The 137,933-nt window shown below is 33.0% G+C and overlaps 4 protein-coding genes across 11 annotated transcripts; 3 read left to right on the forward strand and 1 right to left on the reverse strand.

Annotated features, from left to right (window-relative positions):
• The first annotated feature begins 8,539 nt into the window (after positions 1-8,539).
• Positions 8,540-12,279, forward strand: LOC120635245 (keratin-associated protein 5-3-like). 2 transcript variants are annotated; one of them, XM_039906205.1, is made up of 2 exons: positions 8,540-8,775; positions 11,167-12,279. In XM_039906205.1, the coding sequence occupies exons 1-2, from the start codon at positions 8,670-8,672 to the stop codon at positions 12,243-12,245; spliced, it is 1,185 nt and encodes a 394-aa protein (XP_039762139.1). In that variant the 5' UTR covers positions 8,540-8,669; the 3' UTR covers positions 12,246-12,279. The 2 variants fall into 2 exon arrangements, with proteins under 2 accessions (XP_039762139.1, XP_039762140.1); XM_039906206.1 differs by lacking the exon at positions 11,167-12,279 and adding an exon at positions 9,599-10,361.
• Positions 12,280-15,302: 3,023 nt separating this feature from the next.
• On the forward strand, positions 15,303-17,467 carry LOC120635323. Its single transcript, XM_039906300.1, has 2 exons — positions 15,303-15,498; positions 16,749-17,467. Exons 1-2 carry the CDS (start codon positions 15,327-15,329, stop codon positions 17,441-17,443), a joined length of 867 nt encoding a protein of 288 aa, XP_039762234.1. The 5' UTR covers positions 15,303-15,326; the 3' UTR covers positions 17,444-17,467.
• LOC120635322 (protein ALP1-like) lies at positions 15,494-17,868 on the reverse strand. Of its 2 annotated transcripts, XM_039906299.1 has the most exons (3): positions 17,458-17,868; positions 16,218-16,616; positions 15,494-16,046 (listed from the first exon to the last, which is right to left on the reverse strand). In XM_039906299.1, exons 1-3 carry the CDS (start codon positions 17,745-17,747, stop codon positions 15,734-15,736), a joined length of 1,002 nt encoding a protein of 333 aa, XP_039762233.1. In that variant the 5' UTR covers positions 17,748-17,868; the 3' UTR covers positions 15,494-15,733. The 2 variants fall into 2 exon arrangements, with proteins under 2 accessions (XP_039762233.1, XP_039762232.1); XM_039906298.1 differs by having other exon boundaries at positions 15,494-16,616.
• A 1,728-nt stretch (positions 17,869-19,596) lies between these two features.
• Positions 19,597-87,778, forward strand: LOC120635349 (transcription elongation regulator 1). Of its 6 annotated transcripts, none has more exons than XM_039906331.1 (24): positions 19,597-19,932; positions 25,299-25,498; positions 25,874-26,007; positions 27,541-27,694; positions 28,579-28,776; positions 29,514-29,696; positions 32,171-32,389; positions 32,884-32,972; positions 33,819-33,954; positions 35,556-35,642; positions 37,991-38,210; positions 39,585-39,729; positions 41,484-41,601; positions 42,698-42,930; positions 44,603-44,721; positions 47,032-47,182; positions 59,392-59,590; positions 61,540-61,676; positions 78,613-78,813; positions 80,459-80,581; positions 83,100-83,264; positions 84,863-85,032; positions 85,988-86,120; positions 87,672-87,778. In XM_039906331.1, exons 1-23 carry the CDS (start codon positions 19,742-19,744, stop codon positions 86,115-86,117), a joined length of 3,702 nt encoding a protein of 1,233 aa, XP_039762265.1. In that variant the 5' UTR covers positions 19,597-19,741; the 3' UTR covers positions 86,118-86,120; positions 87,672-87,778. The 6 variants fall into 6 exon arrangements, with proteins under 6 accessions (XP_039762265.1, XP_039762270.1, XP_039762267.1 ...); XM_039906333.1 differs by having other exon boundaries at positions 19,742-19,932; positions 35,571-35,642; XM_039906334.1 differs by having other exon boundaries at positions 19,742-19,932; positions 29,514-29,672.
• Positions 87,779-137,933: the final 50,155 nt, after the last annotated feature.

The raw sequence follows: 137,933 nt of genomic DNA on the forward strand, positions 1-137,933 counted from the left end.
CCCGCATCCTCCGACTGAACCAAAAATCATTATCATCAATGCTATAACCCTTTACCGGTCCACTACAGGCCCAACATTCACCACGCTGGCCCAGTGTAGATTGGTGGACATCACACGCCTTTGAGAGCATTATGGGGAACTCTCAGGCATGCAGGTTACCATAATGAGAAGGGGTTAAGGCCGTAGTTCACCACGCTGGCCCAGTGTGGATTGGTGGACATCACACGCCTTTGAGAGCATTATGGGGAACTCTCAGGCATGCAGGTTACCTCACGATGTTTTCCTTCACCGTTGAAGCGAGTGATACTTTAATTACTTAAAAAGCGCACATAACTTAGAAAAGTTAAAGGTGCTGGGATTCGAACTCGGCCCCCTTAAAGTGAAGACGACCTTCTACCCACTGAGTTATCACCGCTTACTATATAACAGGAACTCGTACAGTCATAGTAATCTTGTGATCTTATCTGAATCATAATCTTCGTCTGCGTTTGATTTTGTTTTTTGATGTGGCATTCAATTTAGTTGTAGATCTAAAAAATTTAAAGTATTCAGTATCGCTAAGCCTTAAATGAGGAGCCTTTAATGTCCTCTATCTCCAACCACAGTTTGGGCAAAATTAAACACACATTATAACCTCTATAGTACAAAAATAATTATTTAAATCGGTTGTAATTTGTCAGAGTTATAGTGTACAATCGTCAAACACTTTCATCCCCTCTCCCAAACGAACCGAGCTTATGTTAGGATAAAAAGTATCCTATATTACTTCTAACACTTCCAAGAATATGTGTACAAAGTTTCATGAGGATCGGTTAATTAGTTTTTGCGTGAAAGCGTAACAAACAAACTTACATTGACATTTATAATGTTAGTAGGGATGTACACATAATATTTTACATAGTTACTTTCAAAGTGAGGGTAAAACAGGCAGACTACGGCCTTCTCTTTCTGAGAGGAAGACCGAGCTCTGTAGTGGGCCGGTGGTGGGTTTGTTATTGATGGTTATATCATGACTTTTACAGCCTGGAGGTGGAGGATTTGGGAGACAAGGTCCATTTGGGGGTCAGGGTGGTCCGTTCGGGGGTCAGGGTGGCCCTTTTGGGGGACAAGGTGGCCCCTTCGGAGGTATGGTTGGAGGGGGGCAAGGAAGCCCTAATCCACCAGCCAGTCAGGCACCAGAGCAGTATGGGGGTCAAATACCCACAGCTAATGTGACCCCGCCACCCTACGGTCAAGTAAGTGTAAGGTTACTTGAATTTTCGTCACAGATAAATGCCATTCTAAGCTAGATTATCAATACGAGATGATATGCAAATCAATAAAATGAATCCTTTTGATAAAAACAGTCATGGATTTGGAGTATTTATATTTGATAAGAAGGTGCTGGCACGTTTGAACGTTGGCGACAAAAGCGACGCGGGGATTAAAAAAAGAAAAAGGAGAACAAAGAAAGGATGGCGGAAAAAGTTACATGGGGTGTTTAGGAGGATTTCGCGAGATTTTAAAAAGGAAAAAGGGAAAGGAATATATTAGTAAAAGAGTTATTATTGTAAGACTCTAAATTGGAAGTATATTTTTTGCGTAATTGACAAATTATATGATAGTGTATTCTGAAATTGGTTTTTATTTGGACTGGAATCTTTTTACATAAGTATAGGTCGTTACCAGTGGCGTGCACAGGATTTTTGACCAGGGTATGCATAAAGCAGGAAGGTGCCATAAAATGGAAAATCCTTCGCATTTATGAGTCATACAAAAATTTTAGGGTATGGAGTGGTTTTGTGCATGTATAAAGTGCACGCCACTGGTCGTTACATCAGCCTTAGCACTAGTTTTGCTTGCTCGCAATCGCCGAGTCGTTTAGCATATCAATGTCTATATCGTCAAAGTATTATTATTATTATTATTTATTATTTAACTCTTTATTTGTACACCACAATGAAGTTAGGAAAAAAAAACAATAGAAATACAAAGACAGAAGTAGAATACAAAAGGCGGCCTTATCGCTTAGTAGCGATCTGTGCCAGGCAACCTTTGGATTAGGACAAGATGAGCGATTAAGTATGAATTATTTTAAATCAAAAACAAAACCGGCTGCAACATACGCCGAGGAACTGCAATATAAGCAAAAAAAAAAATGGTTGCCTGTAAAGTCGGTATACGGGCGAAAGTTTTACGTGACAACGACTTTGAGTGGTAAAATAATTTTAATGTGAATATTCATTCGTATAGTAGGAAGAAGGATGAAATAATAGTAACAATTTAAAACATTTATTTATACAAAGAATTATATTTAAAACATTAATTTATACAAAGAATCTCGCACTGAATTTCATATTAACAAAATTTTATTTTTACCTTTACACATACATACGTATTTATATACAAATATACATACAATAACTTGCAATACATTTGCGTACAATGAAACAGCGTTTACTACAAAGGGACGCGTGCCTTTCACTTTTTATGTCTGTCTCTCTCGCTCTTAGGCGGGCGCGTGCCTCTCACTCGCTCTCATTGTGAGCGCATAACGTGAGCGGAGCGTAACGCAGTTTCTTGAAGTGTCACCCGGCAAACCAATTTATAAGACGTTGTCACGTCAAAAATAAGTGTTGCTTTGGGTTACGTTATTGTGATTTTTTAATAACAGCACGATTTCAATTTTCATTTCAAAATTTAAATGGGACCACCTGGAAAGAATATCGGTTCAGACGTTGTTTTTAGAACGAGTGACGTCAGTATCGCTGACGTCACTCTTTCTAAAAACAACTCCGAGGCCCTTGAGCCGTCATATATGATATATTAAAACGATGATCACTGTTTTTCAGCAACACCAAGGATGGGCTGGGCAGGGATATCATCCGCAGGGATACTCTCACGGATACACTCCTCAGGGATATCCTCCGCAAGGATACCCTCATCAGGGATACCCTGGGCCATGCTATCCGGGTAATATTCCTTTTTCACTGATAACCCTTTCCCTTTATTTTGTCGTAACCAATCTAATTAATTTTTTTCCTGTAATTGTTTCGTTGGTATATTGATGATTTAAAAAAAAAAGTTCAATTCCCACTGCATTCTCCATGAATTTTAAACGCGACTGCGTTTTGGCTAAATCAATATTCATCGGTACATCTTTATAGAAGAGAAAGTGTGTGGGTGGGTGAAAATTTCACGGAAACTCCGGATTGATCTGGCGAGTAATACTGTAAAGTTTGGTGACGATCGGAGCACTCCTTTTTTTGAACTGTCAAACTGTCAAATACAGCTTTTATTTACTATGATGATGGGTGTAAATGGGTGTAGATAATGATCTTCACCCGCTCGAGAAGAGAATAGAAGAGAATGAATAAGGAGAGAAATAAATGATTTAATATATTATGAGACTTAAATTAAAAATTTAATGATGTAAGTTTATTGTTTAAATAAAACAAAGCAAATTCTAGCCCGGCGAAGCGGGCTGGGTACGCTAATATTTCATAAAGAAGAACTAGCAAGAATCTACTATTTAGCTAGCTATTTTTGAACTGTCAAACTGTCGCCTACATCTTTTATTAAAAATTGAATGATGTAAGTTTATTTTTTAAATAAAATAAAGCAAAATCTAGCCCGGCGAAGCGGGCTGGGTACGCTAGTATATAATATAATTGGAGTGTCAGTTTGTCGCTTGTTTGCTCTAACTTCATAGCTTAATATTAATCGACTGAGAGGCACTTCTTAGACCACGCATTTGGAAACCTTGCTTTAAGTTTAAGTTGGCGAACGACGTTATCAGCAATACTTCGCAATCATGTTAACATATATGTATGGACTCGTGGAGGTTTCATAAGTGCCTGTGAAGGGCCCACATGAAATCAACTTATTATATATATATTATCAACTCTCAAAGCACTGGAGCTCAGTTGGAAATAATATATTTAATAAAAAAAAAAGGTGTGAGCCGTCACGGGACGCCTGGCAGATGTGAAACATCGAAATTGTTTTCTGTAAGTTATTGCAGATATTGCATAACGAAAAGATAAAGCATTACAAATTTGTTACACAAATAAAATAAAAAACAACAACCAAATGGATAACCACTCCTTTTTGTAAGTCGGTTAATAATGACCGGGGGGGAGGGCGGTTTGGTAGCTGTCCTGATCCCCTCCTCGTTAGCGCTGGAGCCCCAAAAATCGGTTGGGGTGGTTGGTAGACATCCGGGAGGTATACAACGGGTTCCCGGGGTGTCTAACAAAGCCAAGAAGTTGTTAGTTTGGGTATACCCCTTTGGAGGGCGGAGTCCCACATAACCTCCGTCCTGTCCAAGGGTCTGAGGTAGCAAAAAAGCTTTTCCCCCACTCCAAAAGATGGATGCGTCGGTGTCGGACCGAAACGTGCGTTATTTGATTTTTTTATCATGGAGTTCCACGAAGTAACTTCTTTCCGTTATTCAAAGTTTTGTGTTCCCCAGCGCAATCTTCACCGGTCCAGCAGGCAACAGACGCGGCATGCTGGGCATCCTGTATGGCATGCTTGACCTGCTTATGCTGTTCTTGCTGCCAGGTAAATAAAACTGTCAACCTAAATACAATAAGCTGGAAAAGCAAATTAAATTACGTAATACCAATCTAATTGATCTTATGAGGCCCATAAGAAGGCTCAGAGTCACTCAGCGGGCGATGTAGAGAGCTATGCTCGGAGTAGCTCTACGCGATCGAATCAGAAATGTGGAGATTCGTAGAAGAACCAGAGTTACCGACATAGCACAACGAGTCGCGAAGCTGAAGTGGCAATGGGCCGGGCACATAGTTCGGAGAAAGGATGGACGTTCTGGTCCCAAGGTGCTGGAATGGCAGCCCCGAACTGGTAAGCGCAGCGTTGGTCGGCCCCCAACGAGGTGGACAGACGACATTAAGCGCGTCGCAGGTAGCCGCTGGATCCAAGCGGCTCAGAACCGTGGAACTTGGAACTCCCTACAAAAGACCTATGTCCAGCAGTGGACGTCTGTCGGTTGATGTGATGGTGATGATGAATCTAAATAATCAGTTACCAAAAGTTTTAAAGCCACTTGTGTTTGCAGGCTCTGATGGGAGGTGATGGCATGGCGATCGAAAATGATGAAAACATGGCCACGGCTAATGTTGCCCCGCCCGCCATAACAGATGATGACTAGATGATAACGACTAAGCAGGCAGTGTGGTTTGTTAAATGGTGCCAGCAGCGTCTAGCCCTTTACAATTTTCTTATGCGAATGGACTATAAGTAGATACTAGGCTATCATAAAACTATTATCTTAACACAAATAGACTACTGGGAAATCATAACGGCCGAATGGCGCAGTGGGCAGCGACCTTGCTTCCTCAGTCCGAGACCGTGGGTTCGATTGTCACAATATCCTAGGTTTTGTGAAAATGATGTCCATTTTCACAAAACCTAGGAATAGGCTTAATTTGATGCCAGAAAGATTGGATCGTCATGGATTGGCTCTCGATTATCTCTCGATACCGATATAGGCAATTCCTAGGTTTAGAGAAAACGGGTACTTAATATATCATAGCTAATGTAAAATGTGAGATTGTAAATAAAATATATTATATAAATTCTTACATTAATGTAAAAAGTAACATTTTTACATTGTTTAATTCAAACATAAGGGATGGTATCCCAAATTTAAAAAGCAGCTAGGCTCGGAAACCGGAAAAATTTAATTGCATATACCGGTTAACTTAGGTTCGGTCCGTTCGATCATTTAACCCGTTAAACGCAGAACATTAAAATAAACCGGTAATTGACCAAAATTTTCTGGTAAATTTAAACCGGTTCCGAGCCCTGCCTAGCACCTGTTAGCGACGCAAACAGCCCTCTAGTTAATTATTAATTAATAAAAAATAAATAATTAATCTATATCTACCTATGTATATATATATAAAAGAGAAAAAAGTGTGTGTGTATGTTCCGTATAGGCTCCGAAACGGCTAGACCGATTTCAATGAAACTTTCAGGGAATCTCCGGATTGACCTGGCGAGTAATCCTGTAAAGTTTGGTGACGATCGGGGCACTCCTATTTTTGAACTGTCAAACTGTCAAATACAGCTTTTATTTACTATGATGATATTCTATTGTTGGGTGTACCTACATGGGTGTAGATAATGATCTTCACCCGCTCGAGAAGAGTAAATGATTTAGTATATTATGAGACTTAAATTAAAAATTTAATGATGTAAGTTTATTGTTTAAATAAAATAAAGCAAAATCTAGCCCGGCGAAGCGGGCTGGGTAGTATTATATAATATTGGCTGCAATAAATGTTTGTCTATGGTTTTTTAATAAACAATGTGCTAAAAACGGAAAGTAGGTGGCGGGGGGTGGCAAACCGTCATTCGGGACGACCGCGGCTGTTCAAATTTGAGACGTTCACCCCAACCGACCGCAGCCGCATCGTTTTAAACTTCGCCAACCGCTACACACGTTCCGCCAGCCAAGTCAATAAAGAAATCCTGTGTTTTCATTTGCCCCGACCCCTACAGCACCTATTGAGCCGAATTACTAAAGCTTCGTTCCATCTTACAATGTCATATCTAACTTTGTGTGCGATTTCGCACGTGACGAGATTTTTGTGACAGAGCTCGCCCGAGTGTACGTCATGCTCGTTTCCGTCGCCAGGCAGCATTGAGTCCGGACTCCGGCCTGAAGGGCGTGGTTGCCGGTGTCATAACAGACACAATAAATATTAGAAGTAAAAATAAACTCGTTGTGCAGTTTACTAGGCTACACAGAATTGCAAATTAATTCAAGGGCAATTGTATATCACTTTATAATAAATTATCAAATGAAATCTTTGAGATGTCTCTCAATAAGTTCAAAGTTTATATAAAACGTAAGCTAACAGAAAAATCCTATTATAATATTAAGGATTACTTGAACGATAAAAAAGCTTGGGTGTGAATTGCTCTTAGCTTAATATACATTTACTGTGATGGTGATAACCAAAAAAAAATACCCGGCTAAGTTTGTTGTGGGCTCTTCTTAGACCGGGGCGCGTTTGGAAGTCGTAGCTTTAGGTTTAGGTTGGCGAACGAAGTTATCACCATCTCCTTACAATTATGTAAACATTTATGTATGAACGCTTCATAAGCTTAGTATTCAACTTAAAATACCATCGGAGATCCTAGTGTAAGATTTTGTACCTCATCATCATAATATCAACCCATTACCTCCTCTCCTCCCACAATGAGAAGTGGTTCAGACTGTATCCACCACACTGGCCCAGTTACATTATGGAGAACTCTTAGGCATGCAGGTTTCCTCTCGATGTTCTCCTTCACCGTTGAAGAAAGTGAAACATACGTTAGAAAAGTTACAGGTGCGTGAGATTCGAACTCCATTTTTCTATCTCAATATGAGTAGGCTATGAGTATGCAAACACTACGCCAGACAATGAGCATAAAATATGCGTTGAGTATGTATAAATTTATTTACACCATAGTTTTCCTTGCACTATTTACTGTAAAGCTGAGAGCACATCTAAATTATTATCGTGCGCATCGAACACTGAGTTCAAATTCAGACTGTTTTCAAGAAAGAGGTTGTCTTTAATAACTAATCATATTTTAAAGAGGAAACTTGAAAAAATCGTAAACTACTCGACCTATTTTAAGAAAGTAAAATTAAAACGAAGAAACATTGCCCACAAATATAATTTTGTACAAGGTGCTTAAGAATATCGCAGTAGGTATCTTAAGAAACAAAATACTGCCTAAACAAGTCATTATTTGGCGTGCGCTGAGAAAATTATTGATGATACATAAAAGTGATATACTACGTGATTAAAGTACTATTTTTACCTACAAAAATCCCCGGGAAAACTGACGGTTCCGGGCAACAGCTAAATAAAATAGTTTTTTTTTTATAAAGCACCTGCATCTGATAAAAATATTTCGTAGCGGAGCCTTAGGTGGTCGAAACTGTGCGAAACAGACAGCCGTAAATGACTAGCTCCGAGCAATATTCAAATTCCTTTACGTCATTCATTTCTTGCTCTACATCCTGGCCCCAGATATCCTACTTAACATCGACGACTACGATTCTACGTGTGGGTGTGTGTTAATGCGACTGCTTGTGTAGTGAGTATGGGCGTGCATGACAACGCGCGTGTGAGCGAGTGTGTGTATATGTAAGTGCACGCGCGCGTGTGTGTTTGAATATTGTACATGATATTGGTAGTCGGAGGTTTACAAACTTTAAATTTATATATTGTAGTTTCGGCAATAGTCAGAATAGTACGAAATAATTGAACAAAGTGGCCGAATATTTGGGGCATCTCTAATTAAAATGTTATCTCAGAGGTTAATGAAGTTTGCCTTGTTAAAGATTCACGATTTATGAAAATCTTTGGTGACGAGTATTATAATATGTGCGTTTAGCTTAATGAGTCCTAGAAAGAGGTTCTGGCATATACTTTTCTATCGACACTAGCAACATACAAGAATAACGCGAAAAGAACGAAAATGAGAAGAACTCAAAATTCAAATTTTGATCCAACACAACATCTTTTGTTCCGACAAGACAACCACGTCCACCTACCTACCATGGCAAAAAACATCAAGTAAAATAAAAAAAGCCGTAACCAAATTTCCAAGTATATATACCGCCAATAACCGATAAAACCGAAACCTAATCACCGAAAATGGCTCTAGTGTTGAGGAAAGCATTTTTGCCGAAAAACGCAAAAATATTAAAAAGTATCAAAGGGCACCCTTTGACCACGGCACCAAATAAGAAAGCACCTTTGTGTAAGTTAAATAATGAGAAAAATTTTGATAGAATAATAGCGTTTATTTTTAGTATTCATATATGTATCTAGCCGCTTGACAGCCGACTGGCGCAGTGGGCAGCGACCATGCTTTCTGGGTCGTAGGCCGTGGGTTCGATTCCCACAACTGGAAAATGTTTGTGTGATGAACATGATTGTTTTTCAGTGTGTGTGCGTTTATCTGTATATTATAAGTATTTATGTATATCTAATTCATAAAAGCAGCAGCTATCTTCAATCTTGGTACCATAACACAAGCTACGCTTACTTTGTGGAGAGATAGCGATGTGTGTATTGCCGTAGTATATTCATTTATTTATTATTTATTTATTTATCTAGGACTTCTCTAGTGCCTAGGCGCCATCTGTACTTTATCATAGCATTCCAACATAGTTTTGAAAACAATCTCTATTTTATTACGTCTATCTTAAGAAGTAGAAGGTAGTTAACATCATTAATTTTCGAAAAAAAAGCTGTTGCTTTTTTTCTGTTGATATAGAAAATATAATAAGGTAAAATGTAATTTTTAAAACTCGATAGTTTGAGAGAAGATTATTTAAATGTCACTGAATATTTGACAGTTGGCAATTTCATAGTGTTGTCTTTTTTCGTGGATGTGTGCTAAGTCGATTTGATTCTTCATGATAGTCGTCGCTGGTGTTGTTCCGTGTTATTTCGGAGAACGGTGGCCGCTGCGTGGGACCTCCATCTATAATACTCGACTCGTGACCTTCGTTCTTCGAATAGCACAACCCACCAGCTCCGATAACGCCGAGTATTATAAGCATGGATGTCCTTTGCAGTGGCGGCGCGTGGCGCGGCATTCGGCCCTTCCGATGCCCGGATAACATTCAGCTGTGGCGACCATGTGACTGCGGTGCGATGCTACGCTGAGAAAAAGACGGAGGCGAATGATGGGCCGGGCGGTGCCTGTCCGTGTGGCCCGTGCGGGCCCTGTGGTCCATGCGGGCCCTGCCGCTGCCCCTGCCCTTACGGACCGTGTGGACCTTGTGGACCCTGTGGACCTTGCGGGCCGTGTGGGCCATGTGGACCGTGTGGTCCCTGCCGTAGTCCTGGTCCGTGTGGACCTTGCGGACCTTGTGGACCTTGTGGACCCTGCGGGCCATGTGGGCCGTGCGGCCCCTGTGGACCATGTGGACCCTGCGGACCATGTCGTTGTCCATGCCCGTGTCCTTACCCGTGCCCCTGCCCTTGCCCACCTAAATGCCCAGCGAAGAAGTGCGAATCTTGTCCTTGCCCCGTGTGCGGATCTGCACCGATGATGGAAGCGATGGCTGCAGCCATGGCGTCACCGGCATCCCAGCCTCAACAACTATCTCAAACGCAGATGGGACAAATGCAACAAATGCCGCACATTACTCAAATGCCGCCAATCCAGCAAATGAAGTTGGACCCGAAATCTCAAGAGAAAAAAGCAGGACGGCAACCTTCTATAAAAATTTCGCCTTAGTATCTTTCGTATTACATTTTGTCCGACTTCATATTACGCTTTTTAATGTTATTTAAACAAATAATATTGGATTTTAATAAACGTTTCCAACTATGTATTTACTTTTATTTTAATGATGTTGACGCTTTAGTTTCTCTTTTTGGTTTGGTACCGTATTATTACTGAGCTTTCTTTAGTAGTCCCAGTTAGTATAGTTTTTTGCGTAGAAAACTCAATACCGTATCGGCAGAACAACCAATCAATGAATAAATAAAACATCAGATACGTGTTATTTTAATTTAAAAAAACTATCCTCGATAGCTTTGGCGGTACCTGCAGATGACATTACTAGTAATATCGTCAAACCTGTCGCATTAAAGTTCAATATTAGCCTATTAGAATCTTTTTGCTGTAGTAGAAAAATGGTAAGAACTTAGATCCGCGAATAATGTAGAGATATTTACTTATGTAGAAAATAAATTAAATATTAAGACCTTGACGGCAATCTCGCCTGGTAAGTGATGATGCAGTCTAAGATAGAAACGGGCTAATGGGTTACGGGCATGGCAGTTAAATTGTACCCATAACCCTAATCGGTTTCTATGCGGCTAAGCGGCACAACGTTGCCGGTGGGGTGGTTACTAGCCACCAGCAAAAATATATATGAGAAAAATCTGAATTATAGTATATTGTGCAACAAGTGCGATAAGTTCTTACAAGTAAACTTGTCGCACTCAAATAACAGTTTTATTTATGAAAAATCTCACGCGTAATTTGTAAAATGGGCAAACGGTTCTTTTTCAACCGCAACAGCGAGCGTCAAGATACTACTTTCCCCGCATGAGTAATACAAAATATCTTACGTACGTCATTTAGCAATCACCATTTATAAAGCATAAGGCATTGATATACCCTTTGCAGTTATGCCAGCCGCTCGTCGAATCTACAAAGTCAGGGAACTTACGTCGGTGTCGACAAAGGGAAGAAGACGGAAGCTGCCACAGCTCACTATCCAGTCCATTGCTGGACAAAGCACAACCCGACGTCTTCGATTGAGCATATCATGCCCTCGCGCTGGCACTCTGATTGAACCAACAACATCATTTTCATTTAGGCAATACAACTCAGTGGCAAGTCCAAGGTCCCTACAGAGATTCAGCTCCCTTCATCAAATGAATTCTTCACATCGAGAAGTTTTCAAGAGGAACTACGGTTCCTGTAACGCTGGATGCCCATGCCCATTTCCATGTGGCCCTTGTGGCTCTAAAGCCGGCTGCGGTTGTCTTCCGCCACCGTGTAATACCCCACCGAAATGCTTGCAGTACATGACTGGATATTACTATTATCCTTATGGAACCTGGTTTTGTGGGCCTTACCACGTCTCTGGAACTTGTGCTCCAGTGGGAGCCAATGGCCCGTGCCCATGTCCGTGCCCACCGAAATGTTGCCCAGCGTGCGTCTGTGCACCGCAGTACACTAAAAACATGTGCTCAAATAAAAACGTTTCTGATACAAATCAATTTCCAATGGAATTGCCATGCCATACTGTGCCCAAATCAACGCAGGAGGTTCGGACAGGCTTTTCTAAAATGTTCAATTTCAGTTCACCCGCTGCCGATAAAAAGGATTCACAACAAAAACAGAAACCTACTGGCCTGCCTCCCGTTTTAAGTTCCATGTTTTGTCCTAATTCATTAGAAACTTCCTTCATGGATAAAGAACCTAGAATAAAAAGTACACTAGACTCCATATCAAGAACAAGGTTTTATCATACGAAAACTAATAAAATGCCCGAAGACTTGTCATATAAAGCACCTACAACTCATACACAAAGAAATTGGAAATATTCCTATTATCAAACTCGGCACAATTTGGCAACTCCGACGGGAAAGGCAAGATTATATTTAAAAGAAAGTAGAAATGTTTCTTCAATTTCCAATAAAAAGAAGCATTCTCCTAGACCTGATATAGATGTTGAAATAAAAGCTTATGACGATTAAATTGAAACAGACAAAAAATACTTATACGATCGACTAACGTTCCATCAATAATCTGTTTTTTTATTATTTATCAAAAATAAATAATGTTTAACTGTCTGTTTGACTGTTCTTTTAATTATCCCTATCCCTACTAATATTATAAATGTCAATGAAAGTTTGTTTGTTACGCTTTCACGCAAAAACTACTTAACCGGTCCTCAATAAAACTGTGTACACATATTCTTGGAAGTGTTAGTAGTAATATAGGATACTTTTTATCCCGACATTAAGTTCGGTTCCTTTGAGAGAGGGGATGAAAGTTTTTGACGATTTTACCGATTTAAATAATTATTTATGTACTAGAGGCTATGATATGTGTTTAATTTTGCCCAAACTTTGTGTAGATCTGATGAATGTGGTTGGAGTTAGAGGGCAGAACTCCTCAGCCAGTAGCAAACCCCTCATTTAGCGATCCTGAATACTTTAATTTTTTTTAGGACTATTTAGAATCAAAAATCAAAATCAATCGCAGACGAATTCGCGGGCAATAGCTAGTTTAGTTATAAATAGATAGTACTCTAGGTATGTGTATCCTGTGACTATATAAAACCCGTAGGAATTAGGATGTTATTAACTAAAGCTCGAGTCATCCTTTCAGTGCACATGAGAAGTCTGGGCAAGAGAATACAGAGATTGACCTTGAAAACACTTCCAAAGTTGAAAGATATGAGGCGGCAGAATAGGATCGCCTGCGTCCTGCGTCAACCGTACAAGACCGCTTCCTGTCCTTGCATGGCACTGTCAACTATGCCAAGCAGCACATGCTATGACTGTTTGCTGAAATCGTATTCCGCTGTCTATGCGACAGATAAACGGTTGTTCCACAATTACGGAGCTTTACCTGATCAAACGCTCCTCAAATTCCCAAGGCGAGCGTTTTCGACGGAATCTCTGAAATCGGACTTCGAACAGACAGCTGGTTCAGTAAGAGGTTTAGAAGCCGTTTGCGCTTGTCCTGGCCCATGTCCATGTTCGGGTAACTGCTCTCTTCCGCCTCCCTGCAACACTCCTCCGAAATGCCTGCAATACATGACGGGCTATTACTATTACCCGTACGGCTCATGGTTTTGTGGGCCATATCATGTAGCCACGGGTCCATGCGGGCCATGCACAGGCCCTGTTGTCCCTGGTGGGCCATCTGGGCCATGCGGTCCGTGCACCGGCGGTCCTTGTGGCCCTTCAGGTGTTTCGTCGTGCTGCGTGTGTGGACCATGTAGACCTCTTGGTTGCTGTGGAATATGCGGCGTGGCAACACCAAATGGACCTTCTTTGCCGAATGCATCGGGTACACAATTTGTACCATTTGGTATGCAGGGGAGTATGTACGATCCTCATTCGCTTAATAGTGCGCAATACTCTTACGGTCCTTTTCCGACATTTTCACCTTATCCCCCTGATTGTATGCCCTGGGGCCAGACCATGATGCCCGGTCCCAGCATGCCCGGTCCCAGCATGCCTGGTCCCAATATGCCAGATCCGAGCATGCCCGATCCGAATATGCCCAGTCCATTTTTCGGACCAGGCGTAAACGTACCGATTACACCCATTAGCCAGGAGCCATGCGGTCCTATAACGCCCCAAATCTTGTACAATCCCTCAAGTCCAAAACCGAAGTCTTCCGTACGCTTAAACCCAAATTACCTTCAAGAGACGCGTGCTAGTGTACTTCCTGCCGCAAATAGGTTTTCCGGTCCTAAGCCACCTATGCCATCCACAAGAACAGCTCCTAAAAGCGCCGTCTATTTCAGCAAAACGAGAACAGGCGCACGACCAATATCTACTCTTGGGCACCCTTGTTCGTCAAACCTTACTCCAAAATCACTGCGGCAAAGCCCACCTTCACGATATGACGCTATTTGTGCTTTATCTAGAAACAATCCATTCAACAAACCTAGAACTCATAATAGAACCCTGCCACGTCAGGACACGATCCAAGTATGCTATTATACAACGCGAAGTATGAAAAAATATGCTAATATTGCTAATCACGACTGGCAGCAGGTGAAGATTCAAAGGAAACATCTTAAAAGACACCGTCAGGATAAAATCTGCCCGCGCAAGCAAAACGTTGACGCTGTAAACAGTAAACCTTTGTGCTACTGGTGTCTTCTTTGTAAAAAGAATTCACGTCCATGTCAACATTGTGGATATACAACATCTGTCCATAAATGGCTTCCAATATTTAATCACACATCGAACAACGAGACTGATTGTAATGATTACGACGATACAAAGGAAAAATAAGCTAATTATAATAACCTTCAGCCAGTGGCGTGCACTTCATAAAGGCGCAAAAGCACTGCCTACCGTAAAATTTATATATAGCTCGTATAAGAGGAGAATTTTTGGAGGATCTGCTGTATGCATACCCTGGTAGGAAACCCAGTGCACGCCACTGGCTTCAGCTGTAACACTGTAACAATAAATTAATTCTGCATTTTTATTTTATTGATTTAAAAAAAAAGTACTACTAGGTCAGTGTCATCATCATGATATCATCACAGTATAAAGGACTACGTAATCGATAAAAAAGCTTGGGTGTGAATTATTGCTCTAACCAGGTGGCTCTTCTAATAATTTGAAATGACATTGTGAGATGGTGATAACAAAAAAAAACACCCGGCTAAGTTTGTTGTGGGCTTCTTCTTAGATCAGGACGCGTTTGGAACCCTCGTAGCTTTAGTTTTCAGTTTACGAATGTGGTTATCGCGATCATCTCACTACCGTGTAATTCTTATGTACGCATCAAAAGTGCCACCTGTGGGCCTACTTGAATAAAGATATTTTTGACTTGACTTGACTGACTTAGAGCTAGTTCAGACATGGCGGATTCCGCGCGGATGCAAATCGCGCGGTTGAACCGCGCGGATCCTAATTACATTAGCGCCTTACAAATCGTTCATACCTGTCCGCACGGATTGACAATCCGCGCGGCTCAACCGAGAAAATGAATTCGCGCGGTCGCCGCTCGGTTTTATTTACTTGACGTACCTAGAGGGCGTTCAGTTGCTCCGCGGAAGCCGCGCGTATCGGACGGTGACAATGGATCGCTTCGACACCGAGCTATTCATCGATGAGGTGGAAAAAAGACCTGCTTTGTGGAACATCCAATGTGCAGAATATTCTAACAAAACGATTAAAAACGGAGCTTGGCAGGAGCTGGTGGAGATTTTTGGAGAAAATGAGGATTCTTTGGAAAAGAAGGTTCTTTTTGGTCAGTAGACATTTAATTATACATTTTACCAGGGTAGTTTACATGTTTTGTAATAGACAGTCCACCCCAAATAACTGAAATGTGTATAACGTTGTTTGGCGGTACGTAACGAGCGCGGGAAAACTATCACGTTACCACAGTAACGTATAGCTATTAACTGTAATATGTACAACCCACCAACGCGACGCGCCATCTTGAGTTTAGTTATTTGGCGCGAACTGTAACAATTTTAATTTCATATTTTCGTGTCTTGCCATTCTACACGACCCTCATTCACAAAGTAATTAGCATATTTGTCTCTAATGTTTAATGATGATGGTGTACCCCTTCCTGCATGTAATGTAATAAGATTACTCATTGGCGCAGTATGTAAAGTATCTTCATACTGTATACCATCTCTAGTTCTAACAAAATTGTGTAGCACGCAACAGGCCTTTATTATGTCTTCGGCAAAGTCTATATTCACGTTTATAGGCCTATGAAAAATGCGCCACTTGTTTGCCAGAATTCCGAAAGTGCATTCAATAAAACGTCGAGCTCTTGATAACCTGTAATTAAATATTTTTTTTTCATATGATAGCCCTTTACCTGCATAGGGTCGCATTACATTTTCGGATAAACCAAACGCTTCATCGCCAACTATGACGTATGGCAATGGTTTAGGATCTGTTTCAGATATTGGTTTAGGTTTTGGTATGTGTAATGACTTTTCTATTAACCTTTTATAAAATGCTGAATTTTTAAAAATTGCAGAATCACTACTTTTTCCGTAAGATCCGATATCTATGAAAGTAAAACAATAGTTACTATCACAAAGTGCCAACAGTACTATGGAAAAAAAAGTTTTGTAATTATAATACAAAGAACCCGAATCTTTGGGTTTTGTAATCCTTATATGCTTGCCATCTATGGCGCCTATGCAATTGGGAAAATTTGCATATTTTTCAAAATCTTTAGCTATTTTCTTCCATATATCTTCGCTGGGTTCAGGCATGACGTTTTTTGTGACTTTTTCCCACAGAGTTTCACATACTTCACGGACAATTCCTGTGATTGTAGATTTGCCAAGACGAAAGTTGTAATGTAGTTCTCCAAAGGAACAACCAGTACCCAGATATCTGAAAAATAAAATATTAATCTGTATCGTTTTGAAAGTCTGCCGGGTCCGCTAGTTAAAGCATAATGAGTGTCTTGAATTACCTAACCGCTACTGTATTTATATTTGTTAAAGATAGTGATTTCTGTTCCAGGTGTATCATTACAAAAAAAATGGAAGAACATCCGTGATGCTTATAATAAGGAATTCAAGAAAGGCAAATCAATTCCTTCTGGTTCTGGTGCATGTAAAGGTTCAAAATACATGTATTTCGACCGGCTTTCTTTTCTTCAGAAGACGATAGAAAACAAAGAAACTATCACAAACATAGATGAAGCCAAAAATGAAGAAATTCGGAACATTGACCAAAAGCTAGATAATTTTGTAAATGCACGTGAAATACAACCGGTACCCAATAAAAGGAAGAAAACTAAAATTACTTCAGAAGAGCGATTGTCTAACATATTAGAAAATAGTATTGAATCAAGAGATAAAATACAAAGACAAATACAAGAAAGTATGTCAAAGCAAGATGATGATGATAAACTTTTTTGCATGTCATTGTATAAAGAGTTAAAGAAAGTTCCAGAAAATAAACGATTGGCTACTAAAATTGAATTGCTCCAGGTAATACAGAAAGGGCAGAAATTACCATCGCCTATTCATATCACGAGCCAGCAAAACACGCCTAATGCAGTATTTTGGCAAAACCAACAATATTCAAACCCACAAGGATATTTCACTGGATATTCTACAATAGTACCAGGAGAGTCTCCATCGCCTTTATCATGCAATAGCACTGACGATTCACAGTCTTCTATAGTACAAAATATATATTCTGACGTATAAAATAAATATCTTACCTTAATGTGATCACGAGTTTTTCTTCTGGGGACACGCTTGACCTCATATGGGTATCATTAGATTCAATTTGTTTACTCATCATTTCTAATAATTCATCAAATGAATTTATCGACATTCTCAAATAATTGAAGAATTTTGGTTCAAAACTTCTTAATTTTGGATATAAAGTCTGAAACTGACCATGAGTAAACCGATCGCGTAATATTGGATGCACCCAATACTGCCGTTTCTTCTTTCTTTCTTTTTTACGGAGCAACAAGTACACACATATTGCTTCTTCGACTTCCATGATTGGACTGTCACCCTATGCGAATAACGGCACTCCGCATGTACATCCGCGCCTGTCTGAACACTTGCGTTTAGAACCGCGCGATTTGCATCCGCGCGGAATCCGCCATGTCTGAACTAGCTCTTAATCATCCGCAGCCTATTAACATCCCACTGCTGTGCACAGCATTCGTCATATAGGACGGACTGTTTCAGATAGACCATACCATAGACCAACCACGCTGCTCCAATGCGCGTTGTTGATTAATAATAATAACGTTTAATTCAGATAAAAATCCATAGCTACAACAATAACAATTATCTTCTTATTTTTGTATGTTGAGTCGACCGTTGTTGTTCCGATCGTTGTTTCAGTCAATGGTCTTCTCGCGAAAAGCTTCGACCAACATCTTAAGAAGCTTTCGCTAAAGAAGCAACTAAAATTGATCAAACCTATAAATAAATAAAAAAATAAATGAATTTAATGTCTGATTGTCATTCGGATGTGACCTAAATTTTATTAATGATTTTTAATGTAATTTAATTGCCAATAACTTACTTTTAATAAATAAGTAAGATTATAATTTTGGAAGAACTTGTAGATTCGTTTCAATAGATGACGGCACTAGTATCTATCGGCGGTATCTCCTAAGTTAAGTTGGTTAAGTTTTGAGCAGTTGGTGTGTGAAAATCCCTTTATGGAGCACTGGGTTGATATACACATATCAACCCAGTGCTCCATAAAGAGATTTTCCCATTTTTTTTTCTATTAGGAGTTATTTAGTTACACACCGTTGCCGCTGTCTCCGCCGTCTGAGGAGCGTGCTTGCCTTCGTGCTTAAAAAAGATGTAGATGATTAATATATTTGTTAAATTATATTAAATTCAGTTTCGTAAATAAGGCAAATATCAAAAATCGGACTTTCCTACTTCGTCATAATAGCTCCTAAGTGTTCGAGCATACGGGCCACTGCCCACAACCGCAAAATTCATATTTTGTACAGATTTAATACATTATATATGGACTCTCCGCACGAGGTTGACGCTGGTGCCCGAAAGTCGCTGCTGCTGTTTGTTGCTCACTACAGAAAAGTGGCGATGGCAGTGATTCGTGGTTATGGCCGGTGGCTCATGCGCCGGGACAGTTATAGTTGCTGTCATCTCCATTCAAAATTCGGGATACCAGTTCGGGAAGATGACAAGTTGGCAAAGTTACTGAATCTGGCAGGAGGACAAGTTCACTTTGTACCTTTTTTTATGAACCTTTCTTTTGGAATAAAAAATAAAATATCAATATTTCCTCCACTAGAGTTAACCCAGTCATTAGTCGAAATTGAAAAATAGTGCAGTAGAAAATTCTATTATACTTGCAATAAATCTTAGCACATTCCATGACATGACCACGAAACCGCTTCACATTTGAAGCTTGAGCACTCCCACTGGCACCAAATGAATTAATGAATATACACAACAATTTTATACACGACAAATGGTGAGATCTGTTTTACTGTAGATCAACAAGGGCAAGGCCAACCCCCTCAAATTGGAGTGTGATCCTCGTACAGCTCGTTACGCTGTCGGTCATGCACCTGTTCTGTTTCCGGTCTTTTTGGTGCTGTTCTCCCATCGGATTATGAGAGTGAAGGAATATTGAGTGCGTTACGTGTACACTTGTGCACAATAATATCTCCCACTTGGTTGTAAAAATCTATTGCAATATTTATCAAATTATAATTGTTTTGTCAAGTTGAATTCGGTAAAATATGCAAATTTTTCTTTATGAAGATGAAAAACCGATAATTTTTAGTAGTGCCGGTTTTTTTTTTACTGTGGTTCACTGTCAAGCACTATGGAAGCCACCGGCAGCCATTTTGGGAAAAGACGAACAATGTTGATTTCCGCCATTGTAAAATGAGGTGTAGTAGTGCTCGGTAAAAATAAAAACACATTATTATTGCCTTTAGGCATGAGGACATAAGTTTTTGTGAATATTGAAAGTGTTAAATAAAAAATAAAATGGAGGACGAATACATGGACTCTCAGGACTCTGGTATGAACGATTCGGCGAATCGCTCTGGTGATGGAAATGATTCTATAAATGATGCGTCGAAGGATTTCACTGATCTAACCGGATACGATGACAATTATGACGATGAAGATGGTGGGAACAGTTTCCGAGGCGGCCGCGGTGGACGCGGGAATTTCAGGTACGCAATTTTTTCCATAATTCACCTCGTTTTGTGGTGTCCGAAAATGTACGTATGAACAACATCTCTTACACATTTCGGTGCGTTGATTAGCATAATACCTGGAATGATATCAAAAATAATCTTGTATGTAAATTGTAGCATTGTTCTGTATGAAATGTACACATTTATTCAATGAAATTCGTGATGTTATAGCTTATTGATTTTTTCACATGTACTGAGCATGTTATCGAATTTGTTGCCTTAGATACTTATTTAGTCTAATATGTAGTAATTAACAGATGATTTACTGCGAACTTCCACTATTTGTTTTACTGCAAGACTGCAGTTTCCCACAGAAAACTCAGCATAAGTAATGTTCAGAAATGCGAGTAAAACTGAAATTTCATCAGAATTTTATCATTGCTGAACCAAATCTGATGGAATTTCGCACACCTAGAAAGGTATTACAGCTAAAATCATGTATGTATGCATTAGAAGTATCATTGCTCGTCATATCTTCTTGTCTGAGCCAAAGTTGGTTCGTCAAGACAAGCGGTACCCTGAGACGCTAGCATTCTAACCTGTATCTGGCAAGTTTTTCTGATGCATTGGATTTATTTGTGACGGCAGATTTGCGCTTTCTTGTCCAACGCTGTGGGTTCCCATAACTGGAAAATGTTTGTGTGATGGTGTGCTTGCCTTTACTTAGCCTATATATATGAAATGTGTCCCAAATCTATTTAAAAAGCTTTAGTAACAGAAAAAATCTGAATAACAGGAATAAACTTAAGTTATGTGTACGATGCAAAAGCTCACAGTGACCAGTATAAGTGCACACTGTATGGCTGTACATATTTACAACCACTTGCCAGATGCACTGAAACTTTACCCGTTGCACATTTCAAATCAGTTTTATTTGATAAACCTTTGGATAGATTTTTTTATCATCTCAATGACTACCTAAATGGAAAATTATTATAATTACAGACATTAATGAATTCATTCTATTTGTTAAGTATTAATTTTTTATTTAATCTGATATTTTCATTTCCTTTTTTTTTTGTGTTCTTACTTTTAATTAATTTATTTAAATGTGACTTGTTATTTAATGTAGAAAATTGATATAATCATTAAGGAACAATTTTTGCACGCCAATCTTGGCAGGATATGTGACACTTATAAAATTTCTTAACACCTATGTAAACATGTTGCATGTACCATATTCAAGCTAAAAAAAAGAAAAGTGTGTGACGTGTTAGAAGTTATACTTCTTTGGCATATGGAAAAAAAACAACTAAAATGCATAGTGATTAACAATAAATATTAAAATTAATCAAAAAGATTTTATTTTAATAAAAAAGGTTTTATTTTTATTAACTTAAAAATATGGCTACAATAAAAATATACAATCATTAATCATTCAGGCAATGAATCAAATATATTAATAAATATTCCAAATAAACTATTTTTATTTGTAGATTCTTCTCGTAATTCTATTCGTAATTTTGTGACCATCTTCCAGTAATAATACTTGTTGTATCGTTTGCATTGTGATAAGAAACACTTCCTCCAGCTCGACGATTTGTTCTTTTATATTGAATTATGCAATTAAAATGTGGTATACTAACTGATTCATTGTCGACCAGCCGAGTTTCATTTAACATCAAAATCTGTGATTTTTGTATAACTGAATCATTTAATTCAATGGAGTGAACGTAAACTTTGACAGTTGAAAGTATACACCGTCAATCCGTTTCTTTGGCTAATGAAATTTAAGATATGGTTATTGATAGTAATCAAACGATTATTCAAGTCTTTGAAATTCAGTTTATAGATTAGCGACTGCAGTTGAAGGTCTCCGTCCATGAAACAATTCAGTTCATAGATTAGCAACTGCAGTTGAAGGTCTCCGTCCATGAAAAAATGTTTTATCATTGTCTCTTGTAGTGATGTATAACCCATCGACAATTGTAACGCGTGATAAAGCGACATAAACTAATGATAAGGGATGTTTTTTTATCATATTCATAGACAATTTTGATATTTACTCCCGGGATTGCGACTTATGAATAGTGGTTGCACTGGCACAAACTAAAGGTAAATGCGAACGTTTAACATTAATCGTTTTACTGTTATTTAGAGAAATAGTCTAGGATCTTCTCGTGACAGGCACCGCTGTTTTACTAATTTGATGCGCAGCTACATGTCCAGCGACTTTTCTTCGAATTTCTTGACCAATCTTCAATGAGTTCGGGAACTCAAGCCGCACAACATTTACGTCTCTATCATCATTACATTCTATATTAACTAGCCTACCAACAGCCCCATTTGCTAAGCTATCAGACACGTCTATATTTGTTGTTATCATGTAGAACACGTTTACCACGAATACAGTTTCTTAAGGTACCCTCCAGTATCAATTAATGACATTTTGTTTAGTTTTTCACGGAAGGAAGTAGTTTGCTCTGCCGAAGTACAACCTCGATAAATAACTTTTGTAAATGAGTATTTGCTGCCCGTTTCAATCATGTTGCACTTAATTTGTACCGAAAAACACTGAATATACCGTGATAACAGTGAATAAAAGATATCCCCCCTGGCTGATACCTACGCTACGCCATAAACATGTTGTGACTTCAAGATTCATTAATATAGAATTGCTTCAATAGTTCTAATTGTTCGTAATTATACTTTTCTAAATATTTAATGTTTTCCAAATAGAATAATCCTCCCTACTTAATATTATAAATGTGAATGTAAGTTTGTTTTTTACGCTTTCACGCAAAAACTACTTAACCGATCCTCATGAAACTTTGTACACATATTCTTGGAAGTGTTAGAAGTAATATAGGATACTTTTTATCCCGATATTAAGCTCGGTTCCTTTGGGAGAGGGGATGACTGTTTGACGATTTTACACCATAACTCCGACAAATTATAACCCATTTAAATAATTATTTTTGTACTATAGAGGTTATAATATGTGTTTAATTTTGCCCAAACTGTGGTTGGAGAGGACAGAAATCCTCAGCGGACAGCAGCAAACTTCTCATTTAAGGTTTAGCGATACTGAATACTTTAATTTTTTTAGATCTACAACTAAATTTAATACCACATCAAAAAACAAAATCCAACGCAGACGAAGTCGCGGGCAACAGCTAGTAACAATATATTTTGTGGAATAACTTACCTTCCGGTACGGTACTAATATCGTAAAATATTATTATTGGTTCGTTTTGTTGTCAAAATTGGAAACGGTACCTGAGCCTGATACCTGTTAACAGATTACTGACATAGAAGCAGCCAGTCTTGTTAACTTTGCGTACTTTGATAGTGTTATGTCTTATGGAATCTTATTATGAGGCAAAGCTGCTGTTATTGAAACTATATTCATAATGTAGAAGAGAGGTCTAGTCAATATATAAACTTGCATCGTGTGAATGAAATAGACATACTCGCTGTAGCTTCACAATATCTACAACAATAAAGTATTTGTAAGGCAACAAATTGTGCAACAAATGGCGCTGGACTGGCCATGTGGTTAGATCCACGAAACAAAACGTAAGCTTATAGAAAAGTCCTATTATAGTATAAAGGACTACGGAATCGATAAAAAAAGCTTGGGTGTAAATTATTGCTCTCACCAGGTTGCTCTTCTAATAATTTAAAATGACATTGTGAGATGGAGAAACAAAAAAAAACACCCGGCTAAGTTTGTTGTGGGCTTCTTCTTAGACCAGGACGCGTTTGGAACCCTCGTAGCTTTAGTTTTAAGTTTACGAATGTGGTTAACGCCATCATCTCACTACCGTGTAATTCTTATGTACGCATCAAAAGTGCCACCTATGGGCCTACTTGAATAAAGATATTTTTGACTTTGACTTTGAAAAATGCACTAAAGAAATTATATCTTGGTACCCTAGCGATATGGCAAAGGAAAAAAGGACGGCCACAAATAAGGTGGCCTGCCAAAAGGATGGCGCAGAATAGCCAGAGACAGAGCACACTGGAGAATTCTAGAGGAGGCCTATGTCCAAGGACAGCCCGACTAAGCGCGCTGGTGTTACAAAACAATTTTTTTTAGCAATAAATATAACTTAATTAAATAATAGATTTAGTAACTAGTAGTGTATAAGCAAAAATTTATTTAGTCAGAGAATAAAGGCTATTTTTATTTTTTTTATTTTAAGGCAACATATTACTCTTTATAAACGAAATGTGGATATAAACTATGACTCACTTGAAATGTATATAAGTTAGTGACACCTGCATATTGGTTGTGATAGGTTCAGAATTAATTGGTGGGATTTAACTATAAGCTTTAATAATATATGTAATATGGACCTTTGAAAAAGTAGATCGAAACTGCAACGTTTCCTACTAGGTGACGCTACTGTCGCTATAGGACTGATGTGAAAGGCATATACTAATTTTCGGCATCGACGGTAGGAGAGCCGTAGCTTAATTTGAGAAAGCGCTCAGGCCGCGATTGCCAGAGAGTCGCAGGTTCAAATCCTGTCGGTTCCGAAAATATTGATATGCATTTTAAATTTTTTAAATTTAATAATTTATATTATTAAATTTTAAAAGCTTTTGTAATTTTGTACCTACCAATGCATACATTTAAACTATGTGATAAATCGTGGTTACTATACGATTGATGAATTTCTTAACGACAAGGCTGCTTTGAAGCAGGCTCCGCTCTTCAGAAGATAGAAAACTTTAAACATTGTAAACGATTTCCAAACAGAGCAATAAAGGACCTCCCTGGCGCAATGGTGTGCACTGCAATTTTAAACAGGAGGTCCGGGTTCGAGGAATTTTCTCTGGCCTGGTGGGAGTCTTCTCCTTATTAATTTTAATTTTATGACATAATTCAGAATTATTTAGAGAAGTTTTGAAAAGGTCTGTTTGTAATGACTCTTACTCGAGTTCGGAAGGCAGATTCCACAGAGAAGAGCCGGCGAGTAAATCAGCCGATTTTTTTTTATACCACTACTAGTTAGTCTCAACTGGTGGTAAGTTATGATGCAGTCTAAGATGGTAGCGGGCTAACCTGATAGGGAGTATGGTAGTAATACCCCTTTTTTTTTTTTTTACCTGGGGAATCCTCATGGATACCAACACACCCGGGGAGGTGCAATGGTTATGTCGGACTCTTACCAACTAAACCCCACGGTGTTCAAACACGTCGCCTGGTGACTGGGTTACGGGAACGCTTTCGCACACGACCGCGATGGTAGTAATACCCCTAATCAGTTTCTACGCGACATCGCACCGGAAAACTACAACGTTTAGCGGCACGTCTTTGTCTGTAGGGTGGTAACTATCTGCTATGCTATGTTCACTTACATTGAGGTTTAATATTATACTTCTATTACAAGCAGAGGTCGCGGTCGGGGACCTCCCCCCGCCTGGATGAACGGACCACCCCCTATGCGTTTCCGAGGCAGGGGCTACGGACCTGGAGGGCCCCCAATGCGAGGCAGAGGTTTCTTCCGCGGCCGAGGCGGGCCTCGTTTCGGTCCCAATAACGGGCCGAACTTCGACAGCAGCTGGGGCCCGATGGGCCCGCCGCCACCTGGTAACTATACTATCTAAGCATTTATTTTTCCATACAAACGAATTCAAAACGTTTTGATTGTTTACTTATGACAACCCTATTGAAGATAAAAGACCGACACGCGCATAGTACCTAATAAAGTGACAGGAGTCACATGATTTTAATTTTGCATGTGATGTTAGGGCTGTATATGATTTCTTTCAGTGAAAACTTTGGCAGTGGTTTAATCATAAACTATCAGGTTTCCGGTTTCACAGATAAGTCTTAGAGACAGTACATAATGTACCTCTAAAGCATGTGAAGTATTAATTCGGTTTTCATTTACACGTTGTATATTAGTATAAGATTTATTTATTTATAAGTTAACTGTAGTTTACTCGTTTCTTGTTGGAATAGGTATGATGGGTGGACCGCCGCCTTTTGGACCCCCACCGGGTATGATGCCGCCAGGTGGTCCGATGGGCCCCCCACCCAATATGATGGGCCAGCCTCCCCCGTTTGGACCGAATGGGATGCCACCACCTACTATAGTAAGTTATTTTCTGGTCACCATAATACTATTTGACGGCCGATTGGCGCAGTTTGCAGCGACCCTGCTTTCTGAGTCCAATGCCGTGGGTTCGATTCCCACAACTGGAAAATGTTTGTGTGATGAGCATGAATGTTTTTCAGTGTCTGGGTGTTTATATGTGTATTCTAAGTATTTATGTATATTATTCATAAAAATATTCATCAGTCGTCTTAGTACCCATAACACAAGCTACGCTTACTTTGGGGCTAGATGGCGATGTGTGTATTGTCATAGTATATTTATTTATTTTTATTTTTTTTATTATTTTCTGTTTTGGATTTGGCCAACCTCAGTTTAGTCTGTCTCTCTTACTCTCTCATGAAGAATACAGTCTAAAGCGTATAGTAAACTAGCTGTCGCCCGTCACTTTGTCCGCTTTGTTTTTGTGGCTGTAATAAAGAATCTGCACGATGCAGACTCTACAACGTTTCACCAAGATATATTTAGTGTACAAGCCATAATGAAAAGAGAAGATGAATAGAGTCTCAAGCTGAAGTAAACTAGCTGTCGCCCATGACTTTGTCCGCATTGTTTTTGGGGCTATAATAAAGAACCTGCATGATGCAGACTATACAATGTTTCACTAAGATACATTTAGTGGTCAAGCCATAATATAAAGAGTGGCAGCAGCCTTCTACTGCAACCACCAAAACTGCCCAGCGTGGGGATTATTGGGAAACCCTTCGTGGGGATTATGCGTGGGATAAATATTTAAGTGGGCTCGCATACAACAGACATATATAATTTTTTTTGCCTTTATAGTCATATACTTGTCGCACTTGGCCGTTTTTTACTTTTCTCAAATGCGTGGGAAATTTACCACTTCTTTCTTGGCCAGTGTGGTGCAATCTGAAACCTCATTTTGGAAGGACCTGATAATAATTATCAACATCATCATATCAACCCATGACCGGCTACTGCAGGCCACGGGTCCCCTCCCACAATGAGAAGGCGTTAACGCCGTAGTCCACCACGCTGGCCCAGTGCGGATAGGTGGACTCCACACACCTTTGAGAACATTATGTAGAACTCTCAGGCATGCAGGTTACCTCACGATGTTTTCCTTCACCGTTGAAGCAAGTGATATTTTAATAAAATAATAATTTTAAATGACGGCCGATTGGCGCAGTTTGCAGCGACCCTGCTTTCTGAGTCCATGGCCGTGGGTTCGATTCCTACTACTGGAAAATGTTTGTGTGATAAGCATGAATGTTTTTCAGTGTCTGGGTGTTTATATTTATATTCTAAGTATTTATGTATATTATTCATAAACATATTCATCAGTCATCTTAGTACCCATAACACAAGCTACGCTTACTTTCGTTGTAGTATATTTATTTATTTATTTTATTATAATTGCTTAAAACGCACCTAACTCAGAAAAGTTAGAGGTGCGTGCTGACTAGCTCCCCCGAAAGTGAAGTCGGAGTCCCACCCACTGGTCTAACACCGATTCGATAATAATATACCAATACTTTTTGAAACCCACCAGCCTGCGCCGGAAGTGTGGGTGGAGACCAAGTCTGACGCGGGGCAGTCCTACTACTACCACTCCAGGACCCGTGAGACCACCTGGACGCGGCCCCAGGAGAGCCCCTCGTGCAAGGTCATCACACAGTCAGATATGGAGAGCATGGCTGCAGCGAGTGAGTCATATATTCAAACTCGATTACACAAATATTCAATTTCGGATACATAACTATTCAAACTTGCATACTCAAACATTCAAACTCGAATACACAAATATTCAAACTCGGATACATTAATATTCAAACTGATACACAGATATTCAAACTTGCATACTCAAATATACAAACTCGGTTACACAAATATTCAAACTCTGATACATAAATATACAAACTAGCATACTCAAATATTCAAACTCGAATACACAAATATTCAAACTCGGATACATTAATATTCAAAGTGATACACAGATATTCAAACTTGCATACTCAAATATACAAACTCGGTTACACAAATATTCAAACTCTGATACATAAATATACAAACTAGCATACTCAAATATTCAAACTCGAATACACAAATATTCCAACTCGGATACATAAATATTCAAACTTGCATACTCAAATATTCAAACTTTCATACTCAAATATTCAAACTTGGATACACAAATATTCAAACTCGGATACACAAATATTCAAACTTGCATACTCAAATATTCAAACTTGCATACTCAAATATTCAAACTTGGATACACAGATATTCAAACTCGGATACACAAATATTCAAACTCGGATACACAAATATTCAAACTTACATACACAAATATTGCAACTCAGGGTCACAAATATTCAAACTGGGATACTCAATTATTAAAACTTTGATACACAAATGTTCAAACTCAGATACTCAGTAATGACCAACATATCACACTAGTATCATAATGTATTATGTTGCCAGTATCTGGTTTATCTATAAATAATTTCTGAACTCGGAAGCACATAATCAAATTCCTCTCCTACAAACGTAGTTAAAGAGCATCTTAAATATATTTGTGATTCCTCAGGTCAAATGCCCCCCGGCAGCATGGGCGGTCAGTCCATGGGCATGAACGGGCCGATGGGAGGTCCCCCGATGGGGGGCCCGCCCATGGGGATGATGCCCAACGGCATGATGGGTATGATGCCGCCGGGCGTGGGGCCCCAGGGCCCCGCGCCGGGCTCCATGCCCCCATTCATGAACCAGCCGCCTCCGTGGGTTAAAGGTAAGGGGATTTTTTTTTAAATTTTTGACGACCTCTGACGCAACTGTGAGCGCTGTGAATAAAAGTAGGTGGTCCGGGGTTCGATTCCCGGCAGGGGAATTTATAATTTCTGAATTTTCTCTGGTCTGGCTTTGGCAGTGGCTAGTTACCACCCTACCGACAAAGACGTGCCGCTAAGCGATTTATTGTTCCGGTGCGATGTCGTCTAGAAACCGATTATTACCTAACAGGTGAGCCCGCTACAATCTTAGACTGCATCATCACTTACTACCAGGTGAGATTGCAGCCAGATTGGTCCGTTTGGCCCACCCACACTTTAATTGTGCGGGCCGCTGGTTTCTAACACCTTTCTCGAACAAAGAGAAACCGGGGCCCTAATTTTGGTCGTTTATAATTTGTGCATATTGTCTTGCGCGCGCTTAAGTTGTGCCCTGGCTGTGTTTAACGGTTTGGGTAGCTGGATTCCATAAATTTTATCAAACATAGAAAAAAATGGGGTCCTTAACTTTGCCGCCCCCAATTTTTTCATTTGGTTTGTCGTGCCCGCTCTGAAATCGTGCCCTTGCCGTGTTTAATTATGTGGGCCGCTGCATTCCATCACCTTTCTCAAACAAAGGCAAAACCGGGGCCCTTAATTTTGCCGCCCCTTAATGTTCCGATGTGCGCGATTCCATAACCTTTGTCCGTACCAACTCGAGAGATCGATGTAGAGTTAATAGTTCGACTTCTCGTTTCAGAGCAAATGCAGCAATCCAAGGCATTGGAGATCGAAGACAGCCCCCAGGACGACGACTCCCCGCCGGGCGTGCCGTCGCCGACGTCGCAGCCAGTGTCGACGGCCTCCATTCAGGCCGCGGCGCAGTCGTTTGCGCAAGCGCACGGTGCGCCTGCGCAAGGTCAGCACGCTATGGTGCCACCAGGTGAAGCGCACGATATAAACATAAATATTGACGTATTATAAATTTATGACTTTGGAGAAGAGTACCCGCTGAACTGCAAGCTGGTTCTTCTCGATGGAATCCGACTTCCGTACCAATGGTGGAGTCATTACAAGACTTTCATTTATTTATTTATTTATTTACTAGCTTTATTCCCGCAACTTCGTCGGTTTCAATTAAGTTGTATTTTAAATTTAGTTCTAAAACAATTTTAAGTTTGGTATTGTTATAAAAAAAAAAAAAAAAACTGGTGTAGTTTTTAAAATAATCATTTATTTACAAGTACGTTTGTACAATATCAAGATGTTGGTAAACAATATAGTTAGTTAAGAGAGCATAATATTCTACTAAATAAATAGTGTGCAAATTTGGCAAAGTAATTTTTCAATTCACATTCTAACAATGTCTGTATTTTAAAATTCTGTATGTCTAAAAACTTTCTGATCAGTCTCAGCTCCTTCTAACACTTACAAAGAATAGTAAGTTGATTCATATGCTGAAGTTTAACGAAGAAAGAACATTTCTAACATTTTTTATTTAGTCTTAGCACTGTCCTCATAAATGGGGGGTTTGCTGCTGTCCGCTGAGGAGTTTGTCCTCCATCTCCAACTACATTCATCAGATCTACACAAAGTTTGGGCCAAATTAAACACATATTGTAATTCTCTATAGTACAAAAATAATTATTTAAATCGGTTATAATTTGACGGAGTTATGGTCTAAAATCGCCAAACACTTTCATCCCCTCTCCCAAAGGAACCGAGCTTAATGTCGGGATAAAAAGTATCCTGTATTACTTCTAACACTTCCAAGTATATGTGTACAACGTTTCATGAGGATAGTTTATGTCGTTTTTGCGTTAAAGCGTAACAAACAAACTTACATTGACATTTATAATATTTGTAGGGAATAAGAGCACTAACAACATGCATATTACGAGTTTTTAAACATAGCACACACACACACAAAACGTGGACTTGATATGCACGCCAATTACAAGTGCACATAGCATTGACAGAGCGTCATGTAAACATAATTTGACAAAAAAATTAACTCACTGATAAGTGTTTGGTGAGTTTTTCCCTAACTTGACTTTTTGTTTCACGTTTAAGTCAAAATCAAATATTTCTTTATTTAAAAATTCACGTAGTCTCATAGATGGCACTTCTGATGCGTTTGATTGGTTTAATTGACTGTAATCTCACCTAGTGGTGGCGATAAGTGTTTGGTGAGTTTTTTCCTAACTTGACTTTAGTTTGTTTCACGTTTTAAGTCAAAGTTGAGTCAAAGTCTGCGTTCTGAGCCCAAGGCCGTGGGTTCGATTCCCACAACTGGAAAATGTTTGTGTGATGATCATGAATGTTTTTCAGTGTCTGGGTGTTTATATGTATATTCTAAGTATTTATGTATATTATTCATATAAATATTAATTAGTCATCTTAGTACCCATAACATAAGCTACGCTTAGTTTGGGGCTAGATGGCGATGTGTGTATTGTCGTAGTATATTTATTTAAAATAAATAAATATAAATATACTACGACAATACACACATCGCCATCTAGCCCCAAAGTAAGCGTAGCTTGTGTTATGGGTACTAGGAAAGCTGATTAATATTTTTATGAATATAATACACATAAATACTTATAATATACAGATAAACACCCAGACACTGAAAAACATTCATGTTCATCACACCAACATTTTCCAGTTGTGGGAATCGAACCCACGGCCTTGGACTCAGAAAGCAGGGTCGCTGCCCACTGCGCCACTCGGCTGTCATTGTCGGCTGTTTATTTTAACTTTGTCTGCACCAAATCGGTTATTACCGGAAAACACGAATAAAATGTCATTTTCTAAAAATGAATACCAGCTAGATCGATTTATCATGAAAACAAAATTTCATGAAAATCGTTAGAGCCGATTCTGAGATACCAATTATATATATACAAGAATAGCTTGTTTAAAGATATAAGATATGTTTTAATGTTTTGGTTTTATTATTATTGTTTTTTTTTTTATTCTTAATTTTATATAGCTTTATTTTTCATGATTTTTTTTTTTGTAATTATTACTTGTTGTTAAATTCTCTTAATAGCCCCGGGGAGACGAATTGGGCAACTGAAACGTCTTAACGTTGTGCTTTGCTAAATAAATAAACAGACTGTCTTGACGTTTCAAAAGTCCTTATAAACTAATGTTACTTGAAATAAATGTTTTTTTTTTGCACTTTGTAATAAAATGGGACAAAGAACGTGGACAACAGCTCGTTGTGCTATATACACAATTTACGCTTTTTGTTTTTAAATTTACTTACGTGGCAAAGATCGCTTCTAAGCGATAAGGCCGCCTTTGGTATGCCACTCCAGTCTTTGTGTTTCTCTCTATTCGTCTTTTATACTCCTAACTGTGTGGTGAACAAATAAAAAATTTACTTACGTACGTATTTACTTTCAGTTTCTATGTCTGGATCTGGTACTGGCGGTCCAGGCGCTTCTGGGGCCGTCGGGAGCTCGGGCACGGATGCCAGCATGGGCGGTCCGCCCGGGCTAGGGTTCGGTCCCCCGGGGGGACCGCCGGGTCTCGGGATGGGGCCCGGGAGCGCGTCGGTCGGAGGGGCGTGGGGCCAGTGGGGATGGGCACCGCCGAATTTAGCAGCTGCCCTGCCTGAAGGAGGTTAGTGCACCTTTTCTGTATGGACTTGAAATATAAACGACCACGGGTTCGGAAGACAGGCAGGAAGAACCTTTTTGACGACCTCCCTGGCGCAACGGTGAGCGCTGGGGAATTTGAGTAGGAGGTCTCGGGTTCGGTTCAGCGGCAATTAGGGAATTTATAATTTCTGAATTTTCTCGGGTCGAGGGGCTACTAATTTTAGTATAAAAAAAATTGCTGCCAGTGGTAGTACGCTTAGCAACAAAGACGTGCCGCTACGCGATGTGTTCCGATGCGATGTCGCGTAGTAACCGATTAGATTTTGGGGGTACCATCTTCGACTGCTTCATCACTTCCCACGAGGTAAGATTGCAGTCCAGGGCTAACTTGTAGTGGAAAAAAAATCACTACGCTAGTAAGCATCGTACCGATATGCCGTTCGGTTGATTGCTGGTAGCTAGCCACGGCCGAAGCCGCCGGATCAAATTAATGATATTAATTTGTATATGTCGCAGCGGACAGCCAGGGGTCCACTCAGCAGCAGGGAGCTCCGCTGGCCGCCAGCGAAGCGCCCGCCTGCGATCAACTGAAGAAGAGCGAAATCGTGAGTACACTGCAATCCTACAGTTAATAGTAGTTGCACAGTAGAGTTATAAAGTACAGTTTCTCAATATTGTAACTAGATGGCGCTCATTCAGAGTGCGGGTCACCTCCCACAATGAGAAAGGGTTGAGGCCGTAGTCCACCACGCTGGCCCAGTGCGGATTGGTGGACTCACACTCCTTTGAGAACATTTAATCTGTCAGGCATGCAGGTTTCCTCACGATGTTTTACTTCGCCGTCGAAGCAAGTGATATTTGAATTACTCAAATCGCACATAACTTATTATTATTTATTTTTTTAGCGTTTCGGTTTCACAGATTAGTCTCAGAGACAGCGCGTAATGTACTTCTAAAGCCTGTGAAGTGTTAGTTCGGTTTTCATTTACACGTTGTATGATGTAATAATAAAGTAGGCTTACTCTGAAACGTCTGTCTGTATGTAGTGACTCCATTCTGAAGGCATCGCCGTTTATGTCTCACAAATACTATGTTATTAAAAATGTATTGTGGTCTTTTGTTCTTTCTTTGCGCAGTAAACTACGCAACCGATCAACTTAGAGTTAGTTAAAAGGACGGAAGGTAGCATAGGCTAATTTTTATCCCAGGGAAACAAACGGTTCCCACGGGATTTGTAGAAAACGCGTTAATAACGCGAGCAACAGCTATTAAAGTAATGACTTTGCCTTTTGAGAAGCGCATAACGCAGGGCGGTTCCGCCATTAATAAGGTTGACCCCTTAGTCCAAGGCGGGCCACTAGCACCACCTGTTCTCTTCAACGCGCTCTTAGTCCAGGGCGGGCTATTAGCACCTATTCTCTTTAACGTTTACAAATGTGGTCGGTTCACAGAAAATCCCGCCGGAGATTTCGGCGAAGGCCGCGGAGTGGACAAGCCACCGCGCGCCCGACGGCCGGCCATACTACTACCACTCGGCGTCCCGACATAGTGTGTGGGAGAAGCCGATACCGATCAAGGCCCTGGAAGGTAAATATCAATTCCAGCTGACAGCGGACCCGGATTTACTGTCTTAATCATATACTAGCTGGCCCGTGCAACTTCGTTCGCACCGAATCTGTTGTTACCGAAAAACACGAATAAAATGACATTTTCTAAAAATGAATAGCTAGATCGATTTATCGCCCCCGAAACCTCATGTATACTAAATTTCATGAAAAACGTTGGAGCCGATATATAGCCTATACGGAACATACCCACACACTTTCTCTTTTATATATATATATATATATATATATATATATATATATATATGTTCAATCCTTAGATTGGACACACCATAGGGCCCGATAGGCGGACCCTAGTTCTTGATTATATGCGTACTTGACGTTACACTATGGTTGTAAAGCGCGCCGACAATATATATAATATATATACATAAATATTTATAGATAATTAACGGGCGATCTGAGGTCGGGAAGTGGAAGGGGGTGAGTTTTTAAGGGTAAGAAACGGTGTAGATTTTTTCTCCTATTCGAACCTCACCGGAAGCTGGGTACTAATCATGAGTCCAGACGTGTCACTATCGCTTCTTCTTCTTCTTTTTTCTCTGGGCTCGTCTCCGTACTTGGTTGGCCGGAACCTTCCATTGTACGTAGTGCCACTCCAGCCAGCCGAGCTCACTCCAGAAGCTTAGCAGGCCGCCCAGGTCGCCTTAACACCATATGTCTATGAAGGCACGGGGGATATCACAAAAAAAAGATATGGTCACAGGAGCGAGTGAATATCGACCCTATCCAGTGATTGGTCCGAATAGTGAGGTTTTTCAACCGCTTGGGGCGCGGCGGTGCATTTAGTAAACAATGAAATCCATCGGTTCTCTCTATTGCAGCCAATAGAAGGCACCCAACAAACTAACAACGAACGAAAAATTTAAAAAAAAAAACAATCTTCCTCATTGTGTTTGCCGAAAAAATAATATATATATATATCTAAAAATGAAGAACTCTGTACGGAACAATATTCATTTTGTTAGCCGAAAATAAGACAGAGAAAATCCCTACTTCCCTATCCCTATCCCTACTAATATTATAAAAGTCAATGTAAGTTTGTTTGATACGCATGCAAAAACTTCTTAACCGATCCTCATGAAACTTTGTACACATATTCTTGGAAGTGTTAGAAGTAATATAGGATACTTTTTATCCCGACATTAAGCTCGGTTCCTTTGGGAGAGGGGATGAAAGTGTTTGACGAAATTCCACCATAACTCCCGACAAATTATAACCGATTTAAATAATTATTTTTGTAGTATAGAGGTTATTATATGTGTTTAATTCTGCCCAAACTTTGTGTAGATCTGATGAATGTGGTTGGAGATAGAGCACAGAACTCCTCAGCGGACACCAACTAACCCCTCATTTAAGGCTTAACGATACTGAATACTTTAAATTTATTAGAACTTCATTGAATGCCACATCAAAGGCCAAAATCAAACGCTGACGAAGTCGCGGGCGACAGCTAGTCATATATATATCCAAAAATTAAGAACTCTGTACGGAACAATATCTTACCCATAGTGATGTATGTCGGCTGTGTCACGCCAAAACTTATACTAATAATAAATGTAGAGTATATTCTTTCAGACCTGCAGGCCAAGATTGCGGCCGAGAAAGGCGAGTCGTTCGACAAGATGGATCTCATTGACCCCGAGGATGGTAAGATTGCATGCCCATCTTGCTATTTCGCGGTATTTTTCATCATTATCAACCATTAAAGATTTTAAACTAAGATTTTCATGGTTAATCAACACTTCTTAAATATAGTTCAACGGGTACATACCACGATAATGTTGGATTTGTCGATATTTCGACCCAGTTGCATGGATCGTGGTCACGACGGGACTGCGTAGGTACGACGTGTCTTGCTTTTGTCTCGTTTTTCTGAGTGGTGTACAAATAAAGAGTATAAATAAATAAATATACTTAAGAAATCATCAACCATGACAAGAGTTTAGGCCGTAATCCACCACGCTGGCCCAATGCGGATTGGTGGACTCCACACACCTTTGAGAACATTATGGAGATCTCTCAGGCATGCTCGTGATGTTTTACTTCAACTTTGAAGCAAGTGATATTTTTGTTATTTAAAAGAGCAACTGCTGAGTTTCTTGCCGGCTCTCTCTGTTTTCCGAACCGGTGGTAGAGTCACTACAATAGTATATTGTGCAACAAGTGCGATAAGTTGTCGATTGTCCACGAGAGTGAGCAATCGACAACATCGCACGGGTTGCAGATACTAATTTTTATTAAAAATGCGGAGATATATGTGGGCACAAAATCCCAAGTCCCAACAAACGGATGAAAAGTTTAAAAAAAAAAGAAACAAATATACTTTAAACAATAAATACAAATTAATTAATATTAATTAACAAAATATAATAAATTTATTTGGAACAATCAATGCGTAGAATTAAGCAGCTCAATATTAATTACTTATTTTACTTTCGTTCAAATAAATTGTCTCATTTGAACAATTTGAAAACGTGATGTTTTTTGGTGGTATTGTTTCTAAAATTACAAAATTAATTTTGTAAGATAATTCCAAAATCCCAAAGTAAGCGTTTGTTTGTTTTCTTTGTTTTCTGAAACAAAATATATTTTTTTTTTGCTATTTATTTTAATTTTAGCAGTTTTTACAGTCATTTTGCGTGTGACAAGGATAATTTGCGTGTACTAATTACAATTTGCGTGCGCCAAGTAAACTTGTCGCACTCAAATAAGTTTCATTTACGAAAAAACTCACGCGTCATTTTAAAATGGGCAAACAGCTCTTTTTCAACCGCAACAACGAGTACTAAGATACTACTTATCCCGCATGAGAAATAAAAACATAAATACCTGACGTTTCAAATGTACTTATATTAGGCCTAATTGATATAAATTTTTACTATGGGGTTATGCTGCTGATATTGGCATTATTCTCGTGCTGCAGAAGAAGGCTGTTCGTGGGATCTATAAAATGGGTCCGAGAGAGTCATTGAGAGATAAATTTAAAGATGTTAAAATAATGACAGTCTATAGCCAATACATATTTGAAAATTTTATGTATGTTATGTTCACAAACATATATCAAAATTTAAAAGGAAATGTGACTGCAATAAATTGAATGTTAGAAGCAAAAATAAACTTGTAGTGCAGTACACTACACTAAATAAGCAATTCATTTAAAGGAATTTGTATACAATTATACAATAAATTACCGGTTGATATCTTGGGGATGTCACTAAAAAATAAAAAGTTCAAAGTTTGTATTAAGCGAATGCTTATAGAAAAGTCCTATTATAGTATAAAGGATAACGTAAACGATAAAAAAACTTGGGTGTGAACAATTGCTGTAACCAGGTTGTTTTTTAAATATTTCCTAATGACAATGTGAGATGGTGATAACAAAAGGAAAACACCCGGCTAAGTTTGTTGTGGACTTCTTCTTAGGCCAGGGCGCGTTTGGAACCCTCGTTTAAGTTTACGAATGTAGTTATCGCCATCACCACTCACTGCTATGTACACATTTGGCGGCCGATTGGCGCAGTGGGCAGCGACCCTGCTTTCTGAGTCCAAGGCCGTGGGTTCGATTCCCATAACTGGAAAATGTTTATGTGATAAACATGAATGTTTTTCAACATATATTATGTTGAAAAACATATAATATATGTTGCATATATGTTACTACAAAATAAATAAATATACAACGACAATACACACACCGCCATCTAGTCCCAAAGTAAGCGTAGCTTGTGTTATGCGTGCTAAGATAACTGATGAATATTTTTATGAATAATATACATAATTACTTGTAATATTTGTATTATTCATCAGTTATCTTAGCACGCATAACACAAGCTACGCTTACTTTGGGACTAGATGGCGGTGTGTGTATTGTCGTTGTATATTTATTTATTTTGTATGTAATCAACGCATCAAAAGTACCATCTATGTGCCTTTTTCAATAAAGAAATATTTGACTTTGACTTTGAAATGAATTTTGAATTTTGTTCCGTCCGCAGTCATAGACGTGGACGCGCACGCGGATGCGGTCGCGGCGGCCGAGGCGGCGGCGGAGGAGCGCGAGCGCGAACGGCTCGAGCGCGAGCGCCAGGAGAAAGAGAAGGCGGAGAAGGAAAAGGCGGAGAAGGAGAAAGCGGAGAAGGAGAAGGCAGATAAGGAGAAGGCGAAGACTGACAAGAGCCGGCCCGTGTCCAGCACGCCGATATCCGGGACGCCGTGGTGAGTACTGACGCACACCTGAAGCCTGGCACTGACGCAACGACGATACATACAACGAACCAAATGGCGTGGATGTATTCCAAAATCTAAAATTGAAAAAAAATATTTAAAAAAAATACTTTTAATTATTTTTTTCGATATCGAGCATCCCCAATAAAATAAAATCGGTTGCCTTACTTATGTTTTTGAAATTCATAGAATTATTTAATTTTTAAAATAGCCATTTTTAAAATTAAAGCTACTACTATTAATACTACTTAAGCGCCAAAGCTACTCAGCTACGCGTACATGCGTTACATTATACAACGTGTAACAGAATTTAAAATACTGTTGAAGGGTGCATAACGCTTCAAAATAAAATATTAAAATCCCTGTAAAATATTAAATAAAAGAAGAATATTAATTTTTCCATGGCAACTCATTCAAAACACTTACTTATGGCAACCCTAGTGCAGACAAAAGACCGACACGCGCATAGTACCTACGCTACGCGACGCGTACCAATAAAGTGACGGGAGTCAATTGATTCTACTTTTGCATGTGATGTTAGGGCTGTATCTGATTTCCTTGAGTAAAAATCTCAGAGATAGTAAATAATGTACCTCTAAAGCGTTTGAAGTATTATTTCATTTTTCATTAATCTGCTTGCGTATGTCTAGAAAGTATGCAAGGTTTTTAAAAGGCTTCCATGCCCAGGAATCCCAAATGATTTAATATCCATTTGAAATCACCGGCGCTGAGTGTTTGCAGTGACCGTCAATGCGAAGTTACCGGTGGTAGTCACTACATACAGACCACAGAGAGTTCGTCCGGGGCAGTACTGTAGCCATTCTTATTTCTGGTGCCAAGCAGCATTCTTCTTCTTCTTCTTCTTCTTCTTCCTCTGGGCTTGTCTCCGTACTTGGTCTGCCGGAAACTTCCGTTGTACGTAGTGCCGCTCCTGCCGCTTTCAGTGATGTGGCCAGCCGCGCTAGTTCATCGGCTGCGTCATTTCCCATGTTACCGTTATGTCCTCGTATCCATCTCAGTGTTACTCTGTTTGATTGTGTTAGGATTTGTAAAGCAGTTTGTGGCAGTCTTGTAAGATTTTGGATGAGGTCGTGTATTTTGCTAGACCTTGCAGTACTGGCCTGGCAGGCACCCTAGGTGAGGAACGCAACTCAACACGCACGAAATGTTTTTTATCCGTACGTTTCTGACACGCACCGCTGGGGTGAGGGACGCCCATCAACACGCACGAAACGTTTTTTATCCACACTTCTGATACGCACCGCTAGGTCGTGTTCATGGGCGTTGTTGTCGTACAAGCGCTGACCTATAGTTAAAAAAAAAAAAAAAAAACGAATTCTGATTTTGAATTTGGTGTATTTCCAGGTGCGTGGTGTGGACGGGCGACGGGCGCGTGTTCTTCTACAACCCGACCGCGCGTCTGTCCGTGTGGGAGCGGCCCGCGCAATTGGCCGGCCGGGCCGACGTGGACCAGGCCGTCTCGCAACCGCCGCACGGCAAGGACGCCGCGGTGAGTGGGCCCCGCCACTATTATTTATATTTATTATATATACAGTCAAACCTGGATAAGCGAGAGTTCAAGGGAGCACAATCTCATTCTCGCTTATAGAGGTTTCTCACTAACCCGAGTTTCTCGCTAATGCAGGTACATGGGTAGCGTTTCTCTCTTATAGACGTACGCAGCAATAACAAGACATATTCATGCACTATGTTATTTTATTTTATTTAGAACTTATTTACATTTAAAAAATCCGTGAATTTCGTTTGGGTTTCTGTTTTTGTATTTTGAATGTTTTTCTCTAACTAATAAATTTTGTCGAATATAGCTTGCTCGACTGTCGCTTATAGAGTTATAGATAAATAGCAGTCTCACTTACAGAGGTCGGTGAGGGAAAAACGACTCTCTCTTACAAAGGTTTCTGTTTCTCGCTAATAGAGGTTTTGGGAGCTTAAAATGACGGGTCCTGGCTATTACTCTCACTTATAGAGTTTTCTCACTTATCCAGTTCTCACTTACCCAGGTTTGACTGTATTATATAGAACCCTGTCAGATAGCGGGTTGATATTATTTATTCCCATCTTACATTTTTGTCTTTACAGGAAAAAGTTATCCTAATACGACAATGCAGCATGTTATGTAAATAATATAACGTGATTATGTCCTCCGTGACGTATCCGTCAACGGCGACACCTTTTAACGTCTCGAGTGTGCACAGATCGTAGCAAAATTTAGTTTTAAAGATTCGATTGCACGACCCGCATTAAAGTTGGCCGCTGTTATCCCTATACCTTCTAATATTATAAATGCGAAAGTAAGTTTGTTTGTTACGCTTTCACGCGAAAACTACTGAACCGATCTTCATGGAACTTTTTATACATATTCTTGGAGGTATAAGAATCAATATAGTATACTTTTCATGGGGAAAAAAAAGTTACGTAAGATAAAAAAATTTTTGTAAAATAATTTAAAAATCTCATAAATGACTATAGGACTAGATTATGTAGCAGTACGCTGCCTCCCAAAATTACGCGGGCAAAACCGCAGTGCACATCTAGTTATAATTATATGTATAGGAAGGCTTAGGCCTTATTGATGGCCTTATTTAAACAAAGAATGAAAAAATGACAGAAATGTTGAGAAAAAACACTATTGATATTTTTTTTTTGTTGTGGCGCTTTGGGTCAAGGTGTTCTTGACGTTTCTTTTCGAAGGTCCTACATTTGTCACTCATCAGTTTGCGCCATGTAGACCTCTGCGCGGCTATCCGATATAACGTAGCAAGAAGCCCAGTTAAAATCAAACGAGCGTGAACCTTGTTATAGGGCGTTTTGATATGAGAATAAATAAATAAATATACTACGACAATACACACATCGCCATCTAGCCCCAAAGTAAGCGTAGCTTGTGTTATGGGTACTAAGATGACTGATGAATATTATTATGAATAATATACATAAATACCTATAATATATACATATAAACACCCAGACACTGAAAAACACTTTCCAGTTGTGTGAATCGAACCCACGGCCTTTGACTCAGAAAGCAGGGTCGCTGCAAACTGCGCCTATGGGCCGTCGAGTTTAATATATCTCAGTAAGAACCCTATTTAAGTGAGATTTGATATAGATGACAAAAGATCCCATGTTCTTTTAAAGTTAAGTTTGATTATAGCCTTTCCAAAGTAGGTCTGTTTTGGTTGCCCTCTATATGCCAATCTGTTTTTGCCCAACGTTGGACGTTAATACGACATTCCCCTTCAGCGGAAGGAGCCGGCGACCGCGCCCTCGAAGAACGCCAACGGTGAGCTCAAACGGAATGCGGCATCAGACACCTCAGATTCCGAGCCCGAACCCGTTAAGAAACCAAAACCGGAGGAGAGTAAGTTATCAATAACACTGTGATAAATATGATTTCTTTTGATTAATCAGCATTGGGCAAGCGTTTAAGTTCGTAATCCAAAATTTCCATAAGAGAAAGGAATTATTTTGTTTTGAATTGATTTTTTTTTTTTTTTTTTCTCTCTTCTCTATAAAGACCTTGTGTTCTTGATAATAAAGAACACAAAAATAATAGAATCATCCTGTACGCTGGTATTCTGTCAGTACCTATTCAGTTTATTTAGGAAATTATTTAGGAAAACCAACCGCTAATACATTTTTTCTTGTCCAAGTTTTTACGTTGTGAGCTAAGTCAGCTTATTACAGGTTTTTATTTCAATTATAATTGAAATAAAATTAAAAAAAAAAAAAAAAATTAACATCAATGTCCAAGTTTAAGCTTATCAGTTTTTTTTTTGTTTTTTTTTTCAATATATATTAATAGCGGGCAAACAAGCAAGTGGGTCACCTGATGATAAGTGATCACCGCCGCCCATAAACATCTGCGCCACCGATGCGTTGCCGGCTTTTAAGGAATTCGTTTAACCGCCCCTTGAATAACCCTAGATTGTATTTTTGAGGAAACACATCAGACGGGAGATTGTTCCATAATTAGCATGTGCGCGGTAGAAATGAGTTTAGTTGAGGGAAGTTCAGTTATTATTATTATTTTATTTATTTATTTTTTATTACACAAACTACTAAAATTATTATTCTCCGCATCCTGAAACTCACATGAGTTTATTTGGACGCTGCACATTCCTCATAAAATCTCATAAGTTTAAACATATACAATATCATATTTTAACCATTAATAAGCAATACAGTATACAGCAGGTAGTACACTAATAAATCCAGTGTAGGTAATTCTGTACTGCGAGCCATCGCGTCGCTCAGTAGATACGAGCGACCGGTTTAGCTTTGCCTCGAATGCATACGTTAAACAGTTACATCTGTGTGTTGACTCTTAAAAAAAAAAAAAACTAAATTAAAAAAAAAATGTTTCTTCATTTTTTGTTCAGCTTTTAAGAGTTGCTGTTGTAACCTGTTGATTGTCCCTTAAATAAATAAATAAATAAATATTATTGACATTGCAGCGCCGCGCAAGAAGCCCGCCCAGGTCATCGACATCGGCAAGGAGGCGGCCATGGAGGCGGAGTCGCGCGCGGCCCGCGAGCGCGCCGTCGTGCCCTTCGAGCAGCGCGTGCGAGCCTTCCTCGAGATGCTGCACGAGTCCGACGTGTCGGCCTTCTCGCCCTGGGAGAAAGAGCTGCACAAGATCGTGTTCGACAGCCGCTACCTGCTGCTCGACTCCAAGGAGCGCAAGCAGGTGTGTGGCGTTGCTGCGCGAGACGATAACGCCGAGTGAGCGAGCGCTGAGAGCCTTCCAGCAGGGGGGACACAAAAGTTATATCCGATCAGAGGGGATATAATTAAAGTGCCCACCTGCTAAATCACTGGAACATGGAATAGGAGAAGTTTACACCCGTTTATTTACACACATATATTATTTGGATATTATTTCCACTTTTGCAGCAGTGCTCTGATAGTTGATAAAGCTGTGGGAGAAGATAAATTTATATCCATTCCCCGGGGAGATATATATATATATATAATAATGTTTATAATACTCCCTTCAATGGGTAGTTGAAATAAAGACCATATTGCGTTTCTGTGAAAATACAAGAAACAACAATTAAAGCCCTTACTTCAGGTCTTTAAAATCAAAATAATTTCGTCTTAAACATCCTTTTCTTTATGTCACTTATCACTGTAAAACATTGGTGACATTCAGAAAAAGTTCGATATATGAACTCGAGAAAAGAGTTCTTTACATATATATATATATATAGCATGGGCAGGAGACAATTTCTCCTGCCCATGCTAGCCTTGCATTAGGGAGGACACAAAAGTTATATCCCCTGACAAGGAGTATAATTGACAAGTCCACCTGCTAAAGCACGGGAACATGGAATACGAGAAGTTTATAAGAAATTATAAAAAAAAAGCATGAGACCCGTGGGTCAACGGGTTAAGGCCGTAGTCCACGATGCTGGCCCAGTGCGGATTTGTGGACTCTGCACATCTTTTATGGCATTATAGAAAACTCTCAGGCATGCAGGTTTCCTCACGATGTGCTTGCTTCATCTCAATTTAAACATCACTTGCTTCAACGGTGAAGTTTCCTTCACATAACATTGAAAAGTTAGAAGTGCGTGTTGAGATTCGAACTCTCGCTTTATCGACCCACGATTATATCCCATGAGAGGGGAGTTAAAGTAAGGGAACATGGAATAGGAGAAGTTTACCCTCGTTCATTAATACACATATATTATTTCCACTCGTACGCCAGTGCCCTGAGAGGTGATAAAGCTGTGGGAGAAGATAAATTTTTATCCTTTCCCCAGGGAGATAATTGTCTCCTGCCCATGCTAGCCTTTCGGCAGGGAGGAGACAAAAGTTATATCCTCCGACATTTGACATAATTAACGAGTCCACCTGCTAAAGCACGGGAACATGGAATAGGAGAAGTTTATAAAAAATTAAATAAAAAAAAAAACATGAGACCCGTGGGTCAAGGGGTAAAGTAAGGCCGTAGTCCACAATGCTGGCCCAGTGCGGATTGGTGGACTCCATACACCTTTTGAGAACATTATGGAACTCTCGGGCAAGCAGGTTTCCTCATGATGTTTTCCTTCTCTAATTACTTAAAACGCACATAACTCCTGCCCGGGGGGCTATCTCAGTTTATTATTACACATATATTATTTAAATATTATCTCCACTTGTGTGATAAAGCTGTGGGAGAAGTTTTATTTTTATTCAACTACAAGTTAGACTCCAATCAATATATAGTACTACTGAATGTTGCTGATTTTTCTTTCGACTCATATGAACTAGGTCAGCAGGATACCCAGGAGTATAGACGACGCTGAATATGTATTCGCTTGATTTCTCTCACACAAGTAGTAGTGAGATATTTACGGTGCGTTAATTCGCAGGTGTTCGACAAGTACGTCCGCGAGCGCGCCGAAGAGGAGAGGAAAGAGAAGAAGAACCGACTCTTGCAGAAGAAGATGCAGTTCAGAGCACTGATGGAGGAAGCGAAACTGCATTCAAAGTGAGTAACTTTTCATACAATGTGTGACGGAATTGCGGAATACCGTTGAAGGATGTATAAGTATATTCCACAAGGAATCGCCCTGTAAAAATATTAAATCAAAAGAAGCCTTATTTTTCCATACAAACGAATTCAAAACATTCTAAGTGTTTACTTATTCACCCTATTAAACGTAAAAGACCGACACGCGCATAGTACCTACGCTACGCGACGCGTACCTAATAAAGTGAGGGGTATCTTGATCTTACCAATGCATACATTTAAAAAATGTGTAAAAACGCATCTAGTACAGCGAGGTTACTATACATTTGATGAATTCCTCAATGACAAGGTAGAATGGAAGCAGCCCGCCTCGCTCTCATCTCCCGCAAGATAGCAAAATGATTGTAAATGTTGATGTTGGAAAAGAGCAACTACTGAGTTTCTTGCCGGCTCTTCTCGGTAGAATCTGCTTTCCGAACCGGTGGCAGAGTCACACAAACATACATACTTGTGTTTCAAAAGTGCTTATTTGAATTTACTTTTGCATGTGATGTTTGGGCTGTATCTGATTTCTTTCAGTAAAAACTAAGGCAATCGTTTACTCAAAAACTATTTTAGCTTTTCGGTTTCACAGATAAGTCTCAGAGACGGTAAATAATGTACCTGTGAATCGTGTGAAGTATTATTTCGGTTTTCATTTTCATACTGTCTATTGTGCTCCGCAAAATCCCTACTTCCCTACTAATATTATAAATGTGTATGTAAGTTTGTTTGTTACGCTTTCACGCAAAAACTACTTAACCGATCCTCACGAAACTTTGTACACGTATTTTTGGAAGTGTTAGAGTAGTAATATAAGATACTTTTTATCCGGACATTAAGCTTTTCATTAAGGTTCCTTTGGGAGAGGGGATGAAAATGTTTGACGATTTTACAATATAGCTCCGACAAATTATAATCGATTTAAATAATTATTTTTGTACTATAGAGGTTATACTATGTGTTTAATTTTGGCCAATCTGTGGTTGTAGATAGAGGACAGAACTCCTCAGCGGACAGCAGCAAACCCCTCATTTAAGGCTTAGCGATACCGAATACTTTAATTTTTTTTAGAACTACAACTAAATTTTATGCCACATCAAAAACAAAATCAGACGCAGACGAAGTCGCGGGCAACAGGTAGTAGTAATATAAAGCAAATAAATATAAAGTGAGTGGTGAAGCTATGATTGACGTGCCGATTTCCATTGTGAAATGAAACACATGAAAAAAATACGCCTAAATGCTTCAACAATCGTTTAAAACATGAACAACCCTAAGTAAACTAAGGTTTGATTGATTTGCGAGCTAATCTTCGAATATTGAAACACCAAATAACGCCAAAGTAAAAGAAACCGCATGTTACTCGTGCGAACGAAATCTTAAAACAAAGTAATCGATCTCCATTTTACTCTTAACGTTTTCGTCACAAACAGTACAGATAACAATAAGATAACATCATTAGATAATTTTTACTATCAATATCATAAATTATATATTTTTGCGTTCAAATTGTGTTTGTATTTTCTTTTTTAATGTTTTCTTTTTATGTTTTTTATTTCATATAATATGATTGTAAGTTGCACGCCAAATTAATGGTAATACACTGTTTCAACAACAGAAGCTAAATTTGTATCATCTGATTATCTACGTGTATTTATGCAATAAATCTAATTATTAAATAACGCTTTATTTTTAAATATCAGTGTGTTTTCAATTTTATTTTTTTTAGTCTCAGATTATTTGATGGACGTAATTTTCTTGATTTTCCTTCTGCTCACTATTTAACTACTGTATTCACATTGCAAGACTTTTCGACCTGTCATCCTTTGTCGCAGAATAAATTGAATTTTAATTATAATAATGATATATCAACTCTTAACAGCGCGGCATTAAGTTGAAATTCGCGCGTACAATAGTACAAGACAAATAATAAATAATAAAATAAATATACTACGACAATACACACATCGCCATATAGCCCCAAAGTAAGCGTAGCTTGTGTTATGGGTACTGAGATAACTGATGAATATTTTTTATTGAATAATATAGATAAATACTTATAAAATATCCTGTTCATCACACAAACATTTTCCACTTGTGGGAATCGAACCTACGGCCTTGGACTCAGAAAGCAGGGTCGATTCACACTGCGCCAATCGGCCGTCAAATCAACCCAATCATTTATGTGACCGTTGTGAGGTCTCACGATGTACACACGCGCCAAAGTGATGTCTCGGGTTGACGCTGCTGACACCATTTAACGGATCACACTCTCTTCTCCACCAGGTCGTCATTCACCGATTTCTCCAGCAAGTTCGGGCGGGACGAGCGTTTCAAGAGCATCGAAAAGATGCGCGACAGAGAGACTTACTTCAACGAGTACATCGTGGAAGTAAGGAAGAAGGATAAAGAGGAAAAGGACCGGAAGCGGGAACAGGTGAGTGCGGTGGTGGCACTTATGTGGCGCGTACCATTGATCGAATGCACAAATTAGTTTTAATGTACCTTGAGATTTACTGTACCTTTAAAAATTGTTCATAGTGTAAGGTACTTTAGGTTGTACAGTTAACTTTGAGGACAATCTATGAATCATATTTTACCTATTATAATAATATATTGGACGTTGAGTGCCAGTTATCAGTCACAGCTTGCTTTGAGGAGTCAGGAATTGCTTTAATCTGTCAAAGTTTTTAATGATTGTCCAATCATTTGTCAAATTAAAGATTAAAGCTAACTTCAATATCATGCATTATTTTTAAAAAACTTACATATGTAGTAGCCCTGAGACTGTCTATTAGGTATACTGTACCTTGATTAAAAATAATAAATTGGTACAAATGGCAATTTATTGTAAGCGTACTATTAAAATTATCTTTATTTGAATAATGGTTATTCATACTTGTATTCTATATCAATTTAATAAAAAGGGTGATATCATTTACGCGATTGTGTACCATCTTTGGAGACAAAATTTATTGACCTCAAGCTAAAGTGAGAGCCGCGAGATGAAACATATGTTAACATTATTTTACATTAAATTTAACACGACCCCATATATACATTTTTAATAAATAAGGATGAAGACGCAATGCGAGAGATATTTATGGGACAACATAGATATTTGTTAGTTTGTACCTTTGAGATGATGTGTACCTTGAGAATTTTTTTTTGAAAGTTTTATCATAACGCATTTGCTAGCTAAATAAAGTTCATTTAAAAATACATATCGTTAATGCAGTTGTCAGTTCTCACGCAAACATACGTAGACGTCCATACTTTACTTTTTTTGGTAACTTTTTTTGAAAAGTTTGTCGGTTTTTTGTGTTGAAGTGCGCGCGCGCGTATGTTAAAAATTTACTCTCATCATTCTTGTGGCGTAGCCATAAGAAGTATAATTTCAATAATATTTTGCGTACTTTTACGTGGTTTTTTTTAAACATTTGAACTGATTTAATACAATAGTCGCCTACTGATTTTTCAAGTTATTTGCCAAGCAAATGTACCAGGCGAATTATATGAAAAAGTGATAACATGTGATGCTTACATGTACAAAAGTAAAATCGTAATGACAGATAGTAAAAATAAAATAAGTTTTCTTTAAAGTTGACAAGTTTTGACACACTGCTGCTCTCTCTGTTTAAGTTATTTTTATGTTTTGAATTTAGGTTACAGGGTTTAAGTTGTTTCTTTGTCTTTTCCTACACATATGTCAGGTTCGATTCCTGATCTATGGCAAGTTTTCTTTGGTTTTGTTTTTTTTATATTTTAATTTTATTTAAAACAAATTCGGGTTCGATCTCCGAAGCTAGCGAAAGTGAAGCTGTGCGCTTTTTTTTTTAATGATTTTATTCCATTTAAAGAATTTCAATATTAAATACTGATATTAAAATAGAACGATTATATTTTTGGTGTAATATTTTTAATTTTACGGGTAATTTAGATAAAATTTTTAAATAAAATATTTAAAAAAAAGAATGAAAAAAAAAATTGTAATTTCGATAATACATAGATATTACTTGTTATACCAAAAACATAATTAATTTTTTATTAGCATTATGCGTTTTGATAAAATATCGTAAATTGCGTAAAATATCTTAAGAAATGACAGTCAATTAATTTAAAAAAAAAGTGTAGAAAAAAAAATTTATTTTTCAAAACGTAAAATGCTAATTTTTCTGTACTTATCAGTTACTGATTTTTTTTCCCTTTTCATCAAGTTGTTTTTGATTATGCCGTTTTAAAAAATAGCACTTTTTTTTTTTTAACCCGGCGAGGATGTGGTGAAAATATTGACGTGGAGGATGTCGAGGGTCTTTTTGACCCTGTATGTCATTGCGTTTAAAATTGCATTTTTTATTTTGAAACCTATAATTTATAATAGTATACAATAATATAATTAAATTAGTTTTGGCAAAGTACTATAAAAAAAAAACCCCCTTTTCTTAAAATTACTCAACTTACACAAAAGTAACAAAAAATAGAAAACTTCTTATATCAATCAGCTTGTAATTTGGGTACATAAGTAGATATCAACCAGTTTCACAGTCTTATCATTATTTTATAAACTACTAGGCCATTTTTTTGAGTTGCGGCTCACATCGTCGGATCCCTGACTTCTTCACTGTCTGATTCCATTAAAACACGACGTATGCGCTCATCTTCATTCTCCTGTTTACTCATTTTGTACGAATACACCTGGAAATATACTAATATTACTTCAAAAATACTTTCCAAACCACGCAAAAAATGTTACGCCGCGTTTGTGGCGGGGTCATATATACCCGTAGTTCACGTACCATAAGTACGTGTTGCTCCCGTCGCAATCGGCGGCCGACTGAGTAGTGTTGCGGGGCGCACGCTACTGCGACGCCCAAAACATTAAGATCGCAGAAAAAAAAAACTACACAGGATCAAAAATTGACAAGGTCAAAACGACCCTGTCAACATCCTCGCCGGGTTAAATTATAATTAAAAAAAAAAAAAAATCACATCTAAGTGAAATTGAACAACTATAAAAAGTTAATATATTTTTGATGAACACTAAAGAGAGGGAGAGAGATTAAACAGGATATAATGATAACAACTAATAGGTTTTTTTTTTGATAATCAAATTTGTCAACCGATTTAGCTGATGTTGATGATGATGTTTTCGAAATAACGGCAAAGTCACGTAAACGCATGACGTCACACAGCGCAGCGACGGCGCACAGCGGGGCGAGCGGAGCGTCGGCCTGCTGCGGGGGCCCGGGGGGCTCACTTGACGATTTGTTTGTACGTTCACCCTCTTTTAATGCTATGTGAACGTGGTGGGACCAAGCTCTGTTCCCGGGTCCTTATACAGGATGATGTTTTTTTTAGCTCTATCGCCAGTTGAGCCGTCATTTGCGCTGGCTTAGCAGAGAGGCGTTTTTTGTTTTGTTTATAAATTGAAACTTGAGTTTCACACTCCTCTAATTTTTTTTTTTTTTTATTAATTCAAACTTGAATTTAACACTTATCTCCGATTTATTACATTTACCAAGTCTTTTCGGAGACCGGAAACGGAAATACTGAAAAAAAAAAAACAAAATTGATATGTAGTGCAATTTGACAATCATTTTATTTAGTTAATAGTTTGACTTCTAACATATACATACGTTGCTGTGTTCCGGTCTGATTGGCGTGGAAGCCAGTGTCATTACCGACACACGAGGCTCAACACGTGCGCCTCAGATTGACGGACACGGGGCGGCACGTTGCAAAACGTGGTCTGCGAGGTGTTGCTCTGTTTAGAAGCGATGGTTTTCCACTCGCCATTCGGTGTAATATCTGCTTGATCCGTCAATTATTATTAGATACTATTGAAAAAAAAAACTAAATAACAAAATGACAAACATTAAGTTAAAATTATCTCTTCTAGCATTCCTCATTACGTTCATTTTGGGGTGCATTTATTGTTTTCTGTTCAAAAACGGCATGTTACCGTGCCGCCTGGAATGACACGCAAACAAATCGTCAAGCGATTGCCCCGGCGGAACCGAAGATCATAAGGTTAGAAATAGTTTTAAGACAATCCAAGTTTTAAAAGTTGAAAAAAAAAAATAATAATAACGCCACAATCCATAGGCGGGGTTAATTTAGAATTACCTATTTCCCTCGCCGCTTAGCCTGTCAAACGCGCGAACACCCTGTATGTTCATTTATCATTTAATTTTACCTCACTAGTGCAGTGGTGAGAGCTTTGGTTTTAAACATGGTAGGACCGAGGTCCGATCGATGAGGGATTTGAGGGATTCGAATTTTGTATTTAGTCTGATCTGGTCGGAGACTTCGGCCGAGGCTAGCTACCTCCCTACAGACAAATATGTGCATTTAAGGGAATTAAAGGATAAGGCCTTCACTACAATCACACCTGGTGGTCGGGGGTGATGCAGACACAGATGGTAGCGGGCTAAACTGTAAGAGGTATAACAGTTGTACCTGAACGCTAAATCGCTTTACGGCTCGTCTTTGTCGGTAGGGTAACTAGCCACGGCCGAAGCCTCCCACTAGAGCAAAATGAGCAAAACCTTAATAATCAACATTATATACAACGTGTAACGGAACTACGATATAATGTTAAAGGGTGCCTAAGTATACTCCAAAAGGAATCACCCTGTATAAATATTAAATAGGACGAAGCATATATATTCTTCCATACAAACTTATTCAAAACTTTTAAGTGTTTATGACAACCCTATTGAAGATGAAAGACCGACACGCGCATAGTAAATACGCGTCGCGTTTATTTCATGTTATTATGTTTAGGCCGTAGTCCACCGCGCTGTCCAAGTATAAAAAAAAAAAATACAGAGAACTCTCAGGCATGCGGTTGGCATGGCGGGTGTCTGGCATCGTTATGTTTTCCTTCACCGTTATAGCGAGTGTTAGTTGAATACTTAAATAAAAACGCACAAACCTCCGAAAAGTTGAGGTGCGTGCTGGGGATGGAACTCGGTCCCCCCAAAAGAAAACCGAAGCCTTACCTATGAGCTATCCCCGCTACATATATATATAGAATATCATAATTATTGTTGTAGTAAATGTTGGCGGTTCCGAGGAACGCAAGAATATGAACTGAAGTCTCTTGAAAACAAAGTTATATGTTAAAACAATTTGGAATGCTTATATGTTGGACTGCTTGACGGGTTAAGCGCGGCCAGTCCAGCCTGCGTCCACGTCCGCAAGTCTTGCGTCTTGCGTGCGTCCAATCACAAGAACAGTTTGTTCGAACGGACGCGGCGATTGGTTGGACGCAAGATGGACGCCTTGATTCGACCTTGCCTTAACAGTTGCCCGATTCTCTTTTACGTTTAGATCCGACGTACAAATTGACGGTTCTTGTACGAAGAGGTGTCAAATTTGACGTCACAGGGAAAGACGCGTATATAATTTTTTTTTTTTACCTGTCTCTTGATGTATGCATTTTATTCGATACTTTTTAGTGTAAATTATATTTCGAATAAGGAAAACTTTTTTTTTTTTTTTTTTTTAAATTTGTTCTGTACGGCTAGCATGGGCAAGAGACATTTTTCTCCCCTGGGGAAAGGACAAAAGTGTATCGACTACCACTGTTTTTTAAACTGTACCAGGCATTGGCGTACGGGTGAAAATAATATCCAATCAATACACATGCAATTATAAACGGGGTAAGGGTAAACTTCTCCTATTCCCAGATGCCGCGCTTTGGCAGATGGGCCCGTTAACTTTGTCTCTTGGCTGGTATGGATATAATTTTCAACAGACTTCAAAAAACACAAGGTTCTAAATTCGTAGGAATCTTTTTTTTTTTTAATGTATGTTACCCGATTACTCGAAGTCGCCTGAACCGATTTCAAAAATTCTTTTTTTTTTTTTTTGTTTTAAAAGGCATACTTTCCGAGTGGTCCATTTCCATGTTCCATTTAAGTTTTAACGAAATCGGTCGAGCTGTTATTAAAAAATTAACAATAATGTAACTCAAAGTAGCAAGTTGTTTTTAATTAGATCGCCGGTAGAAACCAGTATTTTTTGCTTTTTCGTTTCTGGGCGTATGTTAAGTCGGTTTTTTTTTTTAAATTTTTGTCCATGCCCTATGCTAGCCGTGCTGAATATTCAAAAAACTTTATTTTCCACTTGAAAGCAATAAAAAGATTGTTTTAAATCATAAAAACACGCAGTTATGATTTCACTGTCGTAGAGAAACAGTGCTGTGAGAGTTAAATTTTCAAGTATACAAACGCCGTATCGTAACTGTTTTGTGCTATATTCAAAAACTTTAGTTGTACGACTTTAAACTAAATCACATGTTATTGACAATGTGCAGAATACTGGCAGTAATATTGACGTGTGTGCGTGCAGACTATAAGTCATTTTCGATTCCACCCTAAATAAAAAGCAAAAAATGAAAAACCTTAAGTGTTTTTTTTGTTCGCATGTCTGTATGTGTAGGCGGTAATCCTAGGAGCTCTGGCAGATTTTTTTGTCGTTAGATAATCAGCTCATTGATGAAGAGAAAAGATTGGACAGTTTATTTGTACGTTTAAAGGTGTTCATCCAAGACAATACCAGCCTATAATTAAAAAAAATAAATCATAAATATCATAATCTACTATAAATTCAAAATTCATTTATTTGAAGTAGGCCCAGTTTATATGCACTTTTGAAACGTCAAGTCAGTCTGTTTGTAGTGACGCTACCTTCGGTACGGAAGGCTGATTCCACCGAGAAGAGCTGGCAAGGAACTCAGTAGATATATATAAATAAGTATGATTACATACAGTTAAAAGTCGTAGATTTAAAGTTGTTAAGTATAACGTAAAGAACGATGGCTCTCATACATAAACAGTTGCAAGTTCAAAAATACAATGAAACAGCACTGCACGTCTCGTTGTTTTTGAATATCGAAACACTGCACTGTAAAATAGTTTTTATTGACTTAGTTTTAAGAGTTAAGTTCTACTACGTTGACCCGGCTGTTGTGTTTTTAGCGGTACGTTTGAAAGATAAGAATCCGTGGAATTATTTCACAAACATTCCACTGTGGCACCCAGCTGTGCGGTGTGGAAGAGTTTAAGCTTTAAAATGAGGTTCATTAGGCTAATTTTACTTTGGCGTTACAGCGTTTCTATACTCTATAGATACTATAATATTGCAAGAGTGCAAATTTTACATTAAGTAGAATAAGAGTAGTTAACTGATTATATAGCCGGTATTGACGGCCGAGTGGCGCAGTGGGCAGCGACCCTGCTTTCTGAGTCCAAGGCCGTGGGTTCGATTCCCACAACTGGAAAATGTTGGTGTGATGAACATGAATGTTTTTCAGTGTCTGGGTGTTTATCTGTATATTATAAGTATTTATGTGTATTATATTCATAAAAAAATATTCATCAGCTATCTCAGTACCCATAACACAAGCTACGCTTACTTTGGGGCTAGATGGCGATGTGTGTATTGTCGTAGTATATTTATTTATTATTTATTGTGTACAGAGCATGACCACAATATTTCTCCAATTAGGGCGGAAATACTTAAATAAAAAAAAAAAAAACTTAAATCTTTAAAACACTCCAGCTATGCACTTGCACAAGTATGCGTAAGACACGTCGAGCAGTTAACATGTTAAGAGGGGAAAGGTGTTTTTAAATTAACCCTATATACAGGGTGTTTACATTTTATGGGTGAACTCTAAAATCATATGGGTGAGACTGTGTTTTTTGCGACATGTTGTCTAATACTCATCGGTGTCGCACTATAGATTATGCATTACTATCCAGCGCTATGGAAACAATGATCACGATCAATGGTCCCTGGTCGCGCTCTCGCATCTGAAAACAGGTTTGGTAGAACCCTGCTGGATATCATACTTTAATAGTACGGTTACAGGTGTCCAAACGTGTCAAGTTACCTTAACGACTATACTCTAGATTATAATGAATAGCTTTTTTATTAGTTTTACTGTTTGTGCAAGTCTGATTAGAATGCAATTTTTATGAACTGATACTTTCTATCGGTTCGGCAGGCCTTTTTTATTCAAAATTCATTTTATTCAAGTAGGCTTATGTATAAGCAGTTTTGAAACGTCTAGACTGGCTGTTTGTAGTGACTCTACTCGGCGGTTCAGAAGACAGATTCTACCGAGAAGTCGGGCCAGAAACTCAGTATTTTTCATTACATTCAAATCTGTAAAACGTTTAAATGTACATCTTAAGATTTAAGAGTTCTATAATTCTAAATTGAAACAAATATAAACACCCTGTATACAAATAATATTACGTGCAGAGAAAAGTCAATCATTAAAAAAAAAAAAAAAAATTTAACCCGACCACGGCAAGGTACTTAATGTATGCTTGTACATACTTATTATAAATTAAAAGTATTTAAAAGCCTTGTAAAAAGCTGCTTAAAATACTTATAAAGATGCTATTGTTTTAGCGAAAATATAATCATAAGCTATTACAAAGAGTTGTCCCACGAATAAAATTGATTGTAGAATAGAAAGATAAGTATCATTCTCTTTCACTAGCTGAATTAACCGATAAGTTTCTCGAACAAAATAAAACTTAAAAAACATTGGTCTCATCTTCTCCATGCATTGAGTGATTGGGCATTTTATGTATAGAAAATTTGGCCTTCACTTCTCCATGCAGAAAAAAAGGATGTGTTTAAATTATGTGTTGTGTAATCGTGTCGGATCTAAACTAATTTTTATGTTAAGGTTTGCCGTTTTGATGTTGGGCTAATTTTATATGGATCTTATAAAGATATACGGAAATATAGAACTCCTCAACGAACAATATTATATACAAATCACTCGCAACCCGTGTTACAGTTCAAAAGTAAAAACTTAGTTAATTTTTTATGCGACTGCCGACTGTGCCAGTGGGTAGCGACCCTGCTTTCTGAGTCCAAGGCCGTGGGTTCGATTCCCACAGCTGGAAAATGTTTGTGTGATGAATATGAATGTTTTTCAGTGTCTGGGTGTTTATCTGTTTATGATAAGTATTTATGTATATTATTCATAAAAATATTCATCAGTCATTTTAGTACCCATAACACAAGCTACGCTTACTTTGGGGCTAGATGGCGATGTGTGTATTGTCGTAGTATATTTATTTATTTATTTATGCGTTATGACAAAATAAAACGAAAGAATATCACACAAACGCTCACTAGACCTTTCACCCAGTAAACTTGATTAACTTTTAACGAAGCTAATTTCGTATTTCCCAATTGGGACAGGAATCGTGAAAATGAACTTGTGTTTATTAAACCTTTGCCGCGGTCGGGTTCAAAGTTATGTCAATAACCCCAAGTAGATAAAGCTTACCAGCGATAAGTGAAATAAGATAATTTTATATATAAAAAAACAATGCCCTTTCCAAATATTAAATTCACAGCTGCATGCAAAGCAAATTGCTGCCAGGTGATGGGTTGCCACATGGAAAAAATAATTATAAACGAGCAAAGCAAAATGTAAATAGTAACATTAAAGAAAAAGCGAGCGAAATGTCATAAAAAATATAACACAGTCTTCAGTAATCATTTCTTTTTCAGGTTTTTTTTTTTATTTCTTTCGAAAAGGTTCACAAAGAAGTTTTATAATGTTTTAATGTCTAAGCAGAAAGATCGCAGAGAAAACCTTGGCGTTGGTTCTAAATGCACCCAGAAAAACTACTGAACCGAGTATCAAACGCGAGAATCAATTTCTAAAAAAAATGTGGAGAATATTTAAAAAAAAAAAAGCAGTGAAACTTCTTTGTCAACCAACAGATGTGAAAATAAAAAGCACAAGCAAAAATTAATAAAATAGACTTCCTAGAATTGCTTAAATTCGATAAATTTATATAAAATCAAATTCAGACCATAGATTATCTATTGAGAGTTTTGTAAAGCTTGTTATGAAGAATAAAAGTTTTTTTTTAATTTAAGTTTATTTTGGAGAACCAAAGACATTATGTAAACTCAGTTCTTAGCTTAATCAATCTTACGGGTGTTTTTTGAAACTCTAGCCTCGAAGGAATAAAAATTAAGGCAAAAGACGAGTTCGAATCTCATCCACCAAACTTGAATGTAAGAAACAAGGCAGGGTGTCCAGTAAAATAAAAAATCGTTACACGGAAAAGAAGTGTTCTGTTTTTCGTCGTCGGTAACGTCAACATCGGATAATAATACAACCTAAGAGTCGGGGTGCGTTTCAAACCGCGACGAAGCAGCGTAGCGGATTCAAGCTCTAAATCCCTAAGAGATAGGACAGCATTGGGATATGATGTCCCACAGCTGGGCGAAACACGATGATTGTGTGTATTACACCAAATAATTCACTCCGATAATGGCGCCAGTTTTGTTGTACCCAAATCTGTAAACTGAACTTGACAGGTTCAAAAGTATTGCACTCTTCTTCCAATGTCGTAAGAAAATACTGATAGAATGGTTGCATTTTTCAAAAGAACATTTTAATTTTATTTGTTTGATAGATATTGTCGTTGCTATAAACAATTGACACCACATTCACTTTTCACTGCACTTCATCCTTGCCGAAAACATGTAAATGTATTATTTTGTATAAAAGCTGTCCACGCGGACGCATCGCTCACTCAAGTATGAGAGAGACAGATGTCGAACGCGGAGGCCGACTGTGCCTCTTTGTCGCTCGTTCCGCGCTCTCGCTTGCACTTCAAGCCTTGAATGGAACGCCTCAGAGCGAGGTAACGCCGTATACGTCATGTCATAAGACGTTGTCACGTCAAAAAGACCCGCCATTTTAGTTATTTATGCAACTGTTATTTATACAACAGAATTGGTACCATTATAATTTGTATTCGCAACCACCATCGACACCCTTAGGACACCTCTAGCAGCGCAATATAATATAATTATACTAGATGCGTATATCTGTGACCCGTAACTCTTATCGCTTAATATCTTCCATACAAAAAAATACGAATATATATATATTATATCCACCCGTAAGGTTGAGGTTTGCTTGCACCTTGCATATGTTAGGTAAATGATAAGCGATATAACGGAGGATGAACGAAAATGGAGGATTTAATGGATTAAAAAAAAAACCGCGCTTGTTTAAACTACATAGAGGCATTTTAATTGATTCAATTCCCACTTGCGGAGTGTATATCGAAATCTAAAATGGCACTTTCCCAAGTCTGATATAATAATTTGGTTTGTCAGCGGTCGATAAATGACGAAAAGTCGTCATCGTCATCAACAAATCAACCGATTGAAGTCCACATAGACCTAGATCTTTTGTAGCGCGTTCCAAACTCCGAGGAGTACTAATAAAGAATTCAGTTAATCAAAAACTAACTTCAAACGCGTATTACTTACGTAAAAATGAAATCCAACAGTTGTCACCACGCCTCCTTTTCCCGCGGGTGTCGTACGAGGCGACTAAGGAAATATAACGGAGAGCGGACAGCATTGTGCTACTACTACCATATACTGCGATCACGAACCCGTCTGCCCAGAGACGCTAACTTTGGCAGAGGCCTTATGCCCAGCCGTGGACTGTTATAGGTTATTGGTGATATTTATAATTTCTGCTGGACCAACGCTAGGTATACCCCATATCACGGCCGATTGGCGCAGTTTGCAGCGACCCTGCTTTCTGAGCCCAAGGCCGTGGGTTCGATTCCCCCAACTGGAGAATGTTTGCGTGATGAGCACGAATGTTTTTCAGTGTCAGTGGGTGTTTATATGTATATTCTAATTATTTATGTATGTTATTCATAGAAATATTCATCAGCCATCTTAGTACCCATAACACAAGCTACGCTTACTTTGGGGCTAGATGGCGATGTGTGTATTGTCGTAGTATATTTATTTATTTATAATGAATGTCTACTTTAGTTGTGGTTACTATTATCTCGGTTGTCCTATGTTTTTCACAATTAATTAACTTTTTTTTTTTTTTAATTCTTTATTTATTCTGGACTTTTTTTAAAATTAATTAACTAAAAAGTGTCATTTCTGATTTTGATCTTTCGCTATACATGTCTATAACTCTTTAGATTATCACAGGAGATTTACCGAAAACTAGGCGTCATAGAATGTACACCTCCACATTCGTTTGAAACTAATGAAATATATTTAATTTCAGGAACTAATCATTATTTTGTTTCACAGACCATTAATCGAATATAATCTTCTTTTCAGCTGTTAATATTGTCATTTCTTTCCAGGAATGTAGCTGGAATTAGAGCGAATTTTTGTTATAGAGATATGTGCGGTTTGGTTCTTGGGCTTTGGGGGAGGTACACAAGATAGTGAGTTCGAGAACTCGATTTACTTTCGTGCTCTAGTTCTCCAGCTTCTCCGCTTTGTCTATTTTCAAGTTGACAACCATGGCATCGGTTAATGCGTCGATCTGTAGTCGTTTTTATGGAGAGAACCAAGTTCAGTCCAAAAAAAAGGCTCCAATTATTGACATAAACAGTTACGGAAGGACATAGTTTCTTTATCATTTTTGTCCCAGAAATCTGGCTTACACTAATACAAAGTACCGCGACAGTTTGAGAACATTTTTGAGTCTATTAAAACCAACCCCGTTCCAACGACCAATCCGAGCACACTCTAGCCCCAAAAACCCGCCAATCACAACACAGTTTTAACCCTCGCACGCTCTTTTTATAGGCGAAATCGGACTTCATAGCACTCCTCAAAGACAAGGCAATAGACCGTCATTCTCGGTGGGTTGACACGAAAAAGAAAATCGACTCTGACGCTCGGTACAAGGCTGTGGAGAGCAGCACGCTGCGGGAAGACTACTTCAGGGAATACTGCAAGATGGTTAAAGACGAGAGGAAGAAGGAAAAAGACGGCAAGGAGAAGGGTGAGTTGATTATTCCATCTCTTATTAAGGATTCTGTTCAATCCTACGCATGATTCAAGGCACTGGACAGAAGATTGCTTTAGGTAATACTGCAAGAGAATGAGAGGAAGACGACAAAGGACAGTAAGAAGAAACTTGAGTTGAATTTTCCATCAATATTTAGGGGACCTACTGCTCAGAAGACTGCTTAATAGAGTACGAGTATTATTGAAGATGAGAGAAAGAAGGACAATGTACAATGTGTTTTTAAGGAGACAGTTGACTTCGACGCAATAAACAATGCATTGGAGAAAATACTGCTTTAGGGTACTGCAGGACGGTTTTAGATAAGAGAAAGAATTAAAAGGAGAGAATGACAAGGAGCAAGGTGAGTTGAAAATTCTATCGATATTTAGGAGACTGATGTATTATTCCACGTACTGAACAGAAGACTGCTTAAGAGATTACTGCTAGCTATAAAAATGAGAGGAAGAAGGAGACTTGCGGAAAGGAGAAGATTGAGTGGATTATTCCATCTCCAGACTGTTTACATCGACGCATTATACAAGGCATTGGAGAAAGGACCGCTTTACTGGGTGTACTGCAAGATTTGGTTTAAGTTGAGAAGTAGAAGAAGAACAAGAAAAGGAGAAAGGCGTAGTGACCATGAAACTATATTTAGGAGAATTTTGATGATGTTGATAGTTCAAAATTCAAGACGAAGACGGCTTCAGGAATTGAAAAGAATTTAACTTGAGAGGAATGGGAAGAAATACCTACGAAACGTAGAAGATTTAGTCTTTATTGAATATTTAGAAGGTAAACTTCGATGCGCCGTACAAGCGGTAAGAGTATAATAAGAGAGAAGGCTACTTCTGTGTGTAGCAACTTGTTTAATATAATAGGAAAATTGTAAAGATGACGTAATCTCTACTCGCAGTTTTTAAAAGCTTTGAATTAACGTACGTTCTTCTGTCGGTCCAAGATTTATCGGCCATTTTGCGAATTATTATAGAGTATCTTTATCACATTGCACTTATCATATATATATATATCAAGAAAAAAAAAAACATTCGTTTAAACGTATTCGATATTTTGAAAAAACAATTATTATAAAAAAAATTATTACAAAAGTATTTGGATATTTCCATTTGTGCGCAAGTGCTCCGAGCGTTGATACAGCTGTGGGAGAAGATAAATTTGTATTCTTTCCCCGGGGATATAATTGTCTCATGCCCACGCTAGCTGTGCTGGTGGCAGGCTTGGCGCGGACTAGTTACCAGCATGTCTAAGCCAGGTTTTTAATATACCTGCCCTAAGTTAGTAGTAAAACAGGTTATCCCGCTACCATCTTTGACTGCATCACCTGGTGGAGGCGAGATTAAAAAAAGTGTGTGTCAGCTCCGACGCACGACTGTCCCACGAGTTTAATCCTTAAGTGCGATTGTCTAAACATACGCAAAAAGAGTTTATTTAACTGAATAAAGATTAATACCTTATGAAAGGTTAAATTAAAAATCCTGTGCAATTTATTCACACACGGCGAAAGTGTAACTTCTTAAAAGTAGCCTACGAGAGATCGAGGTGGATGTAGAGTATCAAAACTATTAGGATAAATGTAATGTTTATTATTTAGTTTCCATGGTAACAAAAATAGGAAAAAAATGTATAATGTTTTCTATCTCACTCTGTCCCATATATCTATGTGTTTGTTACTTTACCTAGATAATATTCGGTTTCGTTGGTAACTTAGGAAAAATAAGTTAATTAAACGAAAGCGAATTTTGCATGTCTGCGCATCACAGTTGCCGGGCATGAAACGTCGCAAAGCGAAAACGTAACGAGGTCATTCATCAGTAAATTTTACTCCTCACATTTTTCTCATACCGGGCGCCTTATATATGAAAATCGATTCTTAGGAAGTAAACTCCAAAAAAAGTGAGTGAGTTTTTGTTCCCGTTTCGTTTCAGAACGCGACCGGGGGAGCAAAAAGGAAAAGAAAGACAAGGACCGGGAGAAGGAGAAGGACAAAGACAAGGACAAGGAGAAGGAGAAGGAGCGCGACAAGGACAGCAAGAAAGACAAGAAGAAGGAGAAACCCGGTGACGTGAGTGTTTACATCAATACATACCAATTTAGTCTAATAATTACAGATGCACCGAACAGTGGTTTCACAGATCAACCGGATACCGAATATTATTCGGTTTAGCCTTAACCGAACCGGTTATTCGGCGGAATTATTCGGTTTACCGTTACATTGTTTTGTCTCGTAAACCGGTTCTAATACGTACGCTACGTTTCGCTTCTGGCTAGGTGACGAATCAGCCGTACCTCACGACCCGCCTACGTACCCGCTCATACACAGCGCTGTAACTTTGTTTCCAAACATCACACGATTAATACAAATAAAAAAGGTGCTTATGCTTACAAAAATAATAAAATTTTACTAATACTAAGTTAACAGAAATGATTGAAACGTACATATTCGGCAATAAAACCGAATAATTTGACTGAATATCTTCATCAGCTTCCTTTAGCTACAATTGGAGGCATTATCAATTTTATAAATTTTAAAATGCAAACTAAAATTATCATTAAGAAATTCATCAATAGTATAGTAACCTCGATGTATGAAATGTGTTTTTATATATTCTTTAAACTTATGTAATGATAAATCTAATATTACCTTTGGTATCATGTTATGGAAGCCCCCACAAAGGTTTTCTGTACTTTCCTAAGACGATATGCTGATGTCATATGTATACATTTTAAAATTTATAAAATCAATATAATACAGCTAAACAGTTTGTTGTTTAGTCTAGTAAACAAGAGCCTTTTGGACCAACTTTTTTCAGCAGTCTCCGAAAATTGTGATCGAGGTGTCATTCGATTCGGAATGGCATCTAAATGAGTTCCGCTTGCAAAAATTGTTAAAGTAATTAACAATTAACTAAAAAAGGAGGGGGGGGGTCTTGATTTTTTTTTTGCAAACATCTCTAAAACTAATAAAGATTTTCAAATCTGAGAAAAGATTCAAAAAGGTCTTGATTCCCGGAGTTGTAGGATCAATATTTATAATTTTCATAGAGTGATGAAAACTGTACTCTGGCCTGGGCAAGTCGCGCCCGCATTGGACATTTTTAATGTCCAACATTAAAAATTATTTAAACATACTTAAATATGGATGTAAAAAATTCTGGCACTAACTGAATAGATGAATTTACAATAAACCATCTTGTAATTTTTTTTTATAACAATTTTTCTATTAGTTATTCAATAGTTAATTAATATTTTTTTTGTGCTTGAATATTGTTTTAATGTAATTGAACATTGCAGGTGTTATAATTTATTCATTTTTGTTGATTAACAAAAACAGTCGTTTAAATACTGACAAAAGGTGCAGTTCTTCAATTTTAGATTTGTGGAGTCATTGATTTGCATTGATTAAATTCTTTTCCCTTGCATTTCTTCTTAAAACCCACTTATTCCTTTCTTCTATAACATATTAAACCTTTAGCATAGCGACCTGCCGCCATTTTGCGTTTTTTTTGTTAAATAATAATATACTAATAATAATAACTGCGCACGACGAAAGCTGTTGAGTAGACGGCACATAGACGACTAAAAAATTTTCATGTAACATAGTAACCCAAAGCGTCACGTTACCGACATATTTGGAATTAAAGATATGATACGACAAAAACTGCAATCGTTTTAAAAATATACCTTTAACGTGTCTACAACGTGTACATGAAAACCGAAATAATACTTCACAGGCTTCAGAGGAACGTTATGTACCGTCTCTGAGACTTATCTGTGGAACCGAAACGCGAATAGTTTTTATGTAAACCACTGCTATAGTTTTCACTGAAAGAAATCAGATACAGCCCTAACATCACATGCAAAATTACAATCATTTGACTCCTGTCACTCCGCGTCGCGTACTATGCACGTGCCGGTCTTTTATCTTCAATAGGGTTGTCAAAAGTAAACATTTTGAATATTTTGAATTCGTTTGTATGGAAAAATAAATATGCTTCTTTTGATTTATTATTTTTACAGGGTGATTTGTTTTGTAATATACTTATACATCCTTTAACATTATTTGGTTATTCGGTTACACGTTGTATAGGGCTCAGATCGAAATTATCGTTCCCAGGTGGATTATTATGATTACTGCACATTACAAGCACCTAATACAAGCACTTTTGAAACGTCAAGTCTGTCCGTGTGTAGTGACTCTACCACCGGTTCGGAAGGCAGATTCTACCGAGAAGAAGCCGGCAAGAAACTCAGCAGTTGCTCTTTTCCAACATTTTCATTTTACATTTTAACATTCATTTTTCGATCTTGTGAGACATGAAAGCGGAGCCGGATGCTTCCAAGCAACCTTGTCATTAAGAAACTCATCAATTGTATAATAACCTCGCTGTAATAAATGTGTTTTAAGACATTCTTTAAACTTTTGCATTGGTAGGTCCAAAATCACCTCAGGAATCATATTATAAAAGCGTATACTCAATCCCACAATGATGTACATTACATACTACTATAATTAACTATTTGCTTACTAAATCGCATAGCAAACAACAAAATGGCGGCGCGTCGTTATGTCAGCTTGTATACAAAAAGGTACGAACTCCTTTAATCGCTCTGTATCTATTTCATTTGAAATCTATATGGCGATACAGGGGCATCGTAAAAGTTTTGGGGCGGTTTTTTTAAAAAATCAAGGGCAAAAATTTCAATTAAATTTTTCATAACGTCTTCTTGGTGCTAAAATGCTATCAGCGTGAATATACAGCGTGATGCAAATTATTATACAGCGTGTTTTGTGTTTGCAGCGTCAATCGAATTAAATATACAACGCGCATTGTTTTTGCTGCAGACCTCAATTATATAGCGTGCAGTTTTATTTATTGGCGCACTTCAATTGGATTTAAATTATGCGGCAGGTTTTTTGGTGGTGTCAGTGTTTTATTTTCCAGGAGACTGTCATAATCTGCGGGGGGTCTTTGCCCCGCGCAAAAGAGTATTTAAAATAAAAAAAAGTTTAAAAAAAAAAAAAAAAAAACTAGTAACAGTGTGTGGTTTTGCAGTGAGTTCATTTTTAATCTGCGGACGGGACAATCGGAGTAAAAGGGTGAGGTATTAAGATTTTAGTGCACCTACATCGGACATTAGACATCCCGCAGAATTATGACAGGCACGGTGGCGTGGTCACATCTAACGTGGTTGAATTTCTTTTTTTTTTTTCTATCAACAAATTACACGAAGGCGCTCCGCCGTGAGAACACCACAGGTAATGTTAAATGTTAGGTTTTCGGCCACTTTTCTATCGAAGTTAGATGTGGCCATGCTTCTAGGTCCTGTTGGAATTGTGCGATTCGATGTTATTTTTCTTTTAATTCCGCTTTTTTTTTTTCATTCCAATACAAGTCAGCACTTGAATCCAATCTCAACTGTTGGTAAGTGGTGATGCAGTCTAAGATGGTAGCGGGCTGACGTGTACTACCATCGCTTGAAGTACCATTATTGACGTTCATGTTTATTTTAGAGGCGCCAAGATAATCCCTCTCTTAGGGTGAAGGTATGACATAAAGAATGCCATTCGAAATAATACTGCTTCACGCGATGGTAGTAAGCTCCCAGTCGGGGGTATGGTAGTTATATTTAACCCCTTATCCGTTTGCGTAACCTAGAAAAACTATTGCCAAAACTAACAAATTGTATTGACTATACATCACATTGACTCGTGTATGCTTTATTTACTATATTTTTTTGTTTCCTCAATAATCCGTGCTAGAAATGTTCGGGTTGTCACTGCGTGTTTTACTAAACTTTTTGTTTCCTTAGCAATACGTGCTAAAAATGGTTGTCACTGCGTATTTAAAAAAAAAATTTTTTTTCTTTAAGTAAAAAGCCGTTGATACATTTCTTTTTTTTAATCTTTAATTTTCGCTTAAAAAATAATAGTCTTTAAATAACGTTTTAATTAGTGGAAAAAAATACTTTAATTTATAAAATACTTTTGAGATATAAGGTTTTTTTTAAATTATTATTATTTATCATTAGGCGTGTACTTATAGGTTTAGTTTAAAGCAATTTTTTTTTTACGTCTTACGTATTTTGTCGTGAAGAGAATGTCTACAGAATGTGCTATATTTTTTTTTTATGTAAGACTAGCGGACTTTTAGACGTCGTACTGCCCTGTAAAGCTGTGACAACTTCCGGGTCCAATTACTGTGCTCTCAAATCAACCTTCTGGTTGAAATATACACACTATTTATATTTGTGCTATCATCAAAATCGCTCCAGCTGTTAGGCGGAGCAAGGCGAAAAACACACGTATAGCAGAATAATATAAATTAGTACTTTTACCCCAGCCTTCCACGTATATATGGAGACCCAAATTAGCCAAATCGGTCCGGCCTTTTTCGAGTTTCAGTGAGACTAACGTACAGCAATACATTTATATATATAGAAGGTTTCATTATTTAAAATGTGACAACCCTATACGTGACGTTGCATGGTTTATTTCTTTTATTGTGTCCGTCACTGTTGGCTTGGTGTACCTGAACGCCTTTAACCTTCTGCTGTGCTTCTTTTTTATCTGTGCTTGTTGTTTTTTTTTATAGTTTATAATTGACGGATTTGTTAAAATGAGCCCCCTGATGATAGCTGGTAAAACATTGCCTCTAAGGTATACCTACCTAGTCTTTGGAGGGCCTGCAAGTAAAACGACCTACAAAATATCGCTCTGACTTTTATTGCTCTGAGACGTGTTAGACGATATTGTCTGTAATTATACCAATAGCCCTTAGACCGGAACATGTATTGTTGCTTAGGAGCAGGAATAAATATGGCGGTAGTTCTTTCCCGGACGAGCCCTGTCACAACAAGCTCGACTAAATTTCCTCTAATTTTCCTCTTAAATGCCGTCAGGTCCCCTTGGATAATAATCATTTATATAAAAAAAAAATAAAAAATAAAAAAAAAAAAACTTTAATCCGTTATATTATTATAGGATTTTTTTTCGCATTCGAACGTTTCGCACAACCCCGTACAAATAAATTTGAAATTATCAATTCGTTTCTTATTTTAATTAACAAATAAATAGTCATCGTTAAAACGAACTGGTAAAATCCAAAGCTTAATTTTGAGTGGCAAATTGCCTTTAATAAAGTTGATAAATAGGTTTAACAGCAAAAATAGGCGAATCAGCAGACTTTTTTTTTTTAACTTTAATTTGGGAATCTAGAATATCGTAGCCATCCCCGTTTTCATTTCCCAGGACACCAGCCATAAAACTATCACTCATAATCGATTTAGAGAAATTATTATAATTTTTAATAACGCGTTTTTCAGTTTTCATATTGAAGTGACCAAAAAATAAATTGACAACCAATGCCTAACTACCGTAATGACACATGTATGCATGTGCGAATTATCATTTTAACTTTATCTAGAACCTTTTTGTTGTTGCCATAGTAATCCGTGATCCCATTTGACCTTGAAGCAAAACACAGCCGATTTAACAGCTGGTTGTCACCGCGTAATTTCTTATAATGTAAAGATTTTAATATAGCCCGAAAAAATGAGATTTTAAGGTGAAGATATTGACTCCGTGCAGAGATAATACACGAAAGTATAGTTTATACTGGCATACATGATTTCTAAGTTACGGTAGTTCTAACTTTGTTTTATTTTACAACGGTCAACTATTTAGATTCACGATAGTATTGAAGAGTTTTAATTATATTAAGTATATTGTCCGATGTAGGTGCGCATTTATTAAAAGTAAAATTCAATTACTATTAGAGATAACCTTATAAAAAACTAAATTTTTTGTTTCACGCAGAAGCTACCTGATCAGCCAGCCGAAGTCGAAAAGAAACAGCCCACGCCACCTCCAGATCAATGGGCGGAGATTCTTGGCATACCAGGGGAGGATGAATCGAAGGATTCCAAGTCAACGAAATCCTGCACCAAGAGGGAGGGGTCCTCTGAGGAAGCCAGCGAGGCGAAATCGCCTTCACCGGAGAAAGACATGCGCTCACCGAAACAGTTGAGATCCTCGAAAAAGGAACCCGCCGCCGAAAAGAAGTCCCCAATAAAATCCCCGCCCAAAAAACGCCGCAACGATTTCAAATCCCCCGAGCCCGAGCCAGAGAAGAAGGGGAAGAAGAAGGTGGAGAAAGTTGAGAAGGTGGAGAAGGCCGAGAAGACGGAGAAGAGGAAACGGAAGAAGTCCGAGAAGGAATAGTGTTTACTTAACGTTTTCTGCAAACGCTGATTCCAGGAGCGATGCAGGTTACTGTTTAACCGGGACAATTAAGTGTTTTTTGTGTATGCTTGAAGTGGTTTTACAATTTCTTTTGTCCTTATACGATTGATTTATGTACGCATGCGGAGGGTAGTTGGATATTTATTGCGATAACGGCACACATTTCTGGGTGATGTTTTTATATTCGATCCTCTACATACATGTAAATATTTTTCTTGATCGCACATCCCTCCTCGTCCGTAAAAATTTATATTTATTAATTAGGCAGTTGATAATCATACAAAAAAAATATTGTGTGTGCGTACTCATGTACGCACGTACACGTAAGCACGTAAAAAGTTATACTTCTCTGGCGTTTAATAAAAAATTTGAGTAGCACAAATAAATTTGGACAGAGTTAAAAAATTTATGTCGGATGTTTAAAGATACTCTCGCTATTAAATTAACGGAGGTACCTTTCCAACCTTAGCAGACGTCCAATCCTGGCTGGTTGGATATCTTTAACTGATACTTTAAGACTTTACTGAGAATCAAAACAAATAAAACAAAGACCATTTCAATAAATTAACAGCAACATCAAACATGATAATCAGTTAAATAGAAGTGGTAATTAATAAACAAACCAAGTTAACAATCGAGAGATGTTGGCGGAATGAACGCCACGACCAAAGTGGGCCTGGTCATACGAAACTCGTATTTATACCAAACCTAAAGATGCCACCCCACCCGGCCTGATAGCGGAGCACGATATCGCACCTACTCGCTTTCGTAAACAACTTAATCCACCTCCGACACTCCGACATATAGAAAAGTCAAATTCTACTAATAAAGAAATAAAACGACTCAAAATATAAATAAATTTTAATAAAATAGTCTTACGTGCGCACTAAGATTTGGAATCAGAGCGCCAGAGTACTAAATGTGAGATTTTCTACCTACGTTAACTTGCTCGATAACGTGAATGTTAACTACGATTTATATGGTATCGAAGAAGCGCGACATCTAGGGACATTAATGGGAAACCGTACTGTCACTAGATGGCATCCTTTCGATACCATGTAAATCCTAGTTAACTCTCACGCGTTCGAATAAGTAAATGTAGCTATCAAAACTCACACTTGGCACTCTGATGACTCTTGTAAGACTGTTATTTTCACACCAAAGAAGTATAACTTATGAAACCTGCGCGCGAATACAACATGTGGGAATTATTTCATCTCTCATAAATGTCGCCTCTTCCCTGTGGCGTGCGTATAGGGTATGCATTAAGCGGGCAGATTACAGATGAGTTATAAAAAAGCACAGCGTTCGGCGTTATTTAATTAAATCAAATAAATATACTTTGACAATTCACATGTGGCCATCCAGCCCCAAAGTAAGCATAGCTTGTGTTATTGGTACTAATGCCCGTTTTTAACTCGACTTAATCGGATGCCTAGTATTTTGGAGAAACATACACATAGAAAAAAAATTACTAATTTGTAAAAAAACTAATATTGTGTTGTCTAACGACGTTAGGTTAGGTTCTGAAGTTACGACACCGTTTCGGAGGAACTTAAAGTTTAAGGGACTCTTAAACTTGTAAACACTTGACAGATGAAGAAAATATAAATTCGTTTTTTTATATTTTTTAATAATCATAAAACCATACTTAAAATGAAAAATGTGATAATACAAACACAATAAAATATGAAAATACAAACACAAAATAAAATAAACCTTGTAGCAAGATAGCATAGACAAGTTAGGTTAGGCGTTCATAAAATACGTGAGATGTTTAAGGGAGGGGGGTGGTCGAGGCATATCTTACGTTGGGGAGAGGGTGGTCTCGGCAGATATCACGACATTTTTTTCCCTGATTGAAACAAAAAAAAAATATTCAATTTTGGTCCATTGGTCTTTTTACAATTACAATCCAACGCGTTAACGTAACAAACCCACATTTTGAAAAATCTCACGTGAGATTGGGGAGGGGGTTGAATAAAATCTCACGACATCTCACCACGTACAGAAAATTTTAAAAAACACCTCACGTAATTTATGGACGCCCCCCTTATATGAGTTGCCTAGTGCAAAACGATTGGTGGTAAAAGTATGCCTAGGACGCCTAATTATTTACTTAGACATTTCCTCGTCCTTCCTTAGTGAAAACGGGCATAAGACGACTAACGGATAGTTTTTATGAATAATATACATAAATACATATAAAACCGATAAACACCCAGACACTGAAAAACATTAATGTGCAACACAATCATTTTCCAGCTGTGGGTATCGAACCCACGGCCTTGGACTCACAAAGCGGAATCGCTGCCCACTGCGGTAATCGGCCGTCGAACTTATATATAACTCGTACTGGAGATTTTCTCTATTTGATATCAACTACCCGCTTATTGCATACCGTACATGCAGGCCAATGCCTCTTCTGTTCTGAGTTAAAACGGGTATATATATATATATATATATATATCTATATCTATATATCCGATCCGATCATTCTTCATTAAAAAAAAAATCGCTTGTAAATATTACATTTAAAATTTCGTACCGGCTAACCACGGTGTTATTATTAAAGGCGGAGTTTCGAAGAAAGCGTCCGAAGCGACGTGTTTTTTGAGATTATTTTATATGAATACTTGGGTGCTAATTCATATTAGTGGGTGAATATTTGGGTGTTATTTCATATTTATTGCTGAACTATTCGGGTGTTATTTTATATTATATTCATAAATCAAATCATCAATTTAAGATTCCTGCCATTAAAATGTCTGTAACTCTTTTATAAACACATGTAAGTTCGTGTGTTACTGCTATATTACAATTTCCAACTACCCCGTTTAAAATAGTGTATAGATAAATAAAGCGGGCAAAATATTGGCAATCGCGTGGGCGGTAGTCGCGTTATATTAAATGTCTTTGTTAGAACTAGGATTAACTGCTGCCCAAATATCAGTTTGGGTTTGTTTTCACTATTGGGTTACAGCGATGAGTCACAAAAATTAAAACGTTGCATATCTCAGTTTATATGTTGCAGTTAAACACCACGATTTATGTCCGTGGCTATAATCCAACAGTTAAGTTATTGCACAAATACGTTCGTTCTAAACTAGCCTAATTTTCACAGTTCGAACGAGTAAATATTGCAGTTAAAATTAGTTTTAACTGGAGAGAACGCGTTTCAACCTAACATTAAATATATGTACAGGTTTAAACTGTTACGTGTAATATATAGACAGACATGTCTGTGCGTACTTGCGTCGCAGCGTACGCAATTTCGCACTTTCAGACAAGATCTATTCGTCTTGTTGATTCACAATTAACTAGTGACAGCGACAATTATTCGTATAAACATTGGATTTGTACGAAGCACTCAGGTGTTACTCGTATGTAAACGCTCGGGTGTTAATTCATATATGTAGGTGATAACTCGGGTGTTATATTTCATATATATACGTGAAAACTCGGGTGATTTTTCAATATTTATAGGTGAAAACTCAGATGTTATTTCGTATTCGTAAGTGAATAGTCGGAGTTTTATTCATATTTAGATGTTATACCCCATATTTGTAGGTGAACTCTGCGTGTTGTTTACATTCGTGTGTGAATAATTAGGTCTGTACAATATATTCATATTTGTAAGTGAGCAAGAGAATACGAGCGTTACTTCGAATTTGTTTATTACCACACGGTTGTCACTTCATATTTTATACGAATACATGGGTGTTAATTCATATTTATAGGTGAGCACATGGGTGTTACTTCATATTTTATACTAATAATTGGGTGTTAATTCATATTTATAGGTGAACACACGAGTGTTAATTCACTTTAGCATGTAATTCAATGTTAGCTCATTTTTCTAGGCGCACACTCTGGTGTTACAACAGATTTATATGTCAGTAGAGTTTAATATTATGAACGAATACGTTTATTATTACGTACGTACACGTTTAATATTACGTACGTATACGTTTAATATTACGTACGTATACGTTTTAATATTGCGTGCGTATACGTTCAATATTGCGTACGTATAAGTTTAATATTGCGTACGTATACGTTTAATATTGTCACCAGTCAATATGAACGATTTCTTACAGACGCGACGCTATAGGTGAAAACTCTTATCTATCTACTCTATCGCTCACGCGATAAAAGCCGATTTGAAACCCGCTACAGTATGTTGACTTGAAAATGCTGATGCAAGTTATTCCGTATATTATTAAATGGTGATGCTTCGACAGCGAGTCATAAACTATTTGAGCTTTAAAAGCTCGGTCTGAGGATGCATTACGTCGATTTTAGATTTAAAAAAAACTCTTAAGATTTTAAAAATACTCTTATTTCCGCACTAATATTATAAATGCGAGATTGTGTTTTGTCTCTCCTAAATGTACGCCGTATCATAGAGTAAGTTGAAAGGGTTGAGAGTAACCAAGGCTACTTTTTATTCCAAGGAAACAAACTATTCTCACGGGATTTGTGAAAAACCGTAATAGGAAGAAACACGCGGGCTACTAGATAGTATTGAACAGAATAGAAGTTTTCCAAGTTAGAGTACGATTTTGACGTACTCTTTCTCCTATTATTATTTTAGTATCTGAAAATTTCGTTAAATTTTTGTCTATATCTTTATATATGTATCTTATCAAATTAGTTACTCGAAATATTGCAGTTTTAGCTTCCACTCTCGCTGTTATAGTAACACCATGTATATAATATAATTGTTAATCATCAATTTTATAGTATTGATAAATAATATTATAATTTTGATTACTTTGTTATGCGTAAGGTATGCTTAATTTCTTTTTGAATGCTGTAGAGTATCTGGGCTCTATAAAATGTAAATAACATTTATTAAATTACGAATGTTCAATATATTTAAGGCGCGTATTTATTGGTATACATTTTTATGCAGTATGATTCATATATGAATTTTTCATGTATTAATGTTCAACGATACACGTATGAATGCTTCATAAGTGCCTTACGTAGGCCTATGATGAATAAATATATATATAATTTTTATATATAAGGAGACTAGACGTGTTATGAAATAATTTATCATTTCGTTTGTTTCTTTATTTTCATAAAATTAGGAGCTAACACTTAATAATGTAGATGTAGCAACGAGAAGTGGTATAAATTGAGGTCGAAGGAAACTAGTTAAAACAAATGCATTGTTAAAATCCATACAATCCCATATACGGTTGTGTGTCTACTAAAACATTTGTATACTGGTGAGTAAGGGGCTTTAAAAATAGGTTTAATTAAATTTAACTAAGCGTTAGTGATTAATATATAAGTGTTAATCATAATTGAAATATACAAGAGTGTTTTTGTTTTAATTATCAGCGTTTTCAAGTCACTAAATAAATATTACGATACGTCTGAAACTAATTTGGATGTTCACTCAAATAATAATTTTAAGTGATACGAATTATGACAAAATATCATGAATTAAATGTTACGCGGCAATATTTAATATTTATTCTTATATTGAAAAAACTATGTTTGTACAAATATTGAATAAATCATAAGTATTATTAGTACATGCGAGAGCGCACTTTGAACTCACAACGCGTGTTGAGTCCGATCTAATCGTCGTGTCACGACCAGAAAATAAAACTACGATCTCGTTTGACTGAACACGCGCCGCGTTTCAAAAGTGTGTTTCCGCCCCCAGATTAGTATTATTGAATGTGTTTTGGAAAAAAGAATGTCCATTTCTGTAAATACATTTAAAATTAACATTTAAAGGTAATTTGTAAGTTTGTAAATAAATAAATAAATGATTGAAAACTATATTGTCACATGATTGAAATATTTGACAGTTATTTTTTTGAATAGCCTAAAATTAAACTCTATTTACATTAAGGTATATCTTCAACCAGGGAGGTGCCCTGGTGAGCGCTGTGGTTGTGGTCAGTAAGAATTCCAGGGTTCGATTCCTGGTAGAAGCAATTTGGGATATTTATGAATGGCCGTGGCTAGTTACCTATCGACAAATCAAATCAAATCCTTTTATTTGCATAAAACATTGTAGGTATACATGTTTAGTCAAAATATATGACATGCAATTCTTAATTTAAACAAATTCATTTATCTAATAATTAATAAAACATCAAAATAAATAAAATCAAAATAATCGGCTGAAATGTCAAGTAAAAAAATAACTAAACTAATAATTATATTTTATTATCCAAGAACTCTTTTACCGAGTAATAGCATTTATCAACCAACCAGTCACGTAATTTTGCCTTGAATTTCAAAAATGGCAAATCTTTAGGCAATTTGTTGTAAATCAAAATCATATTAGTCAAAGAAGTGTCGCTTAGCTATTTCGCGTCCCGGTACGATTTCGCGTAGAAACCGTTTGGGGATCTGGCTTTAAAATATCTGCCATACTACCTAGCTACCACCTAGACTGTGTCAACAGTCACCACCAAGTGGTATCGTAGTCGAGGGCTACCTTGTAGTTAATTTAAAAAAAAATTAAATATATGCGTCAACGCAATCTTATTTAAGTGAAATCCCCACGTACATATCACAAAAAAAAACCTTGTTTGACGTACGTCATTTGAGAGATTCGTATAGTGTCAAAGTTTACCTTAAAAACCCATTTGACACTGACACTTTCGGATCTGGAACGTCTCGATTCAAGGAAACATAACTAATTGTTACATCAGTACTCTGTGTGTACAATATTTAAAAGAGTCGCATTCAGACTAAAATGGATCTTATGTGTGTTGTATTAAAGCTTCAAATCATTCAATGCAATCATTTGTAAAATAAAAATCCTTAGTACTGAATTTATGACTAAAGCATTTGTAATAAAGTACATTTTACTTTCACGATATGCGAAAACGTCTCTTGTATTGGCTAATGATAAGCGATTTAATGTTGTACTAAATATACTGTACTGTAGTACTGATATAAAAAATATGTTATGATTTTTCTAAACTTGATCTCGTACTCTTACGTTCCGCAATAAATAATCTACGTTATTGCGATACCTCGTCAAAATTAATCAAATAAAATTAGCGCCACAGCCAGCCACTACGTTTTATAATATTTAGATATATATATGTATATATTATAGGAGTAACTACAATTATTTACATGTGAAAATGTTAAATTAATATATAAGAAATGAATATTGTCGTCAATATTAAATATTGCCGTTTCAAATTAATACATCCTGTATATTGAAGCGCGATTTGGAAGTTGTAAAAATTGACACTAAAAAAAAAAAGTGTAAATTTTTCGAAATAGTTTTAATATAGTATATAGACATTTGCAATAAGAATTAGTTTGTATGTTTTTATGAATTAATATTAATAAAATACTTGTAATATAAAATTAAGTGTACCGAAATGGAATTCAGTGTTATTAATAATCGTATAACTGTCATAAGGCGCTGATGGATCTTAAGCCAAGCTAAGCTAAAGCAAAACTGGGTATTTCAACTTAAAATACATACAAAACTAGCTGAATTACGGACACACAGACAGCGGTGCTAGCGCATTGGGTAGGAGCGCGACTCCACTTTCCGGGGACCGAGTTCGAATCCCAGCAACGCAACTCTAACTTTTCTGAGTTATGTGCGTTTTAAGTAATTAAGATATCACTTGCTTCAACGGTGGAGGAAAACATCGTGAGGAAACCTGCATGCCTGAGAGTTTTACATAATGTTCTCGAAGGTTTGTGGTGTCCACCAATCCGCACTGAGCCAGCGTGGTGGACTACGGCCTAAACCTTTCTCATTGTGGGAGGAGACCCGTGCTCTGTAAGTGGGCCGGTAACGAGTTGATGTGATGAGGCATGCAATACGTTTCAGTCTGCTTGGAGGCTTTGTCCGTGGCTAACTACAATCCTGCCGTGCTGCTAAGCGGCTGAGCGTTCCGGTACGATGTCGCGTAGAAGCTATTATTTCTACATATAGTAACTGTAACTACGCTATTAAAGGGTTATTGATACAATTTAACTGTCATACGGCATCGTACCGGAACGCTAAATCCTCGCTAGACTTGAGGGAATACGAAAATTATGAAATCCCTAATTGCGTACGCCGGGACCGCAGTTCTCACGACGGGCCGCGGTAGTCGTCAAAGCGTTAAACGGGGCATGTAAACGTTAAATGGTGCCAGCAGCGTTAAGATGTAGTTCAATGGCTCGTTGTCAGTGTGTCCGTAAACTGTTAAGTTATTTTATATAGTGTATGTGATGGCATGTTGGCCGTCAGCGCTATATTTACGTGACATAAATGTTTTGAGTTATAATATATAACTGCACGTGTAGTATTTTGAGCTAACTGGACTTCACATCTTCCTTCGTTAGACAGTTAAACGTGAAACTTTGAAACTCTTTGGCGCAGCGGTAATATCTGTTGTATGTTAGCGTGATTCGATTTCCTGTTTGGGTTAAATTTGGGTGTTTATAACCCAAAATGCGAAGGGGGCCATGGCCTAGTGGTTAGGATGTTTTGCTTTACTTTCGGCACGGCGAGTTCGAATCCCAGCACGCACCTCGTAACTTTTCAATGTTATGCGCGTTTTAACGAATAAAATATCGCTTGCTTTAACGGTGAGAGCTCTTAATAAAGTACTTAAAGGGTGTGAAGTCCACCAATCCGCACTTGGCCAGCGTGGTGGACAACGGTCGAAACCCTTCTTATTTCAGAACCCGACCAGAGACCCGTGCCCGGTAAAAGGTTAATATAATCCAAATATTAACCCAACTGGAAATTTCTTAAATGGCTCTCTGGTTGTATTTAGTGGGAGGCTTTGGTCGCGATTCGGCGTACCGGTACGTTAAAACTGTAAGGGGTTAAAAAAAACTGTTTTGGACTGCGTTGTCACTTACTATCAGGTTTGATCGTGGTCAAGTGAACTGTAATCTTAAATTAAAAAAAGATTAGCGAACAATTCCCACAACTGAAAGATGTTTGTGTGATGAACATGAATATTTATCAGTGTTCGCTTGTGTTACCTGTATATTATAAGCATTGTGTTCCTTCATTACAGAGGAAGGACTATATGTTATACGTGTATATATTACAGTGGTGAAAGCAAAGAAATTTTTGCTTATTGCCTCACGTATATTTAGTGGGAGCGCATTCCACAATTCAATAGCTTGCACTGTAAACGAGAGTTTATAGAACTTCTGTCTTGTGAAAAGGCATGTGAAGTTTCAGCAAGCATGTGACGTGAATTATATCCCTTCAAGGGATATAAGTTTTATCTCATGCCCGTGCTAGCCGTGCTGGTAAAAAGTCAGCCTTGTATAACAATATACTGACCCATTTGTTATGTAACTATTTGTAAATAGTTTTCGTTTTTTTTTTTTTACATTTCAAATAATTGTGTATTTGACGTATTAAATATTACATTGTCTATGCTGTTTTATTTTATCTGTGCCCTCGGGATAGGATAGTATTTTTTTTTCTTTAATTGGAAAAGCAACACTTGTAGATACTAAATAGTTAACATTTAGTATCTACAAGTGTTGACTTAAAACTAATAAAAGGTTTCCACGGATAAGTTTTATATAAACAAGGGTCAGGTACCCTGATAGAACCCAGCAAAAATGCAGCAACTGTAAATATTAAAAGAATATATAGTAAATATTAAAATAATGTGTAGTTTTTCCTAAAAGAATATATAGTATTTTTGCTTTGACTTAAAGTAGGCAACAAAACTTCGCGTCACCGACGACCTCGACATGCTCTTGATGTATCGCGCCAGACTAGCGACACGTAGCATAATGGCCTGGGTACATTTAGACATATATATACACTAATACACGGTATATACGACAGCCGATTGGTGCAGTGGGCAGCGACCTTGCTTTCTGAGTCCAAGGCTGTGGATTTGATGCCCTCAACTGGAAAATGTTTGAAAGCATAAATGTTTTTCAGTGTCTGGGTGTTTATCTGTATATTATACGTATTTATGTATATTGTTCATAAAAAATATTCATCAGTTATTTTAGTATAACACAAGCTACGCACATCGCCATATAGCCAAAAATAAGATGGCGATGTGTATAACGTCATAGTATAATAGTATATTTTATAAAGTGTAAATGAAAACCGCAATAATACTACACAGGCTTTAGATATACATTATGTACTGTCTCTTGAGATTTATCTGTGAAACCGAAATCCTAATAGTTTTTGAGTAACCACCGCTAGTTTTTATAGAAAGAAATCAGCTATATCCGTAACATAACATGCGAAATTAAAAACATGTGACTCTTGTCAATTTGTTAGGTACGCATCGCGTAGCGGCACTATGCGCGTTGCGGGCTTTTAATCTGTCAATAGGGTTGTGTTAATAAGTAGGTAACATTTTGAATGTTTTGATTAGTTTGTATGGAAAAACAAATATGCTTATTTTGATATCATATTTTCACAGAGTGATTCCTTATGAAATATTCTTACGCATCATTCAATATTATTTCGTAATTCACGTTGTATAGGCGGATTTACAAAATTTTTTTTTTTTTGCTTCTAAACCTATTTATTCCGAAATCGCCCCATTTAAGTAAATTTAATATGGATCTGATGACGGTACTATCGCATGAATATGCATTGTAATATGCATATTATGCATAAATATTCATTGTTTATGCAAGACCAGTTTTAAGTGAACGAATGTTGTTATCATCAACACCTAAAATTAGTGGTAACACACATGTATGAACGCTTCATAAGTGCCCGTGATAAGTAGAAATTGAATTTTACACATCGTAGGTCCAGGAGCCGGTGCCGGAGGCCTCGGAAGCTGAGGAAGCGGAACCGGAGGAGAACGAGAGCGAGGCCGCGAAAGAGAGGGAAGCCAGAGCGCAGGCCTCCATCAAGGAGAGAGAGAGACAGGTGCAGCGGGCGCTGGCCACCAGTCTGCGGGACAGGGACAAGGAGCGAGAGTACCACAAGCGAGACGAGGCTGTACAGGTGAGTGGCTGTTTCAAGGTCAAGACGAGGTCCCCGACTTCTGACGTCATCCGGACATAGATTCACACCACGGCCTCGGGAGGCGTGCGGATTTATCAACCTCTGAAGCCACTCCAATCGTCGTCCGAGATTCACATTTTTAATTTCTTTTTGGACCCACTTCTAGTCCTTCAGGTCGCAGGTAGAAGCTAGTATACAATACAGTTTGTTAACTTGAAAACGACTTTCGAACGTGGGGCTTACGCGAATTCACAGAAAGAGAAACGATATACCGATCTCTCAAATAGTTGCAGTGGTAAAAGCGATAAAACGGATGCAAATTTTATTCCGCTATTACATTATTATACTTTCACATTTTTCATTTCTTTTTGGACCCGATTCTGCGGTCAAAGGTACGCAGTCAAAGTCGCAGGTAGAAGCTAGTATATAATTTAGTTTCTTAATTTGAAAATGACTTCAAATTTTTGAACGTGGGGCTTAAGGCAATTCACAGAAAGAGAAACGAGCGAGACGATGCTTTACTCTTTTTTGTTTTACTTTGTCACACTACACACTTTTTTTTCTTTTTTTACTAAAAGCATTCTGCGTTATTCGCCAATAGGCCGTCAGATTGAGTAACAAACATCCACACTTTCACATTGATAATATTAGTGGAATTAACTATATTAACAAAGTGCGGTATTCGCTCGCTCGTTTCTCTTTTTCTGAAAACCATGTCCAAAAGTTTTCTATTTTTTTTTTTTAATTCTTTATTTATTCGGTACTCTTCTTAACAATAAGAATGTCAGCTCCATCGTTTCCTTTACGAAAATTAGCTTAAATCTAATAGCATTCTGGCCACCTCTGAATAAGGTGCCGTCAGGATACTTCGCCAAATCCCCACATCATAAAAAAAAAAAAAACTTTTTTTTTTAAATATACATATTAATTGGTCCCGACAGGACTTGAACCTGCGACTCTCTGGCAATCGCGGCCTGAGCGCTTTCACCAATTAACCTACGGCTCTCCTACCGTCGATGCCGAAATTATTAGTATATGCCTTTCACATCAGTCTTATAGCGACTGTAGCTATAAGTAGTAGTAGGAAACGTTACTCTAGTAGGAAACGTTGCAGTTTCGATCTACTTTTTCAAAGGTCCATATTACAATGAGACACGTTTGAAACAAGAGATGACACTTTGCTTTTTTATATTTTTATAAGCGCTCAGGCCGCGATTGCCCGAGAGTCGCAGGTTCAAATCCTGTCGGTTCCTAAATTCTTTATATGCATTTTAAATTTATAAAATTGATAATTTGACGGCCGACTGGCGCAGTGGGCAGCGACCCTGCTTTCTGAGCCCAAGGCCGTGGGTTCGATTCCCACAACTGGAAAATGTTTGTGTGATGAACATGAATGTTTTTCAGTGTCTGGGTGTTTATCTTTATATTATAAGTATTTATGTATATTATTTATAAAAATATTCATCAGTCATCTTAGTACCCATAACACAAGCTACGCTTACTTTGGGGCTAGATGGCGATGTGTGTATTGTCGTAGTATTAAAAAAATTAAAAAATATATTAAATTCCTCCAAGTGTAGGTAAAAACACTAATAAAAATTATAAAAATCTTCGTCTATATTATTTCTGGAAACATTGTCGGCAGCACTTCAACGCGCTCCTGGCAGACCTTGTGCGGAACCCCGACCTGACGTGGCGCGAGGCCAAAAAGCAGCTGAAGAAAGACCACCGGTACAGTCTAGCCGACGAATTGAATAAAGACGATAAGGTAAGATCCCCGCCACACCGAACGCCCACTGCTGGGGCATCATAGCCTTCCAATGCCAACAGGATATAATTGACGTGTCCACCTGCTAAAGTCCGAGAACATGGAACAGGGGAAGTTTACCCAAGTTTATTATCTATCTCATCACCATCACATCAACCGACAGACGTCCACTGCTGGACATAGGTCTTTTGTAGGGAGTTCCAAGTTCCACGATTCTGAGCCGCTTGGATCCAACGGCTACCTGCGACGCGCTTAATGTCGTCTGTCCACCTCGTTGGGGGTCGACCAACGCTGCGCTTACCAGTACGGGGCTGCCATTCCAGCACCTTGGGACCCCAACGTCCATCCTTTCTCCGAACTATGTGCCCGGCCCATTGCCACTTAAGCTTCGCGACTCGTTGAGCTATGTCGGTAACTTTGGTTCTTCTACGAATCTCCACATTTCTGATTCGATCGCGTAGAGATACTCCGAGCATAGCTCTCTCCATCGCCCGCTGAGTGACTCTAAGCCTTCTTATGAGGCCCATAAGAAGGCTTTATCTATCTATCTTAATATATATAATTCTACTGTGCGTGTGTATGTCACGGAACTCCTCCTAAACGGCTGGACCGATTTGAATGATTTTTTTTTGTATGCGTTTGGGTGGCATCCTGGATGGTTTAGATTCACAAATCGGCCCGAAAAATGGCGCTGTATCTAGGTTTATCTCTACTGCAACTAAACGGCTGATTTGAAAAATTCTTGCAGTGTTGGATAGCCCATTTATCGAAGAAGGCTATAAAGTATATACTGAGACTAATATGAGCATAGCATAAAAGAAAAACAGATCAAAATCAGGGTTTTTTTCTTTCTTTTGAGAGCTCACGTTACGTGCGCTGCGTAAACGGTTACAGTTTTGATAAAATCACGTATGATTTTTTTTTCCCTTTATAAGTTCTAAAGAAAGCCTGATACAGCATATGTCTCTCTTTTAAGGTTGACGTTTAAGCGGACTACGTCGCCAGGGACCTCTAGTATTCTATATATATATAAAAGAGAAAGTGTGTGGGTATGTTCCGTATAGGCTCCGAAACGGCTGGACCTATTTCAACGAAACTTTCAAGGAATCTCCGGATTGATCTGGCGAGTGATCCTGTAAAGTTTGGTGTCGATCGGTGCACTCCTGTTTTTGAACTGTCAAAATGTCAAATACAGCGTTTATTTACTATGATGATATTCTATTGTTGGGTGTACATGGGTGTAGGTAATGATCTTCATCCGCTCGAGAAGCGAGAATGAATACGGAGAGAAATAAATGATTTAATATATTATGAGACTTAAATAAAAAAAAATTAAGATGTAAGTTTAATGTTTAAATAAAATAAAGCAAAAACTAGCCCGGCGAAGCGGGCTGGGTACGCTAGTTACACATATTTTGTTTGGGTACTATTTCCACTTGTGCGACACAATACTCTGAGATTCGTTAAAGCTGAACTAAATTTATATCCTTTCCCCGGGGAGAAAATTCGCTTGATGTCGTCTGTCCACCAGTGGCGTGCACTTCATATATGCACAAGAGCACTGCCTTTCCTATAATGTTTATATAACTCGCAAATGCGAAGGATTTTTCCATTTCATGCCATAATTTTTCTTTATGCATACCCTCGTCAAAAATCCTGCGCCCGCCACTGCTGTTCTCCACGGGGGTCGACCAACGGCACAGAATTAAGAACATACAGAAGCCGCGGAACAGTACACGACTAATATTAAAGCATTAAAAACCACTCCACTTTAGTAGAGTTTCTCGAACAGGCGGTTAGAGTCATTATCATCAAATAAACACATTACCGGCCCACTACATAGCACATGTCCCCTCCCGAAATGAGAAGGGGTTAAGGCCGTAGTCCACCACGCTGGCCCAGTGCGGATTGGTGGACACCACACACCTTCGAGAACATTATGTAAAACTCTCAGGCATGCAGGTTTCCTCACGATGTTTTCCTTCACCGTTGAAGCCAGTGATGTTTTAATTACTTAAAGCGCACATAACTTAGAAAAGTAAGAGGTGCGTGCTGGGATTCGAAATCGGCCCCCCGAAAGTGAAGTCGAGCACCTACCCAATGCGCTGTCACCGCGGGTAGTCACTTCACTTCATTGTCTTATAGTTATCCATAAATTATGTAGTTCCATCTAGTTAGTATAAGTGGCCCTGCCGTACAAACAAGATGTAAAATAAATAAATAAATTGCGAAGCTTCTATAAGTTTTTTTTATAATTTTTATTAGTGTGAAATTGATAATTCCTCCAAGTGTAGGTACACAATCAATCAGTTTATCAAGTTAAGTTTATCAGTCAATATCAATTTTTATAAATTTAAAATGTATTCTGTAATTCTGTAAGTATGCCTATTTCTTTAAGTTCGACACGAGGGGTTGCAAATTGCAACCCTAACCCCACATTCAGCCATTATTGCAACTTGCAATAATGGCTGAATGTGGGTTCTGAATGTTCTCAATTCTACGTCCCGATGTCCCGCAGGAGCGGTTGTTCAGCCAGCACGTTGGCGCGCTGGCCAGCAAACGGCGCGACAAGCTGCGGGCGATACTGGCCGAGCTGGGCGTTGGCTGCACGGCGCACTGGCGCGACGTGCGCAAACAGCTGGCGGAGCACGCCACCGCGCCCACGTACCGGAACGCGCCGCAGGTACGACGCTCGCGTAAAATTACGCTGTGGTTGTCACCGCGTAATTTTTCTTATTTTACCTTAAATAATAATACATATACTACGACAGTACACACTTTGGTTGTCACCGCGTATTTTTTTTTTTTTTTTCAATTAATAATAATAAACAAATACACTACGGCAATACACACATCACCACCTAGCCCCAAAGTAAGCGTAGCTTGTGTTCTAGGTGCTAAGACGACTGATGAATATTTTTATTATATACATAAAAATTTATAATTATACACAGAAAAACATTCATGCTCATCACACAAACATACTCCAGTAGTGGGAATCGAACCCAAGGCTTTGGACTTAAAAAGCTGGGTCGCTGCAAACTGCGCCAAACGGCCGTCAATTACGCTACAAGTTGGCCCAGTTTCTATTAAGCGATTTCTGCGCGACATCGGTAGCGTCGGTAGGGTGGTAACCAGCTACGGCCGAAACCTCCCACCAGACCAGAGCAGAGAAAAATTTCAAATTAGATCAGAAAATAAATATCACATATAATAATATAAGTTCCGAATCGAAGCCGGGACCTCCTAAGTAAATTCAGAGCGATCACCGTTGCGCTAGCGAGGTCGTCAAATTATTATGGTATGAAAAAGTGGTTGCATGGAAGTTTCTCGTCAGATGCACAGATGTTTTGGTTGTCACCGCGTAATCTCATGATATCATTGCAGTAATTACTGTTAGCATTGATCTCAGCAAAGAGTCGTGGCATAAAAGTTTTTTATCACCACGAGTACCATATTAGCCTAACGGCTCACTACTCGCTTTTATCTCGCCTAACTTAGACACAGCCCGTGACTATTACATTACATAACTGTGTCGATGTATCCGACAGGAAAAAATATTTAAATCATTTAAAAAAAAATATTTTAGAAGAAGAAGAAACACTTTATTGCGCCTATAACATACAGGAAAAAAAAAATTAGGAGTATACAGTACACAATGTAGACATGCAACGGCGGCCTTATTGCTGCAAGCATCTTACAGCCAACCTTTGTAGACAGGCCTCACAGCAAGAGAACGGGATAGTACCAAGAGTGTTTTAATATATACATAAATACCAAAATGTATAGATACAAATACATACATAATTTAAATAAATATAACATAAATAATATATATAAGTAGATTTTAATACATAATTTACAAACAAAATATTTAATGACTGAATGAATGAATGAATATACTTTTATTGCACACCACAAATAGTACATAAAAAGAAAAGTATATAACAAAACAACGTATACAATTTGGCGGCCCGACCGGCAACCAATGGCGAAGAAACCTAAAAATTTTTTGTTGGTGCATATACCCATAAAATAAATATATATAAACCAATATTTTTAACTAAAGACAAATAAATAAATAAGTAAATACCAATACAAATATTAAATTTTATTATTTAAAAATATTATAATAAATTCAATATTAAATAAAATAAATAGCCCGATTTTACGCCCACTGTCCATCGCTACGCCAGCTTCATTCGTTGTTCCTACCCGCCTAATTAGAAGTTTCTTAAGAAAAATTTGAACTCAAAATAAACAGGGCTACCAATTTTACAGATGGAGCGAGAATTCCGCGACTACCAGCGTGACAAACAGAGCGCCGCAAAGACCGCGCTCCGCCAGCTGCTACTCGAGACACGTTCCATAACGCACCGCTCCATGGCCGCCGTGCGAGAGAGCCCGGCGGCGATGACCTCCGTACAGGACACTTTAAAACACGACGCCAGGTATGTAATCTAGCGTATCGCTCCATGAGCGATACACAGAAATAATAAATCGCTCCATAGGATCTTTGGTAGCATTAGCAGAGACTACACAGACTTTTTATTTTGTCGAGCACTTTTAAAGACACTTTCACTTAACGCTCTTGCTCTATGCTTGGTAGAGAACAAGGCGGCGCTGATCAAGGTACAGGACACTTTGAAACACGATGCCTGGTACATAAGATGTCTGATAGTTTTTCATAAGAGCTTTAAAAGAGTAAGATATACGTTCTATAACGCACTGCTTGACGCGTGAGAGAAAGTCAGGTGGCGATGACATCCGTACTGGAACTAAACGTCAGATATGAAACAACTCCATAAGCGACACACGGACTTAATGCATCGCTCCATAAGTCTTATCAGACCTTTAAAGGCAAATTTTCGTCGATTCCGACTAAAGACACGTAACGCACAACTCCGTGCGTCGTACAATACTAGGTGGTGATGAAACTCGCATCATTATGCGATTGTTATAGAACGTATCTCGTATTGTAGAGACTAATGAAACAGCCTGGTAAAGAAAGCTGGTAGCGTCAGCGTGTTGCTGAGCAGAGCGTCCGCGCATTTAACGCATCGCTACATGAGCGTCTTACTGAAATAACGTGTCGCTTCATGACCGTCTTAATCAAATAACGAGTCGCTCCATGAGTATATTACTCAAATAACGCTTGCTCCATGAGCGTCTCGCGTATGTAATGCACCATTCCATGAGAGTCTTGATCAAATAACGCGTCGCTCCAGTAGTGTCTTATTGAAATAACGCGACGCTCTATGAGCCTCTTACACAAATATCGCGTCGATCCAAGAGTATCTTATTGAGATAACGCACTGCTCCATGAGCGTCTTACTCAAATAACGCACCGCTCCATGAGCGTCTCGCGCGTATAACGCACCCCACTGACGCGGCCGCTGCCCGCAGGTACGCGGCGCTGGATCACATCCCCGAGGAGCGACAGCAGATCATCACGGCGTACCTCGAGGAGTTGGAGAAGAAGGGCCCGCCGCCGCCGCCCACCGCCACCGAGCCGTCGCGCCGCTCTAAGCAGTGACAGGTGAGTGGCGGGCTCCGGCTGTGGCTTTTTGGCATTTTTATTATTAACTACTGAAGCGCTTGATAGCCAGTGGCGTACACAGGATTTTTGACCAGGGTATGTATAAAGCCGGTACATGGCATAAAATGGAAAAAGTCCCCTCCAATACGACTTACATAAAATAATTTGGGTATGCAGTGCTTTTGTGCATGTATGAAATGCACGCTACTGTTGATAGCTCAGTGTTCGAGTGAGTTCTACGACTTATCTCCGGCACCCACCTCGGAGTTAAAGAGTTAAAATGCATAAATCTTATATATATATTTCTTGTGTGCGTGTGTATGTCACTGAACTCCTCCTAAACGGCTGGACCGATTTGAATGAATATTTTGGTATGCGTTTGGGTGGCACCCTGGATGGTTTAGATTCACAAATCAGCCCGACAGATGGCGCTGGGGTCCGCTAGTAAATATATATATTTTTGATATGAAACATCTATAATAATAATAATTTATTTATTTCATATATAAAAATGTATACAGCAGGAATCTCCTAATAGACACAGTGATACTCTATTGATACTATAGGCAGAGGTTAAACCTGATTGTTGGCGTGGCGATACAGGCCGCTACATGATGGAATATATGTTCCTAATATTAAGGATTACATGTATGATAAAAAATCTTGGGTATGAATTGCTCTTACTTCATAGCTCAACGTTAACTAGACTGTGAGATGGTGATAACAAAAAAAAACCTGGCTAAGTTTGTTGTGGGCTCTTCTTAGAGCAGGGCGCGTTTGGAACCCTCGTAGCTTTAGTTTTAAGTTAACGAATGCAGTTATCACCATCACTAACATTAGTGTAACATGTTAAATGTACGCTTGAGCTATGAACGCTTCGTAAGTGCCTGTGATAAGGTCTACATGAATAAAACATTTTTGACTTTGAATTTTGAATTATACGTAGTTAAGTTGTCGCGATTTCAAATAAATTTTTAAATTTAGATTTTTTTGTATGTAATGAAAATGCATATTTACGTAATAAATTGTCATTATCTTATGGAACAAATTTGTGATGCATTATTTTTTCTATCCTGTCGGTATCTGTTAATTTATGCATATAACTATTATACATATAGATTTCGATACTTCACATCTGTCAGGCGCCTTATGACGGCTCACACATTTTTTGCATAGGACTTCAGATTCACTTTCATTTCAAGGTCGCAATTCGTTAAGCTAGTTCTTACGCGGATCTCCTCATTCCTGCTTTGATCACGTATGGACACTCCTAGCATAGCTATCCACCAGAGAGGAGACCACGTTCCGGAAACGTGGTCTCCTCTCACAATGAGAAGGGGTTGAGGAAGTAGTCCACCACGCTGGACCAGTGCGGATTCGTGAACTCAGACAGGCATGCAGAATTTCTCACCGTTGAAGCAAGTGATATGGGATTGGGATTCGAACTCGGCCCCCGAAAGTGAAGTCGAGCTCCTACCCCACTGCGCTATCACCGCTACAACTATAATATTAGTATGCGTATTAATTCTTTTTTTTTCTTTTAATTTCCAGTCAGTTGCAGGCGCGCGCGATTTCTTCGCATCGGCGTCTGTAAGCAAAATTCCCTTAGATATAAATTTGTGATAAATAAAACAAGCAACCTTGCAGTTAAATACGAATATTGTCTTTTATTTTTACCCTCAACCTATGTCGATGGTCTATGGTCTATGGTCTATGGATGGCAAAATGGTCATCATCGAGCCCGGAGATCGGTGACGATATCGTAAAGGGCCCGCGGTCCCACTGATTTCACCTACTAGACACTGGTAGGACCACAGCTGTATACCATTGCACGTGGTCTCAGAGAAAAAAAAACATATGCAAAGAAACCACATTTCTGCAGATCCATGTTACCATCTCCTACATCGTGGAGTTATTAAGCCAGATTCTACAACAATAAAACTAAGAGTAGTTTTTGCGATTTGAACATCAGGCTACAGCCTTAACTATCACATGAAAGCTGTACCCAAGAACAATGGCGAAAAAACTGTCGATAGAATTTGTGAGCGTCTACAAATGTGATTAATACAGATTCAGATAAAATGTTTTGCTTACATTTTTTTAAATGATGCTTATGGCTCTATGATCTGGAAACAAAACTATTTTTTATTAAGAGCTGAATTGACTAGTCTAAAGAATATTATAATCTGTGAGCGCCAGCCATTGGCGCTGATTTTTCCCAGTAACTTCAGAAATATAAAACATTTTGGTTTATTGGTCAAGTGCCTATTCTGTGGTCAAGTTTAATTCTTATTATTTTTTTTTTAATCAAGGAAACTTTTTACATGGAGAAAAAATTGGAATTTTAAAAATAATAAATAGGATCAGGAAATCAAATATTTATTAATCTGAGGTGCTGACATAGATAATCAATGTTCCAGTTTTCTTAGGTTTGCCTGATGAATTTTTTTTTTTATAAAACCCAAAGAGTATGTAAACATGTTAGAAAGTTCATAAAACCACGGTTTCTAGGTGTGTAAAGATGCATAACTAATGAGATCTCACATGAAAATATAATGAACATTTGACTTCTATATTCATTATGTTCACGTAGTCTGAAATTACAAACTCTAAATATGCATTCCAATATTTTTTATCCGATTTTAAGCACTTATCTGAACCGTATATTTTTGACAATCCAAAGAATATCTAAACCATACGTTATTGTTTAGATATTCTTTATATGACAAAAATTGAAATTTTTGAAACCAAAGATAATACATTACAACTTCAAACACATACAACTAATTTTTCATTAAAGACACAAGAAAAAAATACAAATTTATTTGGGAGTTCGCCATTGTTCTTCACAACAAGACTGTTGTAAATTCTGTTCGTTATTAATTTGGAGACAATAATAAAGTTAGAAGGGAAACGAACCCTGTTGTAAAAAGAAGCACACAAAAAATTTAACTGTTTTTGTTATCATCTTCAATTAGAGCTATAATTTGAGCAATTATCCGTTATCGTTATATTTCGTATTATTTTGCTCGCTGAAACTAAAATACAGGACGCCCTCAAACCCTCAAATCGGGGAAAAATTTGTTTTTCTTCTGTCTATACTAGCCGCGAAGTAATCATGTCGTCGGCATTAGACATTATGTGCAAAAGTCAAATGTTTCTAAACGTTACAAATAAAATGAAACAACGAAAACAAATTCAATAAATCTTTTATTTCTATTTGGCAAATACATAGTTTTTTATTTAATAAAAACTTGTTTAAAGTTACGTTACATTTAATAAATAAATATACTATGTTTATTTTTCAGAAATTCCTTGGATAGTGTTAGTTTCCCTGGGATAGAAAGTAGTATATTACTTTCACAACAAACTCTGACAAAAATCAAGCTGATTGGTAGCTCATTTAGGGCGTAACAGTAGGACAAACAAACAAACACTTAAATAATATGAAAGAATATAGGTATCGCGAGTATTCTTTTCGCGCTTACTTTATAGTAGCTTGCAATTTATAATTGTTGCGAAATGTTTGAAAACAGTTACGTTCTCAGTCTTTTTTTTTTAATACTAGTTTTGTAACCATTTAATTACTGAATATCACCAGCTTCATTCGATATTAATAGGAATTAAATATTATATAAGAATGAGACAAATTTAAATTTTATTTGTAATGAATTTTATTAAATTCTGAATTGGCGACACTGAGGTCTAAATAATGAGTTGTCTTTGACCAATTGGCACATGACTGAAGCGTGCCCGCGCGCACAGCGCAGTCTTTCGTTCCCCATCTTGTGAAGTTGACTGTGCGCTCGATTAAGTTTGATATTTCTTTTTCTTGACTCTGCTTTGCTTTTGAACTATTTTTGATTACTATTACGTTAATCTGGGCTCTTCTATTTTGGAAATTGATTTAAACATAGTAATTTGGACTCGACCTTTTTGTTTGTTGTTATTTATTACGAACCTTTATTGCCCGTAACGCAAGTGCAATATCGCGTCGCAGAAGCACTTGGAATCGGCAAAAAAAACTATTCGAAACATCTTGAAGGAAAAGTTTGGGCCTTCAAGTACTGAAGATAATGTATTACATACGCCTAAAAAGAGGAAGAAAAGCAAGCCTGTAACCGGCATTGATACATTTGACGCAGACGCTATTCGAAACCACGTGTACGATTATTACACAAGAAGTGAATACCCAACTGTGAGTAAATTCCTGATATCACTACGAGAGGCTGGTCTTTTAGTGGCAGTTCCACATCTTTCATACAAATAATGAAGCAAATTGGTTTCAAATACAAGAAAACCGACACGAGAAAAATTATGATGGAAAGATATGATTTAATTTTACACAGAGTATCATTTTTGAGGGAGATGAACAAAATCACAAATTGGGACAGTGTAATTATTATTGATGAGACTTGGCTTTAGTCGAACCATACTGTGCCGCAGTCGTGGACGGACGATACCAGGGCATCTTGCTCAAAAGTGCCGATGGGAAAAGGTGGTCGCCTAATTAGGATCTGCCACGCCGGGTCAGCCGGGGGAGGTTTTGTGAATGATGCCTTACTCGCATTCGAGTCTAAAAGTAAAAAGAATATCATGAAGAAATGGATGCAAATAAATTCACAGACTGGTGTACCAACCTGTTAACAAACCTCCCCGAACAGTGTATAATTATTATGGACAATGCATCATACCATTCAGTACAAATCGATAAAGCACCTAATCAAGCACGCAAAAAGGCTGATTTAGTAGCATGTCTACAGAGACAAGGCGTTGAAGCTGACGTTAACATGTTGAAAGCTAAATTGCTGAGACAGGTAAAAGAAAATAAACCTGCAAAATTAAAATATAAAATTAATGAATTGGCACTTCAGCATGGACACAGAGTGATAAGAACGCCGCCGTACCATTGTCAGTACAATGCTATTGAGATGATTTGGGCTCAAGTTAAGGATACGCAGCACGCCACAATACAAAGCCGCCATTCTCCACAAATAAAATGATGACATTGTTGAAAGAAGCTTGTGCCTCAATTAAAAAAGAAGACTGGGTAAAAGTGGTAGAAAAAACTCGAAAAATAATAAAAGAAGATTACAACAGAGATGATTGGGATTACATCAAATGAAATAATTATATTTACATTTAATTACATTTTGAATAAAAAATATTTTTTACTGTAACTAAAAATATTAAATAAAGACAAGTTGACCATTCGTACCATTGTATTATTTAAAAATTCCCCCAGTATTATAATTTAAGAAAAATTTTCCTAATTAGAACTTTAATCCAATGCACTTCAAAATACATAATCATATCTATCAAATACTGATGCAACTAATACAAATTCAAATACTGATACTTGAATCGATTGATCGTGAGTGTCGAGTACCGAGTCGTATGGTGACATAACTAGTTACGTCGCGATGACAAATATCAAAACGGGCCTATTACTTTTTTACGACTAGTGAAAATTTATAAATTTATAATCAAAACAAACAAAATGATCCTTATCGAGCAAACTTCGGCGCTGCTTTTGCAGAGTTAGCCTGGCCACTGCTGGTGTACCAATAACGGACGAAACCCGGCGAATAGGCGTTTGGTTGTGTACGCTCAAATATTATAAATAAATTCCCACAGAAAAGCTAAAAGTAAGGAATGAAAACTTTCACTGTTTAAGCATGATACGAAGTCTAATTAGGTATGAAATTGGTGTCTTTCCAAGAGTATCTCTGGTAATTTTATTAAAAAAAAAACAAATATGGGGAGAAATTAAAAATTCGATAAAATTCTTAAATTCTTTATTCATGTACGCCTATCACAGGTGCTTAATAACTACATAACTATATTTATTAATTTAAGATAACTACATTTTTTAATTTAAGCCTAATGCTAGGAGGTTTTCATTCCATTCCATTTTCTTATTAAATTTTAATCTTTTGTTAACTCATGGACCCATTTAAAGTATTGCACAAATTGTGACCAGCATCCCTGTAACAGTAAAAAATTGTTGTAGAATAATTAAAAACATAGCAGATTAATAGGACAAAACACTATGTTTAACCCTTGAACACATATACTCATAATATATGCCTTTGTCCACAGTCTTTTGACAAGATCCTGCTGCAGTGCCCAACCTTCTAGCAGACCTTGGTTTACTCATTGAAGTCTCTGTGAACAGAGTCCTTATGTGATAGAGCTTTCCAACTCGGCTCTAATTGTGAACAAAGTGATTTGCTGTTATCTGTTGAAGAATTCCATCCTCTATCTATAAAAAACTTCATCAGATAATATAAATGAGACCAACTTGATCTTATTATAATTCTTGGAATGAATATAACCAGGTTGCTCTTCTAATAATTTAAAATGACATTGTGAGATGGCGATAACAAAAAAAAAAAAAAAAACACCCGGCTAAGTTTGTTGTGGGCTTCTTCTTAGACCGGGACGCGTTTGGAACCCTCGTAGCTTTAGTTTTAAGTTTACGAATGTGGTTATCGCCATCAACTCACTACCGTGTAATTCTTATGTACGCATCAAAAGTGCCACCTGTGGGCCTACTTGAATAAAGATATTTTTGACTTTGACTTTGACTTTGACTTTATAAAAAGGGTAAAAATAAGGTTTGGATTTACAAAATGAACTTTGCTATTTAAAGAAAAAATGATATCCCCCTGCTTTTATTAGAAGCCAGCTGAAAAGTGTGTTCATTTTTTACATGTATTCATTTGTAAACTAAATTACTGTAAATAAAAATCATAATTCAGTGTCTTATCTTTATTGCCTTATATTATTTGTCTCCTCCTCTATGTATATAAAAATGAATCCCTATATCACTTGGTCACGCCATCTCGCGTGAACGGCTGGACCAATTTCACTTCTTTTTATTTTGTTGTGTTTGTTACTGTCAGGAGAAGGTTCTTATGACAGAAAAAATTTAAAAACTTGCGCGGAAAATTAGAAAGTGATGAATTTCTTCATGAAAGCTATCAATACTTATAAAAAAACTGTAACTGGAAGATTTCTGTACATTCAATATATTTTGAAAATTTTGACCGGTGAATGATTTATAATCGATACTGAGTCCAAAACAGATTTTTATTTTATTTCTGTCTGTCCGGGCATCACGTGAAAACTAAACGGATTTAAATTAAATTTGGTAAAGTGCTAATGGATCGGGTCAACATATAGGATACTTTTTATCCTGATAAACAAAAAGTTGCCTCCGGGAAATGGGATGAAAGTTTTTATCAATTTTACTTCATAGCTCCATTAAATTTGAAACGATTTTAATTTTTTTTTTTTTATTTGAAAGCGAATACTATCAAGCATGCATTGTCTTATTTTAATGAAGATCTGATAAATATGGTCGGAGATAAAGGACATAACTCTTCAAAAATAACAGCAAGTCGCAAGGCATTTGGGACAACGATCGAATGCATGCGTACCATACTACTTAAAAATGCGAAAGTTTGTGAGGATGGAAGTATGGATTGATGTATGTAATGTATGGTATCAACTATAATAATGACAACTTAGTAACTCAGTATACATCGTAAAATAATAGTATGTCCGTAGCTAGGATGCGATGATTATTATGATAGCATACGATCTATTCTTGCTTCTCGATTGACTCATATGCGGACGAAGTCGCGAAAGTCCGCTAGTAGATTTATAAAAATAATTTTAATAACACACAAAATTTAAATGCCTGTTGCAGAAGAATTGCTTTATTGTGTTGTGGCTTTTACATTATTAATCTTAGTTGGAGTCCTGTCGAGACCAGGATCATGCAACTGGGTCGAAATATCGACAAATCCAAAATATTATCGTGGTATGTACCCGTTGAACTAGAACTGAAATAATTGAAATAGAACTGTTTGTGGAAAAACTCAATATACACATTCTGTGTATTACTGAGCATTGGCTCACTGGTGCACATCCAGCAGTTATCTTAAGGAATTTCAAAATGTCAAGTGTGTTCTTCAGAAGGACTGCAATTCATGGTGGGTCCTTAATTTTTGTACACAATAATATAACTTGTAAGGAGCGAAAAGACATAGTTAGTCTTTCTGTTGAACGCACTGTAGAACTATCTTGTGTGGAGCTGGAGCGATTTATAATAGTGTGTGTATATCGTCCCCCCTCAGGTGATTTTAGCCTTTTTGAGGATGTAATGGAAGATGTGCTTAAGCGATTGTCTGTATCCACAAAAAAAGCAATAGTATGCGGGGATTTTAATGTTGATATTTTACTTAGTAATGCAACTACGACTAGGTTGCTAAACTTATTTAAATGTTTTAATTTAAATTATGCTTTTAGTGAACCTACTAGAATCACAGCAACCTCAGCATCGTGTTTAGATAATATTTTTCTCAACTGTGATATCTTAGGTAAATCGATAATAACCAACTTAAGATCAGATCATTGTGGCCAACAAATTACTGTTTTGAATAATATAAACAAAGATAAACATATCGTCAAGTGTAGGCCGATAACTAAGAGCAAATTGACGCGATTCAAAGGTGAAATATCATCCAAAATTCCTGCCCTTGTCTTTAAGAACGGTCATCCTGACAGCATTTATGGTACGCTCTTTAATATTATAGAAAATGAATTTAACAAAATATTCAATTTCAAACATATAGATTTCAATAAAAAAATAAAGTTTAGCGATTGGGCAACTATTGGCATATACAAAAGTAGAGATAATTTGTATGAGCTCTATGGTGAAAAACAATATAACCATACTCCAGCTTTCCTACAACACGTAAAAATGTACTCTAAAACGTTTAAGAACGTTTGCTTTCATGCTAAGTCGCTATACTTTAAGGATCAAATCATAAAATCGGACAACAAAGTACAAACAACCTGGAAAATTGTTAATAATGAAACTGGGAAAGCTAAATCTCGCAACGTAAACTTTGAATTAATTATTAATGATAATAAAGTTACCGCTGACAGTGAGGTTGCAAGTACCTTTGAAAACTTTTTTCAGAGTGTTCCTATTTTGTTGACTGATTCACTTAATTCTTCACCTACTGCAGCTCAGAGTTTATTGAGGAACAACGTTAATGAGTGCAACGTTTTATTTAATTTTAAACATATATCTGCATATGATATAATAAAGAATTTTAAGTTGTTGAAACAGAAAAAAACCGGTGATTTATGGGGTATGTCTGTAATGGTAATATCTAACATTATAGACGTTATTGCCCCTTACTTAGCCATACTTTTTAATGAATGTGTTGATAGAGGTACTTTTCCAAATTTAATGAAATATAGTAAACTTATACCTCTATTTAAATCTGGCAATAAAAACGACATTAACAATTACAGACCCATTTCAATCTTACCAGCTCTTAGTAAGGTCTTTGAAAAAATTATATTAAATCAACTTTTGAATCACTTCAATGTAAATAACTTACTACATCCGGAGCAGTACGGTTTTACTAAAGGTCGTAGCACCACGGATGCAGGCGCTAAACTTTTAAAACATGTGTACGATGCCTGGGAACGTTCGCAGAATGCCATTGGTGTTTTTTGTGATCTATCCAAAGCATTCGATTGTGTCGATCATAAAACCTTGCTTCTTAAACTAGCCCATTATGGTATCAAAAACGTTGCACTAAATTTGGTTGCCTCTTATCTCAGTGACAGAACCCAAAGGGTTTGCATAAAAGACATTAAGTCGCAGGGGTCGGCTACGTCAATGGGTGTCCCACAGGGTTCAATCTTGGGTCCCTTTCTATTTTTGGTGTATATAAATGATCTACCACACCATGTCAGTGAAACCTGTGACATTGTACTGTTTGCTGATGATACATCTCTAATTTTTCAAACTGATAGAGGTAGAGACAACTCTGACGATGTAAGCCGTGCTATGTTGCATGTGTCGCACTGGTTTACTGTCAATAATTTACTTTTAAATGCAAAAAAAACTAAGTGTGTGGAATTTATTTTACCAAATGTAAAGAAAGTTAATAAAAATATAATAATAAATGGAGAATCACTAAAAATGGAAGATTCCACAGTTTTTCTGGGCATGACCTTGGATTGTAAGCTTCAGTGGGGTACCCATATAGATACACTAGCAGGTAAACTAAGCTCGGCTGCCTACGCCGTCAGGGATTACTGACGTAGAAACAGCAAGACTTGTTTACTTCGCGTACTTTCATAGTGTGATGTCTTACGGGATCTTATTATGGGGCAAAGCTGCTGATATTGAAACTATATTCATATTGCAGAAAAGAGCTGTACGGTCGATATATAAACTTAAATCACGTGAATCCCTCCGTGAAAAATTTAAAGAAATTGGTATACTTACGGTAGCCTCACAATACATTTATAACAATATAGTATTTGTAAGACAACATATTAGTCTTTATAAACAAAAAGTGGATATAAACAGTCGACTTACAAGAAATGGTCAAAAATTAGTGACATCTGCATATCGTCTGCGAAAGGTGCAGAAGTCATTTGTGGGATTGAGTATACGCTTTTATACTATGATTCCTAAGGTAATTTTGGACCTACCAATCCATAAGTTTAAAGAATGTGTTAAAACACATTTATTACAGCGAGGTTATTATACAATTGATGAGTTTCTTAATGACAAGGTTGCTTGGAAGCATCCGGCTCCGCTTTCATCTCTCACAAGATAGAAAAATGAATGTTAAAATATAAAATGTAAATTTTTGATGTTGGAAAAGAGCAACTGCTGAGTTTCTTGCCGGCTTCTTCTCGGTAGAATCTGCCTTCCGAACCGGTGGTAGAGTCACTACACACGGACAGACTTGACGTTTCAAAAGTGCTTGTATTAGGCCTACTTGAAATAAATGAATTTTGAATTTTGAATTTTGAACTATACTTAAGAAATATTAAACTTACTTTTATAACAGTTAGGTTAGTTGACACCAAATTTAATAAATGAGTTAAATATCCCACCCATGCCCAGCGTGATAAGGATGCCATTAAGGCCTAAGCCAAGAAATTTTATTTTGCCAGTTATAATAAGTAAATAAATAAGTATAACATGTAAGAAAGTTATATAAGTAAATAATTTATCTTAAGTAAATAATGTATGTAAGTATATAATGTACGAAAATAAATAATGTAAAAAAGTATATAATATACATAAGTAAATAATGTACTTAAGTAAATTATGTATTTAATTAAATAATGCATTTAAGTATATAATGTATTTAATTATACTATGTACTTAAGTATATAATATACTTAAGTATATAATGTATTTAAGTATATAATTTACAAAAGTAAATAATGTACATAAGAAAATAATGTACTTAAGTATATAATGTATTTAAGTACATAATGTAAATAATGTACTTAAGTATATAATGTATTTAAGAATATAATGTACATAAGTTAATAATGTTCTTAAGCAAATAATGTACTTAAGTATATAATGTACATAAGTATATAATGTATTTAAGTATATAATGTACATAAGTATATAATGTAATAAAGTAAATAATGTACTTAAGTTTATAATTTATTTAAGTATATAATGTACCTAAGTATATAATTTACCTAAGTATATAATGTACATAAGTAAATAATGTAATTGAGTATATAATGTATTTGAGTATATAATGTACATTAGTATCTAATGTAAGCAAGTATATAATGTATTTAAGTATATAATGTACATAAGTATATAATGTAAGTAAGTATATAATGTACATAAATATATAATGTACTTAAGTATATAATTTATTTAAGTATATAATGTTCCTAAGTAAATAATGTACATAGGTAAATACTTAACTTAAGTAAATAATGTACTTAAGTATATAATGTACATAAGTATATAATATATTTAAGTAAATAATGTACATAAGTAAATAATGTACAAAAGTAAATAATGTAAGTAAGTATATAATGTATTTAAGTATATAATGTACATAAGTATATAATGTAAGTAAGTATATAATGTACTTAAGTATGTAATGTATTTAAGTATATAATGTACTTAAGTATATAATGTACTAAAGTATATAATGTACTTAAGTATATAATGTAAGTAAGTATATAATGTACATAAGTATATAATGTAAGTAAGTATATAATGTACTTAAGTATATAATGTACATAAGAATATAATGTATTTAAGTATATAATGTACATAAGTATATAATGTAATAAAGTAAATAATGTACTTAAGTATATAATTTAATTAAGTATATAATGTACCTAAGTATATAATGTATTTAAGTATATAATGTAAGTAAGTATATAATGTACTTAGGTATATAATGTACATTAGTATATAATGTATTTAAGTATATAATGTATTTTTATTTTATTTATTTATTTATTTTTATTAGGACTACCAACAAAATTACATGTATTATTATGTTATGAATAAAGCTAGCCTTAGGTTACAAATGACACATAATTTCACTTATAGGTAGTCACAGCATGCACTGGTTAGTATGTACGATAACTCAATTTTATACAAGCATTATTAAAAGATATGTACATTTATAATAATAAAATTTAAACAGAAAGCTTCATAAGTGCCTGTGATAGGCCTACATGAATAAAGAAATTTTGAATTTGAATTTGAAATAGAAACTTACATTACCAATGTTAATATTTTAGGAACTTAGAAAACAAAGTTGAGGTACCTATTTATCAGATTACGAGTCACCCTCTAGCGAAGTGCCAAACGTTTTAATAATTTTGGTTTTAAATTTTCCTAATGTATCGTTTAACAAATCAATACACTCACTTTTAGCACTAAATTCATTATACAATCTACTTAGCCTAGGTATTAAGGAGTGGTGGCCGAGATTAGTTCTATAAAATTTGTGTGTGAAGAGTGGAATAGGGTACCGCGGCATACGAGAGGGAACCTTAAGGTATATTTGGCTCAACAATTCAGAGTTATCAATGGTGCCGTTTATGAGTTTATGTAGAAATACCATATCGTGTAGCCTACGTCTTTCCGATAATGAATTTAACTTGAACGACTTGAGTCGATGTTTATAAGGCTTTCTTTTATCTAATCCAATCGAATAAAGTTGCGTGAATCGTCTTTGTATACTTTCCAGGCGGTCTATGTGTACCTGGTAGCTAGGGTTCCATACGACCGAGGCATACTCAAGTTTGCTTCTAACCAACGTAGCATATAAAAGTCTTTTAGTTTTAAGTTTTTTAAATGGTTTCGCATTTCTACACATGAAGCCGAGCATTTTACGCGCTGATTTACAGATGTTTTCAATGTGGACATTAAATCGTAATTTGGCATCAATAGTTATTCCCAGATCGCGGACGAGTTCAAGTTTCTGGAGTGGGCCATTATTGATTGTGTACTTAGATTGGAAGACAGAATGTTTGCGTGTAAAACTTATGAATGAGCATTTGGTAGGATTAAGGTCCATGCCATTTATGTTACACCAATCAACGACTCTATCAATATCTTCCTGTAGGGATCTAACATCTTGATCTTTCAAGATCATTTTTGCAATTTTAAGATCGTCGGCGAAGATAAAATATTTTGAATTCTGGATACAGCTAGTGATGTCGTTTATAAAAATATTAAATAAAAGAGGCCCCAAAATGGATCCCTGGGGAACTCCTGATGTTGCTCTGAAAGTCATGGATAAGTGACCCTTGATCGCCACGTAAGAATGTCTGTCAACCAGATACGAAGAAAACCACGACAAAAGCGAACCACCCAGCCCAAATGATGAGAGCTTTTCCACCAATAGTTTGTGGTTTACCCTATCGAAAGCCTTCGAGAAATCTGTGTAGATAGCATCAACTTGATTACGTGAGTCCACCGAATCTGTCACATAGTTCACAAAGTTCGTTAAGTTTGTAATAGTGGATCTAGCACTTACGAAACCATGCTGAGCTTGCGAAAGCGCGTAGCGAACGTGGCGTGATACTATCGGGTGGATCAGAGACTCGAAGACTTTTGAGAATGCAGATAATATCGAGATAGGCCTGTAGTTGGCAATATTCTCACGACTACCCCCTTTATGGATAGGTACTATTCTAGCGCGTTTCCACATATCCGGAAAAGTGCCAGTCTGCAGAGATTTATTAAAAATCAAATAAATGGGTGAGGACAAGGGAACAGCACAATTATGTATCAGTAATGGAGGTAGGTCGTCAGGACCAGCACCCTTTTTTGTGTCGAGTCTTTTTAATTTTTGGATGACTTCCTTAATGGTGATATTGACGTAACACAGATTATTATTAGACATGGTTTGTGCATAATAAGTGCTGTTTGGGAGGTCGCAGCGGCTATAAACCGAAGCAATATACTTATTTAAGTATATAATATCCTTAAGTATATAATGAACTTAAGTATATAATGTATTTAAGTATATAATGTACATAAGTATATAATGTAAGTAAGTATATAATGTATTTAAGTATATTATGTACAAAAGTATATAATGTAACAAAGTATATAATGTACAAAAGTATATAATTTAAGTAAGTATATAATGTACTTAAGTATATAATGTACTTAAGTATATAATGTATTTAAGTTTATAATGTATTAAAGTATATAATGTACTAAAGTAAATGATGTACTTAAGTATATAATGTACAAAAGTATATAATGTACATTAGTATATAATATAAGCAAGTATATAATGTATTTAAGTATATAATGAACTTAAGTATATAATGTATTTAAGTATATAATGTACAAAAGTATATAATTTAAGTAAGTATATAATGTACTTAAGTATATAATGTATTTAAGTATATAATGTACAAAAGTATATAATGTAAGTAAGAATATAATATATAGTACAGGGTTCAATCTCGGGTCCCTTTCTATTTTTGGTGTATATAAATGATCTACCACACCATGTCAGTGAAACCTGTGACATTGTACTGTTTGCTGATGATACATCTCTAATTTTTAAAACTGATAGAGGTAGCGACAACTCTGACGATGTAAGCCGTGCTATGTCGCATGTGTCGCACTGGTTTACTGTCAATAATTTACTTTTAAATGCAAAAAAAACTAAGTGTGTGGAATTTATTTTACCAAATGTAAAGAAAGTTAATAAAAATATAATAATAAATGGAGAATCACTAAAAATGGAAGATTCCACAGTTTTTCTGGGCATGACCTTGGATTGTAAGCTTCAGTGGGGTACCCATATAGATACACTAGCAGGTAAACTAAGCTCGGCTGCCTACGCCGTCAGGGATTACTGACGTAGAAACAGCAAGACTTGTTTACTTCGCGTACTTTCATAGTGTGATGTCTTACGGGATCTTATTATGGGGCAAAGCTGCTGATATTGATATTGAAACTATATTCATATTGCAGAAAAGAGCTGTACGGTCAATATATAAACTTAAATCACGTGAATCCCTCCGTGAAAAATTTAAAGAAATTGGTATACTTACGGTAGCCTCACAATACATTTATAACAATATAGTATTTGTAAGACAACATATTAGTCTTTATAAACAAAAAGTGGATATTAACAGTCGACTTACAAGAAATGGTCATAAATAAGTAACATCTGCATATCGTCTGCGAAAGGTGCAGAAGTCATTTGTGGGATTGAGTATACGCTTTTATAATATGATTCCTAAGGTAATTTTGGACCTACCAATCCATAAGTTTAAAGAATGTGTTAAAACACATTTATTACAGCGAGGTTATTATACAATTGATGAGTTTCTTAATGACAAGGTTGCTTGGAAGCATCCGGCTCCGCTTTCATCTCTCACAAGATAGAAAAATGAATGTTAAAATATAAAATGTAAATTTTTGATGTTGGAAAAGAGCAACTGCTGAGTTTCTTGCCGGCTTCTTCTCGGTAGAATCTGCCTTCCGAACCGGTGGTAGAATCACTACAAACAGACAGACTTGACGTTTCAAAAGTGCTTATATTAGGCCTACTTGAAATAAATGAATTTTGAATTTGAATTTATGTACATTACATACTTAAGTACATTATATACTTAAATACATTATATACTTACTTACATTATATACTTATGTACATTATATACTTTAATACATTATAAACTTAAATACATTATATACTTCAGTACATTATATACTTAAGTACATTATATACTTACTTAAATTATATACTTTTGTACATTATATACTTAAATACATTATATACTTAAGTTCATTATATACTTAAGTTCATTATATACTTAAGTACATTATATACTTAAATACATTATATACTTAAATACATTATATACTTAAGTACATTATATACTTGCTTACATTATATACTAATGTACATTATATACTTAAGTACATTATATACTTACTTACATTATATACTTAAATACATTATATACTTACTTACATTATATACTTAAATACATTATATACTTAAGACCATTAAATACTTAAGTACATTATATACTTAAATACATTATATACTTACTTACATTATATACGTATGTACATTATATACTTTAATACATTATATACTTAAATACATTATATACTTAAGTACATTACATACTTAAGTACATTATTTACTTAAGAACATTATTAACTCATGTACATTATAGACTTAAATACATTATATACTTATGTACATTATATACAAAAGTACATGATATACTTAAGTACATTATTTACTTTAGAAAATTATTAACTCATATACATTATAGACTTAAATACATTATATACTTATGTTCATTAGATACTAAAGTAAATGATGTACTTAAGTATATAATAATAAATGGAGAATCACTAAAAATGGAAGATTCCACAGTTTTTCTGGGCATGACCTTGGATTGTAAGCTTCAGTGGGGTACCCATATAGATACACTAGCAGGTAAACTAAGCTCGGCTGCCTACGCCGTCAGGGATTACTGACGTAGAAACAGCAAGACTTGTTTACTTCGCGTACTTTCATAGTGTGATGTCTTACGGGATCTTATTATGGGGCAAAGCTGCTGATATTGATATTGAAACTATATTCATATTGCAGAAAAGAGCTGTACGGTCAATATATAAACTTAAATCACGTGAATCCCTCCGTGAAAAATTTAAAGAAATTGGTATACTTACGGTAGCCTCACAATACATTTATAACAATATAGTATTTGTAAGACAACATATTAGTCTTTATAAACAAAAAGTGGATATTAACAGTCGACTTACAAGAAATGGTCATAAATAAGTAACATCTGCATATCGTCTGCGAAAGGTGCAGAAGTCATTTGTGGGATTGAGTATACGCTTTTATAATATGATTCCTAAGGTAATTTTGGACCTACCAATCCATAAGTTTAAAGAATGTGTTAAAACACATTTATTACAGCGAGGTTATTATACAATTGATGAGTTTCTTAATGACAAGGTTGCTTGGAAGCATCCGGCTCCGCTTTCATCTCTCACAAGATAGAAAAATGAATGTTAAAATATAAAATGTAAATTTTTGATGTTGGAAAAGAGCAACTGCTGAGTTTCTTGCCGGCTTCTTCTCGGTAGAATCTGCCTTCCGAACCGGTGGTAGAATCACTACAAACAGACAGACTTGACGTTTCAAAAGTGCTTATATTAGGCCTACTTGAAATAAATGAATTTTGAATTTGAATTTATGTACATTACATACTTAAGTACATTATATACTTAAATACATTATATACTTACTTACATTATATACTTATGTACATTATATACTTTAATACATTATAAACTTAAATACATTATATACTTCAGTACATTATATACTTAAGTACATTATATACTTACTTAAATTATATACTTTTGTACATTATATACTTAAATACATTATATACTTAAGTTCATTATATACTTAAGTTCATTATATACTTAAGTACATTATATACTTAAATACATTATATACTTAAATACATTATATACTTAAGTACATTATATACTTGCTTACATTATATACTAATGTACATTATATACTTAAGTACATTATATACTTACTTACATTATATACTTAAATACATTATATACTTACTTACATTATATACTTAAATACATTATATACTTAAGACCATTAAATACTTAAGTACATTATATACTTAAATACATTATATACTTACTTACATTATATACGTATGTACATTATATACTTTAATACATTATATACTTAAATACATTATATACTTAAGTACATTACATACTTAAGTACATTATTTACTTAAGAACATTATTAACTCATGTACATTATAGACTTAAATACATTATATACTTATGTACATTATATACAAAAGTACATGATATACTTAAGTACATTATTTACTTTAGAAAATTATTAACTCATATACATTATAGACTTAAATACATTATATACTTATGTTCATTAGATACTAAAGTACATTATATACTTAAGTACATTATATACTTAAAAACATTATATATTTAAGTACATTATGTACTTACTTACATTATATACTTATGAACATTATATACTTAAATACATTATATACTTAAGTTCATTATATACTTAAGTACATTAAATACTTAAATACATGATATACTTGCTTACATTATATACTAATGTACATTATATACTTAAGAACATTATATACTTAAATACATTTTGTACTTAAGTACATTATATACTTAAGTACATTATATACTTAAGTACATCATTTACTTTAGTACATTATATACTTACTTACATTATATACTTAAATACATTATATACTTAGTAAGTATATTATTTACTTAAATACATTATATACTTATGTACATTACATACTTAAGTACATTATTTACTTAAGAACATTATTAACTCATGTACATTATAGACTTAAATACATTATATACTTATGTACATTTTATACTAAAGTACATGATATACTTAAGTACATTATTTACTTAAGAACATTATTAACTCATGTACATTATAGACTTAAATACATTATATACTTATGTTCATTATATACTAAAGTACATTATATACTTAAGTACATTATATACTAAAGTACATGATATACTTAAGTACATTATTTACTTAAGAACATTATTAACTCATGTACATTATAGACTTAAATACATTATATACTTAAATACATTATATAGTTAAGTATTTTATTTACTTAAATACATTATATACTTATGTACATTACATACTTAGGTACATTATTTACTTAAGAACATTATCAACTTATGTACATTATATACTAAAGTACATTATATACTTAAGTACATTATATACTTAAATACATTATATACTTAAGTACATTATATACTAAATTACATAAATATTTAAGTACATTATATTCTTACTTACATTATATACTTAAGTACATTATATACTTACTTAAATTATATACGTTATAAGTTTTGTACATTATATACTTGCTGACATTATATACTAATGTACATTATATACTTAAGTACATTATATACTTAAGTACATCATTTACTTTAGTACATTGTATACTTACTTACATTATATACTTAAATACATTATATAGTTAAGTATATTATTTACTTAAATACATTATAAACTTATGTACATTACATACTTAAGTACATTATATACTTAAATACATTATATACTTACTTACATTATATACTTATGTACATTATATACTTTAATACATTATAAACTTAAATACATTATATACTTCAGTACATTATATACTTAAGTACATTATATACTTAAGTACATTATATACTTAAGTACATTATATACATAAATACATTATATACTTAAATACATTATATACTTAAGTACATTATATACTTGCTTGCTTGGGATAAGTAAGTATATAATGTACTTAAGTATATAATGTAAGCAAATATATAATGTATTTAAGTATATAATGTACTTAAGTATATAATGTAAGTAAGTATATAATGTTCTTAAGTATATAATGTTCTTAAGTATATAATGTAAGCAAGTATATAATGTATTAAAGTATATAATGTACTTACGTATATAATGAACTTAAGTAAATAATGTACATAAGTATATAATGTAAGTAAGTATTAAATGTACATAAGTATATAATGTAAGTAAGTATATAATGTACTTAAGTATATAATGTATTTAAGTATATAATGTAAGTAAGTATATAATTTACTTAAGTTTATAATGTAATTAAGTATATAATGTATTTAAGTATATAATGTACATAAGTATATAATGTAAGTAAGTATATAATTAACTTAAGTATATAATGTAAGTAAATATATAATGTACTCAAGTATATAATGGACATAAGTTTATAATGTATTTAAGTATATAATGTATGTAAGTATGTAATGTAAGTAACAATAAAATGAACTTAAGTATATAAAGTACATAAGTATATAATGTAAGTAAGTATATAATTAACTTAAGTATAAAATGTATTTAAGTATATAATATACTTAAGTATATAATGAACTTTAGTATATAATGTATTTAAGTATATAATGTGAGTAAGTATATAATGTATTTAAGTATATAATGTAAGTCAGTATATAATGTATTTAAGTATATAATGTACTTAAGTATATAATGTACATTAGTATATAATGTAAGCAAGTATATAATGTATTTAAGTATATAATGTACAAAAGTTTATAATGTAAGTAAGTATATAATGTACTTAAGTATATAATGTACATTAGTATATAATGTAAGTAAGTATATAATGTAAGCAAGTATATAATAGACTTAAGTATATAATGTATTTAAGTATATAATGTATTTAAGTATATAATGTATTTAAGTATATAATGTACTTAAGTATATAATGTAAGTAAGTATATAATGTACTTAATAATATAATGTAAGTAAGTATATAATGTACTTAAGTATATAATGTGCATTAGTATATAATGTAAGTAAGTATATAATGTACATTAGTATATAATGTATTTAAGTATATAATGAACTTAAGTATATAATGTATTTAAGTATTTAATGTACATAAGTATATAATATACTTAAGTATATAATGATATTTAGTATATAATGTACTTAAGTATATAATGTATTTAAGTATATAATGTAAGTAAGTATATAATTTATTTAAGTATATAATGTACTTAAGTTTATAATGAACTTAAGTATATAATGTACAAAAGTATATAATTTATTTAAGTATATAATGTACAAAAGTTTATAATGTAAGTAAGTATATAATGTACTTAAGTATATAATGTACATAAGTATATAATGTAAGTAAGTATATAATTAACTTAAGTATAAAATGTATTTAAGTATATAATATACTTAAGTATATAATGAACTTTAGTATATAATGTATTTAAGTATATAATGTACATAAGTATAAAATGTAAGTAAGTATATAATGTATTTAAGTATATAATGTGAGTAAGTATATAATGTATTTAAGTATATAATGTAAGTCAGTATATAATGTATTTAAGTATATAATAAACTTAAGTATATAATGTACTTTAGTATATAATGAACATAAGTTAATAATGTATTTAAGTCTATAATGTACATGAGTTAATAATGTTCTTAAGTAAATAATGTACTTAAGTATGTAATGTTCATAAGTATATAATGTATTTAAGTAAATAATATACTTACTAAGTATATAATGTACAAAAGTATATAATGTAAGTAAGTATATAATGTACTTAAGTATATAATGTACGTAAGTATATAATGTATTTAAGTATATAATGTATTAAAGTATATAATGTACATAAGTATATAATGTACATAAGTATGTAATGTAAGTAAGTATAAAATGGGCTTAAGTATATAAAGTACATAAGTATATAATGTAAGTACGTATATAATGAACTTAAGTATATAAAGTAAGTAAGTATATGATGTACTTAAGTATATAATGTACATTAGTATATAATGTAAGCAAGTATATAATGTATTTAAGTATATAATGTACTTAAGTATATAATGAACTTAAGTATATAATGTATTTAAGTATATAATGTACAAAAGTTTATAATGTAAGTAAGTATATAATGTACATTAGTATATAATGTATTTAAGTATATAATGTATTTAAGTATATAATGTATTTAAGTATATAATGTATTTAAGTATATAATGTATTTAAGTATATAATGTACTTAAGTATATAATGTAAGTAAGTACATAATGTACTTAAGTATATAATGTATGTAAGTATATAATGTACTTAAGTATAAAATGTATTTAAGTATATAATATACTTAAGTATATAATGAACTTTACTATATAATGTATTTAAGTATATAATGTAAGTAAGTATATAATGTATTTAAGTATATAATGTGAGTAAGTATATAATGTATTTAAGTATATAATGTAAGTAAGTATATAATGTGCTTAAGTATATAATGTAAGCAAGTATATAATGTATTTAAGTATATAATGTAAGTAAGTATATAATGTACTAAAGTATATAATGAACTTAAGTATATAATGTACTTTAGTATATAATGTACATAAGTATATAATGTATTTAAGTCTATAATGTACATGAGTTAATAATGTTCTTAAGTAAATAATGTACTTAAGTATGTAATGTACATAAGTATATTATGTATTTAAGTAAATTAATATACTTACTAAGTATATAATGTACAAAAGTATATAATGTATGTAAGTATATAATGTACTTAAGTATAAAATGTATTTAAGTATATAATATACTTAAGTATATAATGAACTTTACTATATAATGTATTTAAGTATATAATGTAAGTAAGTATATAATGTATTTAAGTATATAATGTGAGTAAGTATATAATGTATTTAAGTATATAATGTAAGTAAGTATATAATGTTCTTAAGTATATAATGTACATTAGTATATAATGTTAGAAAGTATATAATGTATTTAAGTATATAATGTACTTGAGTATATAATGAACTTAAGTATATAATGTACTTTAGTATATAATGTACATAAGTATATAATGTATTTAAGTCTTTAATGTATATGAGTTAATAATGTTCTTAAGTAAATAATGTACTTAAGTATGTAATGTACATAAGTATATAATGTATTTAAGTATATAATGTATTTAAGTATATAATGTATTAAAGTATATAATGTACTTAAGTATATAATGTAAGTAAGTATATAATGTACTTAATTATATAATGTAAGTAAGTATATAATGTACTTAAGTATATAATGTGCATTAGTATATAATGTAAGTAAGTATATAATGTACAGTAGTATATAATGTAAGCAAGTATATCATAGACTTAAGTATATAATGTATTTAAGTAAATAATGTATTTAAGTATATAATGTATTTAAGTATATAATGTATTTAAGTATATAATGTAAGTAAGTATATAATGTACTTAAGTATATAATGTAAGTAAGTATATAATGTGCTTAAGTATATAATGTAAGCAAGTATATAATGTATTTAAGTATATAATGTACTTAAGTATATAATGTAAGTAAGTATATAATGTTCTTAAGTATATAATGTAAGTAAGTATATAATGTTCTTAAGTATATAATGTACATTAGTATATAATGTTAGCAAGTATATAATGTATTTAAGTATATAATGTACTTAAGTATATAATGAACTTAAGTATATAATGTTCTTTAGTATATAATGTACATAAGTATATAATGTATTTAAGTCTATAATGTACATGAGTTAATAATGTTCTTAAGTAAATAATGTACTTAAGTATGTAATGTACATAAGTATATAATGTATTTAAGTAAATAATATACTTAAGTATATAATGAACTTTAGTATATAATGTATTTAAGTATATAATGTAAGTAAGTATATAATGTATTTAAGTACGTAATGTGAGTAAGTATATAATGTATTTAAGTATATAATGTAAGTAAGTATATAATGTATTTAAGTATATAATGTATTTAAGTATATAATGTACTAAAGTATATAATGAACTTAAGTATATAATGTACTTTAGTATATAATGTACATAAGTATATAATGTATTTAAGTCTATAATGTACATGAGTTAATAATGTTCTTAAGTAAATAATGTACTTAAGTATGTAATGTACATAAGTATATTATGTATTTAAGTAAATTAATATACTTACTAAGTATATAATGTACAAAAGTATATAATGTAAGTAAGTATATAATGTACTTTAGTATATAATGTACATAAGTATATAATGTATTTAAGTCTATAATGTACATGAGTTAATAATGTTCTTAAGTAAATAATGTACTTAAGTATGTAATGTACATAAGTATATTATGTATTTAAGTAAATTAATATACTTACTAAGTATATAATGTACAAAAGTATATAATGTAAGTAAGTATATAATGTACTTAATTATATAATGTACTTTAGTATATAATGTATTTAAGTATATAATGTAAGTAAACATATAATGTATTTAAGTACATAATGTGAGTAAGTATATAATGTATTTAAGTATATAATGTAAGTAAGTATATAATGTACTTAAGTATATAATGTAAGTAAGTATATTATGTACTTAAGTATATAATGTACAAAAGTATATAATGTAAGTAAGTATATAATGTACTTAAGTATATAATGTATTTAAGTATATAATATACTTAAGTATATAATGAACTTTAGTATATAATGTATTTAAGTATATAATGTAAGTAAGTATATAATGTATTTAAGTATATAATGTAAGTAAGTATATAATGTACTTAAGTATATAATGTAAGTAAGTATATTATGTACTTAAGTATATAATGTAAGCAAGTATATAATGTATTTAAGTATATAATGTACTAAAGTATATAATGTAAGTAAGTATATAATGTACTTAAGTATATAATGTTTTAAGTATATAATGTACATTAGTATATAATGTAAGCAAGTATATAATGTATTTAAGTATATAATGTACTTAAGTATATAATGAACTTAAGTATATAATGTACTTTAGTATATAATGTACATAAGTATATAATGTATTTAAGTATGTAATGTACATAAGTATATAATGTATTTAAGTAAATAATATACTTACTAAGTATATAATGTACAAAAGTATATAATGTAAGTAAGTATATAATGTACTTAAGTATATAATGTACTTAAGTATATAATGTATTTAAGTATATAATATACTTAAGTATATAATGAACTTTAGTATATAATGTATTTCAGTATATAATGTAAGTAAGTATATAATGTATTTAAGTACATAATGTGAGTAAGTATATAATGTACTTAAGTATATAATGTAAGTAAGTATATTATGTACTTAAGTATATAATGTAAGCAAGTATATAATGTAAGTAAGTATATAATGTACTTAAGTATATAATGTACATTAGTATATAATGTAAGAAAGTATATAATGTATTTAAGTATATAATGTACTTAAGTATATAATGAACTTAAGTATATAATGTACTTTAGTATATAATGTACATAAGTATATAATGTATTTAAGTCTATAATGTACATGAGTTAATAATGTTCTTAAGTAAATAATGTACTTAAGTATGTAATGTACATAAGTATATAATGTATTTAAGTAAATAATATACTTACTAAGTATATAATGTACAAAAGTACATAATGTAAGTAAGTATATAATGTACTTAAGTATATAATGTATTTAAGTATATAATGTATTAAAGTATATAATGTACATAAGTATATAATGTTAGTAAGTATATAATGTATTTAGGTATATAATGTACTTAAGTATATAATGTATTTTAGTATATAATGTTAGTAAGTATATAATCTATGTAAGTATTTAATGTACTTAAGTATATAATGTATTTAAGTATATAATTTAAGTAAGTATATAATGTATTTAAGTATATAATGTAAGTAAGTATATAATGTACTTAAATATATAATGTACATTAGTATATAATGTAAGCAAGTATATAATGTACTTAAGTATATAATGTATTTAAGTATATAATGTATTTAAGTATATAATGTACTAAAGTATATAATGTACTTAAGTATATAATGAACTTAAGTATATAATGTATTTAAGTATATAATGTACTTAATTATATAATGTACATTAGTATATAATGTCAGCAAGTATATAATGTACTAAAGTAAATGATGTACTTAAGTATATAATGTACTTAATTATATAATGTACATTAGTATATAATGTCAGCAAGTATATAATGTACAAAAGTACATAATGAACTTAAGTATATAATGTACAAAAGTATATAATTTAAGTAAGTATATAACGTACTTAAGTATATAATGTAAGTAAGAATAAAATGTACTTAAGTATTTATGTAATTAAGTATATAATGTACTTAAGTATATAATGTATTTAAGTATATAATGTACTTAAGGATATAATGTACTTTAGTATATAATGTACATAAGTTGATAATGTTCTTAAGTAAATAATGTACTTAAGTATGTAATGTACATAAGTATATAATGTATTTAAGTAAATAAAATACTTAACTATATAATGTATTTAAGTATATAATGTATTTAAGTAAATAATGTATTTAAGTATATAATGTACTAAAGTATATAATGTAAGTAAGTATATAATGTACTTAAGTATATAATGTAAGTAAGTATATAATGTACTTAAGTATATAATGTGCATTAGTATATAATGTAAGCAAGTATATAATGTATTTAAGTATATAATGTACTTAAGTATATAATGAACTTAAGTTTATAATGTATTTAAGTATATAATGTACATAAGTATATAATGTAAGTAAGTATACCGGATGTTTGGTGCATCGTGTGCCAAATCGAATCTGATGATTGGAGGGGTCTTTGGCTATCTCTTCAGCCCTCGTAAAAAAATCTTGCTCAAACGGTTTTTTTTATACTGATTTTAAATTGTTTTTTTAAAAATTGTAAAAATTCTACATTTAAATTTTAATAAAAAATAAAGTTGTTAAGTATTAATTAATTTTCTTTTTAATCTTTAATTTGTAACGTTTTACGCTTCTTTTGAAACTAGAATTACACGCCAGCAACATCTAGTTTTTGTTTTACAGCCCCGCAAAGTTTTTTTTACGTAAAAAAATAAGCTTGAACGTCAACTTTCGGTTTTAATAAAAAAAAAACTAAAAGTGATCATGTTCTTCCAATTTTTTTAAAACATCTCTGGACTGTCCCCTTTCTAATGGTGTGCAATATGCCATGAAAAGTAATTAGTAACATCACTAATTTTCAAATTTTCTAAACTTAGTCACAATTTTCTAATATTCAACAGATGAAAGAAAAACAAGTTTTTGCGTAAATAAAACTCACAAGCAGGTAAAATTTTTAAATTTCGTAGGTTTTACTTGAAATAAAAATAATACATTGCATTTGAAACATTTATTTCATAATTTTTACAAATTCTGCTCAAATTGTTCACCCCTGTTTCGAATGCAGGCCCGACATCTTTGACGTATTGTTACAGTTGTAGTCCGAAGCCGTATTTCGTTCTTAATTGTACCGAAGGCCGCTTCTATGCGTTGTATTAGTACCTCCCTCGTTGGGACTTCTGTGGCGTATACTAGCTCTTTGGCACGTCCCCAGACATAAAAATCTAACGGAGTTAAGTCTGGGGAACGTGGAGGCCATGCAATAGGCCCATCGCGCCCAATCCACGAATTGGGGAACACATTATCGAGGTATTCCCTCACAGTTAAACGCCAATGCGCGGGACAGCCGTCATTTTGAAATACTATGGGCACATCTTCATTAAACACGGGCACCTCGGCCAATAATTCCGGCAGATCATTTTGCAGGAACTCTAAATAATTATCGCCATTTAAGTTATCAGGCAGGTAGTGCGGTCCAATTACCTGATTCCCAATCACTCCTGCCCAAACGTTCACACTAAACCGTCTTTGAAAAGATTGCTGTCTTTTGGCATGTGGGTTTTGCCGTTTCGGTGCCCAATGGTGTAAATTGTGCAAGTTAAGAATCCCTTCTCTGGTAAATTTGGATTCGTCAGTCCACAGTATTCTACAGGTTTGCACTATGCAAGAAAGGAATAGAAGATAGATTTCGCTTCACTAGAGTGAAAAAACTATTTTTGCCTGTTTAAACGAACAACGGGCGTATAACTTTATGAAAGAGACAGAAAATGTCATCTGCCTTGTGAATTGTGAGTGTTATTTACGCAAACCCTTGTTTTTCTTTCACCTGTTGAATATTAGAAAATTGCGACCAAGTTTAGAAAATTTGAAAATTAGTGATGTTACTAATTACTTTTCATGGCATATTGCACACCATTAGAAAGGGGACAGTCCAGAGATGTTTTAAAAAAATTGGAAGAACATGATCACTTTTAGTTTTTTTTTTATTAAAACCGAAAGTTGACGTTCAAGCTTATTTTTTTACGTAAAAAAAACTTTGCGGGGCTGTAAAACAAAAACTAGATGTTGCTGGCGTGTAATTCTAGTTTCAAAAGAAGCGTAAAACGTTACAAATTAAAGATTAAAAAGAAAATTAATTAATACTTAACAACTTTATTTTTTATTAAAATTTAAATGTAGAATTTTTACAATTTTTAAAAAAACAATTTAAAATCAGTATAAAAAAAACCGTTTGAGCAAGATTTTTTTACGAGGGCTGAAGAGATAGCCAAAGACCCCTCCAATCATCAGATTCGATTTGGCACACGATGCACCAAACATCCTGTATAATGTATGTAAGTATATAATGTACTTAAGTATAAAATGGATTTAAGTATATAATGTATTTAAGTATATAATGAAAGTAAGTATATAATGTACTTAAGTATATAATGTACTTAAGTATATAATGTAAGTAAGTATATAATGTACTTAAGTATATAATGTAAGCAAGTATATAATTTAAGTAAGTTTATAATGTATGTAAGTATATAATGTGAGTAAGTATATAATGTATTTAAGTATATAATGTAAGTAAGTATATAATGTACTTAAGTATATAATGTACTTAAGTATATAATGTAAGTAAGTATATGTATTTAAGTAAATAATATACTTAACTATATAATGTATTTAAGTATATAATGTAAGTAAGTATATAATGTACTAAAGTAAATGATGTACTTAAGTATATAATGTACTTAAGTATATAATGTACATTAGTATATAATGTCAGCAAGTATATAATGTACAAAAGTATATAATGAACTTAAGTATATAATGTACAAAAGTATATAATTTAAGTAAGTATATAATGTACTTAAGTATATAATGTTAGTTAGAATATAATGTACTTAAGTATTTATGTAATTAAGTATATAATGTACTTAAGTATATAATGTATTTAAGTATATAATGTACTTAAGTATATAATGTACTTTAGTATATAATGTACATAAGTTGATAATGTTCTTAAGAAAATAATGTACTTAAGTATGTAATGTACATAAGTATATAATGTATTTAAGTAAATAAAATACTTAACTATATAATGTATTTAAGTATATAATGTAAGTAAGTATATAATGTATTTAAGTATATAATGTACGTAAGTTTATAATCTAAGTAAGTATATAATGTTCTTAAGTATATAATGTAAGTAAGTATATAATGTTCTTAAGTATATAATGTACATTAGTATATAATGTAAGCAAGTATATAATGTACTTAAGTATATAATGTATTTAAGTATATTATGTATTTAAGTATATAATGTACTTAAGTATATAATGTACTTAAGTATATAATGAACTTAAGTATATAATGTATTTAAGTATATAATGTACAAAACTATATAATTTAAGTAAATATATAATGTACTTAAGTATGTAATGTACATAAGTATATAATGTATTTAAGTAAATAATAAACTTAACTATATAATGTATTTAAGTATATAATGTAAGTAAGTATATAATGTACTAAAGTAAATGATGTACTTAAGTATATAATGTACTTAATTATATAATGTACATTAGTATATAATGTCAGCAAGTATATAATGTACAAAAGTACATAATGAACTTAAGTATATAATGTACAAAAGTATATAATTTAAGTAAGTATATAACGTACTTAAGTATATAATGTAAGTAAGAATATAATGTACTTAAGTATTTATGTAATTAAGTATATAATGTACTTAAGTATATAATGTATTTAAGTATATAATGTACTTAAGTATATAATGTACTTTAGTATATAATGTACATAAGTTGATAATGTTCTTAAGTAAATAATGTACTTAAGTATGTAATGTACATAAGTATATAATGTATTTAAGTAAATAAAATACTTAACTATATAATGTATTTAAGTATATAATGTAAGTAAGTATATAATGTACTAAAGTAAATGATGTATTTAAGTATATAATATACTTAAGTATATAATGAACTTTAGTATATAATGTATTTAAGAATATAATGTACATAAGTATATAATGTAAGTAAGTATATTATGTATTAAAGTATATCATGTGAGTAAGTATATAATGTATTTAAGTATATAATGTAAGTAAGTATATTATGTATTTAAGTATATAATGTACTTAAGTATATAATGTACTTTAGTATATAATGAACATAAGTATATAATGTATTTAAGTCTATAATGTACATGAGTTAATAATGTTCTTAAGTAAATAATGTACTTAAGTATATCATGTACTTTAGTATATAATGTACATAAGTATATAATGTATTTAAGTCTATATAGTACATGAGTTAATAATGTTCTTAAGTAAATAATGTAGTTAAGTATGTAATGTACATAAGTATATAATGTATTTAAGTGAATAATATACTTACTAAGTATATAATGTACAAAAGTATATAATGTAAGTAAGTATATAATGTACTTAAGTATATAATGTACATAAGTTTGTAATGTAAGTAAGTATAAAATGAGCTTAAGTATATAAAGTACTAAGTATATAATGTAAGTAAGTATATAATGAACTTAAGTATATAATGTAAGTAAGTATATAATGTACTTAAGTATATAATGTAATTAAGTATATAATGTATTTAAGTATATAATGTAAGTAAGTATATAATGTACTTAAGTATATAATGTAAGTAAGTATATAATTAACTTAAGTATATAATGTAAGTAAATATATAATGTACTTAAGTATATAATGTAAGCAAGTATATAATGTATTCAAGTATATAATGTTCTTAAGTATATAATGTATTTAAGTATATAATGTACATAAGTATATTATGTAAGTAAGTATATAATTAACTTAAGTATATAATGTAAGTAAATATATAATGTACTGATGTATATAATGTACTTAAGTATATAATGTACATAAGTATATCATGTAAGTAAGTATATAATGTACTTAAGGATATAAAGTAAATAAGTGAATAATGTACTCAAGTATATAATGTTATTAAGTATATAATGTATTTAAGTATATAACGTAAGTAAGTATATAATGTACTTAAGTTTATAATGTATTTAAGTATATAATGTATTTCAGTATATAATGTACATAAGTATATAATGTATTTCAGTATATAATGTACATAAGTATATAATGTAAATAAGTATATAATGTAAGTAAGTATATAATGTATGTAAGTTATAATATACTTAAGTATATAATGTACATAAGTATATATTGTAAGTAAGTATAAAATGTACATAAGTATATAATGTAAGTAAGTATATAATGTACAAAAGTTTATAATGTAAGTAAGTATATAATGTACTTAAGTATATAATGTAAGTAAGTATATAATGTACATAAGTATATAATGTAAGTAAGTATATAATTAACTTAAGTATATAATGTAAGTAAATATATAATGTACTTAAGTATATAATGTAAGCAAGTATATAATGTATTTAAGTATATAATGTTCTTAAGTATAATATAATGTATTTAAGTATATAATGTACATAAGTATATTATGTAAGTAAGTATATAATTAACTTAAGTATATAATGTAAGTAAATATATAATGTACTGAAGTATATAATGTACTTAAGTATATAATGTACATAAGTATATCATGTAAGTAAGTATATAATGTACTTAAGGATATAAAGTAAATAAGTGAATAATGTACTCAAGTATATAATGTTATTAAGTATATAATGTTATTAAGTATATAATGTATTTAAGTATATAACGTAAGTAAGTATATAATGTACTTAAGTTTATAATGTATTTAAGTATATAATGTATTTCAGTATATAATGTACATAAGTATATAATGTATTTCAGTATATAATGTACATAAGTATATAATGTAAATAAGTATATAATGTAAGTAAGTATATAATGTATGTAAGTTATAATATACTTAAGTATATAATGTACATAAGTATATATTGTAAGTAAGTATAAAATGTACATAAGTATATAATGTAAGTAAGTATATAATGTACATAAGTATGTCATGTAAGTAAGTATATAATGTACTTAAGGATATAAAGTAAATAAGTGAATAATGTACTCAAGTATATAATGTTATTAAGTATATAATGTATTTAAGTATATAACGTAAGTAAGTATATAATGTACTTAAGTTTATAATGTATTTAAGTATATAATGTATTTCAGTATATAATGTACATAAGTATATAATGTATTTCAGTATATAATGTATTTAAGTATATAATGTACATAAGTATATAATGTAAGTAAGTATATAATGTATGTAAGTTATAATATACTTAAGTATATAATGTTCATAAGTATATAATGTACTTAAGTATATAATGTACGTAAGTATATAATGTATTAAAGTATATAATGTACATAAGTATGTAATGTAAGTAAGTATAAAATGAGCTTAAGTATATAATGTACTTAAGTATATAATGTACAAAAGTTTATAATGTAAGTAAGTATATAATGTACAAAAGTTTATAATGTAAGTAAGTATATAATGTACTTAAGTATATAATGTAAGTAAGTATATAATTAACTTAAGTATATAATGTACATTAGTATATAATGTACTTCAGTATATAATGTACATTAGTATATAATGTAAGCAAGTATATAATGTACTTAAGTATATAATGTATTTAAGTATATAATGTATTTAAGTATATAATGTATTTAAGTATATAATGTACTTTAGTATATAATGTACATAAGTATTTAATGTATTTAAGTCTATAATATACATGAGTTAATAATGTTCTTAAGTAAATAATGTACTTAAGTATGTAATGTACATAAGTATATAATGTATTTAAGTAAATTAATATACTTACTAAGTATATAATGTACAAAAGTATATAATGTAAGAAGGTATATAATGTACTTAAGTATATAATGTACTTAAGTATATAATGTACTTAAGTATATAATGTATTTAAGTATATAATATACTTAAGTATATAATGAACTTTAGTATATAATGTATTTAAGTATATAATGTAAGTAAGTATATAATGTATTTAAGTACATAATGTGAGTAAGTATATAATGTATTTAAGTATATAATGTAAGTAAGTATATAATGTACTTAAGTATATAATGTAAGTAAGTATATTATGTACTTAAGTATATTATGTAAGCAAGTATATAATGTATTTAAGTATATAATGTATTAAAGTATATCATGTGAGTAAGTATATAATGTAAGTAAGTATATAATGTATTTAAGTATATAATGTAAGTAAGTATATAATGTACTTAAGTATGTAATGTACATAAGTATATAATGTATTTAAGTAAATAATATACTTACTAAGTATATAATGTACAAAAGTATATAATGTAAGTGAGTATATAATGTACTTAAGTATATAATGTATTTAAGTATATAATATACTTAAGTATATAATGAACTTTAGTATATAATGTATTTAAGTATATAATGTAAGTAAGTATATAATGTATTTAAGTACATAATGTGAGTAAGTATATAATGTTTTTAAGTATATAATGTAAGTAAGTATATAATGTACTTAAGTATATAATGTAAGTAAGTATATTATGTACTGAAGTATATAATGTAAGCAAGTATATAATGTATTTAAGTATATAATGTACTAAAGTATATAATGTAAGTAAGTATATAATGTACTTAAGTATATAATGTATTTAAGTATATAATGTAAGTAAGTATATAATGTATTTAAGTACATAATGTGAGTAAGTATATAATGTATTTAAGTATATAATGTAAGTAAAAATATAATGTACTTAAGTATATAATGTAAGTAAGTATATTATGTACTTAAGTATATAATGTGAGCAAGTATATAATGTATTTAAGTATATAATGTATTAAAGTATATCATGTGAGTAAGTATATAATGTATTTAAGTATATAATGTAAGTAAGTATATAATGTATTTAAGTATATAATGTACAAAAGTATATAATGTAAGTAAGTATATAATGTACTTAAGTATATAATGTACTTAAGTATATAATGTATTTAAGTATATAATATACTTAAGTATATAATGAACTTTAGTATATAATGTATTTAAGTATATAATGTAAGTAAGTATATAATGTATTTAAGTACATAATGTGAGTAAGTATATAATGTATTTAAGTATATAATGTAAGGAAGTATATTATGTACTTAAGTATATAATGTTAGCAAGTTTATAATGTATTTAAGTATATAATGTATTTTAGTATATAATGTACTTAAGTATATAATGAACTTAAGTATATAATGTACTTTAGTATATAATGTACATAAGTATATAATGTATTTAAGTCTATAATATACATGAGTTAATAATGTTCTTAAGTAAATAATGTACTTAAGTATGTAATGTACATAAGTATATAATGTATTTAAGTAAATAATATACTTACTAAGTATATAATGTACAAAAGTATATAATGTAAGTAAGTATATAATGTACTTAAGTATATAATGTATTTAAGTATATAATATACTTAAGTATATAATGAACTTTAGTATATAATGTATTTAAGTATATAATGTAAGTAAGTATATAATGTATTTAAGTACATAATGTGAGTAAGTATATAATGTATTTAAGTATATAATGTAAGTAAGTATATAATGTACTTAAGTATATAATGTAAGTAAGTATATTATGTACTTAAGTATATAATGTAAGCAAGTATATAATGTATTTAAGTATATAATGTACTAAAGTATATAATGTAAGTAAGTATATAATGTACTTAAGTATATAATGTAAGTAAGTATATAATGTTCTTAAGTATATAATGTACATTAGTATATAATGTAAGCAAGTATATAATGTATTTAAGTATATAATGTACTTAAGTATATAATGAACTTAAGTATATAATGTACTTTAGTATATAATGTACATAAGTATATAATGTATTTAAGTCTATAATGTACATGAGTTAATAATGTTCTTAAGTAAATAATGTACTTAAGTATGTAATGTACATAAGTATATAATGTATTTAAGTAAATAATATACTTACTAAGTATATAATGTACAAAAGTACATAATGTAAGTAAGTATATAATGTACTTAAGTATATAATGTATTTAAGTATATAATATACTTAAGTATATAATGAACTTTAGTATATAATGTATTTAAGTATATAATGTAAGTAAGTATATAATGTATTTAAGTACATAATGTGAGTAAGTATATAATGTATTTAAGTATATAATGTAAGTAAGTATATAATGTACTTAAGTATATAATGTAAGTAAGTATATTATGTACTTAAGTATATAATGTAAGCAAGTATATAATGTATTTAAGTATATAATGTACTAAAGTATATAATGTAAGTAAGTATATAATGTACTTAAGTATATAATGTAAGTAAGTATATAATGTTCTTAAGTATATAATGTACATTAGTATATAATGTAAGCAAGTATATAATGTATTTAAGTATATAATGTACTTAAGTATATAATGAACTTAAGTATATAATGTACTTTAGTATATAATGTACATAAGTATATAATGTATTTAAGTCTATAATGTACATGAGTTAATAATGTTCTTAAGTATATAATGTACTTAAGTATATAATGTATTTAAGTATATAATGTATTAAAGTATATAATGTTCATAAGTATATAATGTACTTAAGTATATAATGTATTTAAGTATATAATGTTAGTAAGTATATAATGTATGTAAGTATTTAATGTACTTAAGTATATAATGTATTTAAGTATATAATTTAAGTAAGTATATAATGTATTTAAGTATATAATCTAAGTAAGTATATAATGTACTTAAATATATAATGTACATTAGTATATAATGTAAGCAAGTATATAATGTACAAAAGTATATAATTTAAGTAAATATATAATGTACTTAAGTATGTAATGTACATAAGTATATAATGTATTTAAGTAAATAATATACTTAACTATATAATGTATTTAAGTATATAATGTAAGTAAGTATATAATATACTAAAGTAAATGATGTACTTAAGTATATAATGTACTTAATTATATAATGTACATTAGTATATAATGTCAGCAAGTATATAATGTACAAAAGTATATAATGAACTTAAGTATATAATGTACAAAAGTATATAATTTAAGTAAGTATATAACGTACTTAAGTATATAATGTAAGTAAGAATATAATGTACTTAAGTATTTATGTAATTAATTTAGTATTTAAGTATATAATTTACTTAAGTATATAATGTACTTTAGTATATAATGTACATAAGTTGATAATGTTCTTAAGTAAATAATGTACTTAAGTATGTAATGTACATAAGTATATAATGTATTTAAGTAAATAAAATACTTAACTATATAATGTATTTAAGTATATAATATACTTAAGTATATAATGAACTTTAGTATATAATGTATTTAAGAATATAATGTACATAAGTATATAATGTAAGTAAGTATATGATGTATTAAAGTATATCATGTGAGTAAGTATATAATGTATTTAAGTATATAATGTAAGTAATTATATAATGTATTTAAGTATATAATGTACTTAAGTATATAATGTACTTTAGTATATAATGAACATAAGTATAATGTATTTAAGTCTATAATGTACATGAGTTAATAATGTTCTTAAGTAAATAATGTACTTAAGTATATCATGTACTTTAGTATATAATGTACATAAGTATATAATGTATTTAAGTCTATATAGTACATGAGTTAATAATGTTCTTAAGTAAATAATGTACTTAAGTATGTAATGTACATAAGTATATAATGTATTTAAGTGAATAATATACTTACTAATAATATATGTACAAAAGTATATAATGTAAGTAAGTATATAATGTACTAAAGTAAATGATGTATTTAAGTATATAATATACTTAAGTATATAATGAACTTTAGTATATAATGTATTTAAGAATATAATGTACATAAGTATATAATGTAAGTAAGTATATTATGTATTAAAGTATATCATGTGAGTAAGTATATAATGTATTTAAGTATATAATGTAAGTAAGTATATAATGTATTTAAGTATATAATGTACTTAAGTATATAATGTACTTTAGTAAATAATGAACATAAGTATAATCTATTTAAGTCTATAATGTACATGAGTTAATAATGTTCTTAAGTAAATAATGTACTTAAGTATATCATGTACTTTAGTATATAATGTACATAAGTATATAATGTATTTAAGTCTATATAGTACATGAGTTAATAATGTTCTTAAGTAAATAATGTACTTAAGTATGTAATGTACATAAGTATATAATGTATTTAAGTGAATAATATACTTACTAAGTATATAATGTAAAAAGTATATAATGTAAGTAAGTATATAATGTAAGTAAGTATATAATGTACAAAAGTTTATAATGTAAGTAAGTATATAATGTACTTAAGTATATAATGTAAGTAAGTATATAATGTACATAAGTATATAATGTAAGTAAGTATATAATTAACTTAAGTATATAATGTAAGTAAATATATAATGTACTTAAGTATATAATGTAAGCAAGTATATAATGTATTTAAGTATATAATGTTCTTAAGTATATAATGTATTTAAGTATATAATGTACATAAGTATATTATGTAAGTAAGTATATAATTAACTTAAGTATATAATGTAAGTAAATATATAATGTACTGAAGTATATAATGTACTTAAGTATATAATGTACATAAGTATATCATGTAAGTAAGTATATAATGTACTTAAGGATATAAAGTAAATAAGTGAATAATGTACTCAAGTATATAATGTTATTAAGTATATAATGTTATTAAGTATATAATGTATTTAAGTATATAACGTAAGTAAGTATATAATGTACTTAAGTTTATAATGTATTTAAGTATATAATGTATTTCAGTATATATTGTACATAAGTATATAATGTATTTCAGTATATAATGTACATAAGTATATAATGTAAATAAGTATATAATGTAAGTAAGTATATAATGTATGTAAGTTATAATATACTTAAGTATATAATGTACATAAGTATATATTGTAAGTAAGTATAAAATGTACATAAGTATATAATGTAAGTAAGTATATAATGTACATAAGTATGTCATGTAAGTAAGTATATAATGTACTTAAGGATATAAAGTAAATAAGTGAATAATGTACTCAAGTATATAATGTTATTAAGTATATAATGTATTTAAGTATATAACGTAAGTAAGTATATAATGTACTTAAGTTTATAATGTATTTAAGTATATAATGTATTTCAGTATATAATGTACATAAGTATATAATGTATTTCAGTATATAATGTATTTAAGTATATAATGTACATAAGTATATAATGTAAGTAAGTATATAATGTATGTAAGTTATAATATACTTAAGTATATAATGTTCATAAGTATATAATGTACTTAAGTATATAATGTACGTAAGTATATAATGTATTAAAGTATATAATGTACATAAGTATGTAATGTAAGTAAGTATAAAATGAGCTTAAGTATATAATGTACTTAAGTATATAATGTACAAAAGTTTATAATGTAAGTAAGTATATAATGTACAAAAGTTTATAATGTAAGTAAGTATATAATGTACTTAAGTATATAATGTAAGTAAGTATATAATTAACTTAAGTATATAATGTACATTAGTATATAATGTACTTCAGTATATAATGTACATTAGTATATAATGTAAGCAAGTATATAATGTACTTAAGTATATAATGTATTTAAGTATATAATGTATTTAAGTATATAATGTATTTAAGTATATAATGTACTTTAGTATATAATGTACATAAGTATTTAATGTATTTAAGTCTATAATATACATGAGTTAATAATGTTCTTAAGTAAATAATGTACTTAAGTATGTAATGTACATAAGTATATAATGTATTTAAGTAAATTAATATACTTACTAAGTATATAATGTACAAAAGTATATAATGTAAGAAGGTATATAATGTACTTAAGTATATAATGTACTTAAGTATATAATGTACTTAAGTATATAATGTATTTAAGTATATAATATACTTAAGTATATAATGCACTTTAGTATATAATGTATTTAAGTATATAATGTAAGTAAGTATATAATGTATTTAAGTACATAATGTGAGTAAGTATATAATGTATTTAAGTATATAATGTAAGTAAGTATATAATGTACTTAAGTATATAATGTAAGTAAGTATATTATGTACTTAAGTATATTATGTAAGCAAGTATATAATGTATTTAAGTATATAATGTATTAAAGTATATCATGTGAGTAAGTATATAATGTAAGTAAGTATATAATGTATTTAAGTATATAATGTACAAAAGTATATAATGTAAGTAAGTATATAATGTACTTAAGTATATAATGTACTTAAGTATATAATGTATTTAAGTATATAATATACTTAAGTATATAATGAACTTTAGTATATAATGTATTTAAGTATATAATGTAAGTAAGTATATAATGTATTTTAGTACATAATGTGAGTAAGTATATAATGTATTTAAGTATATAATGTAAGTAAGTATATAATGTATTTAAGTATATAATGTAAGTAAGTATATAATGTACTTAAGTATGTAATGTACATAAGTATATAATGTATTTAAGTAAATAATATACTTACTAAGTATATAATGTACAAAAGTATATAATGTAAGTGAGTATATAATGTACTTAAGTATATAATGTATTTAAGTATATAATATACTTAAGTATATAATGAACTTTAGTATATAATGTATTTAAGTATATAATGTAAGTAAGTATATAATGTATTTAAGTACATAATGTGAGTAAGTATATAATGTTTTTAAGTATATAATGTAAGTAAGTATATAATGTACTTAAGTATATAATGTAAGTAAGTATATTATGTACTGAAGTATATAATGTAAGCAAGTATATAATGTATTTAAGTATATAATGTACTAAAGTATATAATGTAAGTAAGTATATAATGTACTTAAGTATATAATGTATTTAAGTATATAATGTAAGTAAGTATATAATGTATTTAAGTACATAATGTGAGTAAGTATATAATGTATTTAAGTATATAATGTAAGTAAAAATATAATGTACTTAAGTATATAATGTAAGTAAGTATATTATGTACTTAAGTATATAATGTGAGCAAGTATATAATGTATTTAAGTATATAATGTATTAAAGTATATCATGTGAGTAAGTATATAATGTATTTAAGTATATAATGTAAGTAAGTATATAATGTATTTAAGTATATAATGTACAAAAGTATATAATGTAAGTAAGTATATAATGTACTTAAGTATATAATGTACTTAAGTATATAATGTATTTAAGTATATAATATACTTAAGTATATAATGAACTTTAGTATATAATGTATTTAAGTATATAATGTAAGTAAGTATATAATGTATTTAAGTACATAATGTGAGTAAGTATATAATGTATTTAAGTATATAATGTAAGGAAGTATATTATGTACTTAAGTATATAATGTTAGCAAGTTTATAATGTATTTAAGTATATAATGTATTTTAGTATATAATGTACTTAAGTATATAATGAACTTAAGTATATAATGTACTTTAGTATATAATGTACATAAGTATATAATGTATTTAAGTCTATAATATACATGAGTTAATAATGTTCTTAAGTAAATAATGTACTTAAGTATGTAATGTACATAAGTATATAATGTATTTAAGTAAATAATATACTTACTAAGTATATAATGTACAAAAGTATATAATGTAAGTAAGTATATAATGTACTTAAGTATATAATGTATTTAAGTATATAATATACTTAAGTATATAATGAACTTTAGTATATAATGTATTTAAGTATATAATGTAAGTAAGTATATAATGTATTTAAGTACATAATGTGAGTAAGTATATAATGTATTTAAGTATATAATGTAAGTAAGTATATAATGTACTTAAGTATATAATGTAAGTAAGTATATTATGTACTTAAGTATATAATGTAAGCAAGTATATAATGTATTTAAGTATATAATGTACTAAAGTATATAATGTAAGTAAGTATATAATGTACTTAAGTATATAATGTAAGTAAGTATATAATGTTCTTAAGTATATAATGTACATTAGTATATAATGTAAGCAAGTATATAATGTATTTAAGTATATAATGTACTTAAGTATATAATGAACTTAAGTATATAATGTACTTTAGTATATAATGTATTTAAGTATATAATATACTTAAGTATATAATGAACTTTAGTATATAATGTATTTAAGTAAATTAATATACTTACTAAGTATATAATGTACAAAAGTATATAATGTAAGAAGGTATATAATGTACTTAAGTATATAATGTACTTAAGTATATAATGTACTTAAGTATATAATGTATTTAAGTATATAATATACTTAAGTATATAATGAACTTTAGTATATAATGTATTTAAGTACATAATGTGAGTAAGTATATAATGTATTTAAGTATATAATGTAAGTAAGTATATAATGTACTTAAGTATATAATGTAAGTAAGTATATTATGTACTTAAGTATATTATGTAAGCAAGTATATAATGTATTTAAGTATATAATGTATTAAAGTATATCATGTGAGTAAGTATATAATGTAAGTAAGTATATAATGTATTTAAGTATATAATGTACAAAAGTATATAATGTAAGTAAGTATATAATGTACTTAAGTATATAATGTACTTAACTATATAATGTATTTAAGTATATAATATACTTAAGTATATAATGAACTTTAGTATGTAATGTACATAAGTATATAATGTATTTAAGTAAATAATATACTTACTAAGTATATAATGTACAAAAGTATATAATGTAAGTGAGTATATAATGTACTTAAGTATATAATGTATTTAAGTATATAATATACTTAAGTATATAATGAACTTTAGTATATAATGTATTTAAGTATATAATGTAAGTAAGTATATAATGTATTTAAGTACATAATGTGAGTAAGTATATAATGTTTTTAAGTATATAATGTAAGTAAGTATATAATGTACTTAAGTATATAATGTAAGTAAGTATATTATGTACTGAAGTATATAATGTAAGCAAGTATATAATGTATTTAAGTATATAATGTACTAAAGTATATAATGTAAGTAAGTATATAATGTACTTAAGTATATAATGTATTTAAGTATATAATGTAAGTAAGTATATAATGTATTTAAGTACATAATGTGAGTAAGTATATAATGTATTTAAGTATATAATGTAAGTAAAAATATAATGTACTTAAGTATATAATGTAAGTAAGTATATTATGTACTTAAGTATATAATGTGAGCAAGTATATAATGTATTTAAGTATATAATGTATTAAAGTATATCATGTGAGTAAGTATATAATGTACTTTAGTATATAATGAACATAAGTATAATGTATTTAAGTCTATAATGTACATGAGTTAATAATGTTCTTAAGTAAATAATGTACTTAAGTATATCATGTACTTTAGTATATAATGTACATAAGTATATAATGTACATAAGTATATAATGTATTTAAGTCTATATAGTACATGAGTTAATAATGTTCTTAAGTAAATAATGTACTTAAGTATGTAATGTACATAAGTATATAATGTATTTAAGTGAATAATATACTTACTAATAATATATGTACAAAAGTATATAATGTAAGTAAGTATATAATGTACTAAAGTAAATGATGTATTTAAGTATATAATATACTTAAGTATATAATGAACTTTAGTATATAATGTATTTAAGAATATAATGTACATAAGTATATAATGTAAGTAAGTATATTATGTATTAAAGTATATCATGTGAGTAAGTATATAATGTATTTAAGTATATAATGTAAGTAAGTATATAATGTATTTAAGTATATAATGTACTTAAGTATATAATGTACTTTAGTAAATAATGAACATAAGTATAATCTATTTAAGTCTATAATGTACATGAGTTAATAATGTTCTTAAGTAAATAATGTACTTAAGTATATCATGTACTTTAGTATATAATGTACATAAGTATATAATGTATTTAAGTCTATATAGTACATGAGTTAATAATGTTCTTAAGTAAATAATGTACTTAAGTATGTAATGTACATAAGTATATAATGTATTTAAGTGAATAATATACTTACTAAGTATATAATGTAAAAAGTATATAATGTAAGTAAGTATATAATGTACTTAAGTATATAATGTACATAAGTATGTAATGTAAGTAAGTATAAAATGAGCTTAAGTATATAAAGTACTAAGTATATAATGTAAGTAAGTATATAATGAACTTAAGTCTATAATGTAAGTAAGTATATAATGTACTTAAGTATATAATGTACTTAAGTACAAAATGTATTTAAGTATATAATGTAAGTAAGTATATAATGTACTTAAGTATATAATGTAATTAAGTATATAATGTATTTAAGTATATAATGTAATTAAGTATATAATGTATTTAAGTATATAATGTAAGTAAGTATATAATGTACTTAAGTATATAATGAACTTAAGTATATAATGTATTTAAGTATATAATGTACATAAGTATATAATGTAAGTAAGTATATAATGTATGTAAGTTATAATATACTTAAGTATATAATGTACATAAGTATATAATGAATTTAAGTAAATAATTTACTTACTAAGTATATAATGTAGAAAAGTATATAATGTAAGTAAGTATATAATGTACTTAAGTATATAATGTATTAAAGTATTTAAAGTATATAATGTACATAAGTATGTAATGTAAGTAAGTATAAAATGAGCTTAAGTATATAAAGTACATAAGTATATAATGTAAGTAAGTATATAATGTACAAAAGTATATAATGAACTTAAGTATATAATGTACAAAAGTATATAATTTAAGTAAGTATATAATGTACTTAAGTATATAATGTTAGTAAGAATATAATGTACTTAAGTATTTATGTAATTAAGTATATAATGTACTTAAGTATATAATGTATTTAAGTATATAATGTACTTAAGTATATAATGTAAGTAAGTATATAATGTTCTTAAGTATTTAATGTACTTAAGTATATAATGTACTTAAATACAAAATGTATTTAAGTATATAATGTACTTAAGTATATAATGTAAGCAAGTATATAATGTATTTAAGTATATAATGTACTTAAGTATATAATGTAAGTAAGTATAAAATGTACATGAGTATATAATGTAAGTAAGTATATAATGCACTTAAGTATATAATGTATTTAAGTATATAATGTAAGTAAGTATATAATGTACTTAAGTTTATAATGTATTTAAGTATATAATGTATTTAAGTATATAATGTACATAAGTATATAATGTAAGTAAGTATATAATTAACTTAAGTATATAATGTAAGTAAATATATAATGTACTTAAGTATATAATGTACATAAGTATATCATGTAAGTAAGTATATAATGTACTTAAGGATATAAAGTAAATAAGTGAATAATGTACTCAAGTATATAATGTAATTAAGTATATAATGTATTTAAGTATATAATGTAAGTAAGTATATAATGTACTTAAGTTTATAATGTATTTAAGTATATAATGTATTTCAGTATATAATGTACATAAGTTTATAATGTATTTAAGAATATAATGTACTTAAGTGTATAATGTACTTAAGTATATAAGGTACATAAGTATATCATGTAAGTAAGTATATAATGTACTTAAGGATATAAAGTAAATAAGTGAATAATGTACTCAAGTATATAATGTAAGTAAGTATATAATGTACTTAAGTATATAATGTACTTAAGTATATAATGTAAGTTAGTATATAATGTACTTAAGTATATAATGAACTTTAGTATATAATGTATTTAAGTATATAATGTAAGTAAGTATATAATGTATTTAAGTACATAATGTGAGTAAGTATATAATGTATTTAAGTATATAATGTAAGTAAGTATATAATGTACTTAAGTATATAATGTAAGTAAGTATATTATGTACATAAGTATATAATGTAAGTAAGTATATAATGTATGTAAGTTACAATGTACTTAAGTATGTAATGTACATAAGTATATAATGTATTTAAGTATATAATGTACTTAAGTATATAATGAACTTCAGTATATAATGTATTTAAGTATATAATGTACATAAGTATATAATGTACTTAAGTATATAATGAACTTCAGTATATAATGTATTTAAGTATATAATGTACATAAGTTTATAATGTAAGTAAGTATATAATACATATACGATACAGGTCACCTAGTGTGGGGTCCACAGGTTATCAATAATAAGAGGCAAATATCAATATTATGTGCATTCAGCTTTACAAATTTAATATGTTAACCAATTCATGTGAAATTGTTTTACTTTTTGTATTGTATTTCTTTTTCTTTCTGCTATTGTATTGATATTCTGTGTAACATTTTAGTTTCAATAAATGTTTTAAATGTTTAAATGTAAATGTATTTAAGTATATAATGTACATAAGTATATAATGTAAGTAAGTATATAATGTATGTAAGTTATAATGTACTAAAGTATATAATGTACATAAGTATATAATAAGTATATAGTAAGTAAGTATATTATGTACATAAGTTAATGTAAGTAAGTATATAATGTACTTAAGTATATAATGTATTTAAGTATATAATGTACATAAGTATATAATGTACATTAGTATATAATGTAAGTAAGTATATAATGTATTTAAGTTAATAATGTACTTAAGTATATAATGTATTTAAGTATATAACGTACATAAGTATATAATGTAAGTAAGTATATAATGAACTTAAGTTTATAATGTATTTAAGTATATAATGTACTTAAGTATATAATGGATTTCAGTACATAATGTACATAAGTATATAATGTATTTAAGTAAATAATGTACTTAGGTATATAATGTATTTAAGTAAATAATGTACTTAATTATATAATGTACATAAGTATATAATGTAAGTAAGTATATAATGTTTTTAATGTACATAAGTAAATTATGTACTTAAGTATTTAAGTATATAATGTTTTTAAGTATATAATGGACATAAGTAAATAATGTACTTAAGTTCATAATGTATTTAAGTATATAATGTATTTAAGTGTATAATGTACATAAGTAAATAATGTAAGTAAGTACCTACTTAAGTATATTATTTAATTAAATACATTATATACTTATGAACATAATGTACTTAAATAAATTAAAACTTATATACATTATTTACTTATTTACATTACATACTTAAATACATTATATACTTAAGTACATTATTTACTTACATATGTTATTTACTAAGTAACATTATTTACTTAAATACATTATTTGCTTATGTACATTATTTACTTATGTACATTTTATACTTAAATACATTATATACTTAAGTACATTATTTTCTTATTTACACTATATACTTATTTATTTATTTAGGTTCACAAACAACATCACATTACACAATGGTATACATAGTAAAAATAATTACTAACTGCGGCGTCAACTGCGTAAACCACATATTACAAGAAATATTTGTTGGTGGGGCTTTTTCAAAAGCTAATAAAACATTATTGTTGCAACAATTTCTACAAAAATACAAACAAAAAAACAATTTAAGAAGGAAATCTGTAATTATTTATCAGTAGCTTTTGACGACGTAAACAACTCTCTCGCTAAAGTGGTACAGTGGTTTGAAGCAAATAATTTGGTTCTTAACGGAAAAAAAACCAAGTGTATAAAATTCACTTTACCTAATGTTAAACACGTGAAAACCACTGTACTACTTAATAATGAGGAACTGAAACTGGAGGATACGACAGTTTTTCTAGGAATAACGTTAGATTCTAAACTTCAATGGGGCCCTCATGTAAATAATTTATCGAACAGGCTTAGTTCTGCTGCCTATGCGGTAAAGAAGATACGCCATATGACCGACGTAGAAACTGCGAGACTGGTATATTTTAGTTACTTTCACAGCATTATGTCATATGGAATTTTACTTTGGGGTAATGCTGCTGATATTAGCACTATTTTCGTGCTGCAGAAGAGAGCTGTTCGTTCTATCTACAAAATGGGTCCGAGAGAGTCATTGAGAGATAAATTTAAAGATTTTAAAATAATGGACAGTGGATTTTAAAATATGGTCAGTACATATTTGAAAATTTAATGTACGTTCATAAAAACATTTCTAAATTTAAGAAAAAATGTGACTGCAATAATTTAAACATTAGAAGTAAGAATAAACTTACAGTGCAATATACTAGGTTACATAAAATTCATAATTCGTTTAAAGGAAATTGCATACAATTCTACAATAAACTACCAATTGTCATCTTGGAGATGTCTCTTAAAAAGTTCAAAGTTTGTATTAAACGTAAGCTTATAGAAAAGTCCTATTATAGTATAAAGGACTACGTAAACGATAAAAAAGCTTGGGTGTAAATTATTGCTCTAACCAGGTTGCTCTTCTAATAATTTAAAATGACATTGTGAGATGGTGATAACAAAAAAAAAAAAACACCCGTCTAAGTTTGTTGTGGGCTTCTTCGGACGCGTTTGGAACCCTCGTAGCTTTAGTTTTAAGTTTACGAATGTGGTTATCGCCATCATCTCACTACCGTGTGGTTCTTATGTACGCATCAAAAGTGCCATCTGTGCCACATCAAAGTGCTACTTGAATGAAGATATTTTTGACTTTTGACTTTTTTTTGACTTAGTATCTTGTGATCGCAAAACTTTGTCTGCAACAGTAATTGATTATCACCCGGAATACTAGTATATAAATTTAATTGTAAGACTATTTTAAACGATCTATGACCAACTTCTTAAAGGCGCCTATTCGCGTAGAAAAAAATGTCTATATTATTAAAGTTCTCGTTATATGATTGTGTCATTCCAAATAATGGAGAACGCTTGCCTGCATTGGTGCGACACATAGTAGTAGCAAAAAGCTGATGCATTCGATTCTTTCGTATTGGAGTTCTAAATGGTATTCTATAACAAAGTTTTCGGGTTAAGGTAATACAGTCATATTTATTATGACACAAGTCATATAAGAGCATCGCTTCCAGTTGTTTTCGTCTAGACGTAAGGTCGAGTAGGTTATACTTTTTAAGCAGTTGGTCATACGAGAGGTAACTCTTAGTACATTTGTAATGCAATCTGCGTAAAAAATTTTTTTGTACAGTCTCAAGGCTGTTATAATATTATATATTATACTTGTCATAATAAGGGTCCCAGATACAAACGGCGTATTCTATTTGTGAACGTACTAATGACTTATACAGGTGTATATACGTTGTGGCTCGTTTAAAATTATTACTAGCTCTCATTATAAAACCGTACATTTTATAAGCTTTATTTATAATATTTATGACATGTAAATCTAGGTGTACTTTACTGTCCAAGGTTATTCCTAGGTCTTTAATTAAATCAACTTTTTCCAGACTAACTCCACAAAGTAAATACGTAAAATTGCTACTAGTATTTTTTTTTAGTAAAAGTTATATGTTTACATTTGTTCAGGCTTAAATTTAATTTATTGTCTGTACAATATGCTGTGAATCTATTAAGATCGGCTTGAAGAAGGCTATGATCCTCTGTCATTTCAATAGTTTTAAATATTTTAAGGTCATCTGCGTAAAGGAGAATTTTACGGTTTTTGAAACATTTATGTACATCATTTATAAATATAATAAATAAAGAGGCCCAAGAAAAGACCCTTGTGGAGCACCAGAAGTTATCACAACCGTCTTCGAGACATGACCATTAACAAAAACTTTCTGACTGCGATTTCTTACGTACGATCTGAACCATCGCCACAGATCACCACGTATACCGTTATAGGCCAATTTTTCCAACAAGCGTTTATGATCGAAGGCTTTTTGAAAGTCTGTATAAATTGTATCTGTCTGTTTATTATTATCCAAATTTTCAAATAATTGTGTTGTAAACACAAGAAGGTTAGTAACTGTGGAACGTTTTTGTACAAATCCATGTTGTTGTGGAATAATGATATTGTGTAGTATAGGATAAATTGAATCATGTACAATTCGTTCAAAAAGTTTAGACAGCACAGGTAATATAGAAATTGGTCGGTAGTTTTCTACATTCCTTTTTGAACTCCCTTTATGTACGGGCACTATACGTCTATTTTCCATATTTTGTACAAGCTATGAAGCAGCTTGTAGATAGTTGCGGCAGTAGACTTGAAAAAAATTGAAGGGATGTTATCTAAGCCCGGTCCTTTTGTAACATCTAGTGTATTTAAAGCTTTACGGACATTTTCAACAGTAATATTGATTTGACTAATAATGTCACATGCTTCTTCGACTTCACCTGCGTGCTCAGTTTTCTCTATAGTAAAATCATCATTTAGATCCGACGGTACAAACAAAAAATCAGAAAATAGATTTAAGTTCATATACGCTTTAAAACGTTTTTTAGATTCTATCTTAAAGCGAAGTCGTAATAGACAAAATACTCTATAATCCGATATATTATTAAATTTTTTCAGTCAGTCCATAAATTATCTCATAGAAAGTGTCAACTGCACATTCAGCTGACTTGTTTTGAAAAAACTTTACCCAATCAGTGCAAGATATTTCTTTGTTAATTATTGTATAGTCAGCATTTTTAAAACAATAGTACTTTTGAGTGTTTATTGGAATGGAGGGTGATGTCCATCAGGCGGAACTAGAGTAGTTGGTGCATTTGAAATAACGCAATCTTTTTCAGTAGAAATAAAGAGATCTAAAATTTTGCCGCTATTATTTACTAGGCTATTAAATTGTGTCAGATTCATAGCAGCCATAAATTGGCATAAATGTTGGCAAGTTAAACAATTAATGTTATTTATATGTGGTTCCATGGAGGCACCATTGCGGCTCCATGTTATCGCAGGCATTTTGTAGTCGCCGGCAAGGTGAATGTTACAATAATCAATATTCTGTGATATTTCTTGAAGATAATTAAAATAGGTTAAGTATATATGATATTTTTGGTTAGGAGGGATATATGTTACGCCTATAATATGACGACCGGCGGTGGTGATTATCTCAAGAAGTACATAGTCAACGATAGGGATAATTTACTTAAGTACATTAATTACTTATGTTCATTATATACTTAAATACATTATATGCTTACTTACATTATATATTAAAATACATTATATACTTAAGTTCATTATATACTTATGTACATTATATACTTAAGTACATTTTATACTTAAGTACATTTTATACTTAAATACATTATATACCTATATCAAGAATTAATTGGTAACAATTTCATTTGAATGCACGATAATTCTCGTCCTCATACCGCGCATTGCGCCAGAGAGTACTTAAATGAAGTTGGATTTTCGGTTTTGGACTGCCCAGCGTATAGACCTGATCTCAACCCAATAGAACATTTTTGGGATTGGACAGTTGAAGCGGCGGGTCAGACAAGAGAACCAGCACCGATGAATTTAGCCCAGCTGAAAATCGCTCTTGTCGAACAATATGAACAATATTCCACAGTTAACGATAAATAACCTAATCATGCCAATGAGTAAAAGGATGGTCTGCGCTATCAAAGCTAGAGAAGGCAATACCCCCTACTGATGGAGGTAATATCGGTCCAAAACTAATGATAAATTTCATTTGGCAAAAATCACTTGTTTACGAATTTTATCAACTTTTCGAAAATTTCATGTAAAGCTTTGAATAAAGATGTCACTCACCTGAAATGCATTTCATTTTGTTTAAAACTAAGTAAATAATTATAAAAAAAATTAACTTAAGTTGAACTTTATTCCCAAAAAAATATTAGGGCATTTTGTTATGTGGACTAATTTTTATGCACGCCAGTTTACATATTCACCATATACAGAAATAAACGTGTACAAAATTCTACACATTCCTTTATATGTACATCGATAACAAGTGACCATGACATTCACAAAATTAATAATGACTTTGTTTACACAAAGCAAAAAATAAAAATAATCATAAATATAGGAAGGAATAGGTGTTCTGTATGTTATATCTATCTTAAGGGAGGGCGATAGGTAAGCGATAAACTTTTTTTTTAAATACTGGTTAAGAGTTATGACATAAGTCGATGCCAGGTAATAATCGTGATATTAGGTTGTATTCAGCACATTTATGATAGGCTATCGGAGCTTGTTTTTCAAGATGGGTCCTAGCGAAAGTTATATGAATGGTATAACAGGGATGTCAGCTTGGGACAGAAAGATAGATCCGTGCAAGTAAATTACTGCACTTTATTTTATTATGTATTATTTTATACAAAAAATACATCTCAGCCAGTCTATGGCTGTAGGCTGTCTTTGTGATATACCAGTTGCATGGAATGCAAGATGTCTAGTAAAGGCGCGTTGTATACTCTCAACACGCTGAGAATGGATGTTATATAAAGGATTCCAGATTACACTTGAACACTCGAGACAGCTCCTATTGATTTGAAAGTAACTTTATTGTCAATAGTAACTCCCAAATCTCTTATTTTATTATCTCTTATATTTTCTCTGGTTCCATTGTATCTTTTGAT

The sequence above is a fragment of the Pararge aegeria genome, chromosome 26, assembly GCF_905163445.1.
Source record: "Pararge aegeria chromosome 26, ilParAegt1.1, whole genome shotgun sequence".
NCBI lineage: Eukaryota > Metazoa > Arthropoda > Insecta > Lepidoptera > Nymphalidae > Pararge > Pararge aegeria.

Coding starts and splice junctions, on each gene's coding strand:
- LOC120635245 (XM_039906205.1), top strand. CDS start 8,670: ATGGCTCTAGTGTTGAGGAAAGCATTTTTGCCGAAAAACGCAAAAATA. Junction 8,776..11,166: donor AAATAAGAAAGCACCTTTGT/GTAAGTTAAATA, acceptor TACCCTTTGCAG/TTATGCCAGCCGCTCGTCGA.
- LOC120635322 (XM_039906298.1), bottom strand. CDS start 17,747: ATGGAAGTCGAAGAAGCAATATGTGTGTACTTGTTGCTCCGTAAAAAA. Junction 16,617..17,457: donor AAACTCGTGATCACATTAAG/GTAAGATATTTA, acceptor TTTATTTTTCAG/ATATCTGGGTACTGGTTGTT.
- LOC120635323 (XM_039906300.1), top strand. CDS start 15,327: ATGGATCGCTTCGACACCGAGCTATTCATCGATGAGGTGGAAAAAAGA. Junction 15,499..16,748: donor GGAAAAGAAGGTTCTTTTTG/GTCAGTAGACAT, acceptor TTTCTGTTCCAG/GTGTATCATTACAAAAAAAA.
- LOC120635349 (XM_039906331.1), top strand. CDS start 19,742: ATGGAGGACGAATACATGGACTCTCAGGACTCTGGTATGAACGATTCG. Junction 38,211..39,584: donor CCGATATCCGGGACGCCGTG/GTGAGTACTGAC, acceptor GTGTATTTCCAG/GTGCGTGGTGTGGACGGGCG. Junction 80,582..83,099: donor AATTGAATAAAGACGATAAG/GTAAGATCCCCG, acceptor GATGTCCCGCAG/GAGCGGTTGTTCAGCCAGCA.